General features: G+C 44.8%; 2 protein-coding genes and 1 pseudogene across 5 annotated transcripts; all 3 read right to left on the reverse strand.

The window, feature by feature from the left end:
- Window positions 1–7,652: 7,652 nt before the first annotated feature.
- On the reverse strand, window positions 7,653–40,006 carry LOC310771352 (acetylcholine receptor subunit delta-like; the record flags this gene model as incomplete). Its single annotated transcript, XM_083631906.1, has 12 exons — window positions 7,653–7,924; window positions 11,047–11,165; window positions 15,048–15,258; window positions 17,843–17,957; window positions 19,732–19,843; window positions 24,616–24,816; window positions 29,827–29,942; window positions 32,285–32,440; window positions 34,005–34,114; window positions 34,325–34,369; window positions 36,390–36,535; window positions 39,949–40,006. The coding sequence occupies 12 exons, from the start codon at window positions 40,004–40,006 to the stop codon at window positions 7,742–7,744; spliced, it is 1,572 nt and encodes a 523-aa protein (XP_083488032.1). The 3' UTR covers window positions 7,653–7,741.
- LOC310791498 (serine/threonine-protein kinase PINK1, mitochondrial pseudogene) lies at window positions 35,108–36,122 on the reverse strand (annotated as a pseudogene). Its single transcript has one exon. The product of its transcript is annotated as a serine/threonine-protein kinase PINK1, mitochondrial pseudogene (transcript).
- A 5,222-nt stretch (window positions 40,007–45,228) lies between the features above and the next one.
- On the reverse strand, window positions 45,229–84,040 carry rnpc3 (RNA-binding region (RNP1, RRM) containing 3). Of its 3 annotated transcripts, none has more exons than XM_083632005.1 (16): window positions 83,904–84,040; window positions 82,380–82,536; window positions 82,151–82,198; window positions 81,368–81,477; window positions 80,978–81,067; window positions 70,321–70,432; window positions 68,281–68,349; window positions 68,023–68,165; window positions 67,536–67,661; window positions 63,374–63,528; window positions 57,363–57,545; window positions 55,382–55,476; window positions 55,077–55,135; window positions 49,735–49,867; window positions 45,615–45,692; window positions 45,229–45,518 (listed from the first exon to the last, which is right to left on the reverse strand). In XM_083632005.1, the coding sequence occupies exons 2-15, from the start codon at window positions 82,530–82,532 to the stop codon at window positions 45,624–45,626; spliced, it is 1,545 nt and encodes a 514-aa protein (XP_083488131.1). In that variant the 5' UTR covers window positions 82,533–82,536; window positions 83,904–84,040; the 3' UTR covers window positions 45,229–45,518; window positions 45,615–45,623. The 3 variants fall into 3 exon arrangements, with proteins under 3 accessions (XP_083488131.1, XP_083488130.1, XP_083488132.1); XM_083632004.1 differs by having other exon boundaries at window positions 57,363–57,548; XM_083632006.1 differs by lacking the exon at window positions 68,281–68,349 and having other exon boundaries at window positions 57,363–57,548.
- Between the last annotated feature and the right edge of the window lie 60,139 nt (window positions 84,041–144,179).

The following is a 144,179-nucleotide window of genomic DNA, read 5'->3' on the forward strand; positions in this document are numbered from 1 at the left end:
TTCTGCTCTCACTCAGAATGTCAAAATATAAGCAATGTGATGTATAGTTTTTGAGATATTAACGTTTGTTTGGCACAACTCATACTATTAACTGCTGCGGGGTTTCCGCATTTCTGGGTGGCAAGTGACGTCACGCTGATTCGTCCTATAGGCCTATGTTTTTTTTTGTATTGCGATATGCTAGTATTGAGAGAGTATTGCGATATTGCGGTAGCCTATATTGTAATTTATTACCTTTTTTCAACTGCATGATGTCCCCAAAGGAAAAAACGTTGTCAACATGTTTTATCTAATGAGATAAAGTTTCCAGTCTGTTCATCTCACTTCAATAATTTTTATTGCAGCAAAATGGGATTGTCATCAAGCACTGCAGACAGACTGACCAACACTGTCATAAAAGCATGTCACAAGACTCATAAATGTTGCACTTGTCATTTTGTATAATAAAATATCATGATACTTGGCATTCGATAAGATACGATATATTGCTCACAAAATATTGCAATACTATGCTGTATCGATTCCCCCCCACACCCCTAGTTTTTACCCCACTCGCGCACCAGCCATGCTAACATTTTGTGGGCGTTCCCACACAGACCGACTGTATCTATAAAAGGTTACTAGAAATGTAATTTGTCATTGCAATAGGGCCCTAAATGCATAGGCTACATAAAACATAACATGATATAGCCTAACTGAATTTGAGGGTAATACACATACTGCAGTGTTGAGCTGTGCAGACTAACCAAAACAAATGGTGCATTATAGATTTTCTTCATTATGATATAAAACATTAATCTGAACTCTCATTGGGTTTGATGATTCAATCAGTCTTTCAATGTTTAAACCGTTAGCGCCCTAACCTTATTTTGAAGGTTGAACGCCCCAACCGGCAGTGTATTCTTGGTTATTCTGGCGAGTTTAACGCATCTGTTGACTTCCCGTTTTCCACATCCGCCCGGGGAAACCACACCAAAGAACGTACATTGATAAGAAGTGACATAGAACATATCGCTCCATTGCAACATCAGCGCGCCGCACCAGAGCTTACGCCTCCGCCATTTTGGCCCCTGAAGAGACTAGTTAAACCTGTCTGCCTATGGTAAAAACAGCATCAAGTAAATCGTGCCGCATACAAAAGTAGCCTACCTCTGCCAGTTGAACAATGAAGAAATAGGCTATAATAGGCTAAATATGCATAGTACTATTCTATTTACTTATTCATGTATTCAATCTATGTCATGAATCAAAGCAGGCTAAAACATGTTGGTAAACATTCATTCTGAATTTCATTTATTAACCCATTTAATCCCGAATTTTTCCCAGACATGAAAATATCCGAATCATGTGTCATTATCCCTTAGTAGCCCTTTGAAATAATCAATCATCATTTTTTGAAATTTTCATGGAAAAGTAGGTGAAAAGGCGAGTTTTATGGTCGGCAACAGTTGTGACCGGTGGGATAACACAGTGCATCTAATGTGTATACTGAATTAACATAATGTCTCCCATGCAGTCATCAAAATTCTTATCCCAGCCCAGCTGTTAACACAGACCTGGGCAACTGGCGGCCTGGAATTGCAATTTTTTTATTATTATTATTATTTTTTTTATTATTTGTTACAGTGCCCCTGAACGCAACATGCCCGCTGAATAAGTGTCCAAATGTTCATGTCATTCTGGCCAATACTCCACTTCTGTTATAACATTTCAGTCTGGAATATGGTATCTACTCAGAGACCAGAACTGCACCGCGTCTTCAAGCGTCCAGCGTGAAGGCCACCGCCCCTATTAGGGGTAAACCCACCATAGGAAAAGACTGTACAAGAAGCCGAAAACACTTCAAACAAACTATTTAAAGCGGTTTAACTTGATAGAGATATGCCGAAGAGTTGCTGTGTTGTTAGTTTCACTAACAATAAAAAAAACAAGGCCAGGTCGACACCTGGCATAGGGGCGGTGCATGGTATCGTCACCCATGTATGAGGTCCTTGCCAATCCCCAGCTTTAGCTGTGCTGGGGCATTCCTGTCCGTGTTGGAAATTAACTTTTGCATAGAGGCAACATGATTTCCTAACCAGTTTAAAAGCTACATGTATGGATTTAAAGTGGAGATGAAGCATTGATTTGAACAATACAAGTGTGGTTTGTTTGCTTTGTACCTTGGGTAATCAATCAAATCAAATGTGAATTACAAAACTAAAATGTATTTGCCTGTTTTTGCCCTGTTTCGCCACTGAGCGCCGCCATGTTGTTGAAAGCTAGATGGTGACGTCACATGCATTATAGCTCTTGTCTATGCAGCCAGGCTTCAGTGCTGCTTGTTGTTTACTCACCGGTAAAAATGGAGCACGGACATACTAACATTAGTAAAAGCACAGATGGAGGACCATCAAAATTGCACTTGTGAAATGAATGAATATGCCTACAACACAACACAGCGAATCCCACACTAGCTGTTGTAAACAGTAGCATGCATAGTGGTATGCTAGCTATATAGCAATCCTAGGCTAATAATAGAAAACTATATACAATATATTTGCCACACAAAACTATATGCTCAACCACTGTATCCATCAAATTGTTGAACCACAATTGTGCTTATCTTAGCTTGCTAAAATGCCTGCCTTGTAGGGCTGTGAATCTTCACTGGCCTCACGATTCAGAGGTCTACGATTCGACTATAAAATGATTATCGATGCATCTCGATGCATCTTAAATCGATGCATCACTTTTTTCCCCCCAATACATGATTTATTTTTTCTCACTTTCTTTTTTCTCAGTGTGGCTACTTTTAAAATAAAGTTCATTTGGAATTGCATTGTATTATGATCCATAATTAAAATAAACAAATGCATTTACTTCCATTATATTTTATTAATACAAATAGACCCCTTATACAGCTTGTCAACATTGAGCTGCGCGCGCATCGTGTAGGCAAAAAACCGTCAGCCCCGCATTGACAGACAGTGAAAACTGTGTGAAAGCCCCGCTGTCAGGACTGCTCTATGCCCATCTGCAACACACAGTTATATTTTAGTTTTAAAATGCAGTTCTCGGCTTACTACCACAGCTTATCGCCTAGTGATAAGCAATGTTATGCATCGAAATTTACGTTGTTTAATGGGATATGTCTTACAGACCCATACGCACTGGCGCTGTCAATTGGCCAAGCCTATGGCCAGCAATACATATCGTGCATTCCTTTATAACTGGGGATAGCGTAGATAATTATTCTGTAACTTGCAAAGATATATTGTTATGTTGATAATGCACACAACTCAATAATGACATTATGTAACGTTACTTGGTCGTTAACTAACCGAGCGATGTGGCTGAGCAGCCTACAGTTTCAGGCAGCTTACCTGATTATGAAGAGCACTACAAAGTCGGGCATTTTTAATGATGTCCTCGTTCCAATCAGTTCAACTCAATAATGACATTATTTAACGTTACTTGGTTGTTAACTAACCGAGCGATGTGGCTGCAGCCTACTACAGTTTACCTGATATGAAATGAGCGAGCACTGCAAAGTCGGGCATTTTTAACGATTTCCTCTTTCGGCTTGCAACCAAAGACACTTACGGTTAGCATTAAAAGCAGTATGAGTTGACGGGATTCGGTAAAACTTTAGTCCTTGCTTTGTTGATAGTGTAACAGACTGTTCAGTGTTGTGTGTGTTCTATTGCATGTGTGCGAGGCTGTGTATGTTCCCTTGAGTTGCGTAGAACAGGATATGTGGGGAGACTTTGGTGAATTATAACGTTACAGCCTGGCTCTATCGTTTATTATTTTATTAACCAAGTGTGAATAGGCGGACCCGAATACTCTCCTACAATAGCTTTCCGATTCTGGCATCCCACTGTACAACACGAAGACATATCTAGCTCGAATAGTTTTCGGGCGACTGGAAAACTACTTGACAGGGCTGCGCGGAGTCTGTCTTTCTGCCTCCGTCTTGCGCATCTGACGCTGTTTGTTGTCATTGTGACGTAGGCGTATAATTGGTCTATGCTGCCCTCTGTTACAAGAGTTAGCCAACAGGTGGCAGTGAGGGTTCCAAGAATGCAGGAAAGCCACAGTAAAAGTGGAAAGTGCAGAAGAAGAAGCACAAGCTTCACTGACTAAGTTGCAATAAAGAACGAGTCAAAACATATCACCTGACTGGGCATCCATCATATAAACATGCATGGTGCCAGAAGCAGAACCTTGATGATGCGACAGGAGACAAAATAACAGGCTGGACACGATTCCACCAGATTGCTATGTAGCTAGCGTACCACCATCATGCTACTGTTTACAACAGCTAGTGTGGGATTAGTTGTGCTGTGTTGTAGGCATATTCATTCATTTCACAAGTGCAATGTTGATGGTCAAGACAATTCTAAACAGGGGAGGATAAACGTTTTTGAAATGTGGCAGAGAGTTTACTCACCTATTTTCAGATCAACTGCAGAGGTGGGCTGAGAGATCCTCCTCGGGTCCGTCTTTCGTTGGGTCTTCCATCTGTGCTTTTATTAATGTTAGTATGTCGTTTATATACAGTATAACGTTTTATTTTCCCCTCCTTCATGTGGGTAGGTGGGGCGGCCTCTAGTGGCCGGCCGCCACTGCCTGATGTGACCGTGTGTGGAGTCGTGCATGCTGTGCTGGTGACTGGGTCGAGTATAGAGGGCCCTCACCGGCCCTAAAAATTGATCTGCAATATATATATAGAGTAGGGGTGACACCGTCAATGTGGACATGCATGTAACATGGTGGAAACTGCATACAGCGTTCATACAAGTACCTTGTGTCGATGTATCTTGCTCATTCTATGGCCTGCAGAGTTGAAATATATTGTCATGTCATGGTGTCTTTGGGTCATTTATAAACAAAATTAATTCTGTTCTTTTCTATAGAGACAGTCGGCATGTGTGTGAACGCCCACAAAATATTACTACGGCTTGCGCGCGAGTGGGGTAAACCAAGGAAACAGGAAACAAATGCGCCAATTTTTTTTTGTCTTTGTTGCCGTTAGCTTGACGCGGTGAGGTTACGTTAGCTAGAGCCTGATAAAAAAAAAAGCTTCTGTATTGGCTTAAAATATGTGATATTGTGAATCTGCGATGTTTCTACAAGAACTTGTTCAAAAACTTTGTTCGGTACGTCCATTTCTTATTCAGTTTCCGCTGCTTGTTTCCTGTCTAGGGCGGGCTCTAAGCCGGAAACAGGCCGAGTGACAAAATCCCTTGTAAACGGAGGCCAGGCTCTTTCTCGCCGAGAAGAGCCTGGTGACGCGAGGTTAGTGGCGAAGGCTAGGCGAAGAGTAGACATGATCCGCCCCTCTCTGCCTCTGATTGGCCTAGCGTCAAATGTTCATCCAATCACATTCACTTGGCTATCCTGCATCTCTTTCAACAGTCGGTCAGACTCAGTGGGTCAGACAGACAGCAGTTTTGCTTGCTAGCCTGCATGAAAGATGCCACTGTGTGTTTGTTTTTAATATAGTCTTATCTATGGTTTATAACGCTGCCACTACTCTTGGCAGTGCACGTATGTAGCCTATAGACAAATCTTTAAAAAAAAATGATGAAAGATTCATGAGAATTGATATTAGTATATTGATGGGTGATATAAAAACAGGGTCACAGGGCACAGGGATATAAATGTGTATTTTTTTCTTGTCATTCTAAATTTCATCACCTTGTTTCCTCTGATTAATATTTCAATTCAAATACATGTCACTCTTGTGTTACAATGAGCTGAATTACAGTTTACACTGTAAATGCGCATTGCGAAAGACGCCCCACCCGACTTCCTGCGTGCCACAGCAATAGGCTTGGAGCCAATCATCGGGCCTTGACGTCTGGCAGCCCGCCTTAATGTTGCAGCCCTGCAGGCTGGTCAGGCTGCCGGATTTCCCAAAAGTGTGAAGGCCTGACAGCAGTTTAGATGGGTTGGTCTTCAGGAGGTGGTACTGCTTAGCAAATGTGATTAGCCCAGCAGTGAAGAGGCAATCCTGGCCACGTCTTGTCATATCCTCCTTCACGTCCTCCACAATTAATCTTCAATCTAGCTTTAAAAATGAGCCCGTTAGAGCCACTGAAAACAGTAGCCTAATGTTGAGGAGTAGAAAATCGGGGACAGGTCACCAAAAACGGGGTCTGTCCCCGAAAATCGGGGACATCTGGTCACCTTAAGACGCCGTTGGCACTGGGGGCATGTCTCCCCATGCCTTTTGTGCCTGGTGCCCAGGTGGGCTATCTAAATGGTAAATGGCCTGCATTTATATAGCGCTTTTATCCAAAGCGCTTTACAGTCAGTAGGTACATTCACCCATTCACACACCGATGGCGGCAGGTTACCACGCAGGGTGCTGGCACACCATCAGCAGCAATTTGGGGTTCAGTATCTTGCCCAAGGACACTTCGACATGCAGACTGGAGGAGCCGGGAATCGAACCACCGACCTCTTTTATCCAAAGCGATTAGTGGACGACCTGCTCTACCTCCTGAGCTACAGCCCATCTCATGAAAAGGGCCTGTGTGGAGTTTGCATGTTCTCCCAGTGCTCCCCTGTGGTTTCCTCCATATAGTAACATCAATATGGACCCCCACTAAAAACATGCAGAAGATCGTTGTCTGACCAGCGGCGGTTGGAAGAAGTTGGTCTCCGCCCTGGGCACTTCATTGCAGCTGCCCGCCGCTCCTGGCCAGCCCATGGAAGATGACGATTCAGGATGGGAAAAAATTTGGAGGACAAATTCCATGGCGCCTCTAAGCATGTGTGTATATGTGCATGCATTGGTGCATTAATTTGTGACAAATAAAAACGGAGTTGTCCGTCCTGTACCTTTAATTAGTTACTTTCCACCTCTGCTTCCTGGTGATTCCTACCACCTTCTCCTGTTCCCAGTATCCCCATCAGATCCCACTCCTGCCTCTTGGACTTTATCCCATAATCTCTTCCTCCTCATACATGGTGCAATGTACGACCGAATACAATAGTTTTCTTTAACTCCACAAAGTGCCATTTAGTCCTGTGTGATCCCATCTGAGTCGTGTTATAATTTCCTCCCTTCTGTTCCTTTTGTTATTGTATGTATTTGTTATGACCGACTTATGTATTATGTGATGCACCCTTGCTTTCTGGTCTATCTCCCACTTTTTTGCCATTATCTTCATAATTCTCCTTTTCCAAGTGGAACTGGTATATTTGGTGATATTTATATATATAATGGTTTATATATTATAATGGTGATATTTCCTTTTGTAATGCTCCTTTGGCTAATTCACCTGCACGCTAATTCCCTTTCACCCCCTCTCACCAACAGAACTGAAATTCTAGGCCACCGCTGTCAATTCTTAATAGACTGATTTTTGGCATCAAAACTTGCCGTAGAACTATCCTCAGGGTTTTGAAATGCCAGAAAAGTTTTGAAAAACGGAGCGCTAACAAGCTGCAATGACAAAAATAGACTCAAAACATCATCAGGGACATGAAATCACAGATGTTTTACTGCGTGTAAATGTTTATTCAAAGCACACAAGTGTATATGATAATGCACTCATTCATAAATCATTGCTACTGTTAAATTACACAAAGGAAAACAAGCTAATAGCAAATTTTTCAAACAACTCATGAAAAAAACAGATTTACTGTTGGGAGTCAGAATCGATTGGAACAGAGATGACGTGTGTGTGTGTGTGTGTGTGTGTGTGTGTGTGTGTGTGTGTGTGTGTGTGTGTGTGTGTGTGTGTCATAGTAGGCGAGGGTTGTCCTCTCGGTAGGTGTGTGCGTCTCCCTGGAAGGGCAGAGGAGGAGGATGGTTGTAGATTCCCATGAGGAAGATGATGATGGTGCCGAGCATCATGACGGACGTGACAAGGAAGAAGCAGAGCCGGTCCACCGTGCGGGCGATGCCGCTCCAGTTATCCTTCTCCTGTATGGGTGAGTGGGGGTGGGCATGTTTTACCCAGTTATATATATTTTTTATGATTGTCATGATCAGTATCCTGACGTCGCCACCATTAGAACTGCAAAGATTAATCGAGTAATAGTCAACTATTAATCACCAATTATTTTGACTAGAGCTACGTGCGCTCCTTTCTAGCATCCCTCTCTGCCCCGCCCCCTGAATTGGCAGTGCTCATTCCTACAGTGCCTCCTCATCGTCCTTGTCCTCCTCCTTATCGCTCATTTCTACCGTGCCTTGTTGGTTTGCTACGTGGCCTCGCAGGCGCATTGCCCGACCTCACCCTCACGCCTTTTTTACCCAATTATATTAGTAGGATAAACGATTCATCGGTTTGAGTCTAAACTCTCTGATTCCAGCTGAATATTTTATGGTTTCTTTACTCCTCCATGACAGTAAACTGAGTATTGCAACAAAAATAGAATTACTGAGTGCTCACTTTGTAGCCTCCAGGTGGATGTGAGGTGCACTTGAAGTTAAAAATACTACTTGCATGCTTCAGGCACTCACACACAGACCCAGAAATACAGTTAAAATTCCTTTAATATTATTTAGGGCATATCAAAATGTTAAAAGAAAAAAAATCAAGAACCCGTTTCGACCACGCAGGTTCTTGTCACACCCTGACGAAACCCAGGTCAAACCCAGCCCACCAATCAAGTCGCACAGGCCCGCGGACCAGTTCTGAGGAAAGGGGAAAAAATACTAGAACGATCGCACCGCAGATATATGCCTCCACCAACAAGTGAGCAGTCGACATGCATATGTCTGTCCAGACTTTGACGTTTGAGCCAAATGTGAAGAATTTTGTCAAGGTGCAACTGAGATATGGCGTTACCGAGCTTGAAAATTTAGTTTGAGAGGTCACAGTGACCTTGACCTTTGACCACCAAAATGTAATCAGTTCATCCTTGAGTCCAAGTGGACGTTTGAGGCAAATTAGATGAAATTCCATCAAGGCGTTCCTGAGATATCACATCAACGAACATGAAACAAGCGGTTGTGATGACACAGTAACCTTGAACTTTGACCACCAAAATCTGATCAGTTCATTCTTGAGTCCAAGTGGATGTTTGAGGCAAATTGGAAGAAATTCCGCCAAGGCATTCTTGAGATATCGCGTTAACGAGCTTGAAACGAGCGGTCGTGAGATCACAGTGACCTTGAACTTTGACCTTTGAGCACCAAAATCTAATCCAGCCAAATGTGAAGAAATTTGTCAAGGTGCAACTGAGATATGGCGTTACCGAGCTTGAAAATTTAGTTTGAGAGGTCACAGTGACCTTGACCTTTGACCACCAAAATGTAATCAGTTCATCCTTGAGTCGAAGTCGATGTTTGAGCCAAATTGGAAGAAACTCCGTCAAGCCGTTCCTGAGATATTGCGTTAACAAACTTGGGAATGGCATTTGTGAGGTCACAGTGACCTTGAACTTTGACCTTTGACGACCAAAATCTAATCAGTTCATCATTGAGTGCGTTTACATGCACACTAATAAACTGTTTATTAGCGTATTTCTAGGGTTACCTGATTATTCAAGTGTCATGTAAACAGCACCCTTTATCGGATAATGGCCGTTATCAGTTTATGAGAAAACCGATACACACCTAGGTTACTGCTGAAACATCAGGTGTATTCATTGCAGTCAATGTCCACTCACAGACTTTGAAGTGAGTTCCCGCTATTTACTAAGTGCATGTAAACACGGATATCAGATCATTGTCAGTTACCTGATTATTCTCAGTTATCCGTTTATTGTCTGCATGTAAACACACTCATTGAGTCCAAGTTGACGTTTGAGGCAAATTTGATGAAATTCCGTCAAGACATTCCTCAGATATCGCGTTAACTAACATCGGACGGACAGACGGGCGGACGGACGTACGTACGGACGGACAACCTGAATCCATTATGCCTCCGGCCTGGCCATCGCCGGCGGAGGTATAAAAAAGCGCTGCCCTGCATGTGAATCCTCACCTCTCCCTCTCTCTATTTGTCTCTCTCTCCCCCTCTCTATTTGTCTCTCTCTCCCCTCTCTCTCCTGTCTCTCTCCCCCCCTCTCGATGACACAGACACATGGGACGGCACGGTGGCTCAGTGGTTAACACTGTTGCCTCACAGCAAGAAGGTCCCGGGTTCGAACCCCGGTCCGTCCCAGGTCCTTTCTGTGTGGAGTTTGCATGTTCTCCCCGTGTCCGTGTGGGTTTTCTCCGGGTGCTCCGGTTTCCTCCCACCATCAAGAAAAACATGTATGTTAGGGTTAATACTCCTGTCCGTGCCCCTGACCAAGGTACTGGCAAAAGAACTGGAGTTGGTCCCCGGGCGCTGCACTGCGGCTGCCCACTGCTCCTAGTTCTAGGAAGGTTCCTAGTAGAGGATGGGTCAAATGCAGAGGATGAATTTCGCCAAGGGGATAACTTAACTTAACTTAACTTAACTTAATTTAACTTAGGCTTAAAAAAAAGATGTCCTGATATTTGCAAAAAACTGCACAGTGGTGCTGGGGAAACTGGGTACAAACAACGAGGCTATGATTATATGACTTTTGCAATGTAGCTCACGAAAATGTCCGGCCCCGGGCCCTTAGCTTTTGGATAATTTGGCCCACTGAACAATAAAGTTGAATCACCCTGCCCTAAATAATATTAAAGGTATTTTAACTTTATTCTTGGCTCTGTGTGAGCGCCTGAAGCAAGCTTAGAGGCTTCCAGTTTGTTTCAATTCAACTGAATATCTTTGGGTTGTGGACAAAACAAAACATTTGAGGACATCATCTTGGGCTTTAGGAAACACTGATTGACATTTATCACCATTTTCTATTTTCTGATTTTCAACCAATCGATTAATCGAGAAAATAAATGACAGATTAATCGACGATGAGAATAATCATCAGTTGCAGCGGTAACCATGATTCCTGCTGTCTGTGGATTTGGGGAACATTGGAAGGTAAGGATCTGTTAAAATGCCAGCTGTTTGAAGGATTATATACATGCAGAATTTAGTACCTTACTTTCTCTCTCTCTCCCTCTCTCTCTTCACCCCTCCCCCCTCTCTCTCTTCACAAACATCCCCCCCCCCCCTCACTCACCTGGTTGTAGTCGTTCTTGTTGTGCATGTGTTTGATGATGTAGTTCGCGCCGTCCACAGCTGGCTTGATCTCAGCATAGAGCTGCTCCATCTCCCCCCCGTCCACCTGGGGCTTCACCACTACACATGCACGCGCGCACACACACACACAATTAATTTTTGTAATTTGTAAATTATGGGCCAATTAATAAAGCAGACTGTTCTGGGGCGTGGCTGACGGGTCGCCTGTCCAGCGATCGTGCAGGTCGCCGAACACGGATCAATTCTCTGTGGCTCTGTGGCAAAGCCCTGGTCTCATGTTAGCTGCTTCTGGCTCAAAAACAAAACAAAGGTCCAAAATGCCAAACTCAAAGCTTCAAGACAGGACAGGAGTCCACAAACCAATGGGTGATGTCACGTTGGCTACAACTATGTCCATATCTTTATACAGTCAATGGTGTTCATGCATGCGTGTGTGTAGGGCTGACCCCAAATAGTCGACGATTCGACAATTGGTTCGAAGGAGCCTGTTTCGACTGCCAATCTCACAGTCGAATAGTCACAAAATGTGGTTATGAAACAGACCAGGGCGTTTGCCACCTCGCTCCGAGGGTCTGACCGCTCCTCAAACAAACTGGACCTGGTCCACTGCAGAACTGAGCGCTATAGAAAGAGCGCTATCCCCCATATGATCAGACTTTTAAATACCTAATGTATTGAAATTGTATACATGTTGTCCTTGTCCTTTTATCTTCTTAGCCCCCCATGTAATGATGTACTCACAATTCAACAATTTGTTGCTACATGTACATCTTTTGGTTTAGTTTGAAATAAAACCGTTTACTACTACTATGTGTCTCGTGCAAGTGTCATTTAGCGCTCTGGGGAAGATACCGTCGGTACGTTCCGAGCGCAAAGAGAGGTTTGGGCGTTGACCATTCTAAGTTAGAAAAAAAGGCCTTGGGTGCTCTCAATTTTAACGCCACCAAATAGCTGGTCTTAGCGCAAAAAAAAACTCTACGCCAGGGTACGCCTGAGCGCAGACACTATTCTCCGGCGCAGTGCAGGAAATCCTCGGTTGGATAGGCCCATTACGCACAGCTCGCGCGGAGAGAAAAACACACCTTGATTTAACAATGAGAATTTGTTTGTCATGGTTTTGTGCAAAAAAGTGATTTGCGTTTTGAATTGGATTACCAGGGGAACGAGGGTCTGGCGGGGCGGGAGTCTGTGTGTAGTGCGGGGAGGGGTGCTCTGTGTTCGGCTAGTGTGCCGTGTCCTGGAGGGGGTTTTCCCGGAGAAAGTGTGAGCTGGGCCCGGGTAGGCAGGCCGGGTGGGTCGGTACAGGGTGGGTAGAGGCACTGAGTCAGCGCTGTGCGCGGTCCCGCAGATCGAAATCACTTTCTGACACAACACCGGCCAGTAGGCTATACAGTAACCATTGAGATATACAGTAACCTCTCTCGAGTGGACAATTCTGGTATAGGCTATTGAAATAGGCTAGAATTAAAATCTCACACATCCCTACCCTATTAAAGAAACAAATATTTTTAGATGTGTAGGCCTATGTTATAGCCTATATGAACGAAATGTCTAATTACAGTAAGCGCACGCTTTGGGACATCACTGCGTAATTGCGCGGCGGCCCTCTCTCTCTTCCCTCTCTTGTTCCCCCCCCCCCCTCTCTCTCTCTCTCTCTCTCTCTCTCTCCCCCTCTCTCTTTTCTCTCTCTGTTTCTCTGCTTGCTCTCAGCAAGAAAGAAGCTGGTGTGTGATGGCGGTGACGCTGTGGCTTTTAGATCTCACCTTGTGAATCCTATATGGGCATAAACACGCCTATGGACGTTTGCGCCAAGATGACGTGAAGCGCAGCGGGCCGACACACCCACAATTAGGGCTTTGCACGGTGCTATTCCAGTGCAAAACGGGCGCTAATGCAAAATTACCGCCGTTGCGAAGATAGGGCCCTACATGTATGTCTCTCTCCAAAGACAGGTTGATGACCGCTGGAGACACCAGAACTCACACTCTCTCTCAACTAAAATCATTATAGAATTAATGAGTTTGAGAAACTTCCCATGAAGTGTTAGGGGAGACCACCTGGAGGACGTCACCACATTTACGACCCACACACACCCTCATGGACACACACACACACACACACACACACACACACACACACACACACACACACACACACACACACACACACACACACACACACACACACACACATGACTGAATGGACAAACATTAATGAACTGTATACTATTATGTTGTTTGGTATCAAAGTGCTTAGAAATTAGAATTGAGTTGAACTCCTCTCAAGGTGGTTTCTGAAGGAAAACCATTATTCTAATGATAGATGCATTGTCATAATTCATAATTTCCACCTCTGTATATAATTCATAATTCCATAACGACTGTCATTGCAACAGATGTCATCAGTGATGTCACTCGAGCAACTGTGATGTCATCAGTGTCTTAGGTCTATAAAATAGTCAAAAGAGTCCCGCACACTGCCAACTTGCAATTATCTCATTGAGTGCCAATGACGACTTTAGTCGTCAATTGCTTTAGTAACGTTGAGTGCCAAAGACGACTAAAGTCGTCAATTGCGTTTTTTGACGGTGGGACGTGGATCAAAGCCAGATCCATCTCCTGTAAAATTTTGGGGCATGTTGAATGTGTATAACCTATTTTACCGACCCATTAGGTGGCGACAGTGCTCTCCAGATTAGAGAAAGGCCAGGAGAAAAGAGAGAAGAAGTCATGAGGAAACGGAAATCGCATCGATCGATATGCATGAAGCATAACGTTAGCTGTGCCTGTGAACAGCAGTCAATCTGCTGCCACAGCCCCTCCGTCTCCGCTGCAATAGCCCCTCCATATGATTTAGTTGGCGACACCAGCGTCTTTCTGAAAAGTTACATTATTCTCAGCTGGGAGCCGGCGACACGATGTGAAAAAGCGGGGGGATGCAGCGCACTTTTCAGTGCAGAGTCAGAGCAAAAGCAGAGCGAGAGCAAACGCAGCAGCCCAGAGACACTCCCAAGGAGGAGGAGGAGGGGGGTGGGGCACGCAGGGCAGCAGAAAGCCCAGAAAGCCCAGAATCGGACGCAGCTTCACAGCTCACAACCGAACCCCAGAAACGAGCGAGCCCGATCCACACTGCCCCGACGAGCGGCCGCCATCCAGGCAGCAGACTCGCCTGACACAAGCAGCACTCAGAGCGAGCAGCAACATCATGACACACCCACGGAGGAGGAGTTTGCAGTAGAGGGGGGGTGGGGGTGCTGTTATATTGAAGGAAATTACTGTTCAGATGTTTCAGGTCAGAAAATATTAGTTTCAGAGTCAGTGATTTGCTTGAAATGCTATATTTCACAAAAGGCTCAATATCTCAGCTTCTAGATGGAAACGCCAATTCTTTCTGTTTTTGACCTATCTTCTCCGGCTGATAAGTAAAGAACGGAAAATGATATCAATAAACTTTTTTTTGCTGCTGATACAATAGAGTCTCATCGTTCTTTGTGCGTGATCAGTGTTTACATAGTAATATCACACAATATTCTGTGGGCCTCGAGAAATCACTGAAAACGCTCTGAAACTCTGGCACTGGGAGCGTCCGTTCTCCAAAAGTGGCTGGCACTCAATGAGTTAAGAGGATTTATTTGTGACGTTTCGGTCACCAACCTTTAAAAAAAAAAAGTTTGAAAAAGGTCGGTGACCGAAACGTCACAATTTTCACTATTTTATAGACTTTATCCTTGTCATACGCACCTGCCCCGGAGAGATGTGCGGAGTTTTCCTTCCAATCAGTGTCTTAGGTCAAATTGGCTAAGTGGGCTCTGTGGTGGTGGTGTTGTCTGTCTGTGGCGGTGTCAGTCTCCAGAGTCTCCACCCTAGGAATCGAGTGCGCGTAGATTCCTAGCAAGCAACTAGTGTGTAATATTGTACGCGTGTGTGCCTGCGTGCGTGCGTGTGTGTGTGTGTGTATGTGTGGGTGTGTGTGTGTGTGTACCGGCAGCAGGTGTGGGTCTCTTGGTCAGTCCATGTCTCTCTGACTGCCTCTCGAACATCAGCTCGCTACGGGACTTGATGCTGTAGTATTCCTCCGCCTGGGCTATGTAGCCCACTGAGCTGGATCGCCGTGGCAACGCCCCATCCCAGGGACGCTCCACCTCCGCGGGGCGGGACATACGCAGGAAGCGGGGGAGCCGCTCCAGGAAGAACTGGGGAGGAGAACACATGTCCAGAGACTTTTAAAGAGAGAGACCCCTCAACTGGATTTATCCATCCACTGTTTCCCTACATTCTGTCCTTCTGGTCCTCTTCTTCCTCCTCTTCTTCTCTTTGTCTTACTTTCCGGTGTTTCTCACACCTCTTCAATCTTGGCTGTTGCACCTCGTCTCATGTTCCTCTGCTCCTCATTCCTCCTGAGCAAAGCACCTTCACCTTTGTGAAGGGGTCCTCCGTTAATAAAGATTTCAGCCCAGGGACAGAAGCCATCGACTGGTTTAGGGATCGGCATTTTGAATAAATTTTCATAATCGAAATTCGGGGAAATTAACGATCAATTATCGATTATCGATAATATTAATATTTTTTAATTAAAAAAAAATATATTTTATCATACGCTGGCTCAATCACATTGATCAGGTGTTAACGATATGTATTGGGCAGCATATCTGTCTCGATGAGGTTGCAGACGGCCTGGGTGAGCTTTTCTGCACGCCGCCGGCCATCACATCTCCTCGCGCTAACACCGAAGTGATGGTAGGCTGAGAGCTCATTAACCAGGCTCAGATGTACGCTGTTCAAGTGGTGAATCATTGGCATCTTAGCCGTGTTGTACTTATAAACGGCATCACAGTTCTTGCAATGAACAATGTCGTCTTTTAACTCGAAATGGGCCCACACAAAACTCGCTTCATTTCCTCGTCTGGGCTGCCTGGCTGAGTGCTGACTCAGCTGATAATGTGCTGTTGCTGTTCTCACCCTGTGTTCGCACCGCAGCCAGCCCAGTGAGACCACGCCCATTATCGATTTTCGATTATTGATGAACATCCCTAGTCTGGTTCCCTCCTCATCAGTGATGTCTTCCTGGCTGAGGCTATAAGTGGTGGGAGTATAAATAGAGAGAAGAGAACAAGTGGCACATCACCTCCAGAGTAAGTGGTGGGAGTATGAGTAGGGAGAAGAGGACAAGTGGCACATCATCTCTAGAGTCTCCACCCTAGCAATTGTGCATGCGTAGCGCGCAAGATTCCTAGTATATAAAATTGCGGGTTGCGGCCGGTGTTAGTCACGATTTTGCGGGCAGGTGGAACGGTGTGACGTAAATCATGACATCATCAGTGAGGTGGTCCAAGGCATCTCGAGGCTCCAGGCCAAGCCACGAAGGAGGCCCCTACCGGTGGCGCCCCAAAGGGGCGCCTGCCGGCGGGGTTCCTTCCGGGGGCGCCCCGAAGGGGCGCCGCCGGAAAAAAATTTGACCTTTTTTGGACGTATTTTTGCCATATTTAGAGGCTGTTTGAAGTTACATCCCCCCTCAGATTCAATGGGCATGACCCTCTGCATCCTCTCTCATTCTCTTTGTGAATCTTGTAATCTTTATATCTTTGTCACTTGTCATCTTTATATCTTTATCTTTGTCACTTGTAATCTTCATAATCATATCTTTATCTTTGTCATCTTTATATCTTTATCACTTGTAATCTTCATAATCATATCTTTATCTTTGTCACTTGTCATCTTTATACAGTAAACCAGATATAGATCACTCATTCAACTCAACATCAATCTACAAATAAACATCAATGTGTAAATAATAAGTAAACAATAAGGCACTCGCACAATACAAAGAAACATCAATAACTCAAATGAAGGCACTATCAGTGGACAGCGAACGGGCACTGCAATTTAGCATGAACAAGGAGCCACATGGCGGACGAATCCACCGCATGTAGAACACAGTATAAACGTCATTCCACACAGACAACAACAAATAATAACACTCACTTGTTCCTTGGACCCACAGCAACATATAACAACAAAAAACCCCAGCAACTGGATCAGCAAAACTACCAATAGAGTCCACTCTGTAAACATTAGCAAAGCTCTTCGACCAGCAGCGCACTTTCTACTCTCTAACCAGCAGCGCACTTTCTACTTTCACTTTCATGCAGTTAAGTTTTGTGTGCTGGCTGCTGGTCTCCTGCGGCATCAGAGGAAGGGGGGGGAATGGGCATGTCTGGACTAGTCCTTCGTCACAGATGCAGTTTTAGCACGGACTCGGGAGATACTAAAAAATAAATGGTCTGGTCTGCGAGGCCCTCTAGTGGACTAGGCTCCAGGCGGCTGCCTGTTCGGCCTGGTTCAAGGGACCGCCTCTGATGTCATAAATCCCACAAAATGCTGCGCCCATGGCACATCATCTACAGAGTCTCCACCCTAGAAATCAAGCACGTGCGCTACACAGTGTCATCATCAGTGATTTGCGATGCAACTTGTGACATCATCAGTGATGTCATAAATCCCACATGTTGCACCCATGGCGCATTGTCTCCAGTCTCCTCCACCTTAGAAAACGAGCGTGCATCATCTACAGTCTCCACCCTAGAAATCGAGCATATGCACTACACAGTGTCATCATCAGTGATGTCATAAATCCCGCATGTATCCAGAGTCTCCCCCCTAGAAAACGAGCGCGTGTAACGTGCGCGATTGCTAGTACAATAAAAAAAAATCACACCCAGGTGCTGAATGAAGTAAGCGGTGCAGACATACAGACACCACTTCGCCGCGTGGCATTACCTTCTTGGTCCAGTCCGTCATGACATGAGTGCTGGGCGTCCTGAAGTGTAGGTTGAGCACAACCACACAGTTCAGCACCACCACCGTCACCACCACCATGATGAACAGCAGGTACCTGACACACAGACACACAGACACACACACACACACACGCACACACACACACACGCACACACACACAGTAGCTAACGTATCTAGTAGCAGCTAGCGTTAGCATGTATTTACCTCAATGTGTTTGCTGGCTAGTTAGCTAGCTAACAGTTTGTTCAGGTAAAACTGAGCTGACTTTTCTCAAGCTACACCTCAGAGTGTTTTGGAGTAGAGACTAGGGCTAAAGACAGACAGTTGACTGTGTCACAGTGTTTTGGAGTAGAGACTAGGGCTAAAGACAGACAGTTGACTGTGTCACAGTAACTCGTGTTTTGGAGTAGAGACTAGGGCTAAAGACAGACAGTTGACTGTGTCACAGTGTTTTGGAGTAGAGACTAGGGCTAAAGACAGACAGTTGACTGTGTCACAGTGTTTTGGAGTAGAGAATAGGGCTAAAGACAGACAGTTGACTGTGTCACAGTGTTTTGGAGTAGAGACTAGGGCTAAAGACAGACAGTTGACTGTGTCACAGTAACTCGTGTTTTGGAGTAGAGAAGGCTAAAGACAGACAGTTGACTGTGTCACAGTGTTTTGGAGTAGAGACTAGGGCTAAAGACAGACAGTTGACTGTGTCACAGTGTTTTGGAGTAGAGAATAGGGCTAAAGACAGACAGTTGACTGTGTCACAGTGTTTTGGAGTAGAGAATAGGGCTAAAGACAGACAGTTGACTGTGTCACAGTGTTTTGGAGTAGAGACTAGGGCTAAAGACAGACAGTTGACTGTGTCACAGTGTTTTGGAGTAGAGACTAGGGCTAAAGACAGACAGTTGACTGTGTCACAGTGTTTTGGAGTAGAGAATAGGGCTAAAGACAGACAGTTGACTGTGTCACAGTGTTTTGGAGTAGAGACTAGGGCTAAAGACAGACAGTTGACTGTGTCACAGTGTTTTGGAGTAGAGAATAGGGCTAAAGACAGACAGTTGACTGTGTCACAGTGTTTTGGAGTAGAGAATAGGGCTAAAGACAGACAGTTGACTGTGTCACAGTGTTTTGGAGTAGAGACTAGGGCTAAAGACAGACAGTTGACTGTGTCACAGTGTTTTGGAGTAGAGAATAGGGCTAAAGACAGACAGTTGACTGTGTCACAGTGTTTTGGAGTAGAGACTAGGGCTAAAGACAGACAGTTGACTGTGTCACAGTGTTTTGGAGTAGAGACTAGGGCTAAAGACAGACAGTTGACTGTGTCACAGTGTTTTGGAGTAGAGACTAGGGCTAAAGACAGACAGTTGACTGTGTCACAGTGACCTCCATTTGGGAACAAATCCATCACACTATTCACTTTGACTGAGAAGAGAACATTACTGAATGGATCTATGTACAGTCACAACAACAAGCTGCACCAGCTGCTCTCTGTTTCTAGCCTGGTTACAAATTTAGACAATTTTGTGCACAATCCTCCAATGGACCGCCAAGATTGCGGCAGCCATGGTTGCTGGGAGATTTGTGTGTGTGTGTGTATGCGCGCGCACACTCGTACATGCGTGTGTGTGTGTGTGTGTGTATGCGCGCGCACACTCGTACATGCGTGTGTGTGTGTGTGTGTGTGTGTGTGTGTGTGTGTGTGTATGCGCGCGCACACTCGTACATGCGTGTGTGTGTGTGTGTGTGTGTGTGTGTATGCGCGCGCACACTCGTACATGCGTGTGTGTGTGTGTGTGTGTGTGTGTGTGTGTGTGTGTGTGTGTATACGTGCGCACACTCGTACATGCCTGTGTGCGTGCAGGTGGTGTGGGACCTACTTGACAATAAGCGGTATGGACATGGAAGTCTCCGGCAGCCTCTGAGAGATCAGCAGCAGGAAGACAGACTGAGCCAGCAGCACCGAGATGGACAGGGTCATCTTCTCACCACCTACACACACACACACACACACACACACACACACACACACACACACACACACACACACACACACACTGAGTGTTAGAGACATGGAGATGTACAATTGTGCATAGAGCTGCAATGATTAGTCGATTAATCGATCGACAGAAGATGAATCGCCAACTATTTTTATATACATGGCCATACATGGGGACAGCTGGAGAAATTGGCCCAGGACCAGGATGCCTGGAGAGCCTTGGTCCGCAGCCTATGCCCAAAGTATAAAGGTCCCATATCATGCTATTTTTAACTGTATAAAACAGGGGTGGGCAATTATTTTTCCTGGGGGCCCAGATAAGAATATTATATTATATTATATTTATAGATCATTGCCAGGGGCCGAAAAAATATTGTCATGCCATAACCTCTAATTGTATCACAAGTTTAATGTTACAAAGGCTCCATGCCGATGCTAATTCGCTGGCCGCCCCCTGAAGCATATTCAGCTGGGTCCCTGGAAGCTGTTTCTGGATCTATCGAGAGTGATGACATCATCACCGCGCCGATGACATCACAATGGGACCTATGACATCAGACATCACTGGCGTTCCCGACCGATGATGTCATAACCAGCCAGACAATATGGCAATATGACATCATCGGCAGTGTGACATCACCAAAGCATGTGAGTTATGACATCAGCAGTGATGTCATACCCCAGGCCAGTGAAAGCTCCAGTGCGATTCACGCTTTGGGTTCTTGTTCGCTCTGCTGATTCACATTTCCACGTTCTTGCCACGTTTGACGTTACCACTTCGAGAAGAACCAGGTCAATGCCCAAGCTCCATGACAGAGACGATGAGGACGACTTCAACATACACTCCTGGACAGACTCCTGGTGCCGATACAAGCCGTGTGACTGAGACATGGATTCCTGGACCATCCATGGAGTCCATCTATGGAACAGCATATATCCATGCTGAGAGGAGACAGCCGGAGGGGCTCATAGACCAGCCCATCTAGGTCTAGAGCGGGAACAGCGGTGGGACCCCCAACATGTTCTAACGGACATGCCTATGACAATGCCAGCTACCACATACGAGCCAGGTTCATACCTAGCCTGGGTAAACCCATCCCCCACGTGACCTACTCTCAGACCTGCTCTCAGTCACTAGGAACTGAGAGAGCAGGTCACGTGGGGGCTGGGTTTACCTAGGCTAGTTCATACCTATCAGAGGAGAAGGTTGGTTCTCTGAACCTACTTGCGCAACCTCTTGATCGCCACGAGTGGAGTCAGGCGAGACCTGCTCTGCTCTGGGCTCCACGAGCCCGATCGGAACTCTCGAACACTTCAATTATAGAAAACATAATGTGCACTTATTCTTCAGTTTTTATTATATTGAAAATCACTCAAAACAGCCACTTTAGGTAATCTCATTAGATTTTTCTAGCTTCATAAGTAAAATGGTGTGGTTTGTCTTAGACCTCCCGGGCCAGGCAGAACCATCAGGAGGGCTGGGTCTGGCCCCTGGACCGCATAATGCCCAGGTCTGGTATAGAACATGCCTCGTCATTGGTCTTTAAAACAAGTTTATGAAAAATCACGGAAGTCAAAACAGCTAGTTTGGAGACACCTTTTTTCCTTACGTAGCTGGTGTGACTTTATCTGTGTTTTGAGACTTCCATGATGTTTACTGTATAGACCTTATTCGATTGACATCACTCACGTACGGGCACGCCCACCGCCGCCATGTTCTTGACATAGTGCAGCAGCTCTCAAGTGACAGCCTATGTAAGAGCAGCGTTTATAGGAAGCTAGCCGCTGTTAGCGTTACCTGTATCGTTCCAATTGTGTTCGGATGGTGACCTGCGTTAGGCATGGCTGTAGTAATGACAGCAATAAAGTCCCCGTGGTTTGTTTCTATCTCTACCGTCCACAGACGTGAAGGGAGCGAGACTGAGGATACGTCAGCACGGGAGAGGTGTGTGGATAGTTGGGAGTTCACCTGTCTAGGTGAAACTTTCTGACAGCTCCTCACAGAAAAGTCTGTTCACCTCGTTTTTTCTTTTGTTTATTATTACAGGCATTAATGACAGCATACAAACAACAACTCTGGGGTTTTTATTGCTGTCATCACTATCGCTATTTTGTAATGGAACAGAAACGACAATAAGGCTGTTACTATAGTTGTCAGCTGCAGGACGGTATGTCAACAATATGGCGCTTAAGGTCTAGCACACCCAAGTCCTTTATAATCAAAGACTTAAGGAAATCTTGTTTTACACAAGATGTTGTCACGCCCAGGCCACGGTGTGGCCTGCTCTGCCTGCTGTGTGATTCCCAAGGAGCTAAACTCAGTGGACTTTGTTTTGATTGTGTGTGATTATTTCCTGGAGCTAAACTCATTGGACTTTAGTCTTACAAGAGAGAAATGAGTGTTATGTTTATTCCTTGTGTATTAGTCTCTGTCTTCTCCCCACCTGTTGCCCATGTTCCCTGTTAGTCTGCCTTTCCTCCCACCTGTTGCCTATGTGTCTCGTTAGTCTGCCCCATTACCTGAGTTCTCCCCACCAATCAGTTCTCCCGTTTTGCCCTCTGTGTTCCTGCCTTCCCCAGCTCTCCCTCGTGTTTCATTAGTTAGCTGTCTATATATTGTCTCAGTCTGTGTGTTGTCCTTGTCGGATCATTGTCTACTGCAGTGATTCCCAACCTGTGGTCCGCGGCCCCCTGGTGGGCCGCGAAGGTATTGCAAGTGGGCCGCCAAATCATTTCCAAAAAAGTATGATTTTTGAAAAAAAAAAAAAAAAAAAAATTCAATTTTTTTTTGAAAGATTTTGAAAAATCATACTTGAAAAAGTATGATTTTTGTTTCTTTGATGTTATTGCTTTTGCTTGAATTGAAGTTTCATCTTTACATCATCTTTATATTGGGTTTGTGTTTATTTGTAACCCTATCGATTTAATGGGCTTTCTTCTGATATTTGGATTTTGTTTGGATCTGATATTGGATGTCAAATTGTTATGAGAATGCATTTTTCCATTGTTGAAGGATACCGTTATTTATTAATCATTTGTTAATTAGCCTGTTACAGACAGCCCCTTGCTTGTCATTTCTGACATCTGTGTGGTGCTGATGGACAGCTCCTTGAATGATTGGTGTGTGTGTGTGTGTGTGTGTGTGTGTGTGTGTGTGTGTGTGTGTGTGTGTGTGTGCATGTGTGTGTGTATGTGTGTGTGTGTGTGTGTGTGTGTGGACAGCTCCTTGAAAACTGTAATACTGAAGGTGTTGCAACATGTTACAGGTGCTGTGTTAGTGACTGTGGAGCTTCCAACATGTTTCTCCTGTATTCAGTTCAGTCCTTTATGTTCAATTTTCAATAAAAAAGTGCTCTGAGAACGCATTATATGGCCTTTGTATTTATGGGGTCGGAGGTGGGCCGCGAACATTTTTGAGACATAAAAGTGGGCCCTGAGTTGGAAAAGGTTGGGAACCACTGGTCTACTGTTACCCTGTCGTCGGTTTGTATTGTCCTCTGTGTTCGCCTAGTGTTTCTGAATTTAGCCTAGCCTCCTGCTAGTGTTTTTGTTGTTTTGTATTTTGAAGTTTCTAGTAAAGACCCTTTTTGTTGCTCCTGAACCCTTGCCTGCTGCTTCCCCTTTGTCTGCACATGGATCCACACCACTACATCTACTCCAAACCTGACAGATGTGACCTTTAAAGTCCCTGGAAATCAGAAATATTTTTTTATTATTTATATTTAGCATTTTGAGTTCATCACATCACAGCATCACAGGAACCTATGTTAATAAGCCACCAGCCAAATTTGAACGATGATGAACGTCGCAAAGTATATAAATTTAGGTTTGACAGTCATGGCAAAAGTCATGAGAATCAATTAGATTTTAGAGTGTATTTTCTCCCGTGGACTGTGTGGGCGTGTCCCATCTGCAGCAGGTCTCCTCTCTCTCTCGGAGGAGACCTGCTCAGAGGAGACGGAGAGAAGGAGAGAGAGAGAGAAGGAAAGAGAGATGGAGTTTGTGTGTGTGTGTGTTCGCGCGTTGCTCGGTGCATAGCACAGACAGAGAGGGTTTACAGAGAGGAAGAGATCTCTGCCGCTGCGCTACTGTGTGTGTGTCAGTGTGTGTGTGCGCGCGTGCGTGCATGCGTGTGTGTGATTCGATTAAATCGTATGACGTGATAAGATCATGCATTTTAGCACCGCGCGCACCGCTCTCTTCAATGAGGAAATGGAAATCCAGACCTTGTAGAAAAGTGTCGATTTTTGGGGTTAGGGTTGAAAGTAATGTCAATTAATTTCTGAGGCACACAATTACTCACATAAGACCCTGAATTTAATAGTTAGAAGGTTTTTGTGGATTTTGGTTTCCAGGGACTTTAAGTAAAGGAAGTATTTTTAAAATCGATTAATTGTTTAGACTATTTTTTAAGAGAGAAAAATCTCTTTCCAGCTTCTTAAATGTGAATATTTTCTGCTTTCTTTAGTCTTCTGTGACAGCAAACGGGTTGTGGACTGTTCGTCAAGACAAAAGAAGACATTTGAGGATGTCATCTTGGCCTTTGGGGGAAAAAGTGATTGACATTTTTCACCATTTTGTGAACATTTTTATAGACCAAACGACTAATTGATTAGTCGAGAAAATAATCAACAGAATAATTGATAATGAAAATAATCATTAGTTGCAGCCCTAGTGTCCACATTGTCCTCGATAATCAATAATCGATCGGGCAATTGATAATCAATAATCAATAAGGTGAGTGTTGAGGCGAGGCTGTACTGACTGTCAGCGGGCAGGTAGTAGACGAGTGAGGCGAGGAAAGAGATGAGAACACAGGGGATGATGATGTTGACGATGTAGAACAGTGGCTTGCGCTTGATGATGAGGTAGAAGGTGATGTTCTGGTGCTTGTTGCTCTCCATGGGAATGTGCTTGTAGGAATTCTTCTTGGCCGGCCGGTGGATCACCTCCCACTCGCCATTCTCTAGAGAGAGGGGGAGAGGGAGAGAGAGAGAGACAGAGAGAGAGAGGGGTCAAGAGAGAAACAGAGGGGGAGAGAGAGAGAGAGAGAGAGAGGGGGGGAGACAGTGAGAGAAACAGAGAGGGGGAGAGGGAGAGACACAGAGAGAAAGAGAGAGAGGGGGGGCAAGAGAGAAACAGAGGGGGAGAGAGAGAGAGAGAGAGAGAGGGAGAGACAGTGAGAGAAACAGAGAGGGGGAGAGGGAGAGAGACGAGAGAAAGAGAGAGAGGGGGGTCAAGAGAGAAACAGAGGGGGAGAGAGAGAGAGAGAGAGGGAGAGACAGTGAGAGAAACAGAGAGGGGGAGAGGGAGAGAGACAGAGAGAGAGAAAGAGAGAGAGGGGGGTCAAGAGAGAAACAGAGGGAGAGAGAGAGAGAGAGAGGTGGAGACAGTGAGAGAAACAGAGGGAGAGAAAGAGATAGAGACAGTGAGAGAAACAGAGAGGGAGAGAGAGAGGGCGGGGAGAGCATTGAGATATATGATTTATGTCGATGGGAGAGAGGGAGAAACAGAGAGAGGGAGGGAGAGAGAAAAAAAAGAGAGGTTAAGATACGCAGCAGCTCGCCTTCCCAAATTCACCCATGTTCCTGGAATTCTCTTACAGTTCGACGATATTCGTTTTGAAGGCTGATACCAATATTATTTCTTTGCCTTTTGACTTGATCATCTTTATTTAGAACATGAAAAAACAAAAAAGCAAAAACACACAAACAAGAATACAATTAAACTCAGTAGGCAAACTCCCACAAACAGACACAAAATAAATATTACGTTTACTTGCCTTGAAGCTACTGAGAGCTAGAAATTGGTGCTGATATCCCTAGCCCCCACCACCACCCACCACCATCATGTCAGATTTCTAGGGGTGGGGATCACCAGATGCCCACGATACGATACTAAAACGATACTTGAGTCACGATACGATAGTATTGCGATATTGCGATATATATATATGTCGTACAGATTCAGGATTCGAGGGGTGTGTAGGGGGAGTGGGTAGGGGTGTGGGTGGTGGGAAGGGCGTGGTGAGTGAAAGGGGTTGAGGCTAGGGAAAAGGGGCCATAGCTAGGGATAGGAAGGTCGTAGATGGTCGGAGTTCAAGGGGTGGCTAGAGAGAGTGGCAAGGGGGATGTGGGTGGTGGGAGGGGGTGTGGGGATCAAGGAAGGGGGGCAGTGCTTGGGAAAAGGGGCTTTAGCTAAGGATACAAAGGTTGTAGAGCAGGGGTGCCTAAACTTTTTAGGATGAGAGCTACTTATAAAAAATAAAACTAGTCATGTGCTACTTCTTTTCCCTTTGTCCCCCCAAGTACATATTTATCAGAATCAGAATCAGAATCACTTTTATTGCCACAGTATGCAAGTTACATACGAGGAATTTGTCTTAGTTTCTGTATGCAGCGTAGCGGTTACATCAATATACAGAGATAAGAAGTAGGAAGATAACTAAAGACAATGACAAAGTTGCAAGTGCAATCAAATCGAGTAAATATATACAATATGTACATGAGTGGTGAAGTGTTCTGTGGATGATAAATATGAATTTACGTTGGATTTACAGACTGAGTTAAATAGACGTTAAATAGGCAGTGGATTTACATGAATTTACAGTCGGAGTTAAATAAGAGTTTATATTGAATGTACATGAAATTTACAGGCTATTAGGCATTAAATGTGCAGGGAATTTACATGAATTTACAGTCCCAGTTAAACAGGCATTAAAGTAGATATGAGTGGGGGGGGGGTTCAGTTGAGTTTAGGAGGAGGTAGTGAGTTTGTGTGTGTGTGTGTGTGTGTGTGTGTGCGGGGGGGGGGGGTTGTTGGTGAGGTCATTGGCGGAAGGGGTTTCCGGTCCTTGTTGGTGAGGCTGATGGCGGTTGGGAAGAAGCTGGTTTTGTGGGGTGTCGGGTGGTTCTGGTCTTGGCAGACCTCAGTCTCTTGCCATGGGGGAGTGTCTTAAAGAGTTTGTGGCCAGGGTGGGAGGGGTCAGCCATGATCTTGCGAGACCACTTCAGTGTCCTGGCTGCATGCAGGTCCATTTAGCACATTTTAACAGCATCATATTATTTCTTTAACATTGTTTACTAATGTTATAATTTTAAATAATGTAGATACTGAGTTAGCTATACATGAGTGGGATTTCTTTGGCAAGCTACTTATTGATGGCGCGAGGTATACCGGTAGATCACGATCTACGTATTGGGCACCCCTGTTGTAGAGAGTCGAGATTTGAGGGGTTGGTTGGGGGAATGTCTCTAGGGGGATGTGGGTGTTGGGAGGGGGTGGGACTAGGGAAAATGGGCCATAGCTAGGGATAAGAAGGTTGTAGAGAGTCAGGGTTCGAGGGGTGGGGGGCTCTGGGTGGTGGGAAGGACCGTGGTGAGGGGTGGGGCTAGGGGAAAGGGGTGGGGCTAGGGGAAAGGGGCCGTAGCTAGGGTTAGGAAGGTCATAGAGAGTCGGGATTCGAGGGGTGGGTAGAGGGAGTGGTTGGGGGATGCGGGTGGTTTTGTGGTAGCGGTAGGACCATTTTCCATGTTAAAAACGATTAGCCGTGTTGTTGAGGTACTCCCAAACATTGCCTAAAGTGCGATAAGGCTGAATGGCCACATGACTGTGCTGTGGGCTTCAAGGTATTTGTGTTTGTATGAGTCTGGACAGACATGATATAGACGGCTCACTTAATGGCGGAGGCATACAATCGGGATGCAGTATTTCTAGTTTGATTTTATTTTGTACTTTTAATATCGCCAAAGCACTACTGTGACTTCTCACTAATGCTTGCTGGTAATATTGATGATTTAGGAATTGAAAACGATTTGACTGTTGCACTCTATTCCAGGCCTTAAAATTCACTTTGCAAACTGGGGGGGAATTCCCCCCTTATGTTCTTCAGATAGGGGGGATCTATAGATTTTGGGGGGGCTTTTTCCAGCCGATACTATAACCAACAAATATCTGCTTCTCATGTCCGATAAACGATAATTTCACATTTTTGTATTTAAAAAAGGAAGTTCTTATTAACCTGTAGTTTATGCACACCTGAGTCTAAATTACTATGGCTTTTGTCAATGTGTTTTATCTGCAGACTATGAGCCATAGGCTTTTGGTTCTATCAAAGCCTTTATTTTTTGTATTGAGTGATACACTTTAATAAAACACTCATCATATTATATCAGAAGTTCTTTGTTTTGTCTTCACAATAGTGATGTCAGTTAGATTTGGTTAGGTCAGAGCTCTGGAATATTACAGTAATACAGTTAACATTACATTACATTACGTCATTTAGCAGACACTTTTGTCCAAAGCAACTTACAATATCACAATTTTTCAACAGTACAGAAAACAACTATGCAACACAATCAATGACAGCTAAGATATTTTGATAGACTAGCACCATGTAGGAAGTAGTTTGAGAAGGAATAAGTAACATGTAGCATTAGTAAGTTTGAGAAGGAAGGATTTTTTTTTATAGTTAAAAGTACATTACAATGTACATGTGCCGATACGATCGTTTGAGAGTGAAACCGCAGTCTACTGAATATAATGGTGTTTCATTGACTTTTAATTGTGTTTCATTCCCATGTCATTTCATTGACATGGGACATTCACTGTACTATGTGAGCAGCGCTCTGAGCATGAACACCTCGGCCCCAGCACCAAATATACTGTATATACTGTATATAGTTCTTTTGACAATGTCAATGCGTATTTTAACATGTAGCATTTAGTAGTTTTTTTTTAATTAAAAGATGTTAGTTCAAGAAGGGCCCAGGTGTAGCCTGAAAAGGTGAGTTTATAGCGATTCGGCCGTTCTGACCAAAGGAGGGAGCTCATTCCACCATTGTGGCGCCAGGAACGAGAAGAGTCGCGATCGGGACGAGCAAATTTTGAGCCCACGTAGCGGTGGAGGAGCGAGGCGATCTGGACGGGTGGAGGAGCGGAGGGAGCGATGAGAAGTTTGGAACTTGACCATAGATTGCAGATACGAAGGGGCTGACATGTGGACTGCCCTGTAGGCCAGTACCAGTGTCTTGAATTTGATGCGAGCCAAGATGGGAAGCCAGTGAAGGTCACGGAAGACCTTTTTTGTTAAATCATCCATCTTTGCTCACTACATCTGCCTTTCTTACTGTCATGTTACTGGCAAAGCTGTAACAAATTTGGCATTGGGGAGAGTTCTATTGAAGTGAATGGGCAGGCATGGGAAGTCTGTCCCACTATAAACCATTAGGCTATCTGTCTGTGTGTTTCCACCTGATTAAAGAAAATACATTATGTGATGTTGACTGATGTTTTATATTGCATAAAATATTACATGTTTTCGTTAATTAGGTGGAAGCATTTTTCAACCAAAGGTGAAAAGACAAAGATATTATGGTTTATAGAGGGACTTACCCCACACGCAATTTAATGTTAGCTCCGGTTAGCCACTGTAACGTTTGTTTTCAGAGCCACCGACCGACACAAAACCTGGACGTTTAATTTCGGGTAAAACATGAGGGTTTTTTATATGGATTACGCCAGCTCTGGGAGTATGAAGTGCTTTGAATACGCAATATTTGGTCACAACAAATAAATAAAACATTGGTCCCGCATTATAAATTACAAATCTGCGGGAATTGGCAAAAATATGCGCGATTCTTGCAATCCCGCACCAAATTTTAAGCCCTGTATTCTACTGTAACTCCCTCTGGATAAGAGCGAGACCTGAATGCCAAAAGTGCAGAATGTAAACAGGTTTTTGGTTTGAACTTTTAACTCCTATGCCTACCTCTTTGGCATGATAGTGTTGGTTCTGGTACAGCATTGTGTGGATCTGTGTTTGAGCAAAAATGATAGTCTGTGTGTGTGTGTGTGTGTGTGTGTGTGTGTGTGTGTGTGTGTGTGTGTGTGTGTGTGTGTGTGTGTGTGTGTGTGTGTGTGTGTGTGTGCGCGTGCGTGCGCATGTGTGTTCGTGTGTGATGGGCCAGACATCTACCTGTCCAGCTAGCAGGGTCGATGATGATCCACTCCACCGTCCACTTTGTCTTTTCATCTTCATCTTTGTCTTCCATCAGGAGCATCATGATCTCTTTGGCGTTGTAGGTCAGAGAGCTGCAAAGCAACATGGGAAATGGAGTTTAAAACCAGTTTTAAAACCAACTGTGTTGTCTAGGGGCATTAGATGCACTGTTCAGGGCCGTGTGAATGGATGGCTCATCCTTTGTTTTTACATGATCTTTTAGGGAATGATGTATCAGAGAATATGTTGGGGTAACAGCAGTAGAAATTAGCTGAAAAGCAAATAAGGTGTCGCTGTGGCGCTGTGAGAAACCCCTGGTCTCGCGTGGGCTGCTTCTGGCTCTGAAATAACCAAGATGGCGACGGTCAAAATGCCAAACTCGAGGCTTCAAAATGGGAGTCCACAAACCAATAGACCCTTTCAATGTTTGTAAACAGCAATGACGTATTTTGTGGGCGGAGCCGAACTCGTTGCAGAAAGTTACAACTAGCGGTTCAGCTCTCATATAAATATGGAAGACCCCGAAGCCTCCTCCATGTATTTTAAAGCTTTGCCAGCAACAGACAGGTTATCTTACACACATAAGCTAACTTTCAATGGGGTGAGGTTTCTTGACCCGTACTCACTGTCAGGATGGGTCTAGGATCCAAACATTGCCAAAGTTGCAGTGCCAGACATCATCATATTCCTAGTGGGAATGTCCAGCGTCTATACGCATACAAGACGTCTTTTTCCTGTATTCCAGGGATCTCTCTCGTTTCGGCATGAATTCCTCTTAGTTTTGGATACTGCGATGCATGCGCAACTAACCCTGTGACGTGTAGGGCGGCTGTAGCTCAGGAGGTAGAGCAGGTCGTCCACTAATTGCTTTGGATAAAACAGGTCGGTGGTTTGATCCCCGCCACCTCCAGTCAGCATGTCAAAGTGTCCTTGGGCAAGATACTGAACTCCAAATTGCTCCCGATGGTGTGCCAGCACCCTGCGTGGCAGCCTGCCGCCATCGGTGTATGAATGGGTGAATGTACCTACTGATTGTAAAGCGCTATATAAATGCAGGCCATTTACCATTTACGTCCACTCTAAAAGGGTCTATGGGTGACGTCATGGTGGCTACGTCCATATCTTTATACAGGCTAGAACAGCGATCCCCAAAGTCCGGACTCCGGTCCGCATCCGGACCCAGACGCCGTCCTATCCGGACCGAGCCCTATAACCTATAAATCATTGAGAATTGTTACATTTCACGGAGCTTTTATTTTTTAACCGACACATGCTTTTCTACCCTTTACGGTACTGGTTTATCTGCCAGGAAGCTGACTGACCAACCAATGCATGCGCTGTAAATCATCACACGTGATGCTACTCAGCCAATCAAATATCCGATTCGATTCTGCCTGTTCCAGTCGGTTCCAGTGCTGCAGGCGAGAGAGTGTCAGTGACACATGGACGAAGTAGAGAGATATGCGAGAGATATAAGTCATTTAACATGGTGTGCTCAAAAGAAACGAGTAGACCGCAAAAACAAAGATTTAGTTTTAATCCGGTGCAGGCAGACTCTTAGATGTTCATTCATTGTTCTCACGGGCAGCTCAAAACCAGGCAGTATGTCTCATGTGAAGTGCGATGCGATCCTAACCTGTCTGTGAAAGCGCCACACGAGCAAACACACTCAAATCCAGACTGAGGGCACTCACACATTCACTGCCCAACGGCATGTGAAGTTTGCATTGCGAACGATCGATAGACAGACAGACAGATACATAGAGACAGACAGACCGATAGATACATAGAGACAGACATTGAGACAGACAGACAGACAGACAGACAGATAGATAGATAGATAGATAGATAGATATATAGATAGATAGATAGGGATCAGCTCACTTCTCTCAAGAGAAAAGGTGGAGTTGAGGGAAGAAAAGAAGATTTTCTTTCTCAAATTAAAGCACTTTTAAGATGCACATTTTCCCAAAGCACTGTTGTATGTTATTTTTAAATGCAGCCATTATTTTACTTGAAATGAGAAAAGAACATGTATTTATTAGTGTAGGCTAGTTATTTATAATTAATCCAGTTAAATATGAAAACTAAATAAACATGGTTGATGTTGGGTTTTGATTTAACAGTTAGTCATTGACTACATACAGACATTGTACCATTAAGCTACTGCAATCATTGAAGTAGCCTAAGTTCAATGGCACTGAATCATAACGCATCTACGTTACAATGTTCCGGACCTTTGCTTGAGGACATTTTCTCTAACTGGACCTCTATGAATTTTAATTGAGTGCCCCTGGTCTAGAATATAAAATACTCAACATAAATAAAATAACTTTTTAAACACATAGATAAAATGCAGCTTTTCTCACACACAGACACACAGCAACGACGAGAAGCCTGAGGCAGATGCTTGTGGCTGGCTGCGGTCTCTTACGTGAATTTGAGGGTGCAGTTCTGCCAGTCGAAGGGGAAGTAGTTGACGTTGATGGAGCAGGAGGAGCGGAAGATGGCGGGGGGCAGCCAGGTGCAGTTACCATCGGGGTACACCAGCACGTTACAGTAGTAGGCCACCTGGAATTGGGCGTCATTACTGAGAGAGAGGGTGGTGAAGGATTACACACACACACACACACACACACACACACACACACACACACACACACACACACACACATACATGTGAAGTCAGAAGTTTACATACATTTATGTGAAAGTCACCGCTCATCCCCGCCACAATGGTGGAATGAGCTACCCGCTTCTGTCAGAACGTCCACCCGGCTCTACAAGGAAGTGTGAGATAGAAAGCATCTGAATTTAGTGGGAGTGTACTAGTAGCGACAGCTCAGGCTGGCAACACCAATTAAAAATAGTGTAGGATGAGGGCCCGAGAGTGGTCCCCGATGAACAGATGAGGTCAAGTTTCAAAAGTTTAAAATTGGTCTCACTACAATGAAATGCTACTATGGGGATTAACATCACATGAATACTGTACAATTTGGCTCATTGAATCCACAAGAGTCTCAGCTTTCCAGCCATACCCAATTATCAGATCAACCCTTTAGAACACGTGTCAAACTCAAGGCCCGGAGGCCAAATCCAGCCTGGCACCTCATTTTATGTGGCCAGAGAGAGCTAGCAAGGAATACAATTTGCGCAATAAAATTCTAATTCTAATTACCGTAGTTCTAATAGTTGTAGGCTACTAGTTGTTTGCCATTATTTTTCCTATAATTCTGCTTTTAGAGCTAGTTATTATTTATGGAGTTATTACTTGATTGATTGATTGATTGATTGACTTTATTCATGGATATAGTGTAACGGCGTTGTGTAGGTGGTACTTGCAGCAACCCATGTTAAGGGCTTGCCCAGGGGTGGATTCGAACTGCCGACCCTCGGCTTGGGAGACCGACATGTTAACCGCAACGCCAAGAGAGCTAGCTCCCTTGGCGGAGCTGATTAACATGCCTTTATACCTGGGGAGTGAGTTTAACCAATCCACTCGCTACCACTCGGGACTCATGAGGAATCCGTGCTGATTCAACTCGGTTACACTAGCAGGCAAAATCCAAGGGATAAATAAACATGTAAAAGTGCGAACACTTATTTCCAACATGGTCCCTGGTCTTATAACAACAGGAAATACACAACATCAAATAAACCAAATAGTACAATCAACAAAAACACACAAGGGTAGCCCTTTAACGAGCATGAAACGGGCGGTCGTGAGGTCACAGTGATCTTGAACTTTGACCACCAACATCTAATCAGTTCATCTATGAGTCCAAGTGGACGTTTGAGCTCAATTTGATGAAATTACATCATTCCTGAGATATCGCGTTAACGAACATCGGACGGATGTACGTATGGACGAACGGACAACCCAAAATCATAATGCCTCCGCCCACTGCTATTGCCGGGCGTTGGCATGAACAGAGATTAGGTGAAAATAATATATTCATACTGCATGCAAAACACTGCATGATTTTTGCAAAAGATGCATGGGATTATGCACACACAGTGCCAGAGGGTAGTGGAGAAGGGTCCGACCTGCGGAAACCTCCACCGCTTACTTGAACACCTGCGTGTGATTTTTTTTTAACCACTCCACAGATTTCATGTCAACAAACTCATTCATGTTAACCAGGTCATCTCACTTGTTCTCCAGGACGATCTCGGGCAGCCACACCATGCTGGACGGGAGGCGGATGATCTCAATGCCGTCAAACTCCGTTGCATTCCACGCCAGCCTGTAGTCATTCCATTTCTACACAATACACACACACACACACACACACACACACACACACACACACACACACACACACACACACACACGCACGCACACGCACACACACACACACACACACACACAGGCAGGAGCATTCGGAATAGTCGTTGGATTCAACAAGTATTTCTGTGTGTGAAAGCGTTTTCCATTTAAAGTTGTAAGAGGAATGAATTCTCATTGGCTTACATGATCTATCCACACGTTCGTCAGCAGAGTCTCATCTACCTCTCGCTACAGGTGCAGAAGAAAAAGGAAATCGATTAGTAGAAGATGGTTTGGGTGTCATAAGCTTGCCCCTGTTGACTAAAGGCTCTATTATTAGATCAACGTTAAATACATATACGGACATGGATGGAACCTTCTGTCCGTACTGTGTTAATTTCTTCTGTATTTGTGCATTTACAGTGCACGTATTTGTGCACTGTATTTGTGCACGGCTCAGACTTAAACCATACAAATCTAGTGGTTGTATTGAATAAGATAAGGACCTCCCCCCCGTTTTCTTCCCAATTGTACTCCCCCTGCTGTCCTGGCCATTGCTCCACCCCCTCTGCCGATCTGGTGAGAGCCGTAGACTAGCACATGCTTCCTCCGATACATGTGCAGTCACCAGCCGCTTCTTTTTTTCACCTGACAGCGAGGAGTTTAACCGGTAGGACTTAGCATGTGGGAGGACCACGCTATTCCCTCCAGATCTCGCCCCCCCCCCCACCGCACCCCACCCCGAACAGGTGCCCCGGCCAACCAGAGAAGGCACTAGGGCAGCGACCAGGACTCGTACCCTACTGGCTTTGCATTCTGACCAAGTACCACTGCCGGGAATTGAATCCGCCTACCAATTTACATGTACGTTTGGTAGGCGAGTGCTTTTACCTGTACACTACCCAGACACCCCAGATAAGGATTTTAGACTCCCATTTATCTAAAACAAGGGCTTTGAGGTCTTCCTTTGAGAGGATGAGAGTGGATCTATACAGACAGGAGGAAGCCCACGGCGGTGCGCAGGTCCTCCAAGTCCAGGTTCACCAGGAAGCCCCTCTGAAGCTCTGCCTCCATGCTGCTCCCACTGGAGTCACTCAGCAGTGCTCCTTCCAGCAGCTGCAGCAGCATCAGGGAGCACTGCCTTCGGCCTGGCGTGGACACCTCCAGGTACTGCTGCAGTATGCAGGGATAGGTCTTCCTGACCAGGAAAAGGGTGCGATTGTTGCCCAGACTGGCGGGGTTAAGCCTGGCTGGCAGTACATTTGGATACTCTTCCTGGGCACCTGGCAGCAATGGGACGTCTGCTATGAAAGCTCGGTACACTCTGATCACATTAGGGTGTGCTGACACTCTCTTGGGCAGAACTCCAAAATGAGCCATCCAGAGTAATTTGCTCTTTTTCCTGCTTTAAGGCAAGTGGACCAGCAGGCACCAGCTCCTGCGACATGGATCTCAGTATGGCCTCGCTTGATGACCCTGCCCCAAAGTTCCACATCATCTTGATGACCAGAGGGAAGTTTCTTAGTGAGCAGCATCTCACAGAACAAGCCGTCTTCCCTTCATCTTCATCTCCCCTCAGTTCCACCAGGGAGCACTTGTTGTTCTCATTGGGTTGGGCAAATGGAGCTGTGGCCTCATACACAGCTGCATTTGAGCCTTTCCCAATCTGTTTCCCAATAACATAATCCTCCAACTTGTATCCAGAGGTGAATGGCTTGAGCAGGCACTGGAACCTTTTCTTCCTGAATACAGCCTGGATCTCCTGGCATGTCGCTGCACTCCTCCTGTCATCCTCCAGCTGTTGTTCGTTTAGTCCTGCACCGAGACCAAAAGCCAAAAACACTGCCCTGTTTCGTGGAGACCTGGTCCCAAACCTCCTACTGAAACCAGTGGACTGTAGCTGAGCAGCGAAGCCTCTCAGAGAGGTGCGGTAATACCGGTACCGAGACAGCAGGAAAGCCTGAGGTTGAACGGTGCGGCCCGGTTGGCTGACATGGAGACGTCAGCTCTGAGTGTCCGTGTGTGTCCATTTTGAACCAGCTAGTAGCCTTATATTGTTATTTAGCCTTTCTGCTGCTATTGCATGGTTAAATCAGCAAATTTAATTGTATGGGGGGGGGGGGGGGGGGGGGTATACACAGTGGAAGTGGTCCCTGGGAAATTTGGTTTGGTACGTAGTGGTACTTGGTCGGAAAAGTTTGTGAACTCCTGCTCTATACCACACACACACACACACACACACACACACACACACACACACGTTGGGTACCAGAGAGATGAGGTTAGAGAGTGTGAGAGAGAGGTAGACGTCCACGGTGTCGCGCTGCCTCTGGACGGGCCGCAGCTCCTTGTTGTAGCCTCGCTCTTTAAACAGGTGGTGGATCAAACGCTCCTCCTCATTCCTGCCCAGGCACCCTGACACACACACACATGTGCAAACACACACACACACACACATGCACACAGTCACTCGCACACAGTCACACACACACACACACACACACACACACACACACACACACACACACACACACACACACACACACACACACACACACACACACACACACACACACACACACACACACACACACACACACACATGCACCAAGGTTATTATATTTAACCAAAACTAAACGTAAGTAGGTGAGGGAAAAACATTTTATTTAAGTGAAATAAAAATAAAAATAGACTTTAGGGGAGGTAAAAAAGGTATTTTTCCTGTCTGTAATATTTCCCCCTTCCCGGGAGGGAAGGCTGGCCAGCGAGACTAGTGATTGATTGATTGATTTTTTTTTTTTTTTTGATTGATTGATTGATTTTTATTAAATGTGTCATGCACTTGACAGTGCCCAGCCCTCATGGACTTACAAGACACACATATGATATATTATGCAGTACAACATACGCCAACGCCGCAGTAATAAAACTAAATCACAGCATAACATAACATTCACCATATCAGCAAAACAAAATCATTACATCATTTTCTGAACAGAACATTTTGCCTTAGCTCCCATGCCTGGGAAAGAAAGTTTCCAATAAAGAAAGTGCCTTTCTTAAAACACAACTCGAGTTTTTCATAATCGTCCATCTCAAAAAAGTCAACATAAATAGAGGACATTTTACTGAACAGTATCTCCCTTACCTCATCATAGACAGTACAATAGAATAGAAAATGAATCTCATTCTCAATTTCACCCAGGTCACAGAGCAAACAAAGTCTGTCTTCTTCAGGGGTAGCATTAAACCTACCAGTCTCCAGTGCCAAGGGCAACGTTCCAGATCGTAACTGTGCACACAAGGACCTTTTTCTTCTGTCGAGATTGAACTTGACATAAGGCTCTACAGAAAAACTGTCTTTTATAAGACGGTAGGTTCTCAACTTAGGCTTAGACCATAAGTCAACGGACCATTTATCTTTATACAAAAGGAACATATTACTCATGGTCTCCCGGATGTCACAAACTAATCTATTTTGGAAAATAGTAATATTTAGACTATTTTTTACGGGGGGTTGCTACTTAGGGACCTAGTGGGATAGCTGTTTGTTGGTTTCAGGGTTATTGGAGCGTATACTGATGTGTATTCTTTCCCTCCTTCTAACCTCAGGTGGAAACCCTTCTTACACTAAAGGTCCCCCCACCACCCCACCCCTCGCCCATCCCTATAATATTCTTTTTTGATGGAAGGCTAATATAGTGGATCTACGAACAGTCTATCTTTTGATTTGAATCATGTACTATTAAACTTGTTATTGATGTGGTTACTGATGATTTGTCATATCTAATTTGGAACTTTTAAATACCTATTACTCTGCTTCTCAATGATGTAAATCATGTATGCTTGTTATCACCTCCTTCCTCTCCAGCCTGGGCTGGATTGGTCCTGATTGGGGAGGAGGTTATTTAAGAAGTAAAAATGTTATTGTTCTGTATGACTCTGATGAAGACGCACTTGCGTCGGAACATTAGTCTTAAATAAAGACATTTTCTACACTTGATCTGTGTGCTCCAGTGCCCTACTTTGGTGATCTGAACTAGTTAGACTCTAACTAGACTCCTTAAACCCCGTTGTTATACTCTAACTAGACTCCTTAAACCCCGTTGTTATACTCTAACTACACTCCTTAAACCCCGTTGTTATACTCTAACTAGATTCCTTAAACCCCGTTGTTATACTCTAACTACACTCCTTAAACCCCGTTGTTATACTCTAACTACACTTCTTAAACCCCGTTGTTATACTCTAACTAGACTCCTTAAACCCCGTTGTTATACTCTAACTAGACTCCTTAAACCCCGTTGTTATACTCTAACTAGACTCCTTAAACCCCGTTGTTATACTCTAACTACACTCCTTAAACCCCGTTGTTATACTCTAACTAGATTCCTTAAACCCTGTTGTTATACTCTAACTAGACTCCTTACACCCCGTTGTTATACTCTAACTACACTCCTTAAACCCCGTTGTTATACTCTAACTAGACTCCTTAAACCCCGTTGTTATACTCTAACTAGACTCCTTAAACCCCGTTGTTATACTCTAACTAGACTCCTTAAACCCCGTTGTTATACTCTAACTAGATTCCTTAAACCCCGTTGTTATACTCTAACTAGACTCCTTACACCCCGTTGTTATACTCTAACTACACTCCTTAAACCCCGTTGTTATACTCTAACTACACTCCTTAAACCCCGTTGTTATACTCTAACTAGATTCCTTAAACCCTGTTGTTATACTCTAACTAGACTCCTTACACCCCGTTGTTATACTCTAACTACACTCCTTAAACCCCGTTGTTATACTCTAACTACACTCCTTAAACCCCGTTGTTATACTCTAACTAGACTCCTTAAACCCCGTTGTTATACTCTAACTACACTCCTTAAACCCCGTTGTTATACTCTAACTACACTCCTTAAACCCCGTTGTTATACTCTAACTACACTCCTTAAACCCCGTTGTTATACTCTAACTAGACTCCTAACTCTAACTACACTCCTTAAACCCCGTTGTTATACTCTAACTACACTCCTTAAACCCCGTTGTTATACTCTAACTAGACTCCTTAAACCCCGTTGTTATACTCTAACTAGACTCCTTAAACCCCGTTGTTATACTCTAACTACACTCCTTAAACCCCGTTGTTATACTCTAACTACACTTCGTTGTTATACTCTAACTACACTCCTTAAACCCCGTAGTTACCCTGTAAGTACAGTGTGGTACCCCGTAATTAGCCTATAAGTACAAACATTTGTCCCCTGCTTCATAATACAGCCCGCGACCCCGTAGTTAGACTATAAGTACAGATCTTGTTACCCTCTAGTTAAAGTATTTTTTCACTCCTTAAACCCCGTTGTTATACTCTAACTACACTCCTTAAACCCCGTTGTTATACTCTAACTACACTCCTTAAACCCGTTGTTATACTCTAACTACACTCCTTAAACCCTGTTGTTAGACTATAACTACACTCCTTAAACCCCGTTGTTATACCATAACTACACTCCTTAAACCCTGTTGTTATACTATAACTACACTCCTTAAACCCTGTAGTTAGACTATAAGTACAGATCTTATAATTCACTCCTTAAACCCCGTAGTTAGACTATAACTACAGCCCTAAACCCCGTTGTTATACTCTAACTACATGCTTATTTGCGGGCTGTATTCTAAAGCGTTACCGAGGAAACAATGTGGTAAATCTAAGCAATGTTAATATCGGTTATCTGTATCTGCCTACATTTTGCATCCCTAGAATCAGCAGCTATTTTGTCGGTGTCAGGTCAAATAATACTTCATATTATAATGATGAGACTGACCAGAGGAGAGGAGCGTGAGCAGAAACAACATTCCAAGGCCCAGGAGCTGCAGCTTCATGGTGGTTGGGGAGTGAAATGAGTGCTTGGCCACAAATGACCCTCTGTTGCGGCTGGCTGATGGATGGCAGCAGCTGCACAAACACTGCAGGCAGCTGACTCACTATGTCAGGGTTAATCAACTTGCTTTGCCCAGGGGCCACTTTTGCAAAAATGACAGGAGGCCAGGGGCCAGTTAATAAACAAATATTAATTTTACATTTTCTGTAGCAGATTGTAGGTTTTTAGGGTGTCAGCCGGAGTTTAGTCTCACAATTATGTGCACACAGGATAGTTAGATAGGATAAGTTAAGTTAGTTAAGTACATATATTGTAAGTGCCTGGGCGGCAAGCAGACAGCCATATTTGACAATTTAGCTGCAGCTCAGTCAAACTTGATTTAAAATTGGTTTTCAATTGTGATTTAGAAAATGGTTGGGGCCTCTGGACCCTATCACGGGCCGCATCTGGCCCCCGGGCCACAAGTTGATTATCACTGCACTATAGGATGTGACAGGGGGGCCACCACAGAGTGTCGTACGGAGGTAAATCAGACCCAAAAACACCTCCACCGTCAAATTGAGATTGAGATTAACTTTATTGTCACTTCATGGTACAAGTATCACGAGGGAAATTCTGCTTGGTTCGCTCTCAGAGTCGGAGAGCAAAACCGGGTCGCCATTGAACAGCGCCAGCAATTTGGATTGGACAAAGCATATAAATAACTCAGAATTCACATTATTACTAGTTAGAAAAAGTAATAAAGGCACACTTCAATATTATACAATACAGATACATTTGTTGTAAATGTACAGGGTTACCAGCAAAGACAACCCACACCACGACACCAGGGAGGCTGCCATTACAGCACCGGTTTGGTTCATCGTGGGAGGGAAGGGGGGGTGGGGTTGAAAAGCGGGGGGAAGTTGCTGGAGGCGGGGGGTGGGGTTTAGGGGAGGGGGGCGGGTTTGGGGGAGTGCGTGCGTGACCGTGTGTTGGCCTATAGTCCTTAGGGTCCATGAGTGTTTGTGTGTGTGTGTAAGGTCTGAGCCTCCACCGGCTAAACACAGCGTTGCTGTGGAGATGGCAATTTAGTCCAGAGTTCAGGCGTCAGATGTCGGGGCGGGGTGACGTTGGAGACGCAGGTTGCACTCAAGGCTTCAGGAGAGTTTTGCTGCTAGTGTCCTTGACGGCTTAGCAGGTGGCCAGATTAAATCCGTTGTTTTGGTTTTCCCCGGTGGGTGTAGGATCAACAACATTCCTCACACGAGTCAGTCCTGATCCTCGGTTTTAAACACTTCGGCGCAGTGGCAGTGATATCTTCAAGAAGTAATCCATTTTTACGATTCAGATCATAAATCGCAATAGTCCAAGTACTCACTGCCCCGCTCATCTCGTTTATCATGACGTGCAGCCTAGGGTCAATGACTGCTGTCTTCCCGTATCCCGCGGTGAAGTCCCGTCTGGGCAGAGGCGGGGGTTCCCCGGACCCCACAATAATTTTATTGATTTCGTTTCGAGAGACCAGCCATATAATCCATATTTGTAGTTTCGAAGAGACAAATGCAAGATTGGCTCCGGGTAGCAGAAGCAGAGGGATGAGGGGGAGAGGGAGACGAGGAGAAAATGCGACCGCCTCCGTTGGTAGCTTGTCCTCACCTCCTCCATCACCATCTGGTAAGCTGCAGAGCTGCAGACTGCAGCGCATCATCCGCTGTGCTGAAAAGGTGGTCGGATGCAGCCTGCCATCCCTTCAGGATGGCAGGCTGCCAGGACGCTAAAGCGGCCTCATGAAATTGTGGCTGGACCCCTCCCACCCAGGTCCTAAACTCTTTAAGGCCCTCCCCCATGGGAGAACTGATGTCTGGCAGTACCAGAACCTCTCGACACAGGGACAGTTTATTCCCAACTGCCATCCGCCTCTTCAATGAGACCCGAAAGCCACCACAAATCAGGACTTTACTTTGGAACAGTACACCCTGTTTTTAGCTGAAATAATATTTCAGCTATATTATAGCCATGTGCAGCTGGAACCTCAATGGACTTCTTGCCACAATGCCTGGCTACAGTGCAGCTGAAACAGGGTGTAGATGATGTCTTTCAGCATTTTATGTCTTTTTTCTGTTGTTTTTTTAACGTTTTTGCTCACGTCAACGGGGGTAGGATAGCCATACCATTGACTACCATTCATTGTGCTAATCTAACTAGCGCTCGCTATTTTTCTACTACACGCACAGAGAAGAGAAGGGACTCTATCTTCTTGTCTTACTATTGGGAAGATGTCAAATAGGCAAATCTCCCAAAATGTTGTTCCTTAATGTAACGAGTGTAGGGGGCTCATGTCAGTGGGGGGGATTCAGGGGGTGTGGGGAAGGGGAGGCCCGGGAGAAGGGGTTGGTAGGGCGCCTAGAGGGGGCTTACAGGCCTTGTTGATGAGGCTGATGGCAGTTGGGAAGAAGCTGTTCTTGTGGCGAGAGATTTTGGTCTTGATAGACAGTCTCTTGCCGAGGAGGATATTAAACTACTATAGACAAAAACTTTGCTTCCTGCCCTAACACACACACCTGTGTAATCGGTTCAGATTTGTGTTTTCAGATTTGTGACTCACCAGAGACTTGATGTGGTTCTACACTGAGTTAGTGACACAGGTTGGCCCTGAGGCCCAGGCATGGAATAATGATCTCGTCATTGTGAGACTGGCTGCAGGGAGAGACCAAAAGGCACAACAATCAGCTGCATGTCAACATGACAGGCTCTCAGGTTCATTACACTGAGATGAGGGGCTTACATGTTGGTCATGAGAAAGGCAATGAGCTTGTGATTGTAATTTGTGGAATGGAAAGTCCAGGTGTGTCTCTCTCAGCTTCTGCAGAACCACGCACGCACACACGTACACACACACACACGATACAACATTAATTATACAAATATATATTGCCATTATCTTGGCCGAAATTTTCTCAATATGCTATATTATCCCAATAATTATTATTGATAAGATGAAAACCTTAAAAAACAGTGTCTCAAATGCTGTATCTAATTAACATATAGCTATCGATCATAGGAGATATATATATTTGTTACATTTGTTGTAAGACAGAAGAGAAACCATTTAAATGCTCAGTCTGTGGAAAAGGTTTTTTAGCCAAAATGGCATCTTGAAGAAGCACGATACTCCACACAAGAAAGAAACCATTTAAATGCTCACTCTGTGTGGTAACTTTTGGTCATAAATCAGGCTTGACCACAGATGATAGTCCACACAGGAGAGAAACCAGTAGTAAACGTGTACCTGTATAGGCCTACACATTTTAGTCTTAAAGGAAACCTGAAGAAACACGATAGTCCACACATGATGGTACTCGTTAAGGACATAAGTATTCGAATAACGTTTCAACCGTTCAAGTACTTACCCTTTAAAAAAAAAACATGAATGTAATAAATATAAACTTAAATTGATCATGTTCTACAGGCTATAAAGTTAACTTTTTTGGACAGTGAACAATTATCTGTGCATGCATCGTTACTCGTTTCACACAATCTGATGTTACAGGCACAATGGCCGCAGCCAGGCATAAGAGTGATGTTTGGAAATATTTAGACAATCAGTACCAAGGAGTGGAGACTCAAATTTCTCCTTATTCCCCAGTGAAATTCAATACTTCTCCCTTTTCTCTGCTGCCCATCACTCCACATATAAACGAGCTTCATGGCAACATTTTCAACTCCACTGTATCTCCCCAGTTTCAACGTGTTTCCCAAGGAGAAGACAACAGCAACCAAACTGTGGATTACACAGAGGAGACTTCAGATGACACACTGTACTGGGCCCTTAAAGGTACACAGGACTTTATTTATTGTACTTAACCTTTATTTACACAGGGGGAGTCTGAGAGCAATGCTCTTTTTCAGGAGTGCCCTGTTCATATTCTCTCTCACACTCACTCACACACACATTTGGAAGAAACCTATGTTTACCTTGCCTACTGAACTGGATTAAAGCTGCCGACATACCTGTGACCTTTGTGTGATGTGAATCTGTCAAATGTCTTATCATTTTCAAGGGTTCCAGCCCATAAATAGGCTAGGTATTGTCTGATAACTTGTGAAAAAGCTTTACCATTTTTCGTCCCGTCCCAACAAGTCAACAACTCAAAAGTCTTGTTACCTGTGCAGTGTATCGAGTCTAAATGTTGTGTTCTCTCCACACCCGTATGGACTGTGTGCTGGCAGGCTAGCCAGCGGGTACAGATATTTCTGCGTCTCGTTTGTGCCCGAGACCCACAAATGCCTTAAAATCAATCGAAAATAGCTCCCCAAGACATACAAAAACAAACTCCAAATGGGGACCGCACTAGCTGCATGTAGTACACTGACGGTCTGAACTCATACAACCCCATGTCAAAACAAATCCAAACTATCCCTTTAAGTATGACTTAATGTAATATTGTTTAACTCTTTGTCAACAAAACAGTGGGTAACCAACAGCATTTTCCTCCAACAGGTCTGTTTTGGAGCCAGCCACAGCTTTTTGACAGGATACAAGAAAAGGAAAAAGGGAAAAAAATGGGGGGGAAGTAGTCCACAAATGCCATGACTTTTCTAAAACTCTTCGCCCTTTTATGCTTTTTCACAACTTCTTCAGTAAGAAAAAACGGAATCATTTTATAAATTCCCTGAGGTTTTCCAGGAGTGTGAGAATCTTGAATTCATTGTTTCCTCTTTTAATGTCTTACCCATTATAGACATTACAAACTTTAATTTAGCCATGAGATTAACATATTGCCAGTGCATTTTCTAAGAGAGAATACAAAAACAAATTGGATTTCCAAAAACTTCACATAGGATGGCTGTTTAGGTGAGCAGTTCATCCTCCAATGTTTACTCTCCATAATCACACAGATGGGGCCAGCTATTGTAGAGGTAAGCTAACCCAGTCCCAGCAATTTCCCACAGACCACAGTCTGTTTGGTTTGTTTGCTGTGGTTTTCCCACTGTGTTCACAGCCTACTATCTGCTGCTGAGCCAATCCATCTCACATGTCTTCCCCTCTCTGTATTTACTCGCCTCTGTGCTTTCTTAAGTTTGGGACTAAAGGTAAGTCATGATGGTTACACTGAAGTATCCCTGTAAAATGTTGACATGTGTATCAGACCTGTGATAGTTGTGCAAAAAAAATGAAAACACGACAAATACTTTAATAAAATACTTTTATTTAAAAAATAAAGACAGACTTGTGACGATCTTCACCTGCAATTAAGAGTCAAGACAAGGTAGAGAGCATTGTAAAGTAAAGTTTCAGATATTCAAAAATAAGTTTAATAAGGTAAACTGAATTGAACACATGGGATACAACATACAATAATTTGCAGGAGGAAAAGCACAAGGCATGCAACTCAATCTTTTTGTGTTTAAACTACAATATATTTTCAGTGGCTTTAGGATAAAAGGTTTGCCCAAAAATATTTTCCAAAGGATATGCCAGAATAAGGATACAAATGGTCCTGCTGGGCCACAATATCAACGCTCGACATCTTGAATAGTGTAAAAAGAAAATACCATTACAATTACAATGAAGCCTCTTTAACTTTTTCAATATTTTCGTTTATCAGGATAGGAATGTCTCTCACCTGTCGAGTTTAGCGTTGTCTGGGTCCTTTCTTGGTGTCTGTGCTGTCCTGCTTGGGCCTGGCTGACCTGGCGAATTGCTGTGAGCTCGGAGTTAAGGTGTGGAAGCAGTAAACGTGGTCAAACAAACTGTTTTTCAAACAACAGGTTACATTTTACCCTGTGTTACAGACTGATAATCTATATTCTATATTCTCAAATGCACTACTGCCGCATGCGCTAGGACGCGTCATCAGTGATGTTATCTGGGGTCGTAAGGTGTTTCGGGTCTATCAACATCATACACCCTCGCCCAGTAGACCCAGCCGAGGCCAATTAAGACCCCGACTCGCGTCCCAGAAGCCGCTCACGGATCAGCCTTACTACTCTGTCTGCAACGTTGCCCGCGGGAGGGGTAAGAGAGAACGCCCAATCCGCTGCAATAGAGCTAGTGCTACGCCGCAGTATTGGCCCTTCGGTGCATGGAGGATCTAGGCTCTGTGGGTTACTCCCGGCCATGCTCCTCCTTCGTCTCACCAGACCCTCCCGTGGCAAAGGCAATCCAGAGGCTGAGAGGATGCCTCAAGGACGCCTCAAGAGGGCCTGTGCGCTGCACGTCATTTACCTGCGTCGAGCACCTCGCTCTAGCCTGAAGGACCCCAGGCCACGCCGATCTTTGCGCAGATTTTCAGGAGGCTAATCCGTAGCGTTTGTATCCCATTTATTCATAGGCATTTTAATGTCAAAGTTGCATACTGCAGCAGCTTTAAGCCAGGGAGACCCGCTTTCTTGTCACACCTCATATATGAATGTAATCTGAGAAAATGTCTCAGCTATTTGCTTATAAATGCCAGAGTTCCAGTGGCCAAAATGGGCCTCTCCTGCTGACATTCGACTATTCAACGCAAGTCTTTCTTTCAGCTCATCAATCTTTGCAGTTGGGACGGTAGACCCCCCTTTTTTATATATATTTTATTTATATATTTTTTACAGTAGACCCCTTTAACATCTAAAGAGGCTTCACTGACACTACTGGCAGGCAGCACTTAAATAATCATAAGGAATCTAAATTGGGACTGCCTCTCTTCTGCCTCTGGCTGCTTAAAAAAACAAATGTACTAAGATTAACCTTGCGCTATTTCCCGATACTCCAATGAGAATCAAACCCGATAATCAATCAGAGTCCACCTTACCACATATAAGTGACAATCACAACCATTACAAGCACACTTCCTCTGGTATCTTTCCACATTATAAACTCGCTACAAAAAGTTTGGAAACTTGTGGTTGGATGATCATATCTCTGCTGTTGCTGTATCCTCAGTATTGCATCTTAACTTATATGAAAGCCTGCTCATTTCCCTTCGTAACGCCGTCTCATTTGTAAGGATCCTGCATTTGTGGGGTGAGCAGCACAGCTGACTATGTCAGTAGCACCAAAGTCAAAAGTAACAACTTGCCCTGCCAATATCAACACATTTTCAGTGTTACCGTTTTCAAGGAGCTGTCCATGAGCAAGGGGTTTTTAAATATGTTTCCGTGTGTGTGCGGGGAAGGGGGGGCTCAAATGATTTGGCGGCCCACTTGCAATACCTCCGCAGACCAGCAGAGAGCCACAGCCCACAGGTTGGGAATCGCTCTGCTCTAGCATGTACAGCACACCCGAGCTGATCCCCCAAGTGTTCAATTGGATTAGACTACCCCAGAATGTGAGAGTCGAGAGAATGGAATAGCAGACCTCACCCAAAGTGAACACTTGTGAGATCAGCTTGGGCGTGCTGTACACGTGCTAGAGTGACCAACACAACCAGCTGTACATGCTCGTGACCAACACAACCATGTTGGCTGACCTGCCACGAATCCTGGTTGAGGAATAGAATGCCATCTCACAGCAACGTCTGACCAGGTTGGTGACCAGCATGAGGAGCAGGTGCCAGGGTGTTCTTCCATCCGCTGAGGCTCCTGTGTTCAATGAATAAAGTGTCAAATTGCCAATATGTCTTGTTTGTTCATAGTGTTCAATCGTCCAATCCCCCAAACAACTCAAAACAATAGAGTCAATACCAACAGGAGGATACACACTGTTTGACATTGAGAGGGGAATTTGACAGATTTGACGTTGGTGCTACTGGCATAATCAGCTGTGCTGCTCAGCACAGTTGATCCTTAATGAACTGGCTTTCATTTCATATAAGATACAATACTTGTGGCGTCCGGGTAATGTAGCGGTAGATTCCCTGCCTACCAACACGAAGGTTGCAGGTTCCCGCCCCCGTGTTACCTCCGGCTTGGTCGGGCATCCATACAGGCACGATAGGCTGTCTCTGCAGGTGGGAAGCCGGATTAAGGGTATGTGTGCTGGTCGCTGCACTAGCGCCTCCTCTGGTTGGTCGGGGCACCTGTTCAGGGCGGAAGGGAACTGGTGGGAATAGCGTGATCCTCCCACATGCCACGTCCTGCCGGTGAAGCTCCCCGCTGTCAGGTGAAAAGAAGCAGCTGGCAACTGCGCATGTGTCGGAGGAAGCATGGTGCTAGTCTACGGCTCTCCCCAGATCAGCAGAGGGTGGCGCAATGACGGGGCAGCAGGGGGAAATTGGCCAAGTACAATTGGGGAAAAAATTGGGGGGGGGGGGATCTGGGGGTGAATCTGGTAAAAAAGATAAGATTCCATCCTGAAGATACAGCAACAGCAGTGAGTTTCCAAACTTCTTGTGGCAAGATTATTAGGGATTGCTGTACCGAACTTTCAAGGGCACAGGTCCTCAACAACTTTACTGAGCAGGTCTTGCATGATGCAGCTTTACTGAGCAGGTCTTGCATGATGTCTTGCATGATGCAGCAAGAGCCTTGATTTGTCCTTTTTTATAACACAGAATTTTGAAATACTTAAATAATTAAAGCACGGCACAATGCACCCAAGTGAACATTTTGACATGGAATGTAAGTTGATACGACAACCTTCACCAACATAGAACACAAGTAAATATACAAAAAATATCAAGGTGTCCAAAGCTGCTACCTGAATTGCTTTGATGAGATAGTGTATTCATTTAGGAAAAAACCCTTGAGATGAATCATCTCGTTTTCGAGGGGGCCCTAAATGTTTTGTGAAATCAGGTTTTAATGGTCTTTCTGGTGTTAAGTCAAAACCGTTTTCAATGCTGATTTGATGTGAATTTCTACTGTGCCGTAATAATCGTGAAACTTTGGGGCTTGTTTGGGGTTGATGCTGAACTTCACCACCTCCTCCACCTCCACTGTCCATAGACAACAACACTCAACAGTCATGTGACATTGTGACGTCACCTTGGATTTCGGAAGAGAATTTCACCATTCACTGTTCTCCATCCTTTTTTGAAAAATCATTATCTAAAGATTTTTAAGCCTGGAACCCAGCTAGAGAACCGTGACGATAAAAAATTTGATTGAGAGTTGAAAAAACAGGGGGCAGGGGAAAAGTGCTGGGTACAAGAGTGTGTATAATATCAACCAAGTGCTCAGCATTGACAACAAGATGCATGGCAGATGCAATTCACGTTTTTGGTGAACCCACTTCCCCTCCACATGGCTCAAGTACTTCAACTTAAGTTGGTGATCCCAGAATGCCTTTTTTTATGGATTTTTCTCCCCAATTGTACCTGGCCAATTGCCCCTGCTGTCCCGGTTGTTGCTCCACCCCCTCTGCCGATCTGGGGAGAGTTGTAGACTAGCACAAGCTTCCTCCGATGCATGTCGCCAGCCGCTTCTTTTCACCTGACAGCGAGGAGTTTCAGGACATGGCACGTGGGATAATCACACTATTGGCCCTAATTCCCCTCCTCCCCCCGAACAGGCACCCGACAGACCGGAGGAGGCACTAGTGCAGCAACCAAAACTCTTTTTGTCTGTAGGCACATGTGACCAAGCTGGAAGTACCGCTGCCGGGAATTGAACCAGGGACTCCGTGGTGGTAGAAGAGTGCTTTTACCTCTACACTACCCAGATTGCCCCCGATCCCAGAATGCTTTTCAACAAACCCCAGAGAGAGGGCATCATTCAACTTGTAGCTTTCAATCAAAGGTGAATGCATGGCCTCATAAATATTTAAGTGGAACCAACAAGACTTCACCCGTTTCTTCTTGGGAGGGGGCATGAAAAGGATACGACGACGAGGGGTTTGTCGTAGAGAACATAGCCATTGGTTTCCCGCAAGGCTTTCTCAGCTATGCTCTCGCTGGGGAGCCCCACGAAGGCCTGGCCTTTCATCCGGCCTTCCTTCATTAACACAACATCAAACCTGAGGGAGAGGGAAGCAGGGAACACATCATTAACCTGAGGGAGGGAAAAGCAGGGAACACATGATGGAGAGAGAAGCAGGGACCACATGAGGGAGAGGGAAGCAGGGAACACATGATGGAGAGAGAAGCAGGGAACACATGATGGAGAGGGAAGCAGGGAACACATGAGGGAGAGAGAAGCAGGGAACACATGAGGGAGAGGTAAGCAGGGAACACATGAGGGAGAGGGAAGCAGGGAACACATGAGGGAGAGGTAAGCAGGGAACACATGATGGAGAGGGAAGCAGGGAACACATGATGGAGAGGGAAGCAGGGAACACATGAGGGAGAGGGAAGCAGGGAACAACACATGATGGAGAGAGAAGCAGGGAACACATGATGGAGAGGGAAGCAGGGACCACATGAGGGAGAGGGAAGCAGGGAACACATGATGGAGAGGGAAGCAGGGAACACATGAGGGAGAGGGAAGCAGGGAACACATGAGGGAGAGGGAAGCAGGGAACACATGAGGGAGAGAGAAGCAGGGAACACATGAGGGAGAGAGAAGCAGGGAACACATGAGGGAGAGGTAAGCAGGGAACACATGATGGAGAGGGAAGCAGGGAACACATGAGGGAGAGAGAAGCAGGGAACACATGATGGAGAGGGAAGCAGGGAACACATGAGGGAGAGAGAAGCAGGGACCACATGAGGGAGAGGGAAGCAGGGAACACATGATGGAGAGAGAAGCAGGGAACACATGATGGAGAGGGAAGCAGGGAACACATGAGGGAGAGAGAAGCAGGGAACACATGAGGGAGAGAGAAGCAGGAAACACATGATGGAGAGGGAAGCAGGGAACACATGAGGGAGAGAGAAGCAGGGAACACATGAGGGAGAGAGAAGCAGGGAACACATGATGGAGAGGTAAGCAGGGAACACATGATGGAGAGGGAAGCAGGGAACACATGAGGGAGAGAGAAGCAGGGACCACATGAGGGAGAGAGAAGCAGGGAACACATGAGGGAGAGGGAAGCAGGGAACACATGAGGGAGAGGGAAGCAGGGAACACATGATGGAGAGGGAAGCAGGGAACACATGATGGAGAGGGAAGCAGGGAACACATGATGGAGAGGGAAGCAGGGAACACATGAGGGAGAGGGAAGCAGGGAACACATGAGGGAGAGGTAAGCAGGGAACACATGATGGAGAGAGAAGCAGGGAACACATGATGGAGAGGGAAGCAGGGAACACATGAGGGAGAGGGAAGCAGGGAACACATGAGGGAGAGGGAAGCAGGGAACACATGATGGAGAGAGAAGCAGGGAACACATGAGGGAGAGAGAAGCAGGGAACACATGATGGAGAGGGAAGCAGGGAACACATGAGGGAGAGAGAAGCAGGGAACACATGAGGGAGAGAGAAGCAGGGAACACATGATGGAGAGGTAAGCAGGGAACACATGATGGAGAGGGAAGCAGGGAACACATGAGGGAGAGAGAAGCAGGGACCACATGAGGGAGAGAGAAGCAGGGAACACATGAGGGAGAGGGAAGCAGGGAACACATGAGGGAGAGGGAAGCAGGGAACACATGATGGAGAGGGAAGCAGGGAACACATGATGGAGAGGGAAGCAGGGAACACATGATGGAGAGGGAAGCAGGGAACACATGAGGGAGAGGGAAGCAGGGAACACATGAGGGAGAGGTAAGCAGGGAACACATGATGGAGAGAGAAGCAGGGAACACATGATGGAGAGGGAAGCAGGGAACACATGATGGAGAGGGAAGCAGGGAACACATGATGGAGAGGGAAGCAGGGAACACATGAGGGAGAGGGAAGCAGGGAACACATGAGGGAGAGGGAAGCAGGGAACACATGATGGAGAGAGAAGCAGGGAACACATGATGGAGAGAGAAGCAGGGAACACATGAGGGAGAGAGAAGCAGGGAACACATGATGGAGAGGGAAGCAGGGAACACATGATGGAGAGAGAAGCAGGGAACACATGATGGAGAGGGAAGCAGGGAACACATGATGGAGAGGGAAGCAGGGAACACATGATGGAGAGGGAAGCAGGGAACACATGATGGAGAGAGAAGCAGGGAACACATGATGGAGAGGGAAGCAGGGAACACATGAGGGAGAGAGAAGCAGGGAACACATGATGGAGAGGGAAGCAGGGAACACATGATGGAGAGGGAAGCAGGGAACACATGATGGAGAGAGAAGCAGGGAACACATGAGGGAGAGGGAAGCAGGGAACACATGATGGAGAGGGAAGCAGGGAACACATGAGGGAGAGAGAAGCAGGGAACACATGATGGAGAGGGAAGCAGGGAACACATGATGGAGAGGGAAGCAGGGAACACATGATGGAGAGGTAAGCAGGGAACACATTATAGAGAGGTAAGCAGGGAACACATGATAGAGAGGTAAGCAGGGAACACATGATGGAGAGGGAAGCAGGGAACACATGATGGAGAGGTAAGCAGGGAACACATTAACCTGAGGGAGGGAAAAGCAGGGAACACATGATGGAGAGGGAAGCAGGGAACACATGAGGGAGAGAGAAGCAGGGAACACATGATAGAGAGGTAAGCAGGGAACACATGATGGAGAGGGAAGCAGGGAACACATGATGGAGAGGGAAGCAGGGAACACATGATAGAGAGGTAAGCAGGGAACACATGAGGGAGAGAGAAGCAGGGAACACATGATGGAGAGGGAAGCAGGGAACACATGATGGAGAGGTAAGCAGGGAACACATTATAGAGAGGTAAGCAGGGAACACATGATGGAGAGGGAAGCAGGGAACACATTATAGAGAGGTAAGCAGGGAACACATGATGGAGAGGGAAGCAGGGAACACATGATGGAGAGGGAAGCAGGGAACACATGATGGAGAGGGAAGCAGGGAACACATGAGGGAGAGAGAAGCAGGGAACACATGATGGAGAGGGAAGCAGGGAACACATGAGGGAGAGAGAAGCAGGGAACACATGATGGAGAGGTAAGCAGGGAACACATGATGGAGAGAGAAGCAGGGAACACATGAGGGAGAGAGAAGCAGGGAACACATGATGGAGAGGGAAGCAGGGAACACATGAGGGAGAGAGAAGCAGGGAACACATTATAGAGAGGTAAGCAGGGAACACATGATGGAGAGGGAAGCAGGGAACACATGAGGGAGAGAGAAGCAGGGAACACATTATAGAGAGGTAAGCAGGGAACACATGATAGAGAGGGAAGCAGGGAACACATGAGGGAGAGAGAAGCAGGGAACACATGATGGAGAGGTAAGCAGGGAACACATGAGGGAGAGAGAAGCAGGGAACACATTATAGAGAGGTAAGCAGGGAACACATGATGGAGAGGGAAGCAGGGAACACATGAGGGAGAGAGAAGCAGGGAACACATGATGGAGGGGGAAGCAGGGAACACATGAGGGAGAGAGAAGCAGGGAACACATGAGGGAGAGAGAAGCAGGGAACACATTATAGAGGTAAGCAGGGAACACATGATGGAGAGGGAAGCAGGGAACACATTATAGAGAGGTAAGCAGGGAACACATGATGGAGAGGGAAGCAGGGAACACATTATAGAGAGGTAAGCAGGGAACACATGATGGAGAGGGAAGCAGGGAACACATTATAGAGAGGTAAGCAGGGAACACATGATGGAGGGAACACATGATGGAGAGGGAAGCAGGGAACACATGAGGGAGAGAGAAGCAGGGAACACATTATAGAGAGGTAAGCAGGGAACACATGATGGAGAGGGAAGCAGGGAACACATTATAGAGAGGGAAGCAGGGAACACATGATGGAGGGAACACATGATGGAGAGGGAAGCAGGGAACACATGAGGGAGAGAGAAGCAGGGAACACATTATAGAGAGGTAAGCAGGGAACACATGATGGAGAGGGAAGCAGGGAACACATTATAGAGAGGGAAGCAGGGAACACATGAGGGAGAGAGAAGCAGGGAACACATTATAGAGAGGTAAGCAGGGAACACATGATGGAGAGGGAAGCAGGGAACACATTATAGAGAGGTAAGCAGGGAACACATGATGGAGAGGGAAGCAGGGAACACATTATAGAGAGGTAAGCAGGGAACACATGATGGAGGGAACACATGATGGAGAGGTAAGCAGGGAACACATGAGGGAGAGAGAAGCAGGGAACACATGATGGAGAGGTAAGCAGGGAACACATGAGGGAGAGAGAAGCAGGGAACACATTATAGAGAGGTAAGCAGGGAACACATGATAGAGGGGGAAGCAGGGAACACATGATGGAGGGAACACATGATGGAGAGGGAAGCAAGGAACACATGATGGAGAGGGAAGCAGGGAACAGATGACGGAGAGGGAAGCAGGGAACAGATGACGGAGAGGGAAGCAGGGAACAGATGATGGAGAGGGAAGCAGGGAACACATGATAGAGAGGGAAGCAAGGAACACATGATGGAGAGGGAAGCAGGGAACACATGAGGGAGAGGTAAGCAGGGAACACATGATGGAGAGGGAAGCAGGGAACAGATGATGGAGAGGGAAGCAGGGAACACATGATGGAGAGGGAAGCAGGGAACACATGATGGAGAGGGAAGCAGGGAACACATGATGGAGAGGGAAGCAGGGAACACAACATTATCGCCGGTGACTTGCAGCTCAGCTGAGTCCACAACATGAGCCACTCAGTGTTAAGTGAGAAAAATGTCTATTATAACCACATAGCATAGTGGTAATAGTGGCTAATAATAACATTAAAAAGAAATGGAACTTGTATAGCACTTTTCAAGAACTTAACAACACTTATCGTGCTTACTGTAGCTAATCAATTGGTAGAAAATGTACTGTAGCTTTAAAACAGCTGCATTCACCGCCAATATCTGTTTTAAGAGCCTAACCCTCTGTTCAGCATTTGGTTTGATGACTCGGATGGAGAATTCACCTGAAGTACTACTGACGCACAAACACGAGAATGAAGGTTCGGCATGTTCCGCACCTCAATTTAGTTATGTATTAATAACATTATATCTCACTACTATAATAAGGCGGTCGGGGGTTCCGCGGCGGAGCACAATTGCTCAACAGTCTGTGCATGTGCGTGCGAGCGCACGAAGCGTGCCAGGCACACTAGAAATGAGCACGCAAAATTTCTAGTATAATATATTGCGCATCCCTACTTTATAGGGAATGTTACAAAGGACAGCACAACATACATGTTCCTCTCAGTCTCTGACAAAGGGTCGATGTATCTCCCATAGATGTATTTCAGCTCCTGGAAGACAAACAATGAAGAACAGCTAGTCAATGAATGAGTTTTCCTGTTACAATAAAGCAACAATACAAGTGTGATCTGTTGGGCAATATAGTTTTGGGGTCTACATCTCCAGGCAAAATTAAACATGAGTGTTGAGGATTTATAATGGACTTGAGCAATAAATAATGAATAATGGGGAATAGGCATAATATGCAGTTACCAGAAGCAGATTTGAATTGGGTGAAATGCTATGAATGTACCTACTTTCTCTCCCACTTGCTTAGAGACATTCTTCACGTATAGTCTGCAGGTTGGCTCGCCTGCTTCATAGCTTTTAAACACAGACATCCTTTTGATCTCTGTTTGAAAAGAGAGAAGGGGGGAAACAGTTGAGGCAAGGTGCATTTCAAAAATATGTACAAAGGATCACAGGGCTTGGCTATAATGACATGAAGGCAAATTCAACATCATTTCAACTCCATGCGAACCGTTCAGTCAGTTTTATTTAACCTGGAATGGACTTACAACTAAGAGATGCGCTGCTACATTAAAGTGATGATTAAATGTTTGATCTTAACACCTAGCAACTAGTTATTTTTAGCTGTTAACATATACGAGCTCAGCTGGCGTACAGTATAGCGTTTCTGCATGTGGGAAATGTGCCATTGGTGATTTGTTACGGTAGGTTTGACGAACAGCCACGTCTTTCTTATCATGGATGCTATAAGGTAGAAGATACAGGTTTCTAGATATGCTATTGTATGGTATTGATTGATGATAGAAAGTATCAAAGGTCTGACGAAGAGCTAATGTAGCTCGAAACGTTACCACTTGCACTTGGTGCAATAAAGCTATTGAAAAGGAGCCCATGTAGTGTGCGAGCGTGTTTTCATTTGTTTCACTGCTACATTTTTCGACTCAGCACCTACCCGAGGTCTCGGCCCTTGGATGTGCATGTTTTTATCTCTTTCTCTAGAAAGTATCAAAGGGACATTTATTTATTTGAAATAGTTGCAATTTAGTGCTTCAAAGAACTGAAAATTGTATTCCTTTTTGGTTTTTCAGTTGATAAAATTACTAAAGGCGTCAACAGTTTCCAGTTTCCACAGGCTTGCTATAGATAGTCGGTCTGTGTGGGAACGCCCACAAAACGTTATTATGACTGGCTACTGTGAGACTAGACGGTGGGGGAAAAACCCCATATATCTCAATGGGCTGACTCAGCAGCGGAAGGTGCTGCGGCTCTACACTACAGGATTGTGGATTCAAGAGCAGGTACATAGATGTCTGTTCAGATGTGTGTTTTGCAGGGGTTGAATCCCCGATCCCGTCTGCTTGGGTTGGGCTAGCAGCTAAATGCTAACTATGCTGAATGGGGAGAACGGGAGGATTTCCGCTATGCTGACCCATTGACCACACATCTACGAGGAGACACTGCCTGAATGTATAGATAAAAACCGCTGAAACCACCATGCCATGCAATAAATGTGTTAAACAAGTAGTAGTATACATTCTGTTGTATTCCTGAAGTTTGAGCCATTTGCAAAATACCCAGATGTTCCAAGACTTAAATCCCCTGATAACGCTGAGAACAGACAAGACACGGAAGCGCATTTCCGGCACGAGCAGGCGCCTGGCTGTCCACACAAGGAGCGCATTTCTCCGCGGTGGGTATCAGCAACTTTGCTCGTCTTCATCTTCTTGCTTCTTCTTCAGATTCTTCATCTACCTCATTTTTATCATGAATATATTACCTCATGTATAACATAATGTGTTTATGACAACTGTTCATGGCATGTCCACGTCTTGGGATTGGGGTAAACACTGATGAATGACCACAGTAGGACAAAGAGTGTTTGTTAACAACGTTGTTGTGTAGGTGGGTCTGTAGTCTCTCTCTGTCCCGCTCTCGCTCTGTTGTGCCAGATGACCACCTAAAACCCCACCTCAGATAGAAACATCACTCCCACCTCTCTCTCTTTCCCCCTCCCCCTCTCTCTTTCGCTCGCGGCTCATGGAAAAAATTGATAGATAGATTGGACCCATCCCCAGACGGCGAACAGAAGAGCAGAAAAGCGTGCTCCACGGCCAGTGTGGACGGTCAGATCAGTTCAAATGGGCCCCGAATGAAAACTGGCTGTGCTCCACGGTGCTGCGCTTCCACGTCCTGTCTGTTTTGGCCGTAAACCTCTCAAACTTCCATGATATTCAAGTAATTCCAAGTCCCTGTATAGGTAAGGTTTACCATCTCTAGACAGCCGTCCTTTCTCCAGCTCCTTCCGTGAGATGACGTCGGAGGGGAGGTTCTCCTCCTCCTCGCTGTCCTCCTCTTGCTGTTGGGAGGCCTGGGCTCTGGGGTACAGCTTCCCAAAGCCTTCAGCTCCCCGCGCCTCCCCACTGCTGCTGGCCACGGGCTCCCTCTCATCCTCTGCTGATAAAGACAATGTTACAAGCTGCTACATGGAGCATTTTTTAACATCAATAAATCATGACCCCCCTTAAGTTTGAGACAGTACGACTACTGTAAACAAACAAGACTATCACTGAGAAGACTGGCCTCTACAATGCCATCTTACATTGGGTGCCACCTGGTCAGATTTGGAGGGAAATCTGTTGGATTGCTTTACAAAACAGGAAGAGGGCGCTGTTCTCCCAGCACAAGTAGACCCTGTTCAAACCTGATACTCTCAAATACATTGGTATTGAGAATGTCCATTGCCCCGGAGGGGAGGCGACCTTGACTCTTTACTCCTGAGGAGAGAACTATTCTGGATCTACACACTGGATACCCTCACCCCTAGAGGTCTGAATGAGGATTTCAGCATAAAACCCTTCCTCTAATTTACTTAGCTTATATGAGAGCCTATTGAGTTTTGAACTGCTCTGTTGATTTATAAATATGAAATTCTACCCCTGTTGTACTGCTGTCTATTGTTGTTTATTGTTGGCCCTTCGCATTTGCTCCTGTGCTGCTCACCTTATTGTTGCTTGCTCCTTGTAGTGAGAGTTTAGTGGATTTGACTCCTATACACTTCTTAAGGTAATCCATCCTTAAATATAGAGGCGCCTCTCTAGACCATACCATTTTCAAGGTATGATGGCCTTTTGGCCTGATCTTGTTTCCTTATGTACCTTAACCCATTGATACCTGATGCAGCATTTGCGTGTATATCCCTCATTTGTGTGTGTATCCCTTTAAGACAGCGAACCGCGTTGACGCGGTTCGCTGTCTTAAAGGGATACACACACAAATGCTGCATCAGGTATCAATGGGTTAAGGGTCTGATTTATATGTATTTTTTACCTTGTATTTATACTTGATGGTTATGTAAACATATTTGTCTACTGTGTGTCTGTCATTGTACATCTGTGGCTTGTTTGTGTTGTTTGTAACTTTTATGTATCTTGTCTGGAGTCATGTGACTATCACGTGACCGGGTCACGGGTGTATTTAAACATGGCGTCTTTGTAAATTTTTCATGTCTGAGGAAGAGCAGTAGCTCAAAACGTCACTTGTTGGATGGCTAAATAAAAAGGTAAATTGGAGCTCCAGTGTGCGGAGCTTCCCTTTTTTCATATCAAACCTGGTATTAACCATCGACCGTCTAAGAATATGGACAGAGTCACCATGACGTCACCCATTGGTTTTTGGACTGCCATTTGGAAGCCTAGTGTGGCCGTCGCCATCTTGGGGTTCTTGCGCAGCTCGCGTGAGACGGCACGAGACCAGGGGTTTCCCAGAGCCACAGTGCTGCCTGCTATTGGTCCGTGATCGGCAAGCTGCACGATCACTGGACAGGCGACCTGTCAATCACGCCCAAAACTATTTTCTATCATCTATTTTACTCTAAACAGGTGAGTTGAAAATTCAACCTCCGTACAGTTGTTATGAAAGGTGAAATTAGCTATATTCACCTTATTCTTTGCCCACACATGGACGCATCCGCATTACGTCATTTCGTAATAGTATTTCCGTTTTAGACTTGCCAAAAACCCTGCAGGCAAGATGGCCGCCCACACTCCCCTCCTAAACTGGCAGAATTACTCCCCCATAAACTAACATATCTTGGCCAATAAGTATGTAACATACAAAATAAAACAACCCGTAATATCTTAATTTTATGTAGAATGCAGAGGACATGTAACTGTTTAGTTAAACTTGCATTCCAGGAATATTGTGCTCTAAAGATGACGTTAGTGGTTTCGTCCTGAAACCCACACGTTTTGCGCCAGCGTAACCTATGTGGGATTCGAAATAACGCATCCGAGATAGAAAACGTTATGAATATAGCCAGGTTATAAACAACAAACTAACGCTGGTGATCCGTATGGAAACAGTGTTACACGAAATGGTTAAAAGTTATATCAATTTGGTCATTCAGTGGCATTTTACTGCCATATAACATAACTAACTAGTGGCTAATATTAGCCACAGTAGGCAACTAGCGCTGAACCAGAAGAACAAATACGTTTGCGTTGAACGCGGAAGAGAGAAAAAGTGGGCTTGGTGAATAAGGTGAATAGACCACAACCGTGTTTTGAACTAGGTTGTAAACACGTTTAGTCTTGTTTTAAATTTGAGCATTTTAACATGGGGTGAATGGGGAACGACTCACTTTTGGAGCCAGCCTCAAGTGGCCATTCAAGGAACTATAGCTTTCAGTATCACTTCCGCAGATTCATCAACCCTGAGCTTGCCGCCTGGTATTAACATGCATATTGGGTGGTCCGATCACAAGTGAACAGCTCCAAGTACCTCAGTTCACACCTGGTATTAGAATGCTTGTGATCAGCTCTCCCTTTCTCACTCTACTGTATATGCAAATAAGCACGTATAACATTTCCAGAATGTATATTGTTTATTAAAAGTCTTGTCAATTGAAGTCAGTGTGTGGGAGTCTTCTGCCTCTTTGACTTGTCCTGATGTTCCTACTACGCACCTGACGCACACGGTAGTGCAGAGACTACTTCTCATTGCCGATTTGCAAAGACCAAATGTGATTAGGGAGGATGCACCGATCCAAATTTTTTCATTTCCGATCTGATTCCGATACCTGAATTTGGATATCTGCCGATACAGATACTATTACAATACCAGAGCTATTTTTTCTTGAATATACAGTACAAACAAACATTACGCCAATTGAATAAAAAGGGAAAGAAAAATACAACTGGCAAAAGTCAGACAAAATGAAGAAAATATACAAGGCAACCAAGGATTGCCTACCGTAAATTCCGGACTATAAGGCGCACTGGTGTATAAGCCGCACCTTCAAAGTTGACTATTTTTTTCTTATATAAGCCGCACCGGACTATGAGCCGCGGGTGTTTTAATGGTATTTTTTTTTTTTTTTTGTGTTTTAATGTTTAATTACCATATGTAATGCTCCCATTTATTAACATTTCAACAAAACAACATAACACAACACCACCTGTGTTGTTATTTACAGTGCACACAGTGTCATACAGTGTCATACAGTGTCATACAGTGTGGTGAAAAGAGGGCAAGAGAGGAAATTAAAACAGAAGTGGCTTTATAGTTAGAAAGAGTGCTAAAAAAGAGAGTTTTTTTTTTTTTTTTTTTTTTGAAAAAATCCATAGATAAGCCGCACCGTTATATAAGCCGCAGGGGCCAAAAAAGCCCAAAAAACGGGAAAAAAGGTGCGGCTTATAGTCCGGAATTTACGGTACTTGTTTGCTTTAGGTAAGGGCCCTCTGCATGTAGCTGGCTCCTATCAATTATCTCATAACTAGGGCTGTGACGAATAACCACATTTTTATAGGCTACTTCATTATATAAAATATTACAGGCACAATGCCTGTTGTAGAATGGAATTTGTATCAATAACACTATTCTTCTCCCGCATTAACCAGACAGTCTCTAGCCAAAAATTATGAGACTGGTGACCAACTTAGAAGCCAGGAGTCCAACGGGAAAAAAATATTATTAATTTTTTTCTCGCTCGCTGTTATTTTTTGTTCTTGCTTAAACCGAATGTTTTATGGTCACTCACGATTCAGTAGGTCACGGGTTGGCTTGGTTCCAGCCTTAAAACTCGTTATATAAGGATTTATCGAAAATATCTATGGAGAAAATGAGTGCGGAACTTACTTCCGGGGCAAATGACGTCACGAAAAGTCACATGACTGTTGAGTTCTATACTGCTCCTCCAGTCCTGCCCAGTGCCCCCGCCTCCCGCACTGCTCAGACAGACTTCTGGATGAGACATGCTGCTGCTACAAGCTAGCACACTGTGGAATGGATTTCTGGAACGGAGGCGTGTCTCATTAACTGTTCACCACGAGTCATGCATCGGCAAGCACATGGCACGTGGATCGTCAAAATCCGATGTGTGAATTACGGTATCGGGTGCCGATACTGATATTGGATCGGTCCCATCGCTAAATGCGATGCAGCAATGCAGTGAACTGTGCTTAGTCTGCGATGAGGGTTTGTCTGCAGACTGCAAAAGAGGGATGTAATATTAAGTGGGCGTAACTTGTAGCAGGGGGCGTAACTTGAAGTTGTTAGCAGCTACTGTAGCGATCTGTAGCTAACATTAGCAGTTTTTTCTTCTTGTGTATACGCCGCCATTGGCATGCAAAAATGAGTATGTACTTCCGCTCACGCAGAGGACGTCAGTTGAGTAAGCAGTCTTTCAATAGCCGTTTTTCCACATGCGTACGGGAAAATTACCTGTAAGTCAATATCGGACATTTCCCTTCACACCTGGGCGCTCGCATGTGGGAATATAGCAGCGAAATTGCCTGTATGTTGGGGGGCGGGGCGGCACTGCAGAGCGGGTGGGGAGTGACGTGTCGGCAAAACTCCGATGGTGAAATAAGTTTGCTTGTCACACAATAAATCACACTCGTTTGACTTAAGAGGGCATGTATGTTGTATCCTTCACATTCGCTAACCAGCCTTTGAACTGAAATATTTGAAGAAGTTGGGATCCGTGTCTGAGAGAAATAGCCTGGCTGGTTCGATGTTTATCCGTTCACCTGCGTCGCGTTGAAGCACTTTTTACAGACTGGCTTCGTTTGATGTGTCCGGGCTTGGAGCGAGCAGGCAGCAGAGAGGGGAGAGGGGGAAATCAGCACGCCCACACATGAAGCTGACATACCGCTCTTATTATCACAAGATCATTTTGGCAGTTTGCTTTAATGTGCGCGAATGATTAGATTATGCCCGCTGGAACATTAAGCAACGTGTGTACACCTCGCCCATGAGAAGGACCGCCTGTTCCGGCAAATGACTGGACCCGTTTCTCACTTGTGTCCCTGATCGCGCATACCGCTCTTCTGACTGGCTCGAAACTGGTGAAATGTCCGCGATGACGGGGTCGCGCTTATACCGGAACAACAACGTTCACACATGAACGCATTAGACCGCGTTCCGGTCATTTAGCGGTAAAAAGCGCATGTGGGAAAATGGCTAATGTGGCCCAGAAGAGGTCACATTGCGTGCGTACACACACACACACACACACACACACACACACACGCACGCATAAGAATGTGGCCTAGAGCTGTCCACTTGTGATTAGCTCACCAAATATCCATGTTAATATCAGGTGTGAACAGGGCCAGAGATTCGGCGATGACAGATGGTGGAAGAAAGTGAAAGGACAATCACTTCCAACATGTTTATCCACTTCAGTAAAGAGAGAGACGCCAAGGATGGGGGGGGGGGGGGGGGGGGGGGATGAAGCAACATCCCCTTTGTGTTCATAGTAATTACATGACAATTAGATTGACAATGATATGCTTATGTTAAAAAATGCTACAAATAGCACTTTTATAAACTGGTTGAGGATTGCAACAGCTTCATCAGTGATGTTTTGTCATGGTTTCATACAATGGATACTGTCCTTTGGTAGGAACATTAACATAATGCGACATGAGAATTGGTCACATTGATCATTGAAAGAGGATCAAGAAAAAACTGTGTGAAGAGTGGTCTATTGACGCATTTGGCTCTACTTCAAACCAAGTAGACTGAATAGTAGTAGATTCAAAATCTATTCCCGTTTTGCAAACATGAGTTTGAAAGGCAGTGGGGAAAATAACTCGGTGGCGGACTTTAGATGGAATTACTAAACTCAGTGAGCCTGATCAATAGATAGAAATGTGTCTTTGACTTTGACCGCTGGTTTAGTTTTAGGAATATGGTATCACATAAGCCAGAGGACAAATTGGTTTTATTCATAAGGATAAACTAAGGAGGTGAAGCTGGGAAAGTGGAGCCCTTACCTCCGCCCTCATCCCCAGATTCCGCCGCACCATGATTTGGACCGCTGCCTTCCAATATGGCCGCTACTTCTGGGGCCGAAATGTGGAATTCAATTTTCTTTGGTCCGGGGTGTTGTGGCTGCTCAAAGACATCACAGGGCTGCAACACCGGAGTACTGAAGGAGGCAGAGACATCATACAGTAAATCAGCACTTCCCTTACCACCGGCCTCCAAAAATGGCCACAATAAACTCAGCTCCTGGGTGGGTTAAGGGTTGGGATATTTTGTTTTCTGGTCAACCGGAGATATTTCCCAGTCTGCTACACGTGGCCGAGAGTCACTGGGCCGTGTGTGTATTTATAGGTTTGAAACCAAAGTTACAGGCTGTCATTGAGGAAGGGGATGTGCCGTGGAGAAACAATAGTCTCTGGGTCACAGGGCTATCTTTATGAGGGAGGCATATTGTCTGGAGGTTTAGGCCCAATTCCAATCCGCCCCCTTACTGACTCAACCCCTTAGAGGCGCGTTCACGTGAAGGGAGTGAGGGCATAGGGATGTCCCACGGTGAAATCGCAAAGTGAATGAGGGCTTGGAGTGAGCCCTTTCTGCCCCCTTACCGTAAGGGAGCAGCTGTGGCCACTTACGGAAAGGGAATTGCCCACAATGCATAGCGTTGTGACGTATAAAACAGGGTTAGTAGGGAAGGCCGCAAATATCTGTAAAAAAAAAAGAGAAAAGAACACATGCGCAAAACAAATGTGGTGTTTAGCCGCGTGTAAGGGGTGCGCTGGAATGCCTAAATTGACAATGAAACATTACATTAATAGGGACTTCAAATTAGACAAAAATGTTATATCTGAGGAATGCAAGTAGTTATATTACACAATCCTAGTATAATCATCGATCATTTCTATTACAATTGCAATCCACAACTTTTTGGATGAATGAGAAATGGTTTTACCGAATCTGTATTGTACAGTATTGACATTGTGTATAATGTTGGGTGACATGTCATTATTAACCTTATTTTAATTATAATTACACAGTTATAAATTGCAGATTTTGCAGTAGGCTAAATTTATTATTTTCAAATTACGGTACCTGTTGTCCACTCTGTAGAGTCAGAGCCTGGATGAGAACAGACTCATCAGGGAGTCTATCCCTCAAACACCTTAGGCGTCTTCGTCTTGACAATAAACAATATATAGCGACCCCCAAACCTGCCAGAGTCAACATCATCTTAGTCTCTGGGTCACAGGGCTATCTTTTTGAGGGAGGCATATTGTCTGGAGGTTTAGGGGCCTATCTTGGTACAGGCGATATCCTCTATTTGCGCTTGCGCACCTGTTTGCGCATACCTTAAGGCAGGGAAGATTTCAGTCCGCTGTCTAGGCGTTATGCCGAGTTTTACACCCTGCCCAGCAGCAGCTAAACGCATCGCCACCTTACGGGAGCATATATTGTAATGATTTATACAGAAACATAACTGTTTAAAAATGATATAATTGTTTGGGTAGACGTGACCTCCCTGTTTTCAAGTTAAAACAGACCAAAAATACAATTACCCGCGGGGGAGCATAACTCGTCACAACAACGGGCGCAAACGCAGATTAGAGGCATGCCAAATCATTTATGCACGGCGCAAACGAGATTTGGGCGGTGTTAACCACCAGAATTATTCACAGGTGTGGCCTGGCAATGCCTGGGCATTACATCAATCAGATTCCCATCTTGCTGTCCATGTAATACAGTTTGCGTGAGGCATGCTGTAATTCTCCACATGTGTAATTTGGATAGGTGTAGGCGTATTGACTGTATATATAATCCCCATCTCATAACGACACCATCACATCATATACCTGTTAACACCTTAAGTGCCATAGCCGAAATAATTCGTCTTACATAATCCAGCGCTTGAGTGCCAGAGCCGAAATAACTCGTCTTACATGTTTTTTTGACGGTGGGACATCAATCAACCCCTTTTACATCTTCGAGATAACTATTTGGAGCAAGAGCATGTGTGTAATCTATTTTACCGACCACTAAGTGGCGACAGAGACCGAGAGAAGTCACAGCCACGGGACCCAAAAGCCACAAAAGCAGCCGCCTCCCGCGGAAATGGCTTGGCGATTTTACTGTCAGAAGCCCGGACACACACACACAGAACGGACAGAGATCCCTTCCCCCCAGAGCCGCGCAGCAACGCGCGAACACACACACACACACACACACACACACACACACACACACACACACACACACACACACACACACACACACACACACACACACACACACACACCGCGGGAGAAAGCCATTCAAGGAAATGGCGACGCGATTTTACAGTAATCCATTTCAGACTCGTCTTGCCCGACAGGCAGACAGGCAGGCAGGCAGCAGCAACGCGCTTCTGACACGCCCGCTGTTAGAGCCAGGAGGAAGGAGGAGAAGACACACGGAGGGAGGAGTTTGAATGAGAGGGGTGTTTCCTGTTGTTATGGAGGAAATTACTGTTCAAAACTATTGTTTAGAATGTCTGACGGTCTTACTGATGCCAAAAATGAATGGTTAAAGTGACTGTTTCACAAAAAGCCATTTATCTCTGAATAAATTTCCAGACGCTGAAACCATGCTGTACTCAACGGCTAATATCTACATAACTACTAACTCTGCAAACTAACTCTTTTAGACAGAGAAAGCACACATTCTATTAGTTATTTTTAGATGATTGGTGTTCATGAATTCTTAACAGAAAAGAATCCTCGGCTCTTCTAAAATGAGCCAGAATCGTCAAAAACACCCCTGGCACAACTTACCTACAGGAATGAAAACATGGCTGGCATTCAATGTGTTAAAAACATCTGACTTTTTACTGGGGTGGGACCATAGAAACGTGTTTCTCAATTCATTTACCATAACCCCTCCTTGCAATGTGATAAAAGTTTCTCAGTGAATTATAGTTGATTGCCTCACCGAATAATCTGCTGGTTACTAGGGGTGGGAATCACCAGATGCCCACGATACGATACTGAAACGATACTTGAGTCACGATACGATAGTATTGCGATACTGCGATATTTTTGATATAGCGATATATTGAATATTGCGATATTTCGATATATTGCGATTTCTTACTTTTTCAACTGCAAATGATGTCCCCAAAGGAAAACTTTGTCAACATCTGGTTTATATAAGAACAATTTTTCAGTCTGTACATCTGACTTCAACCATTTTATTGCGGCAACATTGTCAAGTAGACAGACCAACAACTTTCATAAAGTCATGTCATAGTTGCATGCACCTGACAAACTGAACTGTTTGTTACAGTCTACTTACAGTCCACCTTAAGTGGATGTGTGCGTGGACTACTGTACTTACCGTATGTAGTTTTTGCAACTTCACTTCACTTACACAAAACATCTTGTGCAGCCCATTCAGTAACTGGGGAATTTGTAAATTACTGTTATGACAAAACTGTTACTGTTAAAACAAAATGAAAATATGCTACCGTTTGTTTACTGCTGGCCTTGGAACCAAAGTTTATAGTAGCCCGGTGGCCTGCAATTTTTTTTTTTTTTTTTTTGCAATATCGATACTTGGCGTCCAAATATCGATACAATACGTCAGGCAAAATATCGCGATACTGTGGTGTATCGATTTTTCCCCCCACCCCTACTGGTTACCCAATTTTAGCAGCAGAATTTGATGTCCTGGGGTGGCACGTCCGTGCGTAATGATGTTTCTGCGCTGCGCAGAGATTATGGTGCGCTCAAGCGCAGCGAGTGTTTTAGCGGCTAAGAGGTCCTTTTCAAAGCTCTTAGCGCAAAGTAATTGCGCGCTGCTGACGATAGGATAATGCCATCTATCCCCACATTTTAGCGCTGAAACGCCTGCTTTGGCATGTGGCACGCCTATGCCCAGTACAATTATAACAGGCATGCGCTTGTGCCCGCCCCCAATTTGCATTGCCATGGCGTTAAACGAGCGCAAATGCTAAATTACCGCTTTTGCGAAGATAGGGCCCCTAATCTCTGGTTCACAGGGCTATCTTTATGAGGGGGGCATATTGTCTGGAGGTTTTCGCTGCCTGCTTTTTTACTGTGCTTAAAGTGCAGTGCAGTGTGTTCAACAGGAGCTGTGCGTGAGGACTGAGATGTGCATGAGCACCTTGGCGTACAGTACCTCTGAGAGTCTGCTTTGGGAGCGTACAGTAGATCCTTGATCTTGGGCTTCTTTCTCTTAGAGGCTGCTTTTGTTCTGAGGGGTCTCTTGCACGCTTGGTTGACCAGGCCCATCAAACGAACAATCCTGGAATAAAGCAAGCATAAGGAAAAAAGGATAACTTCTACACCAACATCCAAGCACAACCTGAATATTGAACATTGAGCATTAATCTTCAAGTTTAAAAGCGGCAATAAGTACGATTTCTACTGCCCCAGCACTAAATAAGCACAAAATCTCTACAGGGAGTTGATCATTTGCTATTGCAATATATCAACTACCTGTGAGATTCTGATATTTCCAGCCTATACTGTTTTGGTCCAAACACTTACAACCCATTGGAATTGCAAGACACCCCCAAATGCCTGTTTAACCTGCTTTTGCCACGACACACATATGAGAGAATGAGCGGACTCCTCTCTAATGTCAGCGATTATTTGTGTCTCACCTCTCTTTGTTTTCGTCGTCTTCGTCGCTCTCATACTCTGACTCCTCCACACTGGACAGCTCCATCTCCTCCTCCGGTAAAGGGGGGTAGCCGGGAGGCAAGGGGGGAGGCATGGGGATGGGGGGCACAGGGGGCAGCTGAAACTGTAGGGAACAGAGCAACATGGCTTGTCCCGAGAACGCCTCTGACAGATCACATGTGCTAAGTTGTAGACAAAATGTTTCTCTAAGAACTAGAATTCATTGATATTGGCGTTACCATGGGGGGTCTAGCTGTGATTGGGCCAAAGGGACACGGCAAATTCATCTTGTTCATCAGATGAAGAACCTGTGTAAGAGGAGAGCCAAGGGTTGTGATACCACTCTGAGTCTTAGTTAGAGCTGTAAATTCAATTATACCAAGAGATGTGTGGGAATACACTGCTGAAGTCAAATAGACAGCATGTAACTTGGGCTCCATATGTAAACCAGACTGCTAAGCTTTTCATTTACAACACAAGGATCAAGGTGATCTGAGGCTGAAGGCAGCTGCTGGTGGTGAAGCTAAGCATGATGCAGGCAGCTCCTCTGTGACACACCAGCACCACCAAGAGACCAAAGAAGGATGCTGCAGCGGTGTACAGCTCCCAGAGCCATGATTTCCGCAAAACGAAAAAAAACAGACGGAATCATGGAATTTGGTAATACAAATTGAATCAAGTGTAAAACATGGAATATTGCAGAATTTCCCATAATTTGTCATCAAAGGTAGACCTAATTATTGTAGTAACTGAAATAAATGATTTCATAATTGTAAAATAGCCCTAGAGAAATGATTCCGTTTTGGATTGGGGTGTGTTGAGAGGGGGGTGGGTCTTGCGTGGGACCCTTACATCACATCACAACTTGGTTTTCAATTTGAGAAACATGTTGAAGAGGCTGTCAGAGAGACAAGTCATCAAAAAAACAATAAAATATTGACCCTAACCCCTGAATTAAAATGGAAAAACAGAATTTGGGGAAAAATAAAACGGAATTTGGAAAAAATAAAACACAATTCATATGGCCCTAGTTAAACCCATAAGTCATGCCTCTCACTTATAGTTTATTATTAATACTTGATCCCCAAATTGAAATTTACAAGTAGGGATGCCATGGTGTGGACATTTTCCCACCGGGTAATAAACCGTACCGTAAAACAAAACAAAAAAAACACTCCAGAGCTGCTCAGCAGTCCTCACGGTCCGGATTTTTTATATAACTGCTCTCAGTGCGACACACCCGTCAATATAGTCACCAATACAAGCGTGGTAGGGATGTCAGGTTAACCACAGAGAATAGTTTGGAGCGGTTATATTTGTCAGTCTATAAATTAGACTACTTTGCACACAATCCTTTCTACCCCATGTTTCTCCCCCAGTAAGTCAGCCCCTCCCATCCCTGCTGCTGCGCGCTGTTGTGAGCGCTGTCTGTCAGCCTCACATAACGTTAAACACTGGGGACAGATCTCCTCCTGGAGAAAAGAAACTAACGTCATTAGCCACAAATCTGGGGATTTTTTCTGGGCATGGGAGTAACGTGACCAGCAAGCAGCAGTAAATCAGGCAATGATGATAGCTGAGTAGCATCAGCATGTGCTTTTATCACAGCTAAGTCATCAATGCTAGCTATTACCACCAATGTTAGCGGAGGTTTAGCTAACCTATTAGCATCAATGCTAGCGGAGATTTAGCTCTGTTAAAACCACATTTCCAGAGATGGCAGTGGGAAGAGAATACACACAGGCTTAGATAAGGGTCTTGCCTACATGTGTATGAGGGGGGATTGTGTTCACAACATGTACAACTAACGTTACTTGCTGGTCTGTCTAAGCAGAGATATGATGCACTCAGACAGCCAGGATAGAGGGAGCGCTTGTAATATACACCAGCGCAGCTGAGCGCATGTTGAAACTGTCATGAGCGGGTGGAGTGGAAGGTGTTACCGGTGGGCATGTTATGTAATCGGTGTATGCCTCAACACCGTTTAACACCGGTAACACCTAAGACCGCAGCAATTCCATTTACAATGCAAATGTTTGCTGTTTGATCTTAGAGGTTGCCATTCTAAAACCACTGGGATACTTATTCTGGAATTCTCATTTTACTTATTTCAATCTGAAGCCTAGAAATGCTGTCATATTTGCATATTTTTAGTAAAGTTCCACTTTTCAGAAAATAGGAAAGAACAAATTCAGAGATAGTGTCAAAACATGAATAGTGCCAAGGGAGACATTTCCAGGTATTGGCTGAGGACTACAAATGATGCAGGAGGTACTCACTTGAACATAAAGCTTTGGCACACTCACAAGAGCATGTGTTATATTTGTCAGAATTCCATTTGAAGGCGGTGGGTATAAATATTTCAAAGTGGGATTTGCTTGGAATTTCAACCTGAGAGAGAGAGAGAGACACACACACACACACACAGAAGGGGGGGGGGAGTATTGGTTAAAGGAAATCTGCAGTTGCAAATGTGACAATGGATATCACTTTGTTGTTACTCAAACTCACATGCATGCACTGCACGGGGACGGGAGAGGCGCTACGGGGAGAACCCCAGCGGCAACTCAACAGGCAAGACCGCGGCTTCGCCTGCGGCCTAACGGAGCCAACTACAAAGGGCTTCCCGAGGAGCAGACTTTTTTTCTCTCTCAAAACAATTGAAAACCACCACATGTTAAAGCTGAACAAGGAGATCGATTTTATTTCACCAGAGCCGAAGGCAGCAGCACAAAAGAAACTAGAACGACCACAACGCGGACTTATGCCTCTGCCATTAGTTCATTCTTGAGTCCAAATCGCCATTTGAGGCAAATTGGAAGAAATTCCGTCAAGGCGCTCCTGAGATGTTGCGTTACAGAGCTTGGAAATTGGGTGTGTGAGGTCACAGTGACCTTGAACTTTGGCCATCAAAATGTAATCAGTTCATCCTTGAGTCCAAGTGGATGTTTTTTTATTTTACAATTTTCAGAACAAAACAGAACAGAACAGGCTCAAACAAAGACAAAAACAAAAACATACATATATCAACTTTTCAGCATGCATAGTGATAGCAGCCATGTAAAGTGTCAATGTGCTTGCAAGAAATGTGCGTGGGATCCCGCGCCAGGGGTCCATAAAGAGTCAGCCAGGCGAGTCATCAGTCACCTCTAACCTCGTCCAAATAGGCCAGAAACGAATCCCAGACCTCAGAGAATTTCTTAAGTGAATTGATCCTCAAAAACCGGAGTCTCTCCATATCTATAACTGAAATCATGTCCGTCAGCCACAGCTGGAAGGAAGGTGAAGAGGGGGACTTCCACTCCTTAAGAATAAGTCTCTTGGTGACAGTCGTCCCCTGTGTCAGGGACTGCTGTACAGCCATAGGGAGGAACAGCGAGGATTCTGAGCAGCCAAAGATGGCGGGTTCTGCCTCAGGCTGAAGGGCTACTTTGTAGGCCTTAGGCCCAATCCCAATTCCTATCTTAACCCTCAATCTTAACCCTCAGTCTCAAAAATGCGCACTCCCGCGAAGTGCTAGTACTGTCCCGATTCTCACTTTGTTAAGTTAAGGGTCGAGTTTGAGGGCTCTACGCCCCTCAGTTTTGAGATTTTCCACGACCACACTTGGCGGTGAGTGCGATCCCAGAATCCCTTGCGTGTCATCAGCTAGATCCATTCAGATGGAAGATGGCGGCGAAAGGAGGAAAAAAGTAGCCCTACAAAGTTAAGTATTTCCTTGTTAATAGAGATGTAACTAGAACGACCGCAATGCGGACTTATGCCTCCGCCATTAGTTCATTCTTGAGTCCAAGTGGATGTTGGAGCCAAATAGGAAGAAATTGCATCAAGGCGTTTCTGTGCAGAATTGGATATTTGAGCCAAATGTGAAGAAATGTAGTCAATGTGTTACTGAGATATGGCGTTACCGAGCTTGAAAATGGCATTTGTTAGGTCACTGTGACCTTGACCTTTGACCTTTGATAACCAAAATGGAATCAGTTCATCCTTGAGCCTAAGTGAATGTTTAAGGGGAATCTGATGAAATTCCGTCCAGGCGTTCCTCAGATATCGCGTTAAGCTTGAAAATGGCGTTTGAGAGGTCACAGTGACCTTGACCTTTGACCTTTGACCACCAAAATCTAAACAGATCATCCTTCAGCCTAAGTGAATGTTTAAGGTGAATCTGATGAAATTCCGTCCAGGCATTCCTCAGATACCGCGTTAACAAGCTTGAAAATGGCGTTCGAGAGGTCACAGTGACCTTGACCTTTGACCTTTGACCACCAAAATCTAATCAGATCATCCTTGAGCCTAAGTGAATGTTTAAGGCGAATCTGATGAAATTCCATCCAGGCGTTCCTCAGATATCGCGTTAACAAGCTTGAAAATGGCATTGGAGAGGTCACAGTGACCTTGACCTTTGACCTTTGACCACCAAAATCAAATCAGATCATCCTTGAGCCTAAGTGAATGTTTAAGGCGAATCTGATGAAATTCCGTCCAGGCGTTCCTCAGATATCGCGTTAACAAGCTTGAAAATGGCGTTCGAGAGGTCACAGTGACCTTGACCTTTGACCTTTGACCACCAAAATCTAATCAGATCATCCTTGAGCCTAAGTGAATGTTTAAGGCGAATCTGATGAAATTCCGTCCAGGCGTTCCTCAGATATCGCGTTAACAAGCTTGAAAATGGCGTTCGAGAGGTCACAGTGACCTTGACCTTTGACCACCAAAATCTAATCAGATCATCCTTGAGCCTAAGTGAATGTTTAAGGCGAATCTGATGAAATTCCGTCCAGGCGTTCCTCAGATATCGCGTTAACAAGCTTGAAAATGGCGTTCGAGAGGTCACAGTGACCTTGACCTTTGACCACCAAAATCTAATCAGATCATCCTTGAGCGTAAGTGAATGTTTAAGGCGAATGTGATGAAATTCCGTCCAGGCGTTCCTTAGATATGGCGTTAACAAGCTTGAAAATGGCGTTCGAGAGGTCACAGTGACCTTGACCTTTGACCTTTGACCACCAAAATCTAATCAGATCATCCTTGAGCCTAAGTGAATGTTTAAGGCGAATCTGATGAAATTCCGTCCAGGCGTTCCTCAGATATCGCGTTAACAAGCTTGAAAATGGCGTTCGAGAGCTCACAGTGACCTTGACCTTTGACCACCAAAATCTAATCAGATCATCCTTGAGCCTAAGTGAATGTTTAAGGCGAATCTGATGAAATTCCGTCCATGCGTTCCTCAGATATCGCGTTAACAAGCTTGAAAATGGCGTTCGAGAGGTCACAGTGACCTTGACCTTTGACCTTTGACCACCAAAATCTAATCAGATCATCCTTGAGCCTAAGTGAATGTTTAAGGCGAATCTGATGAAATTCCGTCCAGGCGTTCCTCAGATATCGCGTTAACAAGCTTGAAAATGGCGTTCGAGAGGTCACAGTGACCTTGACCTTTGACCACCAAAATCTAATCAGATCATCCTTGAGCCTAAGTGAATGTTTAAGGCGAATCTGATGAAATTCCGTCCAGGCGTTCCTCAGATATCGCGTTAACAAGCTTGAAAATGGCGTTCGAGAGGTCACAGTGACCTTGACCTTTGACCTTTGACCACCAAAATCTAATCAGATCATCCTTGAGCCTAAGTGAATGTTTAAGGCGAATCTGATGAAATTCCGTCCAGGCGTTCCTCAGATATCGCGTTAACAAGCTTGAAAATGGCGTTCGAGAGGTCATAGTGACCTTGACCTTTGACCTTTGACCACCAAAATCTAATCAGATCATCCTTGAGCCTAAGTGAATGTTTAAGGCGAATCTGATGAAATTCCGTCAAGGCGTTCCTCAGATATGGCGTTAACAAACATCCGTACGGACGTACGGACGGACATCCGTACGGACGGCCGTACGTACGGACAACCCGGATCCATAATGCCTTCGGCCTGGCTTCGCCGGCGGAGGCATAAAAATTACGATAACCATTGTATTAGCTTAATTTAATGTCATTTTATGGATTTCCGTTTTGGAATCCTAACAACAATTGTTGTTGCTAACGAGTGGGGGCTAGAATGACCGTGCTTTCCGACGTGAGGGCTGGCTTGACTGCAGTGTTTAACTGCAGTCAAGCCAGCCCTCACGTCGGAAAGCACGGTCATTCTAGCCCCCACTTGTTTTGTGGTGCGTTGCATTACACGTAGGCTGTATCTTGATCAAAACAACTCAACAACGACATTACCACCGAGAATTATGGCATTTCGTAACAACGTTAACAATGTTATAATATAATAATAAAAATATGTCTTGACCAGCACGGCTACTGACTATCGATAGTTAGCAACAACAAATGTGTTAGGCTCCAAAACGGAAATCCATAAAATGACATTTAAACTAAGATAATACAATGGTTATCGTAATTTCTACATCTATATTATCAAGGAAATATTTGTAAGGATGCTTTTTTCGTCTCCTTTTGAATTGACAGACTGGACGGAGCTTTGGCATATTGCTGCCCCCCACAGTCTGAAGACGTATCTGCCTTTAAGGGCTGTCCCATTTTAAAGTCGCAAGATAGCCCTTAACACTTAGTTTTGAGGGCTACTAAGATTGAGGGTTGAGCTTGAGGGTTAAGATTGAGGGTTAAGAAAAGAATTGGGATTGGGCCTTAGAGTACCAGTCAAATATCTTGGCCAAGAATCCGGAAAGTAAAGGACAAAACCAAAAAGCATGGGATAGTGTACCCTCTAACACCTGACACACAGCGGCGAGACAGAAGGATAGATCCTGTGCAGTCTAGCCTTGGAATAATGAAGACGATGAGTGACTTTAAATTGGATCAGCTGGTGTCTGCTGTTAACCGAGCAGAGTTGGACCAAAGACAGACTCCTGTCCCATATAATTTCAGACAAATCAACACCAAGCTCCTCCTGCCACGCCTCTCTGATCCTCTCAGTGGGGACCATGGTGTGATCATCAAACAGACACACAAATCTGGAAATAAGATGCGTAGAGTGAGGGGGGCTCAACAAAACATTAAAAAAAACATGTTCACTTGGGAGAGCCTCAAAATCCCGTCCAAGTGGACATTTGAGGCAAATTCGAAGAGATTCCATCAAGACATTCCTGAGATATCGCGTTAACAAGCTTGAAAATGGCATTCGAGAGGTCACAGTGACCTTGACCTTTGATAACCAAAATGGAATCAGTTCATCCTTGCGTCCAAGTCGATGTTTGAGCCAAATCAGAAGAAATTATATCAAGCCGTTCTTGAGATATTGCGTTAACGAACTTGGGAATGGCGTTCGTGAGGTCACAGTGACCTTGAAGTTTGACCACCAAAATGTAATCAGTTCATCCTTGAGGCCAAGTTAATGTTTGAGGCAAATTTGATGAAATTCCGTCAAGGCATTCCTGAGATATGGCGTTAACAAGCTTGAAAATGGCGTTGGAGGTCACAGTGACCTTGACCTTTGATCACCAAAATGTAAATCGTTCATCCTTGCGCCCAAGTCGACGTTTGAGCCAAATTAACAGAAATTCCATCAAGCCGTTCTTGAGATATCGCTTTAACGAACTTGGGAATGGCATTCGTGAGATCACAGTGACCTTGACCTTTGACCACGAAAATCTAATCAGTTCATCCTTGAGTCCAAGTCGATGTTTGAGGCAAATTTGATGAAATTCCATCAAGGCATTCCTGAGATATCGCGTTAACAAGCTTGAAAATGGCGTTCGAGAGGTCACAGTGACCTTGGCCTTTGACCACCAAAATATAATCAGTTCATCCTCGAGTACAAGTCGATGTTTGAGGCAAATTTTATGAAATTCCGTCAAGGCATTCCTGAGATATCGCGTTAACGAACATCGTACGGACAACCCGGATCCATAATGCCTCCGGCCTGGCTATCGCCGGCGGAGGCATAAAAATGATTGAAGTGAGATGAACAGACTTGAAATAGATGTTCACAAACTTTTTTTCCTTTGGGGACATAATTTGCAGTTGAAAAAAGGTAATAAATCACAATATATCGCAATACTAAATATATATTGCAAGACTAGCATATCGCAATACTATCGTGACTAAAGTATCGTGATAAACTGATAATATCATATCTTGGGGCATCTGGTGATTCCCACCCCTATAGACCAGTGTCTTCTCTTCTTCTTATTCCAAGTAGGCTCCTAACTGGAACACAGAACAGCAACCACACAACGCCAAAGGGCTCCGGGCAGTCATCCTCAGCAAGTGGATTTTTACAGGGTGAGGTTGCTACTGTAGCACTACTCCCATTACCCCTAACCCATGTCTTTGATGGTGAGAGGAAACTGGACCACCTGGAGGAAACCCACGTGAACACGAGGGGGGAAGTGCATGCAACCTTCACACAGAAAGGACCTGGGATGGACCGGGATTCAAACCCAATAGACCAGTGTAGTTAGTATTGATCCATTATACAGTAATCAAACTAACACCATCATATCAGAGATGCAGGCCACTCGCTGGCCAATATGTCGGTCTAACCTAAATTACATTCCCTCACCTAAAGCCTTGTCGGAACCAATGTGAGAATATGCTTCTCTTTAATACGAGGGGAAGGAGACTGGATTTGGGAAGCTGGCGCAGTGCAGATTGTCAGCCTTGGAGCCAGGGGTATGAAAGAGCACCCTGGCTTGTGCCACCTACTGGCAAGACAGGTTGGCCTGTCAGGCGCACATAGGCTGCCTCCGTGTAATTGGGCACGAGGCCGCTGACGGCGCCTGATTGCAGCTCTCAGACTCTGTCAGCTAGCCTGCAGGCAGCAGCCACTACCTGACAGCAGTTTAACCAGGTGTGTGTCACCTAGGGTTGGCACGATGGACGATGGCATCAACCATCGTGATGGGCCGACCCCCCATCGACCTCTGAGCCTTCTACATCGGATCATCATAATCAATTATCTGTTCGAATTAAAATTGTGCCGTTTTAATAATAAAAAAGGCCAAGTCCACTTACCGTAATGCGCGGGGGACGCGCTGACCGCATTAAACAAGCGCACCCAGTTCAGAGAAGCCTCCCGCTCCCCTCCTCCGCTCTACTGCTTATCTGAACTGGGGGCGCTTGGTTAATGTCGCCGGGGCGTCCCCTGCGCGTGAGAAGTCGGCTGTGTTGTTGTGACAACTTTTTACGACAAAGAAGAAACTGCACATTCTTTCCTGTTTTCAACCCAAAGTGAGTACAAGTCTTCAACTGTGAATTGAACTCGCCTGTTTCCAAAGTGAAAGTTGGAGTCGCTACTCGCTCCAGATACAGCAGCTGTGTTTCTCAAGCCATTTCTCCTAAACTCTCTCTCATTACTCATCATCATTAGGTTCCAAAGCCCACGCGAATCTAACGTTATATCAGCCAGTAATTCAGTCAGTTTTCTGCCAGCTAGTTAAATTCAACACACACACGTTGTTGGTGAGGATCTGTAACATTAACGTTATTTGTTTTGCGCCGTTCAAATTGCTGGTAGTGACAGCCACTGCCCACTTCAGTTGCCTGGCTCTGTGCTGTAGCACAGAGCAGAGGCTAATAGCCTATCCAAGCCCGCTGGTATCATGTCCTGTTGTTAACGTGAACGCATTGCAGCGGCTAGCCAAATGGAATTACAGCAACGCAGCGACTTAATAAATAATTAATTACACCCCCCTCCCCCCGGACGATGCCATCGTCCAAAACGATGTTTCACTGTGAAACAATCACGATGGGTATTTGGGTGACATCGCACAACCCTAGTGTCACCTGCATATTAGATTGTGAGGTAGATTAATTGGGATGAGTATGGCTTCCCTCACAGTCACACACCCTGAGGAATATCGAGGTAGGTTTGATTACAAACACATGGGATGTGATCAAAACACTGGTGGGCGAGCTGTCATTCCAGGGTTCAACCAGTATGGGTTTTAGATAGGGATGCACCTATCGATCGGCATGTGACCGGAAATGGCCGATTTTCACGTGATCGGCCTCGATCGGTGATCTGCGCCGGTCACTCTAAAATGCCGATTCTGTGAGCCGATTTTCAAGTGACGTGCGCGCACCCAAAAGCAGCGAGACAGAGACGGATGAGTTGCAGCCAAAACAAAAGCTGCCACTACAACACATGCCACAGCATGTCTTCGTCGGTGTGGAGCCGCGGAGGGGCAGGGTAGGTTGGAGTCCACTCCAGTCTGAGCGGCTCGCTTCACCTCACCAGCTCTTCCCCGACCAGCGTCCACTTCATCGCTGCCTGCTGCTGCTGCTATCTGTCAGTCACGACTCACGTTGTAACGTGGATACAGCCAGGAGAGGACTTGTGTTTCGTATTGCGAATAGAAGGACGAACATAATAATAAAACGCATCGGACCAGTGTGCCAGATGATTTTTTTTCGAATGGCGGATAAAAGAAAACGCGCTCTGTGTGTAAACTACAATATTCAAACGGAGTCAACTCAAACTCATTTCCTCATCTAGGCTACTCAATAACAGCCAAATCCACAACTGTAGAGTGGGCATGGCTTCGAAGGTCTCTGGGCTCCAGAGCTATAGGCTATAAACTCCTTGTCCATGGATAACATTTTGACGTTTATTTATTTTATTTTATTAGTTTATTTGGTAGGGACATATACAAACAAAACATTAAACCCCATAGGGGAAGAGATGCTTTGTAACAGATTTAGCCATAGGCTACTTTCCATCTGGAGCCCCTGTTCTGTTGCACCTTTTTTCTTTTGGAAAAGTAAATGCATGATAGCTGTGGGATATACTGGAATTAATTGTTTTATATTCATTGTATTTACACAAAAAAGAAAAGCTCTGTCCAGTAACCTGGAACACTTTTATTTTGAGATGTTTTTGAGTGAGATCGTCCTACCTAATGCAAATGATAAGAAATGTGACATGAATGTTAATTTTCTATTAAAGCAAAGTAAAAAAGTAAAAAAATAACCCGCCAATTATTGTTCTTAGAAAGAAAATCGGAATCGGCAAAAATCGGTATCGGCAAGTCAGACTATTCAAAAATCGGAAATCGGAATCGGCCAACAAAATCGCAATCGGTGCATCCCTAGTTTTAGACAGAAGCTGTCGATAATGTTTTGTGCCGATGTCCAAAAGCCAATTCAGATGTCAACAGAAGAATCTGTCCTCCAGCAAACTGATGACTTGTTCAACCTCACCATTATTTCATTTAGAATAAGAACACCATTAGAGAATGTAGAATAATGACTGTTTGAATCATAGTTTCTCTCTTATCTCTCTACCTACAATACAGACAGTCCGTTATCTCTCTACCTACAATACAGATAGTCATGGAATTCCATGATATGAAAAAGATTGAGAATCACTGCTATAGACGCTTTTCAAGGAATTGTGTGAGGCTGTGGTTTACAGTGATTTTACAACATGGCACGCCGCACCTCTTAGTCATTGTAAAATGACTGTAAACCATGGCTTCTTGGGGCTTATTGCTTCATTTGAAATGTAGCTTATTTCCTGTCAGCTATTGTATTAGCAAACACTGCAACAGGAAGTAAGCCAGGGGCCATTTAGAATGTTTATGTTGTCAAGTTAAAACCGTCAATAGGGCATTAGGCTATGTTGTCCTAAATCTGCAGGACCATCAGAGACAGGCAGCAGCAGTGCAGCACTCACCAGCCACCTGATCTAAATGTCATAAGGCTCTGTGTGTGTGTGTGTGTGTGTGTGTGTGTGTGTGTGTGTGTGTGTGTGTGTGTGTGTGTGAGTGCCTGCTATGTGTCACCACACAGGAATCAAATTAAAGGACGGCTTTACCGTGGGGAATATGAATATATATTAAATCTCACGCCCCTAAGGTTTTCGAATCCGTTGAAATTTTTGAAATTGGAGCTTCACTGCCTGACCTATCAAGCATCTCTCACATTATTTGCATGACCCTCTGACGCAAAACGCGTCGGGGCGTCATGCTCCGCCTTGCGGAAGTCGTGCACCTATGAACTACAACTGTTGTGAGCCATGGTCCCGCCTCTAGAGGTCCTCCACGCCCCTTCAGAGGTCTGAAGAAAAACAAAAAGGCAGCCATCTTTTTCGACCACCTAGCCTGCTGTAGCTAGGTTAGCTTTCCATAGCTCCTTGCAAAGAGACGATTTTCTCGGGAACGGAAGCACGGACAGACACGTGACTGGCGGCATTGGAAAGCTCGTCAAATTTTACATCTAGTAGTAGGTGGGTTGAAGTAACGAAATCAACGCTGAGCAATGTACCCGTTTTTACAGAAAATAGTTACAACATCAGATGCGCGTAACTCCTACGAAAATGCCTTAAAATGCATGATTTTTTTTTTATGAAGACATCTCCCGACATATATACTTCAGTTTAAATTTGGTGCAATTTGGAGGCAATTTATTTTCGATTTATTTCTTCTTCTCTCCATGTAATATTGTCGAAGCCTTCTTCTTCTTCTTCTTTGAGTTTTATGGCGGTTGGCAAACATATATGTGCATTACCGCCACCTACTGGAGTTTGATATCAGCCAAACGCCTGAGGGGTGGGCATGGAAACGAAGGCCACGCGAGCCCAGTGCATTGTGGGAAATGTAGTATTTCGAGTCCCCGCACCCGCACCTCCCCCCCACCACCCCCCCCCCCCACACACAGAGTGGATTTCTGGTGATATCTCAGGCTGTAAACAACCAATTTCAAAAATTTCAACGGATTTGAAAACCTTAGGGGCGTGAGATTTAATATATATTCATATCCCCCACGGAAAAGCCGGCCTTTAAGTTTCAATTAATGTTAGGCTAGTTAAGCCATCCATACGCTGCCACATTGTGTAGAGCAGCAGGCAGCCAATCAGGAGCCTGATTGATAGGTCACACCAACACAATGTTACTAACTGAATCGATGAAGCAGGTTGCACGTCACACCAACACAATGTTACTAACTGAATCGATGCCCATACAGTACATGCCACACTTACCCAAGGTTAGGCGCAACGCCTGTCTCTATGAGAGGAATGCTTGGCTCTTTCTTCTCCTGCTTCTTCTGCTCTCCTTTCGTACGTTTAGTACTGGAAAAAAGAAAGAAAACATTTTTTCCTACATGAAAGCAACGTCTGGATTGATCTCAGATGAAGGTCATCCATCTAGGTGCAAAAAGACAAAAGGAGCCTGACAGTTACAGCCTGTGCAAAACAACAAGACAGGTCATACTTCCATTTGATGATGCTTTAGGAATGTTACCTGTCTGACACTGGTGGCTCCTTCAATAGTCACATGATGATCAGAATCACAATCACTTTTATTGCCACAGTATGCAAGTTACATACGAGGAATTTGTCTTGGTGTCTTGTATGCTTTAGGAATGTTACCTGTCTGACACTGGTGGGTCCTTCAATACTGTCACATGATCTTGGCCTTTGGCAAACTCCACAACAAGCGTATGATTAAGAATCTGCAGCTGATGGAGCCTGCTGAGAGCCTAAAAGAGATGCAAGGGGGAGCACACAATTCAGATAGGTGTGACAGTGTCTATTCACCACGCCCACTTTTTCTCTCTTCCGCGTTAGACGCAATTGTATTTGTTCTTCCGGTTCAGCGCTAGTTGGCGGCCAATTTCAAAAGAAAACGTCACTATGAATGAAGTTTGACAACATTCAGAAGCTACACTGCGGCCAACTTCAGTTACATGTTCATAGCATGTTCCTGCGAGGAGCCGATGGCTGTACCCGGTCGGCATTTAACGTTAGTTACAAAAGCACTTCGACAGTGTTTTCTCACTGCCAGTAAGCCTACAGTAGGGTTTGACAGATGCTAGTCCGACCGGTCAGCCAGCCAGTCCTCGCTGCTCGTTAAATATTAACAAATAGGTGTTATTCTGATAAACTAGACACATATTTGGAATGTTACGTTCTCATCCGAAAAAATATTAAAACTTTAAAACCGATTGTTTTTTTTTGCTTAAAAACAGCTTTTTAGCAAGTCTAAAAATTATTACGGTAGACTTCCAGGTCTAAAACGAAAAGACGATTACAAAATGACGTAATGCAGAAGCGTCCTTATATGGGCATTGCAAAGTACAAGGTGAATAATACACATATGCAAGCATGTCTTAAACTTAATCCAATTACAACCACTATCAAAACAAAACTTGCCTTTTCTGCGGACCTCTCGCTGCTGAAGGATGCAAAAGCTGCATGTTTCTGTGGAAATACAAAAATATCTTGTATGATAGTGTCTGCACAAAATGATGAGCCAGGCCAGCGAAGGTTGTTTCTGTTGTTTCATTCTACATGTAAACAGATTCAAGCAACCATCTGTAAACAGAATAGGTCAACTTAAATGAATTTCGGGCTCACACGGTGTCAGCCAGGCACAACCTACCAGAGGACCTCTCTTTGAGAAGGCCCTGACTGACTCCGCTCCAAAATACTTCAGGAGGTCCTCCTTCTCATCCTGGCTCAGCTCAGCCGGTAAGTGGCGGATAAGCAGTGTCTTGCTGGGTTTTGTCTGGACTAGTGCCTCATTCTTGTCCATTTCACTGTAGGAAGGCAGAGGAATACCATAGTTAAATATAATTTGTTTTATTCATTATGATACCAGAATAAACTCCCGCACACTGTCTCCACATGCAATAAAAAGTTTAATCAGAATAACGTTTCGGTCGTGAGACCTTCATCAGATTCTTCTTGTAAAGAAGAGAATGCATCGAGATGCATCGATAATCGTAATCGAATCGAATCGTAGCCCTCTGAATCGTAATCGAATCGTGAGGCCAGTGAAGATTCACAGCCCTAATGTTCACCCCAGAGCACTGTTCGCTTGTTTATTCAAATTGAACGTCTTGCATGTCCAAACTGCACCGAAAACAACACTGCACTTCCTCGAGTCCCGAGCAGGTTGCTACAGATATGGGGGTCATCCCTATGTTCCCCGGGTCCTATGTTCCCCGCTTTTCCCAAATAGGGTCCTATGTTCCCCGCTATGTTCCCTGGGAGAGGTTAGGTTTTGGGTTAGGGTATGGGGGAGGTTAGGTTTAGGCGTGGGGGGTGGGAGAGGTTAGGTTTTGGGTTAGGGTCTGGGGGAGGTTAGGTTTAGGGTTAGTGAAAAACGGGGAATATAGAACCCGGGGAACATAGACATGATCCCCAGATATGTGAAGGACACATATCATACACATACACACTCATAGAGATTCCTGCTAGTGGCTTTGATATTTGGCTCTGTATTTAGACTCATTCAGAGCGCCACATCTCCCGCCCCACTTGCAAAGATGCTACCACCAACTTCACTGAATTGACTAGTGGAATGGAATCAAGATTGCTTTGTTGCCATAGAGTAGTAAAGAAACCAGAAGTTAGCTGGAATCAGATCATTTTGACCCCCCCCCCCCCCCCCCCCCCCGCCCCGCCCCCTTCAAAACAATCGATTTATAGTTGTTGAGGATCAACTAATCAATTAATCGTTGCAGCCTCTACTTGAAACACTATTTTGACAGATAAATAATGTGACTTTTTTTTTTTATTAGTTAATTGATTTACAGTGCTACCAATGCAGTGCTACGTAGCTATGTTGGTCAAAGGTAATTTTGTGATACCACAACCAGCATGCGATCCCAATAACGTTAGCGTTAGTTGATATACGTTAACGTTATAGTAATAACGCTACATGCGGCTTTTATTGAAATTAGTACTGCCGAATTGAAGAGGGGTCCCTAATCGTTCGTAAAAGTAGCTACGTAATTCGTGTTCTACCAGGTAACGTTATGTAACTTTCCCGATAAGAAAGGTAGCAATAACTCCTATCTTTTTAACAAAGTTCGGCCCACTGCTATCGCTAACATTAGCTCAATGCTAATGATGCACAAAGCCAACAGCAAGTTCTCTTTACCAACTTATCTTATCTCACCTTAGGAAATGCAGCTCCCAGGACGCTGCAAATAACTCACATTCAAATACAAAATAATTTAAACAATAATTTAAACACGGCTTTAGGTTTACTTGATAACATAACCTACGTGCCTGCTAAACAGCATGCAGCTAACTGGTAGCCCACCGATGCTACTTCCGCGCAAAACTTCTTCTTCTTTCTTCTTCTTCTTTGGGTTTCCGGCAGACTTCCGCGCAAAACGATCGATGATTGGTTATTTATGCTACATTCAATTCTTATGAGAAAAAATGAGGATACCAGCTACGTTTTAGAAAACAACGTTCACTTACTAATAATACTCCTCGAAAATATTATCTTCCAGCTCATAAATAATGGATGCATAGACAAATAACCCGTGTTTTATAGATCAAAATTACCTCAACTTGAGCCTGAATAAGCGTCAGTCTCTCTCTCAGCAGTCTGATGTGGTTTGAAGCCTTCAATTCCTTTTTCCCATAGTACTTGAAAGCAGCATTAGTTGTAGTTATTGTTTTTCACCAGCAGGTGTCAACCTCAGCACACAAAAGACACAAAACATGCTTAGTAACAAATTGTTCAGCATCACTTTAGCCTCCTCAACCAATGTCACAACAACAACAACAATAATAATAATATAATCATAATAATATCAACAACAACAACAACAACAACAACAACAACAACAACAATAATAATAATAATCATAATCATAATCATAATCATCATCATCATCATCATCATCATCATGACTTAATCAAAACTTCCTGTGAAGTGATGCAAATCACATGATAAAGTTGGAAACCTAGTAAACAATTACATTTTCATATGCCCTTTATTTAAAAAAAAATCGAATTATAGTGTTGGATTTTGTGGAACAAAGGTGATTAGATTAGTGAGGGACGATCGAAGGTGCAGGTGCAAGTCTTCCTTCCGCTTTCACTTTCTACATACATAGCTTACATAGCATACATAGCATCTCAATGTGGGCTCCCTCCGTGGACCCCCAGGGGGCCTTGAGGAGGTTCCAGGGGGGGTCCCCAGCAAAAAAGGTAATAATTTATTTGAACTAAAATTCCAATCAGCCTAACAACCCCAACACCAGGCTCCTGCAAGACGTAGGAGTGGAAGGCTCCTCACACAAGTTAAAATTTTATCGGATGGGGCCCCTTGGACAAAATCGGGGTCCATGGTCTAATTTGTGTCAGTTTAGGGGTCCTTGACTTGAAAAAGTTTCTGAACCATTAGCCGTTAACACTTTTCAATAAGGTACACAAATAATAGTTACTAGTAAACTAATGAGAAATTCACTTTTAGTTAATGAATATTTAATGATTAGCTCATGGCCTTTAATCATTAGTTAATCATTAATTAGTTAAAGTCAGTTCTGAGTATAGTAGTTAATCATTAGTTAATCATTAGTCTGTCCTTTAAAACACAAGTACTTAGACAGAAGTAGTATTTGGCTGAAACATACCTAAGTACTTGGACATAGTATTTGGATGGAATATACCTTTAAAACTATAAGTACTTGAACAGAAAGTAGTATGTGGGTAAACATAATACTTGGTCTCTGGCTCTATAGATCCATCCATAGTATGGCTCTACCAACTAACCTGACTTAACAGGCTGGTTAGGTCAGTTGGAAGAGAACCAGACTAACTATTTTGGTGCCAAGGGTTCGAATCTGACCAGCAAAGTCTTGAATTTATTTGTTCAGGATATAATGTTTCACTATAGGCTACACAAAAAGAGTAACTAATGGAAAGATAATAGTTAAGTAATGATTCAGTACTCATAAACTACTGAGTATGATGCATCACTTTGCAATAGGGTACACAAAAAGAGTAACTAATGGACAGGTAACAATTAAGTAATGATTCAGTACTCATGAACTACTCAGTATGATGCATCACTTTATAATACGGTACACAAAAACACTAACTAATTGACAGGTAATAATTAAGTAATGATTAACTAACGATTAACTACTCACAAACTGACTATTAACTAATCATTAACTAATGAGTAATTACTCTACTCACAAAGTGACCTTAACTAATGATTAACTAATGATGAACTACTATACTCACAAACTGATCATTAACTAATCATTAACTAATGAGTAATTACTTTACTAAGAAACTGACAACTAATGATTAACTAATGATTAACTACTGTACGGTATTCACAAAGTGACTTTAACTAAATCATTAACTATCCATTAACTAATAGTTCGTTTCTCATTAGTTTACTAGTAACTACTATATTATTTGTGTACCTTATTGTAAATGTGTTACCATTAGCCTAGATGCTGCAGGAGTGAAAGGAGCACAACATTAACATCAGCTCTTTCTTTCTAGGCCTTTAGCAATTCCTGGAGACAGAAGGAAGGTTCTTTATTGTGGGGTGAACATAATGTCATGCTTCTGTCCCGCCTTATGAAGAGGTCTTCAGCACTGTTAATTTCGTTGACTACATACAACTAAAACTATAGGCTACCTTTTTCCACTGAGGAAAACTAGATTAAAACTGACTAAAACAAAGTTGTGATGACAAAACCTATGAGGAAATCTATTGACATTTTCATCAACGAACGAAAACTAGACGAAAATGTTATTCTAGAGAAACATTTAAATAATGCATTACACTTTACTAAGCCTGTTAGAGTTAAATCTACAGTAGATTTAGTCAACTAAAAACTAGACTAAAACCAAAACATTTCAGATGACTGAAAATATGACTAAAACTAAATGGCACTTTTGTCAAAAGACTGATTAAAACTAACAACTAACTAACTAACTAACAAAATTTGCTGTCAAAATTAACACTGGTCTTCAGCCTCCTATACCCCCACCCGCACCCCACCCTGGAAAAAAAAATCTCCACTTCTCGAGATGCCTCCAAATTCCTGGGCAAATGAAGCCTTTTCTTTGAGGAGGGACACGGGGGCATTCCTCATCGGGGGGAACACAATAGCCCCCTTTCACCGTGGCCCAGCTCTGAAATTTCACAGGTGATGGGAGGACCGACAGACACTCAATCCTCCTCCCCGCCGCGGACGTAAAGTGCCGGGCGGGGAGTGAGAGGGGATAGAGAGAGGAAGAGAAAGAGAGGGAGAGAGAGAAAGAGAGAGATGATGAGAGAGGGAGAGAGAGAAAGAGAGAGATAGAGAGGGAGAGAGGGAAAGAGACAGAGAGAGAGGGGGAGAGAGAAGAGAGAGGATGAGAGACAGAGGATGAGAGAGAGAGAAAGAGACAGAGAGGGAGTGACAGAGAGAGGAAAAGGGAGAGAGAAGAAGAGAGAGGGAGGAGAGAGGAGAGAGAGGAGAGAGGACGAGAGACAGAGGATGAGAGAGAGGGGAATAGAGGACGAGAGAGGAAGAGAGAGAGAGGAGGAAGAGGGAGGGGGATGCTGAGCGAGAGCGCGGCGGCCAGGAAGAGGAGACTCAGGTTTGACCGATATCGGCTTCACAATGCCCATACTGAGATTAGTTTGGGATTGGGCAATATTTTTACAGTCAATTTGACACCAATTCCACGTAGGCCTATTCAGTGTTTTCCCCTAGAATTGTCAGCATTCCCACAAGTCCTTTAATCCTGGAAAGTTGGTGAATTAGAGAAAGAACATCACACCCAGGTGCTGAAGTAAGTGGTGCAGTTCATATGCTACAAACAGACACCTCGTGCTACAAACGGACACATGTGATGTATAGAAGCGGCTGCACCGCTTAATTTTGTGTGTGACTGACAGACGGGATGCGGAACCCACTTACTCAATTTGATAAGATCACAGTTGTTCGGTATGAGCAAGAGTCGTCCAATTTAGAACCTCAGCAGGGAATGATTTCTGACATCACTGATCACAGTTCTCACTGCAGTTCACCCATGTCATCACACTTTCTTGTGTGTGATGTCACACTGATGACATCACCAATGACATCACAATTGCTAGAGTGACATCACTGGTGACTTCACAATTGTTCAAGTGTAGAAAATAAGCACTCCATTTGGAGAGATTTGGACTGGGGAAAGGCTTTATTGATATTATACGTGTTTTATACGCGAACCCCACAGCCATGGTCTCTACTAATGGTCTACATTCCAGTCCGTTTCCCATTTTCAGTGGCACTCGGCATGCTGCCTTTCGCCAAGCCTCTTCATTCTCTCGCTGAAACCCTAGCACTACATCTAAGGCTAAATCTGATTGCTGCTCCCATTCAGATTAATTCTTCATCACATACTATATCGGCATTCGCTGATGATGTGCTCATTTACTTGACATATCAATAGCTCAATACCATCCCTATAGGTTCTCGACTATTTGGGACCCTTTTTTGGCCTACTTTGATGAAGTTAAGAATGAATGGTGTCTGAGGCTCTCCCTTCTGGTTTCTCGTGGACCCCTTTGCATGGGACCCCATGCACAATATCTATTACAAACACAAGCACCTTATGCAGCTGGTAACAACATGTTTTAATATTGAACGTTGCTGATGTATTATTTCTTTCCTGTGTCTGACTGAGCCTGTTTGTTTGTCTTGTTCGTGTATTATTATTGTTCTATAAAGATTGAAAATAAAACATTAGATTGATCTTTTTTTGCATCCCTACTGTCACGGAGGCTCACGTGATAGCACGCGTACCACGGAGGCTTGGTCCCTCACGCGGCCGATCTTCCTTATACAACATAGTAAAGTCTAACTATAAAAACATTTTCAAAGCGGTGCAACGGGACATAGCCATATGGACAAAATTGCCTGCTTCTTTGCAGACAAGGGTTGCTTCCATTAAAATGAATGTACTGCCACCTATCAATTTTGTGAGCATGATGATTCCACTGCCTCCAGTATGATATTGGAAAAAGGTTGACACATTACTACAGGAATATATTTGGGACGACAAGCATCCAAAAATCAGGTTTTCTACCCACAAAGATGGAAAGGTGAGGGGGGCCTAGCCTTCCCAAATGTCTTGTTATATCATCAGTCTTTCCAGTTACGCCCACTTGGTTTGAGGAAACTCAAGCTGCTTGGAGAGACATTGAGGATACATTACAGTAGTATCTCCATTTAAACTTGAGGATATTTTATTCTCTGCTATAATAATCAATGCATGTTACGTTTTGGTCCTATTATTTCGAACACAATAAGAAACTTCAGGATGGTTGAAAAATACCTGGGAGGTAACTGGAAATCACACATGAATACCCCCTTGTGGCAAAATAGAAATATTATGTCAGGGAACAAGCCCTTTGAATCAGTGGTATGGTCATCAAAAGGGGTAAATCATTTGGAGATATATTCAATTCAAGTGACCTTATTAGTTTTGAAGAACTGTGCCCCTTTTTGATCTACCAAGGACATCTTTCTTTTTATACCTTCAATTACGGAGTGCACTCCGTGGTTATGGAGTTCCACGGGGTACAGGACTGCAAATGTATCCAATCGAGAGTTGGGTGACCACATTGCCCACCAGAGGACTTGTGTCAGCCATATACTCACTACTTCAACACACTGCCCACTAGAGGACTTGTGTCAGCCATATACTCACTACTTCAACACACTGCCCACCAGAGGACTTGTGTCATCCATATACTCACTACTTCAACACACTGCCCACCAGAGGACTTGTGTCAGCCATATACTCACTACTTCAACACATTGCCCACCAGAGGACTTGTGTCAGCCATATACTCACTACTTCAACACACTGCCCACCAGAGGACTTGTGTCAGCCATATACTCACTACTTCAGCACACTGCCCACCAGAGGACTTGTGTCAGCCATATACTCACTACTTCAACACACTGCCCACCAGAGGACTTGTGTCAGCCATATACTCACTACTTCAGCACACTGCCCACCAGAGGACTTGTGTCAGCCATATACTCACTACTTCAGCACACTGCCCACCAGAGGACTTGTGTCAGCCATATACTCACTACTTCAACACACTGCCCACCAGAGGACTTGTCAGCCATATACTCACTACTTCAACACACTGCCCACCAGAGGACTTGTGTCAGCCATATACTCACTACTTCAACACACTGCCCACCAGAGGACTTGCGTCATCCATATACTCACTACTTCAACACACTGCCCACCAGAGGACTTGTGTCAGCCATATACTCACTACTTCAACACACTGCCCACCAGAGGACTTGTGTCAGCCATATACTCACTACTTCAACACACTGCCCACCAGAGGACTTGTGTCAGCCATGTACTCACTACTTCAACACACTGCCCACCAGAGGACTTGTGTCAGCTATATGCTCACTACTTCAACACACTGCCCACCAGAGGACTTGTGTCATCCATATACTCACTACTTCAACACGTTGCCCACCAGAGGACTTGTGTCAGCCATATACTCACTACTTCAACACACTGCCCACCAGAGGACTTGTGTCATCCTCACTACTTCAACACACTGCCCACCAGAGGACTTGTGTCAGCCATATACTCACTACTTCAACACACTGCCCACCAGAGGACTTGTGTCAGCCATATACTCACTACTTCAACACACTGCCCACTAGAGGACTTGTGTCAGCCATATACTCACTACTTCAACACACTGCCCACCAGAGGACTTGTGTCAGCCATATACTCACTACTTCAACACATTCCCCACCAGAGGACTTGTGTCAGCCATATACTCACTACTTCAACACACTGCCCACCAGAGGACTTGTGTCAGCCATATACTCACTACTTCAACACACTGCCCACTAGAGGACTTGTGTCAGCCATATACTCACTACTTCAACACACTGCCCACCAGAGGACTTGTGTCAGCCATATACTCACTACTTCAACACACTGCCCACCAGAGGACTTGTGTCAGCCATATACTCACTACTTCAACACACTGCCCACCAGAGGACTTGTGTCAGCCATATACTCACTACTTCAACACACTGCCCACCAGAGGACTTGTGTCAGCCATATACTCACTACTTCAACACACTGCCCACCAGAGGACTTGTGTCAGCCATATACTCACTACTTCAACACACTGCCCACCAGAGGACTTGTGTCAGCCATATACTCACTACTTCAACACACTGCCCACCAGAGGACTTGTGTCAGCCATATACTCACTACTTCAACACACTGCCCACCAGAGGACTTGTGTCAGCCATATATATACTCACTACTTCAACACACTGCCCACCAGAGGACTTGTGTCAGCCATATACTCACTACTTCAACACACTGCCCACCAGAGGACTTGTGTCAGCCATATATATACTCACTACTTCAACACACTGCCCACTAGATGACTTGTGTCAGCCATATACTCACTACTTCAACACACTGCCCACCAGAGGACTTGTGTCAGCCATATACTCACTACTTCAACACATTGCCCACCAGAGGACTTGTGTCAGCCATATACTCACTACTTCAACACACTGCCCACCAGAGGACTTGTGTCAGCCATATACTCACTACTTCAACACACTGCCCACTAGAGGACTTGTGTCAGCCATATACTCACTACTTCAACACACTGCCCACCAGAGGACTTGTTTCAGCTTAATAATGATTCACACATGGTATTGAGTGAGAGACAACGCAAGTACGGCAACCATTTTAGGGCATCCTCCTACCTCAGAGTAGATAGATAGATAGATAGATATTTTTATTCAAGTGTCATGCACACAGGGTGCCCAGCCCGCATGGGCTTATAAGACACTAAAGACAACAATCTTTAGAGTATTGGCTATCATTCCTCAGACTAAGCGTTGTCAGCTCTTGTGTATCAAAGTACACTGCATCGCGTGTGCTCTGAAACGCCTTCAGTCCTCACACGAAAACGCCGTCATTCCTCCAGCAACATGCCTCACTTATCACTCAAACTAGCTGTCAGTCATCACTCCTCACATCTCACATGAAAACGTTGTCATTCCTCCTGCAACATGCCTCACTTATCACTCAAACTAGCTGTCAGTCATCACTCCTCACGTCTCACATGAAAACGTTGTCATTCCTCCAGCAACATGCCTCACTTATCACTCAAACTAGCTGTCAGTCATCACTCCTCACGTCTCACATGAAAACGTTGTCATTCCTCCTGCAACGTGCCTCACTTATCACTCAAACTAGCTGTCAGTCATCACTCCTCATGCCTCCATGCTCAATTCATGGAGGCGTTCTTGCGGTTTCTCCATCACACATGGAAGAACAACCAAAAACAACGGAGTGATGACTTAGGAAGTCCTTCTTTCCGTTTTTTAATGAACATCGTCGTTGATTGTTGCTGACGACCTGGTGTTGACTGTTGATTTACTGTGGTCGGTTGTAAATGTTAGCATCCATGATTTGATGTTGTACGGGGGCTGTATGTGCACTCCCCTTATTCTGTACTGCTTGGGATATGTACATGTAATTGTATATTGCGTTTTTATTGCCTGTTGTTTGTCCTATATTTATGGTGGCACTCAGTTTCCCCGTCGGGGATTAATAATGTTTATCGTATCATATCGTATCGAGAGTCCTGCATTGTTTGATGCTACAGACTGCACAAAATAAAGGTTCAAAACCCAGCCGCAGAGCCAACGAGCCCGACAGATAACCTCCCCTACTTAGCCTCTCGGCTAATAAACTTTTTACGATAGCAGTAAAGAAAGAAAAAAGAAAAAGAAAAAAAAACAGTGTTTTTAAGGGGCCCTATTATAGGAATTCTTATATTTTTAGAGGGTCAAAGATATTTAATGAAGACCAAATCACTTTTAGTTGCAATATATATATATTTTTCTGTTTGAATTAGATTTCTTTTTTACAGGCAGCTTCAGACCAAGTAGAGTCAACGCATCCGCATCACAGCTGCTGGTCCTGATTGGCTCCCTCACTATGCTGAGCCATATATACTTGAAAACAAAGTAAACTGAGTAATACAGTATGTATAGTGTATGCCCAGGTGTTGATCTAGTGATATCTATAGATGTTTAGAAGAAGAGGTGTAGGGATTCTGGGCCAAAATATTTGATTGGTACTCTAAGGCTTACAAAATAACCCTTCAGCTGGAGGCGGGACTCGCCATTTTCAGCTCCGCGGAATCCTCTCTGCTCCTCCCTACGGCTGTGCAACACTCTCGGACACAGGGGACTACTGTCGCCAAGAGACTCATTCTGAAGGAATGGAAGCCCCCCTCTCCACCTTCTTTCCAGCTGTGGTTGACGGACATGGTTTCAGTTATACGGATGGAAAGACTCAGGTTCCTGAGGACCAACTCACTCAAAAGATTCTCAACTATCTGGGACCAGTTTCTGGCCTACTTTGATGAGGTTAAGCGCTCACCCGACTGATATCTCATGGACTATATATTGACTATATATATATATACACATATAGTGTCTGAGTTTGTAAAATTTTGTCCTTTGTGTCCTAAAAGAAACTGGAAAATAAAATAGACTCAACGCCTACAGCCTCCTATCGTGATCAACTCCCCATGGCCTATAGCCAATACTCAGTGGCTGGGCAGAGGGGGGAGGCTAATACCACCTTAGACAGTAAACTCAGGTCAAGTCCAGCCTCCTAGGTTTTAAATGGACCCTTTCATGACTGGGGCTCTGGATGGGGTAGCGGGACCTCAGTGGTGAGATAGTGTGTGTTTCCAGCAACCTGCATGGAAAACGCAGTCAAGCACTCAGGTGCTGATATCACGCGTCCACTGTGCCTCTACCTCTACATGTGTCAAAGACAAGGATTGGTTTATTTTCCTGGCAAATTGGAGTTGGGGGTAGGTAATTGTATCATGGTTCAACTTGGGTTTATGAAGACCATGAAGAATATTTTTAGATTGAAGATTGATATTTGGTGCCGATATACAATAACTTTAAATTTAATCATTTTCATTCACTTTCAAAACGTACAAGTGTTCAGTGTCCCCCAACATCCCTGTCTTTTCCCTTGTCTTCCTGTTTAATTGTGTGTGTGTGTGTGTGTGTGTGTGTGTGTGTGTGTGTGTGTGTGTGTGTGTGTTTGCGTGCGTGCGTGCATGCGTGTGTGCGTGCGTGCTTGTGTGTGTGTGTGTGTGTGTGTGTGTGAGTGAGTGAGTGAGTGTGTGTGTGTGTGTGTGTGTGTGTGTGTGTGTGTGTGTGTGTGTGCGTGCGTGCGCGCGTGCATGTGTGTCTGTGTGTGTGTAGGTGTGTGTGTGTTTGACAAAGCCCATCTCTCAGATTGGTGTGGAATGCCAGAGCATAGTGACTTTGGTTTCAAGTCTGCACTTTCCTCCCTCTCAAAGCCAGGCCTAAAGCTGGCCTTGGTTACAGAAGCATTCAAGCCAAGCTAATTGTTTGACCAGGCTATTTATTCATACATACATATACACATATACATACATACGACCATACATACATACACCCATACACCCATACACCCATACATACATACATACATACATATTGTACATACATACATACATACATACATACATACATACATACATACATACAGTACAGACAGTACAGACAGACAGACAGGCATGCAGGCAGGCAAACAGACAGACAGACAGACAGACAGACAGACAGACAGACAGACAGACAGACTCAAACCAATTTGACCAAGCTATTTATTCGTTTGCACAAGTAAGCTGTTGTGAACAGTGGCTTCCACAAATAACCTTCCCAAGAGATGAGCCATCAGGCCAGGTGTATTTGTGAAATAACACAATGCCTGTGACTGCTCTGATATACTGTGGCCCTATGTAGCCTATTGTTTTATTAATACTAGTGCAGTGTTCATTCAAGAGATGCCTGAAAGCTGTGTTCTGATTGGTCGAATCACGTGAAATTCAACTTTATCAGGGGCCCAGGCCAGCAGTGCACCCGTCAAGTTCGAAGTCAATCGGATGAACGGTTCTCGAGATACACGAAAGCCGTGTTTTTTTTTGTTTTTTTTGTTTTTTTTAGAGAACAATATACAAACAAGACAAACAGGCTCAGACACAGGAAAGGAAAAAAAAAAAAACATACATCAACATTGCAACATGGCGCTATCAGCCGCATAATGTTATATGTGCTTATATATATATAAAAAAAAGTGCATGGGGTCCCGCGCAAAGGGTCCATGAGATACCAGCTGCGCGAGCCAACCGTCACCCCTAACCTCAGCTACTGGTCATTCTTAACCTCGTCGAAGTAGGCCAAAAACAGATCCCAGATAGTTGAGAACCTCCCAAGCGTGTTGGTTCTCAGGGACCTGAGTTTCTCCATCGGTACAACAGAGATCATGTCCATCAGCCACACCTGAAAAGAAGGTGAAGAGGAGGACTTCCATTCCTTCAGAATGAGTCTTTTGGCGACTGTTGTCCCCAATGTCAGAGATTGTTGCACAGCTGTAGGGAAGTTCAGTGAGGACTCCGAGCAGCCGAAGATAGCGACTTCTGCCTCTGGTTGTAGGGTTATTTTGTAGGCTTTAGAATACCTTTAGAATACCAGAATACCAGAATCCTGTTAGTGAAGGGCAGAACCAGAAGGCATGAACGAAAGTCGTGTTCTGATAGGTTGAATTGCACGAAATTTGACACTGCACTTTCTCAGGTCCCCAGCAGCGCACCCGCAAGTTTGAAGTCGATCGGACAAATGGTTCTCAAGATATGTGAATGTTAAATATAAACTGCACCACAAAGTAAGTGAAGAACCAGAGTTAAAAATAAATTAAAACCTATGAATAACAGTTTCAACAAGTGATAATTATTGTTCCAAATGAAATCTTTTTGACAGCGGGGCAATTCTAAGTCTCCTTTTGTACATAAAGACGCAATGGAGGCTTAAGGTTCCGAGTTTGGGGCATTCTGGTAGTGTAGCGCTAGATTCCCTGCCTACCAACACGAGGGTTGGAGGTTTGCGCCCCCATGTTACCTCCGGCTTGGTCAGGCGTCCATACAGGCACGATTGGCTGTGTCTGGGGGTGGGAAGCCGGATTAATGGTAATTTTTTCTTCCCTAAGCGCATAAGTAGTCCTTTTACTATTGCTGGAGGACTCTGGAATTGCCAGTCAGCTGTTAAGAAAACTGAGACCATAAGATGCGATGTCTCGTCATAGACGCTGGGTTAGCTGGCTCAGCCTGGCTGGGGGCGTGGTTAGCGTGGGGTAAATCCCCTGTTCGATCCATTCAGCAAAGTTTAAATTTAGCTGCTAGCCCAGCCCAGGCAGACACGATCAGGGCTTCAACACGTCTTGTGTTCTGCTCTAGAATCCCCAAAACTGTAATTAGAGCCACAGCACCTTCCTTTGGTGAGTCAGCCCATTGAGATTTATGGGCGGTTTTACCCCACTCGCGCGCCAGCCGTATAACATTTTGTGGGCGTTCACACACATGCCGACTGTCTCTATCTCAGCTCATGCTCTATCTCAATCCCTCCACTTTCTAGCCCTCACAGAGACCTGGATCATACCTGAAAACAGTGCTAGTCCAGCAGCACTGCTCTGCTGCCTATTCCTTCTCGCACACCCCCAGAGCGGGGCAGGCACAGGTCTCCTCATCTCTCCCAAATGGACCTACACGGTCACTCCTCTCTCTCATCTCTCTATATCCTCTTTTGAGTCCCATGCAGTTGCTGTATCCCTACCTATCAAGCTCAACATTGTGGTGATCTACTGCCCGCCTGGTCAGCTTGGTAGCTTCCTTGATGAGATGGATACCCTCCTCTCCGTCTTTCCTGACGATGGCACTGCACTCATTATTCTGGGTGACTTCAACATCCAGGCGGTAACACTGCAATCTCCCCTCTTCCTTAACTTCTTCTCATCCTTCGACCTCTCCCTCTCTCTATCTCCACCCACTCATAAGGCAACTTGCTTGACCTGGTCTTCACCCAATCCTTCTGCACTTCCAACCTCACTGTTACTCCTCTCCCTGTATCCGATCATCACTTTATAACCTTCTCCTTTGCCATCTCCCTCCCCAACCCCCTCCCATCACCCACTCATACTATCACCACCCGACGCAACCTAAAAACTCTCTCAGCCACATCCCTCTCTTCTGCTGTCCTCTCCCTGCTTCCCTCAGCTGAGCAGTTCTCTTCCACTACTCTTTTATCCTCTCTCTCCTCTGCTCTTGACTCTCTCTGCCCTCTCACCTCGAAACCAACCTAAATTATCTCATGTCACTCCCCTCTTCTGTGACCTTCACTGGCTTCCCATCTTGGCTCGCATCAAATTCAAGACACTGGTACTGGCCTACAGGGCAGTCCACACGACAGCCCCTCCGTATCTGCAATCTATGGTCAAGTTCCAAACATCGCATTGCTCCCTCCGGTCCTCCACCCGTCCAGATCACCTCACCCCTCCACAACTACGTGGGCTCAAAAGTCGCTAGTCCCGATCGCGACTCTTCTCGTTCCAACGCCACAATGGTGGAATGAGCTCCCCCCTTCGGTCAGAACAGCCAAATCGCTGCCAATCTTTCCAAGCCAAGCGGAGACTAAAAACTCACTTGCTCTATCTTTGCTAAATGAAATTGCTGATAAACCACGGACGACTACAATATACATGTACTTACAGCTACAGAGCAGATAGGACAGAGGTAGATAATCATGGTGCAGGGTGGCTCTCAGGCAGAGAGCTATTAAACCTCTAATTCTCACGTCTCTACAGCTGATCAGAATCCAGGCATAAATAATATTAATATTTTTTTGTCTCAGTTTAATCAGTACCAGCAAACATTTGATGGATAATGAAGATGAGGAGGCAGCCACTACTGATAGCTAGTGACATATCCTCTAACTTAGTACATCCAACATTAGTAGAGGAGTTGAAGAAGCGCTTTAAAGCTGCACGAGACCAAATTTGTTTGTAAGAAATCCACGGATCTCTACCTTGCAGATGTACGTCAGTATTTTCGTGAAAAGAGTCTATTTTATATCCTGCATTCAGTCATCTATACTCACAAACAGAAAGTTCTGTATGAGCTTAGGACTGAAATTCAACAGGTGGAATTTAATGCTGAATTCAACAGTCGAACGAACTCACAGTGGTCTCTGTGATGAATGATCATGGGGGGCCTCTGTTAGTGTAACCCGCTCTCCTTATGCACCGACTTCAACCATTGGATGTGTTTATTTGTGCGCTCTCTTCCGGGCCACAGACTGGGTGGATGTAGGTAGGAACGTGGAGAGTTATCAAACACGGTGTCACCCGCTCTGGAAGACCCTGCCGAGGGTGACGAGAGGTCAGGAATCCAACGTGAAGGCAGAATGCGAGGAATGTTGCCTGCAGACCCGAGTGCACAAACCCAGTGACCATGGACAGATATGATCTAAGGATTCACAGAGTAATGGCTCGGGGTCAAAAATACAGGATGAGTAATGTTACCCGAGTGTCAGGCTCCAAAAGCATAACAGTGCAAAATGAAGGGAAGTTGTTTTAGAGAGCGTCACCGGACAGCTGTGCTGAGAAGATGCTCCGGAGTATATGTGTGTGAACGTCTTCTGAACATGATAGATCTCTACCTCAGGTGATGCAAAGTACCACTGAGCAAATGACTGCTACACATTCTGCCATGTCCGGATTCACATGTAATTCAAAACGCATGAAGAATGACAGTTCAAACATTTACTTTCCTACTTAAAGCCCTCAAACCATTACATGTGGTTTGAGGAGCACTGTGGGTTGGCGTATGAAGTTTATGGTCTGTGGTTTCATACAGTCAATCATTTCCACTGTCATTATCCAGGAATATGACACTCAAATAGCCAGGTACATGAGAATAGATTTGTTTGAGGAGAAATTGTGTTTCTTTCACAGACACACAATCCACATTGTAATCAAGTGATACAGCCCCGTCAAATGTTTTTATTTTACGTTTTTATATTTCTCTGTTTTTACGTTGTGCCCCCACCACCCCCCGCCCCCCGAAAATCTATATGAAGCCTAGATTTCGCTGTCTTTGTAAGAAACTTTAGCCTGGGAATCAAACCTGACGAATCCCAGCGAGCATGTTTTATTTGCTCTGGCAGATGTTTCTGACCTCCCTCCCGTTCAGACAGTTTGATACATTTCAATCAGCACTATAGAGTACCGCAGGGATGAAGTATTTTTGTAGTCGGACTTGGAACGCGGAAGTTCTTCACGGTTTCTGCCTATGGGATTTTTGAATGGGTTTTTGGCGCAATGCTTCAAATAAGGTCTGTGGGCAACGCAAGCTTATTCAAACGCGAACCTGTGTTCAGCGAGATAATCTTCACACATGAGGACCACTTTCATGAGTTTTGAAGCATAAATTCGAGCCCTAGAAGTAAAAAGCTCATGCTAAGCTATTTCAGAACTACACACAGTGTCACATAGGCTTCCACGTCACGTCACCACAGCCAATTCAACCTGTAGTGTTGTTGATGTGTGCGCTGCTGTGCACTGATTACCCCGGGCTGAACCAGATGAGGGAAAGAGAATTTCCGTGTTCGTCCTTTGAAGTGATGACGTTATTGACGTATAATATCCCCGTCGACTCAACAGTGTAGTCTCATTTAGCCGTTTGCTAGCTAGCCACCCTTTTAACGGCACGTAAAAAATCTTAAAAACTCATAAAAGTGGTCCTCATGTGTGAAGATTATCCTGCTGAACACTGGTTCACGTTTGAATAAGCTTGCGTTAACCACAGACCTCATTTGAAGCATCGCGCCAAAAACCCATTAAAAAATCCCAAGGCAGAAACAGTGAAGAACCCGGAAGTGTTAGCATCAATGTTTTCCGGACTCATTCCTGCGGCTCTCTATGTCACCCGTTTTGTTACACTGATTGGTTGTAGGTCTATCCAATTGCGTCAGGAGGCATTTTAGTCTGCGCCCATTGATAACACCCCCTGGAAATCGAAATGGAACAGAGAGTTTCCAGACTCATTCGCATTTGCTCATTGGTCTGGCAATGTGTGGCGATGTGTGGCTAGCTTGGCTAGCTAGATCAACTTCAATATCTGCTTGGAATTCCCAGACAGGTTGCAAATGATTTGTATGCATCGTTTGACAGAAGAAGTCATTTCCTGCCTCGTGGATCCACTGTCAGCTGTCTTTTTGTTGCCTCTCTCTCAGTGAAAATGAAAACCAAACACAGCCCTCCTTGCAACAGCAACAGCTTTCAACTGACCCCAAGCCCTTCTGATAAAGTTAGCAAGCAAGCACTTTCTTCCCAGAAACCATAGCATACTGTCATGTATATGCTTCGACATAGCTGTTCTATTTCAGCTCAAAGATCCCTCAATCACTCATTTAGCCGGGGTCATCCCTATGTTCCCCGGGTCCTATGTTCCCCGGGTCCTATGTTCCCCGTTTTTGTGGGACCGGGGAACATAGAACCCTGCTATGTTCCCTGGGAGAGGTTAGGTTTTGGGTTAGGGTCTGGGGGAGGTTAGGTTTAGGCATGGGGGGTGGGAGAGGTTAGGTTTAGGGTTAGGGTCTGGGGGAGGTTAGGTTTAGGGTTAGTGAAAAACGGGGAATATAGAACCCGGGGAACATAGAACCTGGGGAACATAGACATGATCCCATTTAGCCGAGTAGCCCTGTGCCCTGGGTTCTCTGCTTGATGTACCATCTCTCCATCTCGCCCCAATACAACAGTTTAGCCCATCTGCCCTCTGCTAACTGCAACTTATCTCTGTAATGCGCGGGCACCCCCCTGGCTTGACTGTACCACATGGTGAAGAGAGCAACAGGGCTGGACGTACCACAGGGGTCATCCGCTCTTCACTGCTGCGACTATCCCTGAGAAGATGGATGTTTGCTGGGGACATTTTAAGCTTTCATCCCCTTTGTGACTAAAAAAGATTTTGATGTGGTTGCAACTTGTCTGGGCTCTGGGTGCAGGAGAAATTTCCATATAAGGACATTAATCTTATTTTCTCTTTGGTGAACTGTGTCATTGCCTCTAAACTTCTGAACTAACCTTAGGTACGTGCTTAACAGCTGACAAGATTCAAGGACCGTCAGCTCACCATGACATGGATTGGGCTTTGCCCAGTCATTACCATCCCTACAAAGAATTCCTCCCACTGGATCCATACGGGATGCAGACTGCATTGATCTTTGATGGAACAATGAAAGGTCTCTGTATTTATAATAAAGAATAAAAACCCTACACATTCCTATGACATCATCTGTGCAGGCCATATACTTTACTGAGAGACCGCGATGGCATCGGTAGCAAAGCTCCACATACGGAGACCATTCACAGCGGTAAGTGGTTCCAGAGAACGTTTCACAGCCACGCTCGAAACTGCTGCTCGTCTGGATCATGCACAGGTTCATTGTATCAGCATCTCAACTTCTTTGAACCTCTTTTCTTATGGGATTATGTCTTATTATAACTGAGGTGAAAAAGAAACTTCAAGTAAGTTTAGACAAGGTATCATAATTATAGAGAAGATGAAGAGAAGATCTTGCAAGGACACTTGCTTTATTTCTTATACAGTACAGTACAGTACAGTACAGTACAGTACAATACAGTACAGTACAGTACGCACTCGTATGAATTGCCTCTCTGACCAGACATAAATAAAATATGACCATCAATCCCTAAGTGGCTGAGTAACCTGCAACACCCAGCTTAGGGGTGCAGTGGGGCAGTGGTAACACTATCACTCTCACCTCACAGCAAGAAGGTCCTGCCTGTTGTGTGCTTGTTGGCACTGGGAGTATGTCTCCCCATGCCATCAGTGCCTATAGTGCCCAGGTGGGCTATCTCGGGAAAGGGGCCTTTCTGTGTGGAGTTTGCATGTTCTTGCCGTGCTTCCCTGGGGTTTTCCTTCCTTCCTCTATCAATATGGACCCTCACTAAAAACATGCAAGAAGACCGTTATCTGACCAGCGGTGGTTGGAAGAAGTTGTTCCCCCGGGCGCTTCACTGCAGCTGCCCACTGCTCCTGGCTAGCCCGTGGAGGTGGACAAGCCAGGATGGGAAAAATGTGGAGCGCAAATTTCACGGCACATCTAAGCATGTGTGTGCAACTGTAGCTGATCCCATCTTGGCAATCCCCCAACTAGCATTGGGGGATTGTGACAAATAAAGATGGGGATTGTCCGTCCTGTACCTTTACAAATGGCAAACCTTGGCTTTCCAGACCCACTATATGTCTTAGTTTCTTCCATTCATACTGTATGCCTTATCACTGCTTCTTCTTCTTCTGCTTGGAATAAATAGAAGAAGAACTGTGTAGTTAGCATGAGCAGTGATAGCCACCATGACTGAACAGACAAAGGAAGGAGCGCTGAAATCCAAGGAAAACAATGTCACAGTACTGGACTCATTGATTGACAGGTGATCTCTGTGAAGTGCAAAGCAGAGACACCACACCAATGAGGATGAGGATTTTGTGGATAACCAATTAAAACAAATCATGCCTCAAATTAAACTTCCACAACTCTTGGTTTAACTATAGGGATAATATCTCAAACAAGTCATAACTGATGTCATGATGTATTGAGGGTGACCATAATATGAATACTATACCCTAACCTGGCCAGAACATCCTTAGCTTACCGCGTAATCATGGGAAAGTGACGCTTCTTGTTTTTTTTTAGATGCCAGTAATAATGTGTAAAATTTATTTATTTATTTATTTATTTATTTATTTATTTCGGTCATGGGAAATTAAAACATTTCATAAAATAAAACGAAAAAGTACAAACAAGCAGCACAAGGCTGATAGACCGAAAAGGTGTAGGCTGAAGCTATAGCTTATAGCGCCTACCCTTCTTACTTAAACAAGCTATACAACAGAAAAATGATTAACGAATAATCAATTATAAACAAAAACAGAGACAATAATTCTCAAATTCAAATAATTACACAATTGACAATTACACTGCATATACATTGCATTACCCGAATATGCACATATACCGGTACACATATATATATATACATATATATACATAGGATATCTTAATAATAAAATTAATGCTGATATGTGTTACTCTAGTCTAACTACCAAAATCTGCAAGAGCGAAAATGTTTCCATTGAAAATACTAACCCCCGTACTAGCCCTGCCACCCCCGTCACCCCCACCACACACATGCTTTTCTGCAGCATACCCAAGCGTACTCCGGTCTGTGCTGAAAGTAAGCATGCGGGGGCTTGTGTTGGAAGACTTGCCAGAACCCCTGACATGGCAACGCAGGTCTGAGCAGTGCAGAAACAGGCAGCCCCATAATGCTGGAGGTGACTGCCACATGAATCGTGCCGAGCTCCTTACGCTTTCCCAAAACCCCTTCAGAGGTCAAAGATCAAAACAGGGCAGCTACACACAGTGGTGCATGATATCCTCCTATCCTATCCCAATTTTAAACCATCCCCTGACAGTGAGTCAATGAGTTTGCTTACCCACACCGGGACCGATAGTCAAACCAGGGATTTATAATTAAAATTCCTTGCAGCGTGTGACTGTAGGTGATAATGTTTGAACAAGTTGCTGACTTCTAAGACCATGATTGCAGCTCAGTAGCACTAGATTACTTTGTGAGTTTGCGTATAATTTATCACAGTCTGCCAAGCAAAGACGTTATTAAGCTCCACAGAGAGACCCACAGTCATGTCCATAATTCCAGCATTGCCATGTAAAAGTATGGACGTAGCCACCATCACCCATCAGTTTGCTGACTCCAGTTTGGAAGCCTTGAGTTTGGCATTTGGACTGTCGCCTTCTTGGTTATTGGAGTCAGAAGCAACAAGCATGAGACCAAGGGGTTGCCACAGAGATGCAGCGCCGCCTGCTATTGGTCCATGATTGCCGAGCTGCACAATCACTGGACAGGCGAGCTGTCAATCGCCCCCCAAAGCATAGTGTGCTTTATCGTCTATTTGACTCTAAATGGAACCATCATTTACTAAATGAACCTCAAGATGTGTTGAAGAAGACTTTAAACTAGCGATTGAGACCATAAACTCAATAGGAAAGTTACTGAGCTCATAAATCAAGTGAGAAGTACGGTCATTTTCCCATTGAGTTCCACAACATCAGACTTTTTGTTGTTGTTGCAGTCAGTCAGCCCTCTGCTGGCGGCTTGAAATAATCCAGGTTTAAGGCAGGTTTAAGAGGATGCAAACCCGGATTAGGGTAAGGGGGGGTGGGCGGGGGGAGACAGGGTATATGGCTAAAGTGCACTAGAGAAATATAACATAGGATAGAGCCAAATAACACAGCATAACAACACGGCATAGCATAGAACCAACACAACACAGCACAACGCAGTGTTTCCTCTCATGTGAACAGTCAGCCAGTGTCTCCTCTCATGTGAACAGTCAGTCTCCTCTCATGTGAACAGTCAGTCTCCTCTCATGTGAACAGTCAGCCAGTGTCTCCTCTCATGTGAACAGTCAGCCAGTGTTTCCTCTCATGTGAACAGTCAGCCAGTGTTTCCTCTCATGTGAACAGTCAGCCAGTGTTTCCTCTCATGTGAACAGTCAGCCAGTGTCTCCTCTCATGTGAACAGTCAGCCAGTGTTTCCTCTCATGTGAACAGTCAGCCAGTGTTTCCTCTCATGTGAACAGTCAGCCAGTGTTTCCTCTCATGTGAACAGTCAGCCAGTGTCTCCTCTCATGTGAACAGCCAGCCAGTGTCTCCTCTCATGTGAACAGCCAGCCAGTGTCTCCTCTCATGTGAACAGTCAGCCAGTGTCTCCTCTCATGTGAACAGTCAGCCAGTGTCTCCTCTCATGTGAACAGCCAGCCAGTGTCTCCTCTCATGTGAACAGTCAGCCAGTGTCTCCTCTCATGTGAACAGTCAGCCAGCCCAGCATATCTCCTCTCATGTGAACAGCCAGCCAGTGTCTCCTCTCATGTGAACAGTCAGTCTCCTCTCATGTGAACAGTCAGCCAGTGTCTCCTCTCATGTGAACAGTCAGCCAGTGTTTCCTCTCATGTGAACAGTCAGCCAGTGTTTCCTCTCATGTGAACAGTCAGCCAGTGTTTCCTCTCATGTGAACAGTCAGCCAGTGTCTCCTCTCATGTGAACAGCCAGCCAGTGTCTCCTCTCATGTGAACAGCCAGCCAGTGTCTCCTCTCATGTGAACAGTCAGCCAGTGTCTCCTCTCATGTGAACAGTCAGCCAGTGTCTCCTCTCATGTGAACAGTCAGCCAGCCCAGCATATCTCCTCTCATGTGAACAGCCAGCCAGTGTCTCCTCTCATGTGAACAGTCAGCCAGTGTCTCCTCTCATGTGAACAGTCAGCCAGTGTCTCCTCTCATGTGAACAGTCAGCCAGTGTCTCCTCTCATGTGAACAGTCAGCCAGCCCAGCATATCTCCTCTCATGTGAACAGCCAGCCAGTGTCTCCTCTCATGTGAACAGTCAGCCAGTGTCTCCTCTCATGTGAACAGTCAGCCAGTGTCTCCTCTCATGTGAACAGTCAGCCAGCCCAGCATATCTCCTCTCATGTGAACAGCCAGCCAGTGTCTCCTCTCATGTGAACAGTCAGCCAGTGTCTCCTCTCATGTGAACAGTCAGGCAGTGTCTCCTCTCATGTGAACAGCCAGCCAGTGTCTCCTCTCATGTGAACAGTCAGCCAGTGTCTCCTCTCATGTGAACAGCCAGCCAGTGTCTCCTCTCATGTGAACAGTCAGCCAGTGTCTCCTCTCATGTGAACAGTCAGCCAGTGTCTCCTCTCATGTGAACAGTCAGCCAGCCCAGCATATCTCCTCTCATGTGAACAGCCAGCCAGTGTCTCCTCTCATGTGAACAGTCAGCCAGTGTCTCCTCTCATGTGAACAGTCAGGCAGTGTCTCCTCTCATGTGAACAGCCAGCCAGTGTCTCCTCTCATGTGAACAGTCAGCCAGTGTCTCCTCTCATGTGAACAGCCAGCCAGTGTCTCCTCTCATGTGAACAGTCAGCCAGTGTCTCCTCTCATGTGAACAGTCAGCCAGTGTCTCCTCTCATGTGAACAGTCAGCCAGCCCAGCATATCTCCTCTCATGTGAACAGTCAGCCAGTGTCTCCTCTCATGTGAACAGTCAGCCATTCTCCTCTCCTCCAATCACAGGTGAGTCCTTCAGGTTGGACAGCAGCCTGTCATCTTGCAGCAGTGAGTTATCGTTCTCCATCTGAAAACTGAAAACCTGTCTGTCTCTCCTTGTTTTCACTGTGGTGAACTTACCGGATATTGCTCTAACTGAAGTTAAAAGGTGCCTATTTTATCTTCAACATTCATCGTCCATATTAACTCAGACTTCGTCTATCTTCCCTTTGCCTCCACAGCATTCTACAACTTCAGTTTCCCAATGAGCCCAAATCAGCATTCACTCCCACATGATTCTATGCAGTGTTTGTCATGTACTTTATGGCCAACGAGTGAACAAAGATTCAGATACTGGGTTAAACATCAATGCTCCCCCCCTCCCCCCACAAAAAGTGCCAGTTATTACACACCTGGTGAGCATATCATAAACAAACCATAACCACAATGTACTGTGAAAATGTAGCCTACTCAGGTATCGATTTTAGTAATTTTTGAACATGATTACAAATCAATGGTTTAAGTTTTAAAGTGTGATTTTTTTTCCAACTATGTCTTCTAATGCGGCAGCAAGCTTTTGGTTTGGCAAAGAATAAGCTTGTGAGCTAGCTAGCTAGTGACTAGCTTCTCTACTTCTGTAAGACATAAATTATGTTTGCTTTCCATTGTGATTTACAGGAGAAATTGTATGGTACATTGTCTGCTCACTAGAATGTACAGTGCGTTGTGTGTATCACATGTCCCAAAATTGAATAAGTCAACCAAAACTGTTAATGTCGTCTGCTGGGTATTTGGTCAGCTGGAACCCACACAGAAAACACTAAGAACTGCAGTGAGTGTAGGCTACATGTAGGCTACCTGCACTGTATTTTACTTACATTCTACAGTGATAACCCAGCTGGCACACAACGTCATTAGACGTTGATCTTTGGTTGGATGGAGGTCGTGACGTCCGTGACCATAATCCAATGTCAGTCCAACGTCTAATGTCAACGTCAGGTTGACGGTTAATACTGACGACATCTGACGTTGATATTATGTTGGTTTTAAGTTGTGTTTTTAAATAACCAAAATCCAACGTCTGGTAAACGTTGTAATATTAACATCCACACAACGTTAAATTCTAACATCATCAGACATTGATATTTAGTCGATTTTAAGTTGTGTTATAAAGTAACTAAAATCCAACGTCTTCTAAACATCCCAATATTAACGTCATTATAACGTAAAATCCCAACATCATTAGACGTTGAGATTATGTTGATTTTAAGTTGTGTTATAAAGTACCTAAAATCCAACGTCTTCTAAACATCCCAATATTAACGTCAATATAACGTAAAATCCCAACATCATTAGACGTTGATATTATGTTGGTTTCAAGTTGTGTTTTTAAATAACCAAAATCCAACGTCTGTTAAACGTTGTAATATTAACATCCACACAACGTCAAATTCTAACATCATCAGACGTTGATATTTAGTCGATTTTAAGTTATGTTATAAAGTAACTAAAATCCAACGTCTTCTAAACATCCCAATATTAACGTCATTATAACGTAAAATCCCAACATCATTAGACGTTGATAATATGTTGGTTTTAAGTTGTGTTTTTAAATAACAAAAATCTAACGTCTGTTAAACGTTGTAATATTAACGTCCCCACAACGTTAAATTCTAACATCATCAGACGTGGATATTTAGTCGATTTTTAGTTATGTTATAAAGTAACTAAAATCCAACGTCTTCTAAACATCCCAATATTAACGTCATTATAACGTAAAATTCCAACATCATTAGACGTTGAGATTATGTTGATTTTAAGTTGTGTTATAAAGTAACTAAAATCCAACGTTTTCTAAACATCCCAATATTAACGTCAATATAACGTAAAATCCCAACATCATTAGACGTTGATATTATGTTGGTTTTAAGTTGTGTTTTTAAATAACAAAAATCTAACGTCTGTTAAACGTTGTAATATTAACGTCCCCACAACGTTAAATTCTAACATCATCAGACGTGGATATTTAGTCGATTTTAAGTTGTGTTTTAAAGAAACTGAAATCCTACGTCTTTAAACGTTCCAATATTAACATCAATATAACGTAAAAACCCAACATCATTAGACGTTTATATTATGTTGGTTTTACGTTGTGTTTTTAAGTAACCAAAATCCAACGTCTGGTAAACGTTGTAATGTTACTGTCCACACAACGTTAAATTCTAACATCATCAGACGTTGACATTTAGTCGATTTTAAGTTGTGTTATAAAGAAACTAAAATCCAACGTCTTCTAAACGTTCCAATATTAACGTCAATATAACGTAAAATCCCAACATCATTAGACGTTGATATTTTATTGGTTTTAAGTTGTGTTTTTAATTAACCAAAATCCAACGTCTGTTAAACATTGTAATATTAACATCCACACAACGTTAAATTCGAACATCATCAGACGTTGATATTTAGTCGATTTTAAGTTGTGTTTTAAAGAAACTAAAATCCAACGTCTTCTAAACGTCCCAATATTAACGTCAATATAACATAAAATCCCAACATCATTAGACGTTGAAATTCTGATGGTTTTAAGTTGTGATTTTAAGTAACCAAAAATCCAACGTCTGTTAAACTTTGTAATATTACCGTCCACACAACGTTAAATTAGAACATCATCAGACGTTGATATTTAGTCGATTTTAAGTTGTGTTATAAAGTAACTAAAATCCAACGTCTTCTAAACATCCCAATATTAATGTCAATATAACGTAAAATCCAAACATCATTAGACGTTGAGATTATGTTGATTTTAAGTTGTGTTTTTAAGTAACCAAAATCCAACGTTTGTTAAACGTTTTAACATTAACGTCCACATAACGTTAAATTCTAACATCATTAGACGTTGATATTTAGTTGATTTTAAGTTGTGTTTTAAAGAAACTAAAATCCAACGTCTTCTAAACGTCCCAGTATTAACGTCAATATAACGTAAAATCCCAACATCATTAGACGTTCATATTTTGTTGGTTTTAAGATATGTTTTTAAGTAACCAAAATCCTACGTTTGTTAAACATTGCAATATTAACGTCCACACAACGTTAAATTCTAACATCATCAGACGTTGATATTTAGTCGATTTTAAGTTGTGTTATAAAGTAACTGAAATCCAACGTCTGTTAAACGTAGTAATATTACCGTCCACACAACGTTAAATTCTAACATCATCAGACGTTGATATTTAGTCGATTTTAAGTTGTGTTATAAAGTAACTAAAATCCAACGTCTTCTAAACATCCCAATATAAATGTCAATATAACGTAAAATCCCAACATCATTAGACGTTGAGATTATGTTGATTTTAAGCTGTGTTGTTAAGTAACCAAAATCCAACGTTTGTTAAATGTTTTAACATTAACGTCCACATAACGTTAAATTCTAACATCATTAGACGTTGATATATAGTTGATTTTAAGTTGTGTTTTAAAGAAACTAAAATCCAACGTCTTCTAAACGTCCCAGTATTAACGTCAATATAACGTAAAATCCCAACATCATTAGACGTTTATATTTTGTTGGTTTTAAAATATGTTTTTAAGTAACCACAATCCTACGTCTGTTAAACATTGCAATATTAACGTCCACACAACGTTAAATTCTAACATCATCAGACGTTGATATTTAGTCGATTTTAAGTTGTGTTATAAAATAACTAAAATCCAACGTCTTCTAAACATCCCAATGTTAATGTCAATATGACGTAAAATCCAAACATCATGAGATGTTGAGATTATGTTGATTTTATGTTGTGTTGTTAAGTAACCAAAATCCAACGTTTGTTAAACGTTTTAACATTAACGTCCACACAATGTTAAATTCTAATATCATTAGACATTGATATTTAGTTGATTTTAAGTTATGTTGTAAAGGCTCTCTGCGTGCGATAGGTCTGCTCTCGGCAAATTGCCGGCGAGACGATGAGGGAGACGGCCGCCCTGTGAAGCATCTGGGGCTCCTGCCTCACCGTCCGCAAAGGCATGTCCTCTGGCTGGCCTGTAAGGGCCAGCTGCTGTGCTGCTGGGTGTAGGAGCACGGTCCACTCTGAGCGGTCGTCCATTATGGCGTATGTGTCCAGCCTCTGGTCCCCATGTTGGGTCACCACTTTGCAGACCTTACGGAGGGCATGACGGTTTCCCCATGGAGGTTTCCCAGTGTAGTCCCCCCCCCCCCCCCCCCGGTTCCCCCTGGGGGAGCAGGGTGGCTTGATCCGTCAGGGGGAGCCGGGTGGCCGCTTCTTTCTGGGGGAACGGGCTTGGGGCCCGTTCTTGGCTTCCTCTGCTCGGACTTCTTGGCATCCCTAGAGGCCTTGGCTGGAGTTGTCTCCATGAGCCCGGGCAGGGCCAGGAGGTGAATTCCGGGAATAGGTAATCGTGATGGCTGGTCCCGCCCTCTGGGGGGGTCCCAGCTGTCGTGTCCGGCTATCTTGTGGGAATGGTTGACGCCGGCCGGCTGACTGTGCCCCGTGCTGTTGGTCCCAACGTTCGCCATGCCTACCTGAGTGTGGTGTATCCCAGTGGCGGGCTCGGCGGAGCCGTGCCCGTTGCACTCTATTGCATGCTCAGGGTCGGCGACCTTTGTTGGCGGACGTGTCCTGGGTGCGGGTGTTGGTGGCATTGGCAATGGCCGTTGCCCTTGTCTGGGCAGTGGAACCGGGGGTTGCGTAGTTTGGGTCATTGGCTCTGGGGCTGCCGTGCTGACCTGACCCTGGTCGTGGGAGGTGCGAGGCACGGGTGAAATGTTGAGCCGGGGTGCGGGCACCGGTAAAGTGGGTGGCGCCCTCCGGGGTGCTAACCCTGAGGCCGGTACGCACGCCGGCTCGAAGGACCAGTTTGTAAGGAAGTTTATGTGCTTGCCTTGTGTGAAGTGTGAAGTTGCCGGATCTTAGGTAAGGGCTCACGGGCAGTGGTCGATTAGAACCACAGAGATGTCTTTTCAGGCTTTAATGAAATATCAGGCAGATAGGAGCAAGGCAGAAGCCACGTATAGAGCTTACAGATTGCAGAAAGGGGAATAGGACCAAGAAGCATATCATAACAGAACAACACCTTTTTATACCCCCCCACATTCGGGGTATGACACCGTTGGTGATGTCACAACGTCCGGGGAGGTATGACATCATCGGTGACCTCATAAAGTCACGTCTGCCATCACAGTCAGCCTAGACCGTCTGCCATCGCTGATGACCTCACAGGTGAACTCTGACATCATCATCGCTGATGTCACGGCGGTGTCATCATCATTACGTCGTTGGCTCTGGAGCTGCCATGCTGACCTGACCCCGGTCATGGGAGGTGCGAGGCACGGGTGAAATGTTGAGCCGGGGTGCGGGCACCGGTGAAGTGGGTGGCGCCCTCCTGGGTGCTAACCCTGAGGCCGGGACGCACGCCTGCCTCTGGTCTTGGGAGGCGGGAGGCACAGGTGGAACTGCCTGCTAGCCTGAGTCGTTTTTGAGATATAAGCTTTTACATATTACATGATAAAGCATGCACGGTGTACACCAACATATGCAGGGTGAACACGGCTGTTTCTCAAGAGAGGTGAGGGCTAGAAGGCTGGTCTTTTGGTATGTTTGTGGCACCCCCTGCTACTCTACGACCACCAAGTGTCAGCCTTCTAGCCCACACACAGCCCGCCCACATGCCACCAGGGCTACTTACTATCTAAATTGATCTCAGAAGGGTGGGGGGTGACGCCCCTTGGCCTCGCCCACTTCCATTTAAGGTTATCATTGTAGTTCAGGACCTCCGGCTGAACAGACGTGCAAAGAATTTAGTTATTCTATCCATCCGTTGCAATGCTATGGCAAATTAGCTGTTCCCCGGCCTTCTGAGCGACCCTGATTGGCTCTCATCTTGGCATGGCTTAACGGAATGAAGCGATATTCGCTACACCAGTTCAGGACCTCCGGCTGAACACACGTGCAAAAATTTTAGTCATTCTATCCATCCGCTGCAATGTTATGGCAAATTAGCTGTTCCCCGGCCTTCTGAGCGACCCTGATTGGCTCTCATCTTGGCATGGCTTAACGGAATGAGGCGATATTCGCTACACTAGTTCAGGACCTCCGGCTGAACACACGTGCAAAAAAATTAGTCATACTCTCCATCCGCTGCAATGTTATGGCAAATTAGCTGTTCCCCGGCCTTCTGAGCGACCCTGATTGGCTCTCATCTTGGCATGGCTTAACGGAATGAAGCGATATTCGCTACACCAGTTCAGGACCTCCGGCTGAACACACGTGCAAAAAATTTAGTCATTCTATCCATCCGCTGCAATGTTATGGCAAATTAGCTGTTCCCCGGCCTTCTGAGCGACCCTGATTGGCTCTCATCTTGGCATGGCTTAACGGAATGAGGCGATATTCGCTACACTAGTTCAAGACCTCCAGCTGAACACACGTGCAAAAAATTTAGTCATACTCTCCATCCGCTGCAATGTTATGGCAAATTAGCTGTTCCCCAGCCTTCTGAGCGATCCTGATTGGCTCTCATCTTGGCATGGCTTAACGGAATGAGGCGATATTCTCTACACTAGTTCAAGACCTCCCCCTGAACACACGTGCAAAAAATTTAGTCATTCTATCCATCCGTTGCAATGCTATGGCAAATTAGCTGTTCCCCGGCCTTCTGAGCGACCCTGATTGGCTCTCATCTTGGCATGGCTTAACGGAATGAGGCGATATTCGCTACACTAGTTCAGGACCTCCGGCTGAACACACGTGCAAAAAATGTAGTCATTCTTTCCATCCGCTGCAATGTTATGGCAAATTAGCTGTTCCCCAGCCTTCTGAGCGACCCTGATTGGCTCTCATCTTGGCATGGCTTAACGGAATGAGGCGATATTCGCTACACTAGTTCAGGACCTCCGGCTGAGCACACGTGCAAAAGATTTAGTCATTCTATCCATCCGCTGCAATGTTATTGCAAATTAGCTGTTCCCCGGCCTTCTGAGCGACCCTGATTGGCTCTCATCTTGGCATGGCTTAACGGAATGAGGCGATATTCGCTACACCAGTTCAGGACCTCCGGCTGAACACACGTGCAAAAATTTTAGTCATTCTATCCATCCGCTGCAATGTTATGGCAAATTAGCTGTTCCCCGGCCTTCTGAGCGACCCTGATTGGCTCTCATCTTGGCATGGCTTAACGGAATGAGGCGATATTCGCTACACTAGTTCAGGACCTCCGGCTGAACACACGTGCAAAAAATTTAGTCATACTCTCCATCCGCTGCAATGTTATGGCAAATTAGCTGTTCCCCGGCCTTCTGAGCGACCCTGATTGGCTCTCATCTTGGCATGGCTTAACGGAATGAAGCGATATTCGCTACACCAGTTCAGGACCTCCGGCTGAACACACGTGCAAAACATTTAGTCATTCTATCCATCCGCTGCAATGTTATGGCAAATTAGCTGTTCCCCGGCCTTCTGAGCGACCCTGATTGGCTCTCATCTTGTCATGGCTTAACGGAATGAGGCGATATTCGCTACACTAGTTCAAGACCTCCAGCTGAACACACGTGCAAAAAATTTAGTCATACTCTCCATCCGCTGCAATGTTATGGCAAATTAGCTGTTCCCCAGCCTTCTGAGCGACCCTGATTGGCTCTCATCTTGGCATGGCTTAACGGAATGAGGCGATATTCTCTACACTAGTTCAGGACCTCCCCCTGAACACACGTGCAAAAAATTTAGTCATTCTATCCATCCGTTGCAATGCTATGGCAAATTAGCTGTTCCCCGGCCTTCTGAGCGACCCTGATTGGATCTCATCTTGGCATGGCTTAACGGAATGAGGCGATATTCGCTACACTAGTTCAGGACCTCCGGCTGAACACACGTGCAAAAAATTTAGTCATTCTTTCCATCCGCTGCAATGTTATGGCAAATTAGCTGTTCCCCAGCCTTCTGAGCGACCCTGATTGGCTCTCATCTTGTGCATCTAGTCTTGTAGCGAAGCTTGTGGGCTTGCCTCGTGAAGTGTGCTGGATCGAAGTTGAGGGCTCACGGGCAGTGGTCGATCAGAACCACAGAGATGTCGGTCCTCGGATGCGGTTGAAGGAATACCACTCGTGACCTGGCTGGTTGTAGGCAGTCGGTCACCAGGGCCTGGCTGGTTGTAAGACAGCCAGGGTTCAGCTCGGGTTCGGATTTGGTCGTGGTAAGGGTAGACATTATGAAGTAGAAAAGAAGTATATAAGAAGTAAGTATACCGGATACAGCGTCACAGAACACCTTGTATATATATGTTATGTCTGACATCGCCGATGACCTCACAGGTGAACTCTATGCTATGACATCATCGGTGACCCCGTAAAGTCCCGTCTGCCATCACAGTCAGCCTAGACCGCCTGACGTCGCCGATGACCTCACAGGTGACCTCTGACGTCATCATTGATGATGTCACGGCACTGTCATCGTCATTACGTCATTGGCGCGCCGGTTCGCGAGCATCGACTGCCCCAAGAACAGGCCTAACAGTGGGCCATTATGGACCCTTTTCTACAAGTCTATTGAGGGTAATCTTCAGCCACATCAATCACATGGTTTCCTCCCGGTGTGCAGGGACCATATTTTCCATTGGGTAATGTGGGACGTGCACACGGTGACCTTGGAACTTTGACCCCACATGCCTGTCACTCTACTGAGGGATGGTACGCTCATGTGTATATTACAAGTCTTTGGTGTCTAAACATGATTATGAAACAATAAACTCCCCAAGTCCTTCAGGAAAAAAAGTTCCTTTGATCAACCTCTGCCCTGGGGGCCTGACAGCCCTTATGCCGCTGAGTCCAATGTTAGCAAAACGTTCTCTGAACATGGTAGCACTCCAATCTTTTAATATGTTGTATATGGGTCCCATATGAGTAGATTTGTGTTGTTTGGTGCCAATCGCTTTTCTCGTTTCAAGATTGCGGGCGCTGGAACATACACAGTCGTGCCAAAATGAAATGGCCGCCATTCAACCAAAAATGGATGAAACGACTTGAAACTTGACATAACACCTCATTTCTATGGGTGAAGTAAACCGCAGGACAACACACTGCGGCCCCCACGGACCCCGCCCGCAGCAAAGCACCCCCGACGTTCACTTCACATGAAAGATGCCTTGCCACAAGCAGAAACCGCAGGAGCTACGACATGCCGCCCCCACGGCGGTATTCCTGGTGAGAGTGTGGCCAGAGCACTCACACCGTTGGAAACCCTTCTACATCCTCAGCAGGTATCTCAGGGTCAACAGCGTTTCGCCCCCCCAGCCTGTACGCCTCGCCTGAGTGGGGCTGCGAAGATTAATCTTCGTCTGTAGAAGGGCTCCAACTGCGAGCTCTAGTCAGCCACACCCATCTTGCACCCCTTCTTCTTGTGCTCTGAGCAGGTTGAGCAAAGAGGTCCAGGGCACTGTGGTTTAACTCCTGACCCCGGTCCTCCGCCGACTAACAAGCAGTACTAATAAACCCAGAGATAACTCTCTGGATAGTATCAGGTGCTTTGCGTTGCTGTAGCTGCTCTTTGCACTTGGTCTTGTACTTGTAGCTAGCTTGCGCAGTGCCTCAGGGTGCCAGCCCTAACACTGTTGCGTGCCGTCTTTCCGAGCTGTCATCCGTTCTTTCACAGATGTCCGTGGGTCTTCCCCCACCGCCAATCTATACATATATTATGAATATATACTATAGTCAGATTTACATTCAAACATAAGTTGCTGCTATTTGGGCTACTTGGTGTTGGTGTGTGCTGTCTGGGCTACTTAATAATATATAATAATAATCATAAAAAAGGTATTCTGAACAAAGTAGCGCTCCGCCCTTTTAACCCACATTTTTTCTTCAAACGACACGAAACGTCAGCATCTGCATCGTTAGACTGTCCTACACAAAAGCATCAAACAGCTTTTCGATTGGTCAAAAATTGAGCCCACAGTGCATCAAAATGCACTGCCTAAACAGCATCTTAATTACCCTAATTACCTAGGGTAATTAGGTTGTATTTGTGATGGCATCAGTCACTCGAGCAATTGTGATGCCATCAGTGATGTCACTCGAGCAATTGTGATGTCATAAATCCTTCCTGGCTCACCCTATATAAGTGGAAGCAGTGTGTCCGTCCTGGCTCACCCTATATAAGTGGAAGCAATGTGTGTTTTTACATGCAAGCATCCAGTCCCATAAAACACCACTATTATGTTTAGGTAGAGGCTAAATAATCACACCATGTTGCTTGTTTCATGCTCTTTACTTCCCTGCCGTAAACCCACGCTTTTACAACAATGCCGTACATCGGGTGCAGTAACTCTTAAAGGCACAGTAACATGTACCTAAGTTAACAAGGCCAACCAGGCCGTAACATAACGTTATCAGACAACATTTTCTCCCCCCACCCCCCTTTTAAAGAACATAACATTCAGTCCACAACCCCCTGTGTCCCTTATCACCCAGTCACATAGTCTCCATGCCAGGCGGGCGGGACCCTCACTCTCTGAGGGCGCGCAGGCTGGGGAACAGCCTCTGGCTGTGGTGGTAGGTTACCCCCCACCCGATTTGCTCCTGGTCTGGGCTGCCAGCCGAGCGCCATCACTGCAGACAGGGGTGGTGCAGGTGCTGTTGGAGCTGCGACTCTGTGCAGGCGGTTTGCGTGCCAGCGGCTCCCGTTGTCCAGTCTGTACGTGGCCGGACCCAGCTGCTGAGTCACCTGGAGGGGTTCAGACCAGAATGACTTCAGCTTGTTCTGGCGGTGGGGATGTTTAATCCTGACCCAGTCCCCTGCAGACAGTGTGGGGGTCTGTACTCTGCGAGAGGCATCAAACCTCCTTTTCATCTGGGCCTGTGAACCTTGGACCCGGGCTCTGACTTTCTGGAGCCCTGGCCTCTCTTGTGCAGGAGCTGGCTCAGCTCTCAAACAGTCCAGTGGTTGCTTTAGCTCGCGCCCGATCATGAGCAGTGCAGGTGACACCCCCGTGGTGGAGTGCTTGGATGCCCGGATGGTCAGGAGAGTTTGGTTGAGTGCGGCACTGAAGGTTTTCCCTTCCTCCAGGCAGGCTCGGATTCCATTTTTGAGGGTTTTATTTAGTCTTTCCACCCCCCCATTACACTCCGGGTGATACACTGCTGTCCTGATGTGTCTGATGGACCGCAGTGCCAGGAACTCTGATAACTCTGCTGATGCAAATTGGGGCCCATTGTCCGTTATGATGACACTGGGTAGGCCCCATCGCCCAAACAGGTTGGTGAGGCGGTCGATGACTGTGTGTGTGGTGATGGAGCTCAGTTCGACAGCCTCCGGCCACTTCAAATGCAGGTCATGCACCACCAGCAGGTAGCGCGCATGTGCGGGCGCCCCATGGAGCTCCCCACAGAGGTCAACCTGGATATGTTCCCATGGTGCAGATGGCCAAGGGATTGGAGTGAGGGGTGCTGTAGCCGGCTGGCCTGTCTTCCCGCTCAGAAGGCAGCAGGCGCAGTTACGCACCAGCTCCTCTATGTCAGAGTCTATATGGGGCCACCACACTGTATCTCTGCAACGTTGCTTCACCTTGACCACCCCCAGATGCCCCTCGTGCGCCATGTGCAGTATTCCGGCCCTCAGAGTCTCCGGTACAATGGTGCGGTGGCCGTGAGCGAGGCACACAGCCCCCCAGCAGGAGAGCTCATCACGGACCCGGTGGTAGGGAAGCAGATTGTCGTCCACCGTGGCAGGCCAGCCATCTTGGACATAAGCCCGGAGGGTTTTGAGAGTCTCGTCTTCAGCTGAGGCCTGCTGCAGCTCTGCCAGGGTGACTACCGTGCTGAGGGGCCCATGCAGAATGTTGACCCAGTCTTCGTCGTCCTCCAAATCGGGTGTCACCCCACCCGTCTCCTTCGTCACGGAGACCGCTCTGGATAGGAGGTCAGCCGCTGTATTAGCACGCCCCGGCACAAACTTAAGGCTGAAGTTGTACTGATTCAGCCTATCAGCCCACCTCAGCAGTCTGATGGGCCTGTGCCCCGAGCCCCGGGTTGCCAGCAGTGCCGTCAGCGCCTGATGGTCCATGCGGATGGTGAAAGCCCTGCCGTACAGGTAGACGTGCCAGCGTTCGCACGCCCACAGACAGGCCAGGGCCTCCCTCTCCCCCACAGAGTACTTCTGCTCCGCCGGAGAGAGTGCCCATGAGGCGAAAGCTACAGGGCGTTCCACCCCCTCCTGGACCTGGGAGAGCACCGCACCAAGCGCCACCCCAGAAGCATCACAGGTGACCAAGGTGGGCGCGCTCAGACTGAAATGCGTCAATGTGGGTGGGGACGTAAGCTGCTGCTTGATGGCATGCACGGCCTCATGGCAGGCAGGGGTCCACTCCCACACAGCATCCTTTCTGAGCAGCTGGCGCAGGGGGGCAGTTGAGTCAGAGTGTGGTATGAACCGCAGATAGTAGGTGGCCATCCCCAGGAAAGAGGAGAGATGGGATGGCGACTGCGGGTCTGGCAGGGACAGAATGGCTTCAGTGTGGGACATGATCGGGGCAATACCGTCCTTGGAGAGCCTGAAGCCGAGGAACTCGACCTCCGCAACTCCAAACACGCACTTTTCAGCATTAAGTGTGACCCCCTGCTGTTCAAAACGTTGAAAAACCTGCTCCAGGCGAGCATCGTGCAGCGCGGTGGAGGGTGCGTGTACCACTACGTCGTCCAGGTAGATGGAGACCCCCTGGATTCCGGCCAGGATGAGTGACATCTTCTGAAAGCAACTTGGGGCCGATGACAGTCCAAACGCCATGCGTTTATATCTGAAAACCCCCACGTGCGTGACAAACGCTGTGAGGCTCATGCTGGCAGGTGCCAGGCGAGTCTGCAGGTAGCCGTGACGTAAATCCATCTTACTGAAGACAATGGAGCCGTGGAAATGACTAGTAAGCTCCTCGGCCGTGGGTAGAGGGTACTTATCCGGGATGATGGCTTTGTTTACATCCGTCAGGTCGACACAGAGGCGCAGCCCGCCCCCCCGTTTCTTGGCTATCACCAAGTTGGACACCCACGGTGATGCGTTGATTGGTTCAATGACATCCCCCTCCACCAGGCAGCGTAGCTCCGCCTCCACTGCATCACGGAGGGCGAGGGGAATGCACAGCAGAGGCTGGATAACGGGGCGGACAGACAGGTCAACAGTAGGCCGGTGAACAAATCCAGACATGCAGCCCAGCCCTTTAAACAGATGTGGGAAACGGTCGGGCCAGGAAATGGCGACCTGCAGGACATGCAGGCCCCTCGCATCAGTCATAGTAAAGCCCAGGGCGAGGAACAGATCAAGACCCATGATGTTGGCTCCCCTCTGTGTGATGTAGAACTTGGTGTCAGGGGCAAATTGTTGGTCATATCTGACAGGAAGGCGGGCCACACCCAAAGTGGAGATGGGGGAGTGGCCATAACCCGACAGAGCGTTACCTGCTGCTTCCAAAGGCACGTGTTTGAAGAGTCAATCATACGTGCATTTGTTCAGTATTGACACTTTTGCCCCCGTGTCCACCAGGAGCGGTACGCTTGCTCCACCCACACGACATGTGCAATGCTTGAGTGAGGTCTGTATTGTGTTGATTGGAACAACAGCTGTATCTGAGTGGGCAGGAGGGGAGCGACAGCAGCGTGCAAAATGATTCATCATGTTGCAGTTACGACAGCGCTTGCCCACAGCAGGGCATGACTGATCTCTGGTTGCATGTCTAGAGGAGCCACAGTTATTACAGCACTTGGGCCCGCCCTCTCTAAGGCCTCTGTCCACTCTCTGTACATCCCAACTGTCACTCACCACGTCTGCAGCAGCGGTCCCTGCCGTCTCCTGAGCCACAGTCTGAACTGACGGGGCGAATGACGTCACAGGCTCGTGCACAGCGCGGCCCAACTTGCGCACCTCCGATAGAGCCGTTTCCAACTGCTTCCCAATCACTAACGCATCCGCCAGTGTCATGGAGTCTGGCTGCAGTAACAGCCTCTCTCTCAGCTGGTTACAGGACGTTTTCTCTATCAGTTGGTCCACTATAAGTCCATTCTCTAAAACCCCAAAGTCACAAAGCCTAGCCAGCTCGCGCAAGGCAGACACAAAGTGCGCGACCATCTCACCCGGCTTCTGAGCCCTCTGACGAAACTCAAAGCGGTGCATGCGTCGGCTCCTTCCCGTGCTGAAGTGAGACTTTAGGGCCGCGGTAGCTGTAGCATACGAGCCATCCGTTAACGTGAGTGTGGCGAAGATCCGCTGTCCCTCCTGGCCGAGGCAGTGGCGGAGGAGCGCGCACTTCCTATCCTCTTCCAAATCGAGTGCCCCAAAGCCAGCAAATAATCCTCAAACGACCTCTGCCATCGATCCCAGGGAACAGCTGGGTCACTGGGGACGGGTAAAAAAGGTGGCGGCGGCGGCAAAATCAAGTCAGCCATCCTCGCTAAATAGGCTAAATAATCACACCATGTTGCTTGTTTCATGCTCTTTACTTCCCTGCCGTAAACCCACGCTTTTACAACAATGCCGTACATCGGGTGCAGTAACTCTTAAAGGCACAGTAACATGTACCTAAGTTAACCAGGCCAACCAGGCCGTAACATAACGTTATCAGACATAACAACCACCACCAAGCATCCAGTCAGCAATGGGTCGTGCCCGGCCACAACCCATTGCTGCGCAGCAGCTATAATTTTAATTATATTTTATTGGGGATACTGTAATCCTTTAAGGGCCCACTCTCATTTGTTTTGAAACCATGCAGTAGCTATAGTAAAGATAAATTAAAATGTGCAATGTGTATACAGTGTTCCTGGCCATGGCATAAGGGGTTATCATACCAGTTTTTTATAAAGCAGGCTCTGGTAATGTTATACCTTCAAGGATTTTAGTAACCACATACTACTACTGATGTTGTAGAGGTTTTAAAGGCAGCCGTGGGGGACCAGTTCCCACCATCAGCTGTCTCTCTCAAGGGCCTGGCTCAGGTCTTGAAGCTTGCGTTGACACGGGTGTGTCTGCCAGGACACGGTCTAATAATCTCTGAGTACTTCTAATTATCCCGTCCTGTTCCGGACTGCTATTGGCTTCGTCTCCTGAATCACTCTGCATGGGGCGTGGTGTTCGTGGCATAGTTAAGAAGAGCTCATTCTACTTGATGTCATACATCGTCGGCAGGGGCATCACATCTGTCATGATGTCACAGGGCAGCATTGTGATGTCATGGATGGACTCAGGGATGTCATGTGATGGACTCAGAAGGCCCAGAATGTGCCCTGGGAGCTGGCCGGCCCCTGGTGTTGATGCGAAGTCTCCGAAACAACTGACATAATTATTGTTATTGTTATTATTGTTATTATTATTGTTATGATTGCTATTATTGTGATTACTATTATTATTATTATTAGTATTATTATTATTATTAGTATAATAATAATAATAATAATAATAATAAAGTCTGACATTTAGTCATTTCTGGTCATATCAAAATCAAGACTGAGCAATTACAACATTTTGATCAAACACAAATATAAGTAAAATTAATAACAAAAAAGAAGTCAGAGGTCTAATCATAAATCAAAATCTGATTGATTGTCTGTACTACCAACAGGAAAGACAGATCCTCATGAACAGATTGGAGAGCAATCGAATCAAGCTGGAGTTAAAATAAATATTGCAGTTGAATTCAGGGAATGTGGGGTATAGGGATATATTTTTTTTTAGAGGAAACTGGACGAAATAGAAGAATATAGTCAGGATAGTGTTTTAGAAGTCCGTTCTGATCCACACTCCATTTCAGAAGGTGGCGGTAATGCACCATAAGTTGTTTGCCAACCGCCATAAAACACTACTAGAAGAAGAAGAAGCTGGCCTGAGTTTGAAGTTCCTGCGCGGGTTAAAGCATGAAGATGTTCACTTTTTGGCTCTCATCGGATGGTCTCATGGGATTAGCAGTATATTCAACTAAAGTAAGCAGGAAAGGTAAGTCCACTACTAGTAACAAATGAGGTTAGACCAGCCAAATCTGTGTTTTTAAGTCGCGCAAAGTGACGCTAATGGCGTTAGCATTAACGTTAGCATTGAGCTAACGCTAATGTTATGGGCTACGATTGCAACTCCCCAGCAAGCTGTTGTTACTGTTAAGTTAGCCTACATTACTAACGTGATTATAGGTACAGGACACACTGGGCTGATGTACCACAGCCTGCCAGTTAACTTTCAGACCATGTCCGGCTAATTTGAATGAGTTTAGACTTATTTTAGTTTAAAGTGTGTTGTTACTAGTTAGCTTGCTAGCTAGGAGTTCTCTTCACAATGCATGGCTTGCAGAAATGGAAATTCTGGGCCAAACTCAATTTATTTGGTGCAGGGTAATGGATAGCACAACTTAGTTGTGTCTTCTGATTTACTTCTCAACATGTGCTCATTAGCTCAGTGTCTATCAAAGTGTTTGTATGCAAAATGAGAATGTAGTGGGTAGCTTCAGCAGCACACATTGCTGTGTATTAATGTGTAAATGTATTCTTGTTAAGTTAGCTAAGAAAGCAGTATGATGAAACAGTATGAGATTTTGGTTGATTAAATTGATTGAGGACAAGGATGTTTGTACTCTATAGACCAGGAAATAACTGGGAGCCTGTAAGATGTTTCCCACCTGCTGCTGCAGTGTCCTCCCTGAAATCCATCCACAGCTTTCCCCCACCTGGATTTCATCTGTCTCCCTCTGCCTCTATGCTTCAGGTAAAATCTATTAGACTTCTGAGTACAAACTTGCTTGAATGATTCATAATTCACTGTATGAGAGAGTGACTGAGACGCTTTTATAGAAATGTCAGAGAAACCTGTATGTAAGTCATGCCTTTGCATATCTTTGCCAACAGCTACAGTGTGTCTAGCCACATATGTTCCGCTGTTCTCTGTTCCTCTGTGATCCACTCTGAACTCGCGTCACACAGCATAGCATAAGGAAATTGGGGAGTCAAGTGTTCAAAACTCTCTGCTACCAGTCTCCGACGTCCAATCACAGATCCAAAGATATAATAATGTCCCTATGGAAGCCAGTAGTTTAGGCGGCGGTTTTAATGATATTCCTGCATGAAACAACCTTTAAAAAGCAGTCTTTCCACAGCCTGTGCTGAATTTACAGCAGGGTGTTTGATCTCACTATCATGGTGCATGCGTCTGAGCAAACATACAACATTGCAGTCACACGGATACGGCAGCACATTGATCAAATCATCAAATCAAGTGTTGAACTTGAATGATTTGTGTCTTGTAAGGACATACAGGCTAGGCACCACAAATATGGTGCATGACAGAAATAAAACTGATCTATCTAGTATCTATCCAGTGCACCTGGGAAGTAAAACTTCATGAAATATTATTATATCTTTGGATCCGCGATTGGACGTCGGAGACGGGTAGGAGAGCGTTTTGAACACTCTACTTCCCCAATTTCCTTATGCTACGCTGTGTGATGCTAGTTGAGAGTGGACCACAGAGGAACGGAGAACAGTCAGGCTGGGGACCTTCAACCTGCCTCTCGTCTCAACATGATGGAGCCCAGCAGATACAGGTAGAGCTGTTGTGTGGTGTGTTTCATTTCATGTTCACATGGATGACCAACAGAAGTTTGATGACCACTATTGACAAAGGCGCATTATCTCACAACACTACTATAGACGGTTTTCACAGAATGGCCAGTCCTCCACTTTAATGATTTTTTTAATGCAACAGGAAGTGAGCTGGGGTTCAATTTAGAATGTTTTTGTTGTCAAGTTAAAACCATTTATAATAAGGCATTATGACTGCATACAACCACACATAACATTACACTGCGTCATTGTATGGTAACACACTTGTCTGCTATCTTGTCTCTTGTGTCTGCTTCCAGGGCCAACCAAGTGATGCATCTGCCTCCCCCTCTGTCCAGCCAATGGACACGTCCACTGCCATCCACTCCAACTCCTCACACCTCTTCTGCCCAGTCTGAGGACAACAGCCCATGCTGGACCCAAGTAAGAAAACATCTGCATCTCACACTGGATATGCAGTACAAGCAACTTAAAAAAAAAATCTACTCCAAATTACAGGATTATTATTAACTTGTTGGATTAAATGTGGATGCAGGGGAATGTGATTGGCTCATTGTTGTTATACAATCTCTTTACTTCCACGGTGATAGACAGCTTGAAGTCTGGCATTGTAAGCGTGTATCTAACTTCTGTATCATGATGTACTTACTGCCGGGCACATTATAGAGAGCCAAAGTGAACGTCACTTCCTGCCTTTCTCTCGGTACGAGCATCTGGAAAAATATGAATGGGGGTGAATGGTGAGAGACAATACTTTTTTGATCCCGTTTGAATTCTGCCACGGGGTACACATGTACATTTGTCAATTTAAAAGATAACTTTGCAAGTCAAGAAAGTCGCAGTTTGTTCTGAAACTGAAACGTAAGGTTTAGTTTTGTCAATCAACTACATCTCTCGTGTCTCACAATACGTCACACCATCAACAACGTGGACTGGCAGGAGAGATGTCACTTATGCGACTGGTTGTGCATTATCTATATGGAAGCGTAGTCGGTCGTGCTATCTGAAGACCATGGATTAATTGAAGAAAGACCGACATGAAAGCAGCAGCGCAACTCATCCAGAGCAGGCCTAGGCTACAACTGTTGTCGCGCAGGGCAGCATGTGAGTGTCTGTGTGTGTGTGTGTGTCTGTGTGACGGTACGTGCACATCTACAATGGCAAATTCGCTTTTCCGCTGTGTCGCAGCGTTTTGTGGGCGTGCAAACCAGCTTCCAGCTTGGAGCTGTAGCCTGTAGAAACGTTGTACACAGGAGGGTGCGGGGAGGAAATGTGTAAGAAGAGCTGTCATTGGGTAGCTTCAACGAAAGGTCCCGCCCTAGTCCCGCCCCGCGAGCGTGAAGCCGCTCGGAGACAAGCCGCCTCTAGTCTGCGACAGTGAAACGCTGTGGGCGGTTCCAGCGGCAGGGGGCGCGAGGTAAATGGACCAATCAGACACGGAAATAGAGCAAGACAGCCTATCAAGATGCAGCGTCAAAGCGGCTTTTTCAGCAGGCAAGCCGCCGTGCCATTGTAGATGTGCACGTACCGTGAGAGAGAGAGAGGGGGGAGAGAGACAGAGTTATTAGCTGCTTTGCACACCTTGGAAGCTCTGCTGTGCTCCTCCTGCGTCCGGAGACATATTACATTAAATTGGCCGTTGCGGGCTGCTGGGTTGGGCTGGGTTCGGAATTTTCAGATATTTTAACGGGGCGGGCGGGGCGGGCTGGCTCCGATGACGGGTTGGGTTGGGGCGGGCCTTAAAAAAACCTGACCCGCGCATCACTAGAAAGTAGACATCATTATTGTAGTAAGCTAAATTATTTCATACTTGTAAAATAAAACTAGAGAAATTATTCCATTTTCGATTTGGGTCTTTTGAGAGGGGGGTGGGTCGTTCTCGCGTGGGATCCTTACGTCACCTGACAACTTGGTTTTCACTTTGAAAAACATGTCAAAGAAGCTGTCTGAGAGAGCCAAGTCATTAAAAAAATCGATCCTAACCCCTAAACTAAAAAGATTATTGCTCCTAAGGGACCCTAAAGCTGCGTTCACACCGACCTATTAAAGTTTTTCGCTGGCATCGAAAATACGCTCTCCGCCCGGGATGAAATATCCCAGCTCGAGCTAAATTACGCTGGCATCAGTCGCTCCCTGTTCAACGCTGATTGGCTGCCGTGTGAGAGTGTGTCAAATATCACACTGGCTTGGAACAAACCGCTGGTTATTGTGTGGCAACAAACCGCATTGACAGCTGACATGAAGGCTACGTTCACACAGCCAGCCTTAGTGCTTGAATCTAATCTTTTCCCACCTAAGTGACTCAGGTCAGTCTTTTTTATGACTGTGTGAACAGTACAAGTCACATTGAAAGTTACTTTTTTAAAGACGACCTGGGCTACTTTCAAATGTGGAAAAACATCAGATTCGAATCTGATGTTTTGGAATGTGACTCCGGTGTGAACAGACATCTTGCCCATATCTGACTTAATGCTTCAATGTGACTTTTACGTCATTCCAGAGCGACATTCGTCACTATTCTGCACTGGCGGGAGGAGGGAGGACCAGATTGTGATTACAAACATGGAGGACAGCTGCGAGGGAGGTAATCAGTGGAGGAACAGTGAGGTTTTAGACCTCATAAGTATTAGCAAGAAGTAGCAGCTATTGCTCCACAGAAAGCCATTATTAAAAAAAAATCTAAAGGCTCTCTTTCTCCTCTTCCTCGCTATCATCTGCACCTATATGACGGCACGGTGGCTCAGTGGTTAACACTGTTGCCTCACAGCAAGAAGGTCCCGGGTTCGAACCCCGGTCCGTCCCAGGTCCTTTCTGTGTGGAGTTTGCATGTTCTCCCCGTGTCCGTGTGGGTTTTCTCCGGGTGCTCCGGTTTCCTCCCACCATCAAAGAAAGACATGTATGTTAGGGTTAATACTCCTGGCTGTCAGTGCCCCTGACCAAGGTACTGGCAAAATAACTGGAGTTGGTCCCCGGGCGCTGCACAGTGGCTGCCCACTGCTCCTAGTTCTAGGAAGGTTCCTAGTAGAGGATGGGTCAAATGCAGAGGATGGATTTCCCCAAGGGGATAAATAAAGGATAACTTAACTTAACTTAACTATATTCCCTGTCTTCCACTGCACAATAACTTGTAAATTGAACCGTAAACAACAGATGAAACAACATCGTCAGCTACCGCCATGTTTACTGCTGTCTTCTTCTGGGTTTATGTAGAACAGCAGTGTGCTGCACATGCGGGTCACTTCAGGTCCGCGACCTGTTCACACTGGAGTCTGATATGGGCCACTTTTAAAAAGTCTGTGTGAACAGCCACACAAAAAATCAGATGTGAGCAACAAGTCAGATTCAAGCACTAATGTTTGCTGTGTGAACATAGCCGAAATGAAGTCTGTACTAGCTCACGTTAGGAGCACGCTGATAGGCTTAGCTTGTAAACAACTACAGTGGCTCGTAGTGGACAAATATCATGACATTGCGTAACATTATAGCCCCCAGATGTCCGTCAATTATTGTGCCTGTTGACGAGCGATTTAAACAGAGCGACAGAGTGATTCCATAGGGTTGAATCAAGCGACAGAGAGAAAAATAAATATCTCGGTGTGAACACAGCTTTAGGAGCAAGAAATAAATGAGCACAGAATGATTAAAAAATAAGGAGGCTCTAGTTAGTCTCAAGAGATCAGAATGAGCAACAGATTTTTTTGCTATGGTTAGATGGATAACAGTGAAACTATGATCAATATAGTATTTTTTCTATGTTCTCCAATTGTGTTAACTATTAACTACTACTAACTTAACTACTTTATTCAGAATTGACATCACAACATACGTTTACTTGCATTTCACTTATGGTTATCCGCTTGTGTAAAGTAAAGGTAAAGTCCCACTGATTGTCACACACCTGAGTGTGCGAAATTTGTTCTCCGCATTTGACCCATCCCCTGGGGGAGCGGTGAGCGGCAGCAGCACCGCGCTCGGGAATCATATGGTGATCTAACCCCCCAATTCCAACGCTTTGATGCTGAGTGCCAAGCAGGCAGGCAAATGGGTCCCATTTTTATAGTCTTTGGTATGACTCGGCCGGCGATCGAACTCACAACCTCCCAGTCTCAGGGCGGACACTCAAACCACAAGGCCACTGAGCTGGTGTAAGCACACAAATTGAAATATATCATGAAACGACAATGGTTTAAGCAAGTGTACTCAAACTTTTGACTGAGTAATGGCTAACTTAAGTTCTGGCCAAGGGACAACAGTTGGAAATTAGCCATCTGGCTAACACTGTCACATTGACAGTGATGTTATGTGCACTGTAGTGCGAAAGCATGTGAACTAAGCACAAGGCCAAAACACATGCTGTGTGGCACTAAAAATCATTTTCCAAGGTTGGCAGGTCTGCTGTAGCAAGAGTGAGCAAAATCTCAGAACACTGGCAATTGTACAGGAAAGAGGAAATGTCACAATTAAAAAAAAAAAAGACAGTGGAATATCCTCAACTGTTATGTACACAAGGCTGAATTAATTCAGTGATAAGCTCAGTGTCTTCTTGCCCCTAACTGTAACTTCTGTTCCAGCTACTAATGTTGGAGAAGACTTGCTGCACTCACTCTCCCGGGATGAAATCAACAATCTTTTTCCCGGTCCTGAAAACTTCCTGAGTCTGTATGGCACCTTGTGATGTGAGACAAAAGGGTCAGTGCAGGGAGCACGTCAGTGCAACACCAGCCCCCTGCAGGAAGCACCAGCACCCCAGTGCAACACCAAGATCACAGTGATAACATGTATGTGGTATTGCATTTAATATACTGTATGCATCTGTGAGTCTTTGGATGAAAACGTTAGGCCACGCAACAGCTTTAGTGTCTGTCCAGGGATCTTAGTATTCCATTCATTTGTAAGTGTTTGGAAACCTAATATTTCCCAATACTTTTTTCTTCTGATGTAACCTGCAGCCAGCACCCAAGTGCCATGCCGATCTGAAACCAGCAATGCCAGTCACCTGCAATGAGCACCGCAGAGCAACGCCAGGATAGCAGTGATGAAACATGTATGTATTTTTTAATACTCTGTATGCAATATTGCAACAATACATTAGCCCACAGTCCACATACCTTTTGTTTTTGGGTCATGGTTTCACTACGCATTTTATGCATAAGGAGAAAAAAATGCTTCCATTTCTAAAATGGAAGCATGGAAAATGGAAATGCTTATTAGCAAAAAATCTATTTCTGGTCTATAATATGAAAGTATAAAAAAACACTTGCAAATGTAAAAGTGCTTCTTAGTAGGGCTGAACGATTTGGGTAAAAAATCTAATTGCGATTTTTCTGACCGATATTGCGATTTCGATTTAATTTCGATTTTTTTTTTAATCAAGTTTCAGTGCAATATTAACTGTAATAAATGTAAAACACAATGGAGCATTTGCCTACCACATTCAAACATCACAATCAACAAACTGCTCTATATTATAATGCAAGGATGAGAACTTGGATAAGAATTCCTTCCAGCAACATTTATTTGCTTTTAAACAACAGCTGCAATTCTCTCTGTGTCTCAGTCTTTAACAATACAAACAAAACAAAAAGCACCAGCATCGCTGCAGCTCTTGAAGTAACTGCCCAAGGATCACTTGGCCTTTTTTGCAGCCGATGGCCTGGCTCCTTCCTGTGCTGCACTTTGAGGCACAGCAGCAGCATCTGGGGGTGATGGCAGCCCTCTTCTCCTGCAAAACACAGACACAACTGTTAAGTTTCACATTAATGCAATTCACAGCACACACATTCATTCACACATCAAATACGGGGCACAGGGCAGGCTATATACACAAGCAGTGTTTCAGTGAAGCCCTATTTTGCAAGGAAAGCCAGGGGAGAGAGGGGGAGGATAAGGAGAGAGGAGTGGGAGAGGAGAGAATTAATGCAAGTTACCTTTAGTGCCACCTGCACTTGTTCCATCTCTCTCTTCACCCGGGCCTTGATTTGTGGGACATTCTCTGCACTTATGTAGCTTGTTCGCAACTTTTCTGAAAAACAAAATAATTAACCAAATTATTCTATAAGTACTACATGGCTGTATTGCATTTTTAAGATTGGAACTAATTATAGATGATGTAGGAGGGAGAGAAAGTAGGGAGGAGAGATGGGGAGGGAGAGAGCAGAACGCTGGGAGAGAGGACATTAGCTACTACAGAATCATTCCATTTCCCAGACTGACAATATATTGGCTATATAATATATTGTGGGAGGTGAAGAGGGGCATTTAGACATTACTGTAGGCTTACCAAGCTAACGTTACAATACAAGTAGCCTACTGCATTCAGGCAGAGTCAGACTGATAATGTTAAGTGAGAGGGGAAGAGGACATGTAACGTGAGCTAGCCAGTTAGGGCTAGCAAGCTAACTTTACTAGCTAAATGAGCTATCTCCTTAGGGAGAGAGCTAGCGTTAGTAAAGTTAACTTGCTACGTTGCTAGCCCTAGCTGCTAGGCTAAATAACGTACCGATGGCGAGGTGTAGTCTGTGGTGAAGCACTGGAGTCTGGTCCATCTGTTGATTTCCATAGCTTTTATGACGTTTGAAGCGTTGTCGGCACCGCGCTTGCTTAACACTGTCTAAATAACCGATGCTCTAAATCCAAAGTAGTTCCAGCCTTTCTTCGGTGCTAAATCATCCGGCGGCCGCTTCTTGTTCTTGTTCGGCTGAAGCTATTACACTTCCGAGTCTTGTTAGATAGCTGCCCTTCCATTGTAGAGAATCCAGTCAGTGGCGCACTATTAAAAATCCAGTCAGAGTGAATAATGTGTCAACTTTTGTAAAGTTCGCTAATCGGCTCGCTAGCTATATTCTGCAGACTGCTGCAGCCATGGGGCTGCAGCTAGGTTTCTCCTCCTCCATCCAGGCACGTTTGATGCTGGTGCTGCTGCGTAAACATACGTCCGTCTACTACGGCGTGCTGCTGCTGCGTAACGACGTCACGTAACGTGTACCTACATGCAGTCATGTCACATGTTAAATCGAAGCCTTTGCGATTAATCTAATTGCGTTGTTTCAAATCTCGGTTTCGATTTAAATTCGATTAATCGTTCAGCCCTAATTCTTAGCCATGACTACTTGTAGGATAACCTAGGTAATAACATTACGAGACATTGTACATTTTATTTTCGAAGCAAATAGATAGCCGGAGCTACTTTCCTGATAAAACAGGAAATGTCAGGAAAGTAGTCTCTTATGGGGTTGTGTTTCTGTGGCTTTCTCTTTAAAGCTGGAGTGAGTACATTTACAATTGCTGGAGTGAGTACATTTACAATTTGTTTATATAAACAAATGTCCATTACGTTCAAGGCATTGCCAAACAAGTTCCCACAATGCTGTATTTCTCAATATACCAGAGTTTTCAATCCGACACAGTCGTGCCCGACAGGTAGAAAACTCAGGTATACTGAGAAATGCACAGAGAGAGTTATGTGGTGCAGATAGGCTTAATCAGCATTGTGTGAAGTCGTTTTGCAATAGCTGAATATGTGCATAACATAAACATTCGTTTATGTTATGCACTCCAGCTTTAAGCAGCGAGGCCCAGTTCCATGTCTTTACGGTGAGACTTGTGCAGTATATTGGATACTGCATGCCTACATTATGTTTTGTACTTTGTCATTTTCACAATGACATAAGGAGAAGTGTTCACACTGTGATTTTTGTTTTAAGAGTCGCTTTATTGAAACTTGGTTTCAGTATCTGGTCAGCAAAAAAATTATACAAAATCTTTTTCTCCGATTTGATGTATAATGATTGTTTTAACTGTGATGGTTTTTCTAATTGGTAGTTTTCTAATCTTTTACATTGACTTTTGTCATCTAGGTTTCAGAAGACCCAAACGGTTTCCTGCGCCAACAACCTCTATCATCTCCAGTTGTGGTCATCAGTGAGGAAAACTGCATGATCGCCATGGGAGCATGCCAGTGGCGACCTTCGAAAGAGATCGGTTGAAAGAGGGACTTGTCTACCCGATGGCATATTATTATGTCCTACACCTCACTTACTCCAAGTGTGACTCAACAGTGCTCTCAGTACTGCAAGCTGAGATCCACCATGATGCCATCCGTGATGGACATTCAACCCCTTCCTACAAAAAGCCTATGGGCGAATGGAAGGCCTTCATGAGTGAGGTGAGTGTGAGAGAGTGAGGGACAGGCAAATGGAAGGCCTTCATGAGTGTTCTTTTTTTGGAGGAAAAATATATATTGGTCTGCCATCACTGTAGAAATGTCTTAAAACCTTGTCAATTGTTGTCTGAGCTTCAGTTCTGTGTTGTAACAGTCATGTTCTGCCATTTCACATTCAAGACCTTTTAAATGTGTTATTTTTTCGATGTGAATATATATGTTCTCAATCATGATGTTCATTTACGCTGAGTTAAAAATAATTTGCGTGCTTTTAAAAGAAATAATTTTATGTTACATGCATGTGACATTGTGTCCATGTGGGGGTGTGCGAAGAGTGCTCCAAGTGGTGCTCTGCTTTAACTCCCTGTCGTGGGCGTCCCCCCCCCTCCTCTCTTTCACTCATTCAGAGCTTCAACACAACAAACATGGCTGCTGTGAGCACATACGGTCTTGTCTTGGACATGGACAGAGCGAAATATGGGATTATTTTGCTTACGTTACATTGCTGACAGTGACAGGGACTGACACTACATAGCCCGTCAGTAAACAATGTTTAAAAGTGCGGAGGCGAACTGGCGAAGGGAGCTGACCAAACGCCGACAAACATCCCGACTTAAAAGAGCAACAGGTTAGCGAATGTGATCGATAACCTAATTACATTCCCTCAAATAAGTTTTTTATTTTGTGACGAGCAAACATTTTTCACCGTCAGTTTGACGAGGAAATGTGCTCAGTACGAGCGACCCTCTGCCAAGTAACATTATTGAGTCATGACGCTGTTTATTTAATAGGGTGATCTGGTTGTAAAAATAAAACATTTACATCAGAAAGACATTGAAAGCAGTGATTGATAAATGAAATCCAATGTTTTTCTACAAATTGCATCATTGGGAGGTTGATTCTGGCACTCAATATTAAGGGTGGGCAATATATCGATTTTATATCAATATTGTGATATGAGACTATACATGGCAAGGCTGTCCAAACCCTTTTGAATGGGGGCCAGATTTGATAATGTGAAAATACCTGGGGGCCAGCTACTTTCTGTTGTATCTGAATTCTGTTGAATTGATACAGTACATAGAAGTTATGGCAAACTTAGTCTCGACGCCAGACCCATGAGAGTTCTTACGCTGATACACTAGGTTACTGCATGCTGCAGAGCTCTCTCTGGGTCTGGGACACTTCCCCTCAGAGGGCTGGTTATGGGAGGGAACCGTTCACTTGGCCAGTCATATGCCAGTGATGGCTTCAGTCCTCTCCAATCAGTAACGACTTTGCGATCAGACAACACGGGAGGCGCAGCCCATTTGCTCTCTCATCGGTGCTACGACCTGTCACTCATTCAATTTCAACCCGCCTTCAAAACCAGCAGTGGCTGTTAACTGGCACAGACTCACTTATGTAGTATACGGAGTGCAGCGATTCAACATAATATTTGAGTCTGGGGAGAGACTATGGCAAACTAAGACAGATGGAATTGAATGCTTATGGGAGAGGAGAGTGACTGCTGTGAGGAAGATGTTGAAGATGATGATGGCTAAGACACATCCTTGTTTTACTCCTACTTTGACGTAGAAGGGTCAGACTGTTGTCCACTTATTTGAACGTGGGCTTGCATGCCGTCATGAAATAGCTTTAGAATGGAGAGGAATTTGGGTGGGACTCCAAATCGACTGAGTAGGTCCCAGAGTAGCTTTTGATTTACTGTGTCGAATGCCTTCGAGAGATCAATGAAAGCCATATACAGGTCTTGCTTATGTTCTCTGCACTTCTCCTGGATCCAGGCAGTGGTGGCCGATACAAATTGGCACTGACCTCAAACTATCCAATCAGACAAAAGTTGACATTTTCTCGGAAACGGAAGGTCAGATCGAGATGCCTATAAAGGACTATAATATATTTTCTCACCCCAAATCCATCCATGAGTCTCTACGAGTTACAGTTGCAGAGATACGTCCGCCCTGCATGCAGGACTACAGGAGAGACATAGAGGACAGCGAAGTTGGGGGTTTAAGTCACTGATCAAACACTCGATTTCAGTGATTGCTGTCAGAATATAGAGCCATTTAACACTTATTTTAACACAAAAACATTGCTGAATGTACCTTTAATGTGATAATCTAATTTCTTACGTTCTGAAAATAAATCCTGTTTTCTAAAATTCTGTATTCAATGTTGATTTTTTTCTTTTTGTGATACGAAAGTTTTGACATCAACCAGATTTAAATTTCTACCCATGTCTAGCCAACATTGGAGGCTGATGCCTAGCCAACGTTGGAGGCTGATGTCTAGCCAACGTTGGGTTTTGATGTCAACCCCAACCAAAATTCTGTGTCTATATAACGTTGGAGGCTGATGCCTGGCCAACGTTGGAGGTTGATGTCTACTCAACATGGGGTTTTGACGTCAACCCCAACCAAAATTCTATGTCTATCCAATGTTTGAGGCTGTCTATCCAACGTTGGAGGCTGATGTCTAGCCAACGTTGGAGGCTGATGTCAGCCCAAAGTTGGGTTTTGACATCAACCCAATTTTCATTCTCAACCAAACTTCTACATCTATCCAACGTTGGAGGCTGATGTTTATACAACGTTGGGGGCTGATGTCTGCCCAACGTTGGGATTTGATGTCAACCCGATTTTAATTTCCAACCAAAATTCTACATCTATCCAATGTTGGATGCTGATGTCTAACCAACGTCAGAGGCTGATGTCTATCCAACGTTGGAGGCTGATGTCTTGCAAACGTTAGGTTTTGACGTCAACCAGATTTTCATTCTCAACCAAAATTCTACATCTATCCAACGTTGGAGGCTGATGTCTATACAACGTTGGGGGCTGATGTCAGCCCAACGTTGGGATTTGATGTCAACCCGATTTTCATTTCCAACCAAAATTCTACATATATCCAACGTTGGATGCTGATGTCTAACCAACGTCAGAGGCTGATGTCTATCCAACGTTGGAGGCTGATGTCTTGCCAACGTTGGGTTTTGACGTCAACCAGATTTTCATTCTCAACCAAAATTCTACATCTATCCAACGTTGGAGGCTGACGTCTATACAACGTTGGGGGCTGATGTCTGCCCAACGTTGGGATTTGATGTCAACCCGATTTTCATTTCCAACCAAAATTCTACATATATCCAACGTTGGATGCTGATGTCTAACCAACGTCAGAGGCTGATGTCTATCCAACGTTGGAGGCTGATGTCTTGCCAACGTTGGGTTTTGACGTCAACCAGATTTTCATTCTAAACCAAAATCCTACATCTATCCAACGTTGGAAACTGACGTCTATACAACGTTGGGGGCTGATGTCTGCCCAACGTTGGGATTTGATGTCAACCCGATTTTCATTCCCAACCAAAATTCCACATCTATCCAATGTTGGATGCTGATGTCTAACCAACGTCAGAGGCTGATGTCTATCTAACGTTGGACGCTGATGTCTTGCCAACGTTGTGTTTTGACGTCAACCCGATTTTCATTCTCAACCAAAATCCAACGTCAGTTCAACGTTGGAGTCCAACGTCGATATGACGTTAAACTGACGTCCCGTGCCAGCTGGGAAGCTATGGATGCATTTTTCTTTTAATTTTTGCATAATTACAAGATGCAAAAAATAGTAGTACAAATAGAAACAAGCATGTAAATACTGTAATACAGTAACATTGACATACAGTAAAATAGAAAATCAATGTATTTTGTGTCAAAGCAATAAAAACTCACACATGTTGGACCACATAGAACAATGTTGTGCAAACTGCATGAAGTGTTTTGAACAAGTGAACTCAGTATTGACTTGAGGAAGGCTTGTAACTAATTGTGATGCCAGATTGGGAGTCCAGATTTGACCACCCAGCTGTTCTATTGTAGGTCACGTTCATAAGGAAAGGCAACAAAGGCTGTCGTATAAACCAGCATTTTATTTGCTCTTTCTTTTATAGTGCGCACTGGGTTTTAAAAGTTCTTGGAATGGTATTAGAGCCAATAGGTGCTGCATGGTAAACATGTCTCAGTATATACTTAACTCAATAGATAATCTGTTGAACATCTGTTAAACAGCTGAATTGCTGAATATTGAAATGTTACCAATACACTATAAACTCTCTGTAGGCAGACTATCCAAATCAAGTGTTACTGTAGGCTACTAACACTTGTAAATACAGTAGGTTGAAATAGCTAACATGGGTCATGGAAGGATATTGGAACAGGGACCTTTATGAGATGAGGAAAAAAGCTTCATGATAGCGCTCCTATGTGCCTTCAGATCATACCGTAAGGACCTACTTTGAATCAAAATTCCACCACATCACATCAGCATTCAGTGGCACACACAGCCTATCATTTTGAATTTATGCACACAGACACACCGACAGACACACCGACACAGACACACCACCTACAGTGTGTGACCCAGCCTGTCTATGAACCCCGTCTCATTTGGAGGGAGTGGTATTTCAGTCCCGCCCTTATAGGCACACACTGCACTGCATGCTGGTACAGGACAGGCTAGGCTTCACTCTGCTGCAGAGTGGGAGGGAGGAAACAGAGACATATGAAAAGGAGCTCTGTGAGCGAGGCTGGACTCCCAGTGCCCACAGAGCTAACCAGGAAATGTGAGAAATTTTGGTCAGGGCCTGCTGACAAACTATATTGGTAACCTTTGTGTTGCTCCTGAGGAATTCTGAGGCACATGATGGGTGCATTAGAATCACATAATGATATGAAAATGTACAGTATATGCTATAGAGCTCACCTGTTGTCACGTGACCGTTCAGTGACTTTCAGCGATAGTCACGGTTGCGGAAGAGTATTTCCCTGTTCATATTCTGCAATGAGATTTTGATTATTAACCATAATGGTAGACTGAACACAGGCAAGCTAGGTGTGAAACAATGCTACATGTTCCTGTAGAAATATTTAAAGGAAAAGTACTACACTACCCACAATTCCACAATGTGATCTTCAACATCTTTGATTGCTGGAGCTCGCTGTCGTCTATGATTGGTGGCCTGCACTCATTTCTCTCTCTGGCTGTTCTCTCTCTGGCCACTGAGTGAGTGAAAGTAATCGAAGCTATGTGAGTCACGCTGCTTTCAATGCCGGCACCTGGCGTTTTGTACCCGGTTAGTTCACATTAATGCACAGAAATGCAACTATCTACAATAACGTTAGCCATTGAGCTAATAGTCTAATGGCGGCCGCTCAGACCGCTGGTGCCACCCACAGAGTGCTCTCTCATTGGCTGAAATGCTCTGTCGCTCAATCATCCACTAATCTGATTTGCCAGAAATGCCGTAATAGATTATGGGATTCACAATTTCTTTTACTCTTTAAATAATAATGTACACAATCTTGTACCAGTATTTTCTTTCTTTTGTTTTTCAATGTTTTTACAACTCTGAATCAAATGTTTTATGGTCATGAGTTTCTAGCTGGCCAGTTGGCTTGGTTCCAGGCTTAAGACTCTTTAGATAAAGATTTGAAAGGTGATTAAGACAAATGAATGGGGAAATACTCTTCCAGAACCAGAGGTGACATCAGGCCACGTGACTGTTACTAGATCCTGTGTGTGTGTAGTCTCTCTATGGGGATTAGGGCCTAGTGAGAGAAATCTTTGGGAAATGAATGTATACATGCATCTTATGGTGAATTACATGTTTTTAGACAGCATATTAAATTTATGAACTTAGAACCCAAATTTAGACGTCTTCATATGTGGAATTACCCGATGACTATGAAGTTTTGACAGTCAAACATTCTTAATGTGCTTACAGTTAAGTCTTTTATGAATTGCCACTCTGATATTGTTAGGCTCCTTTTTGAAACTGTTTTGTTCAGGTTTCAGTGTATGACCCAGTTGTGATTATACTTGGCTTTAAATGGGTGCAGGTATAGAGTATGAATCAAACCAGCCTTGAATCAGATAGCATGGATAACTGGAGCAGTTGTTTCTCCATGCTGATTTTTATTGTTGTTCTTAAAGTAAATTACTATGGAGAAATCATTGTTTTAGCCTATCCTGAAAGTGAATCACTGCAGGGAGAATGTCATACTATGATGTTTAGTATGAAGAAGAGGATAGAAGGTGGGGGCTGTGAAAATGTGTGTGAATTGAATTACAGTTCATGGCTGCACAGTTTACTGGTGTTTCTTCTCAAATGGCCAGAGAGCATTGAGCATTGAGCAGCTATTCTGTGCTGTGGAAGTGAAAGCAAAACCCAGTGTCTGCCTGAACCATAAATCAGGCCCTGCAGAAGCCTTGATGAATGGATCCTTCACTGACCTATCGGGAGGTTTGTTACTTTACGAGTGTCCTAGTCCAACAGCTCACACGCACACACACATTAGACACACACACTGAGGCCACCCACCTTCACTCCACAGTGGCCCCTCTATCTCCCCACTGAGCTGGGGTGAGTCCCTGCTTGCCTCACCCCTCCTGCGGTCAACATCCCACCATCGGGTCACCTGAGATCACTTTACGGCACCTCTACCATATGGAGACTGCACTCACAATGTGGACCGCTAACTTCCACCAGAGCCACCTGAACCAAGCATGTAGCACCGTGTTGCTGTAGCACATGCCTCCCGTCTGGTTTTTAACAGGCAGAGTCTCACATACCAAGGGTCATGCACCTCTCCCAGCTCCACATTTTCCTCCTGAGGGCTTCTTGGAGATCCCCGCCCCGACCAGGTGGTGCCAACTCACAGCTCTAGCTCCAGCTCGTCTTTGATAGGCCGAGAGCAGAGAGAGGCACAGTAGCTATAGGTGATAAATTGTTACACTGAGTGAGGGAAATTGTTGCAGCACTCAAACTGTCGGTGAAGTTATCGCAATGGAGCTCCACTGCAATTTCGTGAACTTTCAAAAGACCCATCAACTCGGCATGAACTCGGCCTTTAATGTTATTGGTGAAAATTGCCATGTAAGGAAAACCCCTCCCTTGGCCTGAGGTTTATAGGCACTTCAGAGGGGAAAACTTTTGTTTTTTTGGGACTGAAGGGGCAATTAAGCATGACAACAAATGGGGTTGATCCAAAATGTTGGTGGAGCATCTTCTGACCTCCAGGACCGATCATCCATGGATCCCAATGGTTATTGCACAGGCATATAGAGAATCAACCAAATGAAATAAGCATAGCGTCGCTGTTGAATGAAAACCACTTATCTCCAAAATGTCAACTTTTCAGGAACCAAGAAAAAGAGCCTTGTTTTTAACTTGATCATAATGCATTTTTGACTTGATGCTGTGGATTTTCTTTTGGTTTCACAAGCCCAAGAGGTTTTTCTCAATTCTGTGAGGAGCACATAGGCATAATCCTTCAAATGAAGTGAAAACATGAAAATTGGAGATAAGTGTTTTTTATTGGACAGCGACATAGTCTGATATCGTGATTCTAACCCTTCTGGAACTCACTGTATAGATGGTTTTAACTTGACAACATAAACATTCTAAATTACCCCTAACTTACTTCCTGTTGCAGTGTTTGCTAATACAATAGCTGACAGGAAATAATCTACGTCAAATTAAGCAATAGAGCACCACAGGAATGAGTCCGGAAGTCTACTTCCGGGTTCGTCAGGGGAAAAGTCTATGGGGTTTTAGAATGGGGATTTCAATTAAATGCATAAAATAAGGTCTCTGGTTAACAAAAGTTTATGGGAGCGTGAATTTGGGTTCAGCAGGATAATCTTCACAAACGTGAATAACTTTTATGCCTTTTGGAACGTAAATGCGATTTTTAGAAAACACTTCAAAAGGCGTCACGTCATCCCTGCGGTACCCTATAAGCCCCAAGAGGCCATGGTTTACAGTGATTTTGCAATGGCTAAGAGAGGTGTCACCACGGCATGCCTCGGTGAACAACTCTTAGCTGTTGTAAAATCCCTGTGAACCACAGCCTCACATAATTCTGTGAAAACCGTCTATAGAAAACTGCATTATTGAGCACTTGAACAGCAGAGTATCCCTGAGATGTTTTTATTGTCAGCTGAAGCGATCACTGCAGATGCCCCTCAGCTACAATGTGTTCAGACAGAGGGACATTCCTGTCTTTCTGAGACTCAGAGACATCTTGCTGTATGTCTAGCAGTGGGATTGCAGCTTCCTTTATCCACTGTGCTGTGTAGAACCAGACTGCTGCTTCCCATTAGTGGACAACACCTGTAGACCAGGCCGGCTATGGACTGTAGGTCCTGCATGGATTCAGCCACTAAGGCCATGTTCACACTGCAGCTCAGAGTGCTCCAAATCAGATTTTTTCCCCTAGGTGTTCAGCAAAAAGCTGCAGAGATTCATATATTTTCATTTTGCATATTTACCTCAACCAGGCGTTGAGGTAAATAAAACCAGGTGTGTCAGGCGGCGATGCCATTATTATTATTATTATTATTTTTCGCTTTTTGGGTAGCTAGATACTCGCGTCACCCATGTTTTCTGAACAGAATGCAAGGATTGAGCGGGAGCACTGCTGCACTTTGGTTCGTGCTGTGTTTCGCAACTTCCGCCCATAGCTGGATGACATGGAAGAAGGTTTTTGGCCCCAGACTAGGTGGAAGGGTGTAGCATGGGCCAAGGAAGAACCCATTTGGGTCAAGGAAGGGGCGGGGCTAGGGAAAAGGGACCATAGCTAGGGATAGGAATGTCATAGAGTCAGGATCTGAGGGGTGGGTAGGGGGAGTGGCTAGGAGGATGTGGGTGGTGGGAGGGGTGTGGTCAGGAAGGGGCGTGGCTAGGAAATAGGGGCCGTAGCTACGGAGAGGATGGTCATTGAGAGTCGAGATTTGAGGGGTGGGTAGGGGGAGTGGCTAGGGGAGTGTCGGTGGTGGGATGGGGTGTGGTGAGGGAAGGGGCAAAGCTAGGGAAAAGGAGCCGTAGCTAGGGATAGGAAAGTCATAGAGAGTTGGGGTTCGAGGAATTCAATTCCATTCAATTCATCTTTATTTAAAGTGCAAAATCACCATGAAGCATGGTTCCGAAACACTTTACAGTTCAAACATCACACAAACAATACAGTAAAAATATAATTAATGGAAGTCAACAAATACAAAGACAATGTAAGAGCTAAAACAGTGGGATGATTAAAACACAGGGAATATAAGACTAATAAAATAACCACAATAAGAACAAAGTAAAAGACAATTACAATGGGTAGGGGGAGTGGCTAGATGTATGTGAATGGTTGGAGGGGGCATGGTCAGGAGAGGGGCGGGGCTAGGGAAAAGGGGCTGTAGGGATAGGAAGGTCGTAGAGAGTTGGGGTTCAAGGGGTGGGTAGGGGAGTGATTGGGGAATGTGGTTGGGTCAGCGTTACGCTCCGATCTGACTCACAAAATTAGCATATAATAGCAGGCTGGAGTATTTTCCCTCTCCGAGTGCACTTCTAGTTTCATTTTTTGATCCAACTAATCCTAGATCTTTCTAGATGATTGATAAATGCGAGGTGTTTTGCTGTCATAGCAAAGTAAAAAAAAAATTGTTTTACGAAGTTTGAGCTTGTTTTCGTTCTCACAGTCCATAGGCTTTCTGTGCATTTTCTAAACTGATCTCAGGCAGACAAACAGACAGAGAGGTGAGGCAGGTAGTGAAAACACAGCATACAGCTTATCCAAGATGGACCAATTTGGTAGTACATATGACCCCTCTTCTAGCGATTACAGAAACATGTCACCATAAATTCCACAGGAAAAATCTGCAAAATTCTAACAACAAAAAAGCCATGCAGTATAGTCCCCAAGGATGGATTACGAATGCCGAGGCCCCTGGGCACAAACACTTGGAGCCCCCCCTATGGTACATTTATGTCTCAGACTGCTGCAGCAATTTTTGAGTTGATACCATTTGTTACAGAGTTGGTACAAGATTGATAAAAAAAAGTAAAAAAATTCCCTCCAAAATACCACATTAATACACCAAGACCTTGAGGAACACCATAGAAAAATTAATGGTGTGAATAACTTTTGATTATTATATATTATTATATTATATTAAATTTGGAGATTTCTGTAAGAATTGCATTTTTCGGCGATTGGGTAGCGAGCATCATACCCAATTTATGCAAATCCAAGACTATTTATGACCCCCTCAGTATGCATAAGCTAAAATAACACATTTATAATGCATACAAAAACGGCATGGGATTATCTTAAAGTGTGCATGTCTGTTAAGGGGGAACTTGTGGGTACCAATGCATTCTCATTCAGATATATTGAGAAGGGAGCCTTTTGAAAATGGCCATGCCCTTGCCAAGATTTTACCTATAAATTTGGAGTGTTATTTAGTCACCTTCCCGACAAGCTAGCAGGACCTGGTTAATACCAATAGCCCACTACGGCCTGCGAAAGACAGAAAAATCAGGATGAGACGACAGTTGGTGGGGTTTTGGAGGCCTTCCGGGCACTGGCCCAATCAGCCTGGTGGGTAATCCGGGCCTGACAGTCCCTACTACAACAAGAGATGATGCAATAGCCTACTCTAAATCACTGCTGTGCATGCGAGACACAGACGGAAGTGCGTACAGTACACACCAGGGTGTGATACTGGAAATTAAGCCTACATGCACTTGACTCCACCGCGAGGCATAGACCTACAGTATGTGCGCCATAATTGCGTATGTTTATCCAAATTAAGTAAGCAACAGGTCCCCCCACTGATACCAACTCCATGTAATTGCATAGCAGGGGGGCCTGGTGCCGTCTCAAAATGGAGGTAGCATTTATCCTGATGTATATTTGGGTGTGCTGAATGCTAGACCACACTGAAAATACATGGTTGTTCATGGAGTACACTTTGTGACAAGGAAGAGTCATTTAACTGGCAAAGAAAAGGAACCAAGAGAGGAGCCCGAGTCACAGAGGCCTCAAAAGTAATAATCCATGCTTCCCAGAAATCACTTCAAATGACTTAAAAACAGCTTACTAATAATAAAAGATTATAATATCTATATTTACTCCTATGCAATATGGCATGCTGTGGCAGGCAAGAATGTCAGTGCAGTGAAAGGACTTTTTCTTGCTGGTATTGGACAGAGGGCCAGAGTGAGGCTAGAGAAAGAGCCCTTTATGCTTCCCCTGCACGGTGTGTAAACAGTGACAGACAGTGGCTGGTGGCTGGCTCAAGTGTGCCTGTGAAAAGTGTTTCTCTATGGTGCCGTGTCAGGTAAAACTCACAGCAAATAAAAGAGCATCGTCATTTTAACAAGGTTTTTTTTTAGCAAACAGGTTTGAAATAAGATAGATTTTGAATTCATGTGTATTTTTAAGTTAAGTTATCCTTTATTGTCCCCACCTCTGCATTTGATCCAGCCTCATAGGAACCTTCCTAGAATAAGAGCAGTGGGCAGCCACTTAGTATAAAGGCCTTGTTTTTTGGTTAAAATTCCTTTGGCCGGCCTGCTTCACCTATTTTCTCACTGTACTGGCCAGTGGCGTGCACAGACATTTTGGGGGGCAGGTGCTCAAGTGAAAAAAGGGCACGACTCATAATTATTTATAAAAAATAAAGTGACATACAGTCAGGCCTGGATTAATACAGTGTGGTGCCCCTGGGTGACCACACTTGCCCGCCTCCTTACAATTTACATGTAAAAATAAAAAAATAAAAAATACTATGGCAATAAAGAGCACATGGATGTACTGCTAAAGTACAGGCTCAACACACATACTACAGAAACATGTAAGACACAATGTATTAACTAAAAAAATGACATTTTATACAGTGAGGCCAAGTTTCGAATAATGGTCTCACTACAATGAAATAGCTACTATAGGGACTAACATTATCACACATGAATACAATTGGGCTCATGGAATCCAAAAGAGTCTCAGCTTTCAAGTCATACCCAAATTATCTAATTCCAATACTTTTTAAGGACCACAGTATGCAGAAATATTCAAATACAAGGCAGAAATAACAAATGTATAGGCTACTGCATGCAACAAAAAACTGCATGTTTTTGCAAAAAACGGCATTGGGATTAGTATAAATTTGACATGTCTGTAAATGGGAGACTCATGGGTACCAAAAGAGACTCATGGACAATAGAACCCATTTTCATTCAAGGGATTTTAACACCATATTGTAACAAGTTTGGGGGTGTTATGTAGCTTCTGTTAGCCTCCTGGATAGCCAGCTAACATGACAGACTCAAACCACGGCAGTTGTGGGATTTGCGCACAGACTGTTTATTCATTGACTTGTCGACCATATAATGGTCTCTACGGCACTAATTCTCTACACACATGTAGAAGCTAGAGATAGAGAACGCTAATACACACACACCAAGTTGTCACAGATAAGAGTCTGACTTGCGTGTTGCATGGAGGCAGACTGGAGAAGAAGAGAGACGTAAAGTAAGTTGTTGCCGTAAAGCCAATACAATAACAAGGAGCGCCACACAGTGGACCAACATGTAATTGCAACCAAAGTGACTGTTACAATATCCTGTCTATTGATAAATTCATATGAATGTCTGCAATTAATTCCTCTGGGTTATGCATTTCATTTGTCTGTGGTTAGAGACGATCTATATGGGATTCCAGCTGTGTC

The sequence above is a fragment of the Poromitra crassiceps genome (assembly GCF_964638095.1).
Source record: "Poromitra crassiceps genome assembly, chromosome: 2".
Taxonomy (NCBI): Eukaryota; Metazoa; Chordata; class Actinopteri; order Beryciformes; family Melamphaidae; genus Poromitra; species Poromitra crassiceps.

Coding starts and splice junctions, on each gene's coding strand:
- rnpc3 (XM_083632004.1), bottom strand. CDS start 82,532: ATGGACAAGAATGAGGCACTAGTCCAGACAAAACCCAGCAAGACACTG. Junction 55,477..57,362: donor AGGACGGCTGTCTAGAGATG/GTAAACCTTACC, acceptor CTTTTCAAACAG/AGATCAAAAGGATGTCTGTG. Junction 49,868..55,076: donor TCAGAGACTGAGAGGAACAT/GTATGTTGTGCT, acceptor CCTCTCCCTCAG/GTTTGATGTTGTGTTAATGA.